We start from the raw sequence: 144,179 nt of genomic DNA, 5'->3' as shown, positions 1-144,179 counted from the left end.
GGCCGCCACACGACAAACAATTTTTGGCTAGATCTGATTGGTGAAAAGTCCAAATGTGACTCATGGCACCCCTCATAGACTACCATGTGGCATGATGAAATCATGCTAACATCATCATAAGAATGACTATGGACCCTAAGGATCCAGTCATATGGACCTTTGGCACAAAATGTAAGGCTTGAAAGGGATGTTTGTATGAATGGTCATATAGTAAACAAGTTGGTGAGCGCCAGTATTGCAGCAAGAATGCTACAATTCCTAGGCTGCCAACTTTACTTTTATCAAACCGGTAGTTTGTAACAAACTTGGAAGCGTCAGTGCTATATGCACAAGTACTAGTTCTCACTACAGGTTGTCACTTGGTCAGCAGTCGCGAGATCACTAGGAGCTCAAGCCAGCTTCTATAGATTTTAAAAGAAGCTCTATGTGTGATGAAAGGAAAGAAAGATTACTCTACATATGCTATTCTAACTGTAGAAAGGAGAAAGACTGGAATGCAAAGTAAAACCTAGTAAACCCTAATTAAAAAGCTAATTCTACTTTTGCCAAAAACACTATGAAAGCCATGAAAGGAATTCCATTACCTACTCAAGGAAGTAAACAACATCTAACCATTCTATTTCTGGAAGTAAATAAACAAAAAACATATTTTTGGATTTTTATGTGTTTTTATGTGAATTTAACATGCATCTAATTTATTGTGTGTGAGTGTGGCAGTGAATAGGTGGCGTTAGAGGGCGGTTTGGAGCTTGTGAGGATGGAGAATGGTGTGTATGGGTCATAGGAGGTCTTAGGTGGCCTTCTAGAGGCTTCTCCCACATTCAGACTTCGGAAGAAAGCCTACAGGAAAAACTACAGGAGGACATAGGAAAACTACAGGAGGAAAACAGGGAAACTACAAGAGGCCTATAGGAGGAGGCTGAGAGAAATTTTTGCTATTTTGAGGGTGTGAGAGTGGGTGGAAAAGGTGGATGAAGGTTGGAATGAGGTATTAGGGTGCCTAAGGTCTACCATGAATCACTAGGGGAGAGAAAGATGATTGGGTTTGCTCAAGGAGAGAGGAAGAATTTATGAAGGAAACTAGGGTAGAATTGAGGTGAGGTTTGGGAGACTTCTAGGGCATGGCTCAGATGGAGGGTGTGATTTCTGGTAAGATAGCTTATTTTTGAAAGAGATATGCTACATAGAAACTGACAGTCAACCAAGAAAATCAAGCAACCAATGAAATGAGTGCATCCGAGGAAAAACAGAGTTTTGCATTAAGATGACCTAAATTATGATGTATAGAAGGAAATGCTGTAAGAAAGGAAAGCATTAAAAATGACTATTGAAAATCAGGAAGTGAACATGATAAAGAAGATCTAAAGCAAAGAAAAACTGGACTATCAACCTACTAAAGAGCTACAAACACTCGAAGTCCTAGGAATGAGGAAAATCTGTGTTTTTGGGGCAGCAAGAGAGTCTTTGCCTCAAATCATGGTCCCAGAGGGAGGAAGAAAGGCCAAGGCACTGTTGCTAGCCTTTTGAATCTTCTATGATCACTGCTTTACCTTCTACAGAAAGCATAAATGGAAGTAAGCTCCTAAATCATCAAAAGCAACTTATTCTTAACCATAAGAGAAACACATCTAATAGAAAATTAATATACAAATTGAAGTAAAGCATACAAATACAAGTTAAGAGAATCTTGACTGTTTGGATTGGGCCCTAACCCAAGAGCTTCAACCCTTTGAGGTAACTTAGTGCTAGCTTGAAAAGGATTCCATCTTCATTATAAAAAAATATCAAGATTACATAAAAACTATCAAAAATAGTAAACTTGAAATTTGAGCAGAGTTTACATAAGCAAAAAAGTTGACCCTAGTGAGGCCCTAGGCCTCTCTACTTATACATCTGAAGCTACCAACAACTTCCTTAAAATCAGGGAGGCTTGGCTCCCAAAACTCGAGATAACTATCAATCATCTTCCACTTGCTCGGCTGTCTTCTTAGTGCATGATTTAGCTGCTTGTACTCCAAGTCGAATGAAGGGGAATTTGAAGTGAGGAGAAATAAATGAGGGGGAATCCCTCCTATAAGTCATCTCCTCTATCTACTTTGAGTTATTGCTACAGGTTGACCATTAAATCCTTGACTTTGATCTCGAAATCCATCAATAATCTACATTAAATACATGTTATACCACATGGCATAATAACTAACTCAACTCACCCTATAAGCATAAATATAATCATAAAATCATACAATAAGCTAAGAGAATGGTTGATTTGAATAGGTTAGGAGGTAAAATGAGCCCATATAATTACCCATTTATGAGGCTCATCATCACCCCCTACTGAAGGTGTTGCTCATCCTCTGAGCAAACTAGTCAATCTCTTCGTCTTTTATGGCCCTAGTGGCCTCCCTAGCATCCCAGGCTTCTGCTGTGGTCTACTCATGTTTTCCATAAAATCTTGTCTATGTCCTTCCACTACTCCTCCTCTTCTTCTTCTCTTCTACCTTCCAGCATGCCTAATATGAGTGGAGGACTCAGTTTGAGGCCAATCCAGTTGACCTTCAGCCTTTGCATGGATCGCTTTTACATTGGCACTCTTTTCAATGCCTCCTTTAGCCTCATGGGGGAATGGTATTCCTTGATCTGCAAACTGTGGGGTAGGGTGTTCCATCTTCTCATGCAAGCATGCACACAGTCCTCCCCAAGAAGCCTAAACATATCTTCAAAGTGTGAAATGGCTTGTCCCTGATTGGCTAGATATTTAGGGGCAATCTGAGGGTCATTGGCAAGTAGGTTGTGTGTGCTGATGAGTGCCATAGGATCTGATGGTTCAGCTCTTATCATCAATGGTTCATTCTGCTCTTTATTAACAATATTTACATTTATGTTGCCCTCAATTCTTCATGGTTCATTCATGATGCCATGGCCATTAATTGCAGATCCCCTAGCTTGGCATTGGGGTCCACACATTTAGGTCTGTGAGGGCCATGTTGTGTAGATAGAACTTTGCCATCTTTGCTTTGTCCTTAGAGGTGCTCTGGTCACAAAAATTCATGAACTGCCTGTAGTCTTGGAAAGGAATTGTGCCTCTTTGTGCCAAAATTTTTATTTGGAATTGAAGCCATTGATACTTCAGATAGAGGCCATAAGATCTGGCTGGTGTTCTACATTGTAATGCTTCCATGGATAAGTTGGCCATGTATGCCAAATGAGTCTCTTTCTCCTGCAGCTGCCTCCTTAGTATTTCATTCTCATTCTCAAGGTGGCTTCTTGTGATGGCTTCTCTGTCTCTGAGAGCACTCAATTCCTTGCCCATTTCCATGATTTTGTTTTCCATATGGCCAACATCCTCAACTCCTTTGGACTTGGCTATTTGCATTCACCTATGCATTCTTACTCTCTCCTTTTCCAATTCGAAAAACAGTGGAATTTCAAATTTCTATGGGATTATCTTGCCTCCCTCAAGTAGATTGTAATAGGATGCAAGATTAGGCTGGGGGTCAGGTTCTTGTAGCTCGTGTGCTTCCTCTTTCACCTCTGGCTGTCCTCCTATATTTTCCTCAAGTTTTTGTGTCTCCTGTAGTCTGGACAGTGTCTCCTGCAGCACTATTTTAGCTTCCTGTAGGTATGGTTTGGGGTCCTATAGAATTGTCTTTCCCTTCCATGTAGCATATCTTGTAGTCCCCCTTTCATAGGTTATGGGTGTCTTGGAAGGAGATTCACCTTGGAAAATGGTGAATCTTCAATGTCAATGGGAGTCTTTGATGAGGGCTGAGGTTTGCCTATTTTAATTCTGGTACTCTTCCTTACCCTGAAATACATGGAGGTTTTTCTTTTCCTCTTCTGCTTCTGCTTGACTAGTGTGCTAAGGGTAGTGAGGGTAGTTTCTGCTTCTCTTTCCCAAGTTTCAAGGGACTCTTCTCTTTGCTTTGCCCTCTCTGTCTCCTTTTCTCCCTCTTTTGTCTCTTTTTCCTTCTCCTCTGTCTCTTTTTCTACCTCCTGTTCTATTTCTTTTCTTTCCTCCTTCCCTTCTTGCTCTGCTATGTCACCACTGGCTTCATCTTCTGCTCCTTGCTGTTCTCCCTCCTCACTGATAGCAGGACTGACACCATAGGTTAATGCCTTTATGTCATCCTCAGCTGTCATATTTCTGAAAACTTCCCATGCTATATGGATTGTAAGGGCATGGAGGGCTTCTTCTACTAGGATCTCAATTAGGCCATGGTGAGTCAACTGCTGTGAATTTCCTGCTTGTACCTTGGTGTTGGAGTCAATGAGGGACTGAAGGAGAAAGTAAGGGATACTAAGCTTTTGAGGTGCTGGGGTATCCATGCCATATCTCAAGTCTTGGAGGATTCTGAAATGATATCCATAAACAATGCTGTGCCTCCCCTCACAATAAATGTATTTGATCACTTGGTGTCTAACCTCATCCCAGGGATATGGTATACTAGCCCTCCTAATTCCATTTTTGTCTTCAACAGGGGTTTCATTATCTTGGAAAAATTTCCTCTTGGCAGCCTGGCCAATTGGTTTCTCATCTTTACTCCAAGGCAGCCCAAGAGGAAGGGTAGTGACCCTACTGATGAATTCAGGGGTTATTTCAATGCAGAGGCCTCTAATGGTTACAATGGCATGAGTTCTTGTGTGAGGGACCATAGAGAGAGAAAATTCTTGGGCAATTTAATCATCAAACCCTCTAAACTTCTCGAAGAAATTCATCCAGTTTTCCCTTGTAAATATGTCAACCACTTGAGAATGTGCATAGAGTCTAGTGGAGTTAGTGGGCTCTTTTCTCATAAACCCCCTGTCATACTACCTGTACTTCTTTTGAAAAACCAAATATGGAGGTGGAGACAAAGAATTTTGAGTGAAGTAGAAAAACAGAGGGGACTATGTTTTAAAAAAAAGAAGAATTTTTTTATGTATTTCTACCTTCTTAAAGACTCATTTCATCTTCAATTTGAAACCAATTCTTTCACATTTTGATATTCAACAGAGGGAATTCATGAACCCTACCTCTTCAGACTGAAATTCGTGCCAAAATTCACGTTTCTCCCTTAAAAATGGCTCACTACTCCTGTAGAAGCCCGTTGTCCCTCCTGTAGATTTCTTGTAGGTGCTCTTGTAGAAAATTCCAAGAGTAAAAATATGGAGGAAATCGATGGAGGATGGTGGATACGAGGCTATGGGGCCATAAGAAGACTGTTGTATGGTTGAGTTACGAGGAGAAATTGAAGAAAAGGTGGTGAAATACATGGGGAGGAGTTCTCATTACCTTTTATGGCTATTTTCAGTTATGAGTGTTGAGATGGCAAGGTGTACATTGACCAGATTAGGACCGTTGGTCCCCACCTGCTTGGTCATCATGACCCCCCCCACAATCATCCCCACATCACTGCATTGGAGTTAACTCTTCTTCCCACTACCTGTCCTTCACATCTTTTGCTTGAGTTGACTGTGTGCATGTGTGGCATCTCGGTTAAGTGGATTCAACTAAATGAAGGTGGCCAAGTTAGGTGGCCACCTTTTCCTCTTTCAATTTCAACCATCTCATTGCGTTTGTATGATTCCTAATTAAGTAGATGCAGATATAGGAGTGACTTAGTTACTTACCTGTAATCCAAGTGTATTAGCTGCCATCGACTGTGACGTGTTGTGGCTTTCTCTGCTGCATGCCTTCATTTTCCTTCATGCATGCTGTCTCTACTTACTGATGTGTTGTTGTGTGTTTTTGTAGGTTCTTCTTTTGCTGGAGCTAAGCTGCACGTGCCTTTTCAATCTTCAGATATGCTGTCCCTTGCTATTGGTGCTGGGCTTCTATGGGATTAGCTGCTACAGGAATTCCTACAGGAGCTCTTGTAGCTGCTTCCCCCCTTGAAACTTCAGCTATTTCCCTGTGCTTGGAGCCTGAGAATGATTCCAGAGGTGGAGATGAATGATGAAGGGATAGTAGGTAAGCTTTAGGTAGGGTTAATGGTGCCTTTTCGTCCTTTTATTTTTGTTTTTTTCCAAAACAGAAAAACTTTTTTCTGTGTTTTTTCTTGGAAAGGAAAAAAATAATAATGATGCTTGGAGTGTGGTGCAGGCTTGGAAATGATGGCAAGGAGGTTTGAAGATGGTAAGATGGATTATAGGTTCCTCATGAAGTTTTTCTTATCCCTCAAACAGCTTCCTGTAGACACTTTTGACTCTCTGTAATTCCTACAGGAGCGTCCTGTAGAAAACACAGTTTTGGAAGAGAAAGGTATAGTGGGGTGAAAGAGATGCCAAAACTTATGGAGGAAGGTGTGGAGAAGATGAGATGGATGCTGGTATGAATGTCAAGGTCCCCTTGTCACCTTCTTCTGCTCCCTGTAGTCCTCCTGCAAACCTGCAATGCAGTAAAAATTCATTTTTCTCTTTCTCTTTTTTTTTTTGAAAACAACTAGGGTGCCTCAGAGAGGTTTTCACCTAAATTTCCTGCCTTGGGCGCCTCCAAGGGAGGTTTTCACCCAGGGATCTTATTCTTTTCCCTTTTTTTTGACATCACAGGGTTGCCTCAGAAGAGGTTTTCACCCCAATGATGGGACTCAAGCACCTCATGGAGGTTTTCACATGAGTCCTTATTTTTTCTCTTTTTTCTTCAATGAGTGGGTGAAGTGGAAGCTAAGACATGCTCCACTACCATCACTATTTTATTCAAATCTTCAATAAACTCTCGCTTGGAGAGGGGTTTCTTGTAGACTTTCAACAGATGTCCATTGACAAGCATGGGGATGGCTTCATCATCAATGGTTCTGATCAGAATTGAACCATTGTCATTGCATTTCTCCATAGTGTAGGGTCCCAACCATCTTGTCCTTAGCTTGCCTTTGAAATCCTTGTATCTTGAATCATAGAGTAGTGCCCAATCTCCCTCTTGAAATTTCTTCTCCCTAATATTTCTGTCATGCCATATCTTTCTCTGAAGCTGAACTACCTTTGTATGGATAAGGGCTTGCAATCTGTATTCATCCAATCCATTGAGCTGAAGTAATCTCTCCTTCTGTGCATGGCTGAGGTCTAGGTCCAGTTGAGCTGCCATCCTTAGGGTATTGAATTCAAACTCTATTGACAGCAAAGCCTTCTTCCCATACACCAGTTCATAGGGTGTGAACCTGGTGGTGGTCTTCCATGTTGTGTTGTAGGCCCAAGTGGCCTCAACTAATCTGTTCGCCCAATCTTTTATACTATTGCTCACTACCTTGGTTAGGATCCCTTCCAGTTCTCTATTAGTGACCTCCACTTGCCCATTGGCTCGTGGATGGTGTTAGCGCTTGGAATTCACCTAGGCTGAGATAGACAAACTCTCAAGGCTACATCAAACCATTTCACTTCGTAGCTAGCCCTACGAGGTATGAGAAGGCTCTCTCGGGTCAGATTCGGTAGATCTTTCAATATGATAAGCTGACCAATTAGGAATAAGATTTTAGGCTAGTAAATTGATAAGGGAGGTTGATTTAAAGATTTTTGGGGTTTTTGGTGGCAATTGGAGGGAGTGCAATTCAGGGTGCGGGGATTGGACTCAGTTTTTACAGGGGGATCTTTGGGGCAAGGTAGGAGTGAGTGTTGATGCCTTAATCTGAGATGGATGATCAGGAATGATAGAGGAGGAGCTAAAGAGGGCAAACAACAACTTTGAATCCTCTTTAGACAGTGGAAAACATAGATATTGAACAAAATTAAAAGCTGAGCATGGCATGCATGAATTCAAACTTTATCACTTCATCTGTTCAATTAGTAGCAAAGAAAGAGATGGAACACATAAACACACTTACAATAACATGTAGAGAACACACCATCAACACAACAATCCACAAGAATCCACAATGATGTCTGCAAAACCCTGGCCTTCCTTTTCCTTAAATTGCAGTAATAGATGTACAATATACAATAATACTTCTCCCACAAGAGTCCAACCATGAAAATGAGCAAGAGAAGGCATAATATAGACCATATAACTCCTTTCCCCACCTCTAGGGGTCGAGCTCAGCTTCCTAGGAGCAGTTTGAACTAATTCTAAACTTAGCACTAGATAATAGGCAGTCAAAACAACTTGCCTCTAAAACTTAGCTAACTCATCCATGCATTAAATATTCACTATTTACATCAAGGAAGCTTCTAGAAGGGTTAAGAGAGATTAAATCTATCAATGTGCCATGAAAATTATCCATACATCCATCATTTACAAGTACAAATGATCAACCAAGGTAAAAAACAGAGTTTGCAGGCCTGAAAAGTCAAAACTGGCAATTTTAGCTCGAGTGGTCGCGCCCCCTGCTCGAGTGGTCGCGCCCCTTTGCAGCACTTTTTGAGTGGGTTCCAGTTGTCCAAATCAAGTGCAAGATGGCTCATTGGAAAGCTCTGTGTGTCTACTTTCCATCCCAAGTGGAATTTCTGGATTTGGAGTTGATTTGACCCCTCAAAAGTCAATTCTCCCAAGGTCACTTTATGCAACTCAAAAAGTGGGCAGAAAGTCAAAATTTTGATGTATTTTGAGCTTTTGGAGGCCCAAATCTCAAAATCAAGTTGACCCCAAGTATAGGTAATTCTAGTTTTTGCATGCCCTTTCCAAAAATGTCAACTTTTTGTGATTCTGAGCAGTCCTCCCGAGTGGTCGCGCGGGGGGTGAGACCACTCCACAGGCAAAAACCTGTAAATTTCCAAAAAATTTCCAAAATGCTCCAAAACTCTCAAATTTTTTTGATTTTGCTGCTGGATGAAGGCTAATGAGTACCATGGTGAGTGAGGGATGCCTCAGCCAAGATATGGAGTGGGTTTGTCCTTTTCTTCTTCTTCTGGGCCTCTGACAGCTTCCTTCGGAGAATTTTCATTTTAGCCTTGCAAACATGCAATCTTGCCCAATAGTGTGTTTTCATGTTGCGTAGCAGCTCTTTGTCACGATTTGCCTTCTCCAACAATCTCTCCAAGTGTGCATTCACACGGATAAGCAGGGACTCCCGGTCAGCAGGCAATGGGTCACCGGGCCTCCTACGGTTCAAAGTTCGATCACTGCGGATCCTCCATAGCTCATCAAGTTATTTTTCTTCTTCTAATTGTTTGGTGTGCTGTTCTAGATAAGTGATGGTCCATTGAGCCATTTGGAGCTTTTGCTGCAACACGAGGTTCTCCTCCTCTCTCTGCCTGATAATCTCATAAAAATCTGAAGAAGGAGAGCAGGCATCACGACCAATGAAATCATCATGTGTATCACCAGCTCTCTCATCCTCAATCATGGGCTGCTTGCCCTCCCGTACTGCCTCTGCTGATGAAGAATGTGAGGCCCCTTCCACCTGGTGTGGAGATAACACTCGCTGATCTGAAGAAGATGACGAGACCCCTTCCACCTACTGTGGAGAAAATACTCGTCGAGCTGCTGCAAATAAGGTCCTAGGACCTCTCTGATAGGTGACCCGAGGTGAAGAAGCCACATGTCTCAGAACAATAATCTCGGGCTGGTGTGATGGACCTCCCGCCTCATGAATGACCTCTGGCTGTGGCTGTGGCTGTGGCTGTGTGAAGAACTCACGGGAGATAAAATCTGCCCAAGAAATTCCCTGCTGGCTCAGCTGATGGGAAACAACCAGCTGGATGAGACCATGATGACACAAGCTCCTGAGCTGCTGAGCTGGGGACTGCCTCTGAAACACGAACACCATCCTCTGAATATCCTGGAAGAAGTAAACTGAGATGTTCATCATCCTCACTCGGGTAAAGTGCATCAACAGGCGAATGTGACAAGCAAAGACTCGTGAAAACCTTCCCTCACATGTGAAGTAATGCATGATAAGCTGCATGATCGGAGCATACTCCTCTCGGAGGAATCTGAAAGGAAAGTTCCCTGACAAGTTGTGTATGTATGTTGGCCTGACATATGGCTCAAAGTAAACAAAATCCAACCACTTGCGCTTTGGCCACACCTCACCCACATTGGGTATCCCGGTAGCCAGTGAAATAGCCTCTGGAGAAAACACAAAATTCACCCCTGCAAGGGTGACCTGCCTGTCATGAAGGTGTAGAACAAATAACCGAGCCAGCTCCCTATGATGCTGAATCTGTGCAAGCCTCTCGCAAAACTGATAGCATGACATGTACTGAAAGCTAGTCACTGCCAATGGGCAAGCCTGCAACTCTGCCAAGGATGTGGGCTCTTCTCTCTTGTGGTGACCACCCTTGCCACCCTTACGAGGCCTCCGCTGTGTCTCAACCTCCGTGGATGAAGATCGGTCATCACCTTGCTCATTAGTCTCAGTGGTTGACATGATGTTATTGAGCAAGGTGGAACAAATAAGCCAAGATGACTGCTGCCCTGCCTGCAAAAATGCTGAGAAGTATGCTGTTTTCAAGGGGAAAAATCATGAGGGAAATGTTAGGGGAGGGAATTTACATAAGGAAAGGGAAAATATATATAAACAACAGGGAACTTTGAAGGAAATAATCACATAATGTCAAATATATCATTCTATCTCTCATCATTTGCAAATAAATACTTTATTAGGGAAAATAGGTGTTATGATCACCAAGGGAAAGGACAATATAAATTTTCATCATGGAGAGAATGAGGGCATGATCATCAGGGTATGAGGTAGCATCAACCACAAGCAATTAACAGGCTGCTCCTTTTTTATTTTGTCTTTGAATGCCTTCCATGAGCATACTTTGTTTTTTTAACATTTAAAATGGCCATTGATGCTTAATGGGAAACAGGGATCTTTACTTATTTGAACATAGGGGAGGGGAAGGGTTTTTATGACAGTTTGAAAGGGAAAAGGGATATTTTGTATCAAGGGTATTAGGGAGATGGAGAGAGAAAGGAAATTAGGGTTTTGGGACTGGGGAACACATTAACAATCTCTGCCAACTATACTTTATAACAACAGTTCTTTTAACAATGCTGGCAGCTTCATGAATGCTTTTTGTCATAGGTGAAATAAGGTTTCATTTACATGCTTTGACAAAGGGAAAGGGATTTCAATTGCATAGGGACTTTTTAGGAAGAGATAGAGCAATTGAATTAGGGTTTTGGTGAAGGGAAGGGTAGAAAAACAGAGTTTTGGGATTAGGGAGATGTATCATGCCCTTGTGCAAACCCTAGCACAACAAACTGTTCATTTTGACCACTAGTACATTGATAAACTTTGTCATGGACACTCCCACAGCTATCTAACCTCTGATATTTATACAGCAACATATCCTTTTTTGCTCATGTCTTTTACTAGGCTATGCATAATTACATTACTCTGTTTTTTATGATATTCATGTGCATGCCTCTTGCCATCATATTTTTTCTTTTCAAAATGTTTCTTTTCATTTTTTGTTGTGTTTTTTACATATATATTTGCTGTGTGACATAGTACTAGGGTTTTGGTAGGTTTGTATGGGAGAAATTAGGATTTGAATAGGGTTTTAGGGAGGGATTAGGGTTTTTAGGAAAGTGAACTGGGGTTTAGCATTACTTGCAAATGAGATTGAATAAATTAACACTCTGACATTTGTGCATAATGATGGGAAACCATGGAGGGAAATGAAGGAATAAAAAACCTTGAAGAACAAACAATAACCCTAGCATAATGCTTGCAAAACAAAAAATCACTTAACCTATCTTTTCATAATTTTGCATGATAAAGAATGACCATAAATAAGTTATCCATCTATGGCACCATCATAAACATTGTAAGGGAGGCCTACCTCACTCCAATCACGAGCCAACACGAAGAAATTTGAAGTTTTGATGCGTTTCTGGAGGGTTCTGGAGCAAGCTGGTCGAGTGGTCGCGCACCAGCCTCGAGTGGTCGCGCCCCCCTCGAGTGGTCGCGCCCGACCAATTTAACACAGAGAATTGGCGCTGGAGTGGTCGCGCACCTCCCAGGTGGTCGCGCACCCTCAAAAAGCCTGAAAACTGCTAAAACTTATCAAATTCGCCCTCTTGCCTCTCTCCTTGTGTTTTCTTGCCTTCAAATGCACAATGAGTCTCTTTTGAGAGGGAATTGGCCTTTATATGCTCACATTTGAAAAAATTAACTTGAAAAACCCACTTTATAATGTTTTCACTTTTGCATTCTTTTTAACACTGTTTTTGAGTTGATTTTGTCCTGAAATTAGCTTTTTGAGGCGTTTGACTCCGTTCTTTTTGCAGGTTGACCATCTGATGGACTGTGGCGAATGAACCAGGGTTGTTGCCGACACTTTTGAAAACTTTTGAAAATTTCTTTATTTTTACAAATTTCTCATGACCTTGAACTTAAAAACAGGGTTTTTAAATCCAAGGCATTAAATGACCTGTAGCTGACGAAAATAACAATGAAACATATGTACATACCTCCTTCTGGCTTGCTGGGCACTCACTGAACTTGAACTCAAGACCTTGCAGTGATTTTGACTCAAAACCCTTAAGACCTGGGACCTCAAGACAAAAATAAAAACAAACATGACTCAATTTCATTGTGGTATGACCTGATCTAGCAAAGCCAAGAAGGGAACAAAGACCAGCCCTCCATTCAGTTTTATGGCATGCCTAGCGGGATTCAAAACTGACACTAATGAGACACCTACCTATGCATATGCAAAGAGCTATTGATCACTGATGGAGGGCTCAAAACCGACACTAATAGATGGTAAGGGGTGGAAGTCCTGTGCTTGATCTTATGATGTGTGAGCAGGTCTTCAATTAGGTTGGAAGTGAACTGACTGCCTTGGTCTGTGACCAACTCTCTTAGAATCCCGAACTTGTAGAATATGTTTTCCCTCAAAAACTCAAATACCTTTTCCTCTGTCACTACTTTGATTGCTTTTGTCTCTGCCCACTTTGTCAGGTAGTCGGTGCACACAATGATGTACTGCTTCTGCATTAAAGGGGGGTTGATAGGCCCCATAAAGTCCATGCCCCACTTCTCAAATGGCTCAAAGGTCGCTTGAGGTTACATGGGAATTTCATCCTTTGGAGTGGGTTTCCCCATCCTATGACACTAATCACATTGGCTCGTGTATCTCCTCACATCCTGATGAAGAGTGGGCTAGTAGTAGCCTGCTTGCAATATCTTGAAGGCAATTATTTTTGCTGCAAAATGACCTCCACAAGGCCTGTGGTGACAGGTCAGGAGGATGTCAAATACTTCCTCCTCCCTGACACATCTTCTCAAGATCTGATATGGGCCAAGTTTGAAGAGATTGCCTCCAATCCAGGTGAAAGGGGCACTTTTCCTTACTATCTTTCTCTTCTCTTTTGAGGATAGGTGTGGTGGGAACTGTGCTGAAACCAAGTAGTTTTCTATATCACCAAACCATGGAGAGAGTACTAATATAGCAAATAGGTGTTCATCTGGCATTTGGTCATCCACCATTCCTTCTTCACCTACAGGAAAATTTACTCTAGACAAAAAGTCAGCAACAAAATTCTCTTTACCAGGCTTATCAATAATGGTCAGATCAAACTGCTACAATAAAAGCAACCATCTAATAATGCGAGCATTTACATTGGGTTTGTTCATTAAATATCTAATTGCAACATGATCAATGTGCACAAAGGTTTGATAGACTGTGATATAATGTCTGAATTTGTTTAAGGAATGCACGACAACTAGGAGTTCCTTCTCGGTCACTGTATAGTTTAACTTTTCCTTTGAAAAGTTTTTTCTTATAAAGTATATGGCATAAGGTAAATTTTCATCAACTTGTCCTAAGGCTGCTCCTATTGCTTTGTTCGAGGCGTCTGTGTGAATGTGAAAGTGTAGGGCCCAGTTTTGGCCTCTGAGAATTGGGGCAGTCACTAGCTTTCTCTTCAAGGTATCTAGGGCTTCTTGATAGTTTTTTGACCATATGAACTCAACATCTTTGCCTAGGAGGCCAAAAAAAGGAGAGGTTATCTTACTGAAGTCTTTAATGAATCTCCTATAATATCTAGCCAAGCCTAGGAAGCTTCTGAAATCTCTCACCTTTTGAGGAGGTGGGACCCTTTGGATGATGACAATTTTGTTGGGGTCCACCTGATTTTCTTGTTGAGATATTGCATGACCTAGCACAGTCCCTTCAGTCATAAAAAATTCACATTTTTCCGGACTGAGGGACAGGTTCATCCCAATACACTTATCTAGAACTTTTCCTAGGCTAGATAAAGCTTCCTGAAAGTCAGAGCCATAAGGAGTAAAATCATCCATGTGTATTTCTACTACATCATGAACCAGTTCATAAAATATACTCAATAACACTCTTTGGAAAGTGGCTGGAGCATTGCACAAACTAAAAGGAAGGACTCGGTATGCACAGGTACCCCAAGGACAAGTGAAAGTGGTATTATCTTGGTCTTTCAGGCTGATTTGAATCTAATTGTACCGGCTAAACCCATCTAGGAAGGAGAAAAACTTTTTCCCTACCAGACCATATAACACTTGATCTATGAAAGGTAAAGGAAAATGGTTCTTTTTAGTGGCTTTGTTCAATTCCTAATAGTCGACACAGATTCTCCACTTACCATTTTTCTTTGGCACTAGCACCAAAGGAAAGACCCATTCACTATCAAAGATGGGATAGATGAATCCTGCATCAAGCAATTTCTGCAATTCTTCCTTAACAATATCTTTAAGTGCTAGGTTCATCCTCCTTTGAGGCTGCCTGACTGGCTTGCAGTCTTCCTTGATGTATATATGATGAGTACATACTGAAGGGTGCACTCCCTTCATCTCCTTATAACTCCATGCGAAGGCATTTAGATGTTTTCTCAGTATGCTGCATAGCTGCTTCTCCTGGGAAGTAGATAGGGATGGATTGATTTTCAATGTTCTTTCTAGGCTGAACTCTATATTTTTAACACAGAGAGAAGTAGGGTTGGCCACACAGAGATCATTTCATGGGTTGTTTTGGGTTTCTATTACTATGTCTTCTAATGGTGATACACCAGGAGGTGGATTCTAAATCAAATTTTCAATCATATCATCCTCATCTTGCGGTTTCCCCCCCATGGAAATTTCTAATGTACAAAGTGGTGCAGAATAAACTTCATCCTCATCCTCCTCCTCCAACTAGAGAGGTAGATCATGTTATAGCAAGGGTTGGGCAGGAGGATACAAGATTAACTGCTTGGACATGTGCCTGTTCTTTATGGTCATGTTCCCAGCTCGACAGCTGATGTAGGCATCGGCTATAGTCGACCAGGGCCTTCCCAGAATGAGAGGATACCCAATGAGCTTTACCTTTGGCTAGAGAACTAAGAAATCCACAGGGTACTCCCAAGAATCAATGGAGACCATCACATCTTCCACAATCCCCTCAAGGGTCACTATGGAGCGGTCTGCTAGCTGCAGCACCATCATGGTCTTCCTCAAGGAGCCTTGGAGGTTAAGTTTGAGCATTGTGTCCTTTGTCATCACATTAATGGTAGCTCCCAGATCAATCAAGGTGTGTGGGACCATTGTGCCATTAATGTGGACATCAACTACTGGGCTTCCAGGGTCAAGATATTTTGGACAGATTATCTACCCCAACATTAGGTCAGATAGTTGTCATATGACATTAATGGTTGGGGCATCTCTCTTGCGCCTTCTTGGATGCCTAAAGCACTTCTCTTTGATCAAGCTATTGTAGATAGGCACATCCTTTATGGCTTGGAGAAGTGGTATCTTCACACATAAATGTTTCAATTCTCCCAAGAGTTCAGTCCCTTCTGGGGTAGGCTGGATTGTCATGGATAGTCTCTCAGGATAGGGTGGATTTGCTTTAGGTTCACTTTTCTCTTTATCTTCCTCAACCTCCCTGGGTGGAGGCTGGCTATCTGGGAGAAATTTCCCAGATCGCAAGTTACTTTCTTGAATCTCCACAACATAAGTTGGGCATGATGATTCCCCACTATACACTTGCTGAGCTTGTCTATTGTTCGGGTTTGGATTTGGCTGGGCAGGCATTTGGGGTTGCCTTGGTGGAGCAGGAGGTAACGGTTGTGGTTGGGTAGGTAGTGGAGGCAGAAGAGTGGGAAGAGAGTTGTATTAGGGCCTCCACCCCTGATGAGATGCATTCCACTGAGGTTGCAGCTGAGCATATGATTGAAATGAATGGGTGGCTAGTTGGGCATGATATTGAGATGTGAAGGACCAAGGAGGAGGTGTGGACTAGGAAGGATGCCCAAGAAGGTATGGAGGTGACTTGGTTGGGGTTTTAGTATGCTTGATATGTCCCTTGCATCCCATGCTAGTATGGTCTAGGTCCATGCGGTCTCCTTTGGTTTATGTAATAGATCTGTTCAGTGACTCCTTCAACCCCTTGGTATACAATTTTAAGTCCGAGCAAGGAAGGGCACTTATCTATAGCATGATCTTCTTCAAAGACTGAACAAACCTCTATAGAGTTCAATGGGCATTCATTCCTAGGACGCCTCTTGGTGCATCTAGGGCAAAAAATGGCCAAAGCCCTCTCTGCTTCCTCTTGTTTTATTTTGATATGTAAGGTATCCATTTTCATGGAAAGAGTCTACAGCATCTCACTCTTGAAGTCTTCCAACATGTTTCCAATTTCACCTTTAATGGATGAATTGGAAGAAGAGGTACTGGCTATGGGTTGACTCCCCCTACCTTTCTTTCTGGCTGCTCTAGAATGGTTTCCAAAATAGTCTTTATGTCCTAATAGGATAGTTGGTATATGTCTCCCCTGGCCAGTAGATGGAGGGTGTCTAAAATATCTTCCCGGATTCCCCTGAGCAAGACCAATTTTAGAGACTCAGGGTCAAGTGTACACCTGACCCTTTTGTAACTGAGTTGGAACCTCTCTTCATAGTCTTCCAGGGACTCATCACTTCCTATGGTCATTCAGAAGATTTCTTCTCTAGTATCTTTTGACCTACAATAGTCTCGATACTTGTCTTTAAAGGCCTACTACATCTGAGCCCAAGTTGTGATGCTATTGCTAGGTAATCCCATGAACCAACGCATTGCTGCATCCTTGAGAGTAGAAGGGAACAATTTAAACTTTTTCTCGTCTTCTGCATAGTCATAAGTTCGACAGATGACAACAAACTCGAACAAGAAGGTTTCAGGATCTTCTGTAGTCAGACCACGGAAGTGAGGTAGGGCTGAAGGACTTATATTCTTCATTTTGGTGTCCTCATTGGTCTCCCAAATGGGGAAGGTACCCTCTATTTTCTCTCCATTTCCCTTAGCATTTCTGTTTTCAGCCATTGGCTCTAGATGAATGTTTTCTTCTTCTTCTTCCCCTATAGGTTCTTCAAATATGTCTGGCTGTTCACCTAAGGGTTCTTCTTGATTGCAACCACCGAAGAAGAGAGAAGGTTGGCTGAGTGAAGCGGTGGGGGTGTTGGGAAATTTTTTTCCTAAGTTATCTCTACTCCTACGAGGCATGAAAGGAAATATTTTTGGTTGGTTTTTTGTTTCTTTTTCCCTACATTGAAAGTACCTGCAGCTGAAATTGTGATTGAACAAAACAAATTGAAACCAGCTGAAACGAATTTGTTGAATAGAAATTTATAGAATTGAAAAGGAAAGCAAGGAAATGCAGAACTGAAAGAAAAGAAATGACTAGTCTACTTCTGCCGAAATAAAGTATTAGCAGAATGTTGCAATAGGAAATAGAAGAAAGTAGTAATCACAGAATACTCTGACGCTTGCTCGGCAACGACGCCAAAAAGTGGTGAGCACCAATATTGCAGCAAGAATTCTGCAACTCCTGGGCTGCAAACTTTACTTTTATCAACTCGGTAGTTCGTAACAAGCTTGGAAGCGTCGGTGCTATATGCACAAGTACTAGTTCTCGCTGCAGGTTGTCACTTGGTTAGTCGTTGTGAGATCACTAGGAGCTCAAGCCAACTTCTATAGATTTCAAAAGAAGCTCTATGTGTGATGAAAGTAAATAAATATTACTCTACAGATGCTATTCTAATTGCACAAAGGAGAAAGACTGGAATGTAAAGTAAAACCTAGTAAACCATAATTAAAAAGCTAATTGTACTTTTACCAAAAACACTATGAAAACCATGAAAGAAATGCCATTACCTACTCAAGGAAGTAAAAAACATCTAACCATTCTATTTCTGGAAGTAAATAAGCAAAAAACATATTTTTGGATTTTTATGTGTTTTTATGTGAATTTAACATGCATCTAATTTATTGTGTGCGAGTGTGGCAGTGAATAGGTGGCGTTAGAGGGCGGTTTTGGAGCTTGGGAGGATGGAGAATGGTGTGGATGGGTCATAGGAGGTCTTAGGTGGCCTTCTGGAGGCTTCTCCCACATTCGGCTTTCAAAAGAAAGCCTACAGGAAAAACTACAGGAGGACACAAGAAAACTACAGGAGGAAAACAGGGAAACTACAAGAGGCCTATAGGAGGAGGCCGAGAGCAATTTTCGCTGTTTTGAGGGTGTAAGAGTGGGTGGAAAAGGTGGATGAAGGTTGGAATGAGGTGTTAGGGTGCCTAATGTCTACCATGAATCACTAGGGGAGAGAAATATGATTGGGTTTGCTCAAGGAGAGAGGAAGAAGTTTTGAAGGAAACTAGGGTAGAATTGAGGTGAGGTTTGGGAGACTTGTAGGGCATGGCTCAGATGGAGGGTGTGATTGCTGGTAAGATAGTTTATTTTTGAAAGATATATGATACATAGAAACTGAAAGTCAACCAAGAAAATCAAGCAACCAATGAAATGACTGCATCCTAGGAAAAACAAAGTTTTGCATTAAGATGGCCTAAACTATGATGTATAGAAGGAAATGCTGGGAAATGATATAATAAATGAAAGAATGAAAAAGGACTATTGCATATCAGGAAGTGAACATGATAAATAAGATCTAAAGCAAAGAAAAACTGGACTATCAACCTACTAAAGAGCTGCAAACACTAGAAGTCCTAGGTATGAGGAAATCTATGTTTTTGGGGCAGCAAGAGAGTCTTTGCCTCAAATCATGGTTCCAAAGGGAGGAATAAAGGCCAAGGCACTATTGCTAGCCTTTTGAATATTCTCTAATCACTGCTTAACCTACTACAGAAAGCATAAATGGAAGCAAGCTCCTAAATCATCAAAAGCAACCTATTCTTAACCATAAGAGAAACACATCTAACAACAAATTAATCTACAAAATGAAGTAAAGCATACAAATACAAGTAAAGAGAAGCTTGGCTACTTGGATTGGGACCTAACCCTAGAGATTCAGCCCTCTGAGGTAACTTAGTGCTAGCTCAAAAAGGATTCCATCTTCATATCAAAAAATAGCCAAATTACATAAAAACTGTCAAAAATAGTAAGCTTGAAATTTGAGCAGAGTTTACATAAGGAAAAAATTCAACCCTATTGAGGCCCTAGGCCTCTCTACTTATACATTTGAAGCTACCAACAGCTTCCTTAAAATTAGGGAGGCTTGGTTCCCAAAACTCGAGATAACTATCAATCATCTTCCACTTGCTCAGCTACCTTCTTAGTGCATGATTTGACTGCTTGTACTCCGAGTTGAATGAAGGGGAATTCGAAGTGAGGAGAAATAAATGTGGGGGATTCCCTCCTATAAGTCTTCTCCTTTGTCTAATTCGAGTTATTGCTACAGTTTGACTATTAAATCCTTGACTTTGACCTCGAAATCCATGAATAATCTGCATTAAATACATGTTAGATCACATGGCATAATAACTAACTCAATTCACCCTACAAGCATAAATATAATAAGAAAATCATACAATAAGCTAAGAGAATGGTTTATTTGACTAGGTTAGGAGGTAAAAGGAGCCCATATAATTACCCATTTATGAGTCTCATCACAAGTCATGGATGTCGGCCCATGGTTGGCCAAACTAGCCCCAGGATTGCATGGTACATATATATACACACATGATTGAGTACAATCAATAATCATGACTCATCTCTCACCTTACGATCTTTGTGGTCATTGTAGTTCATTACCAACTATTTGGTCTTAGCTTGGAATCAAGCGAGAGAAGTTTGCTAACATTCTCTTATTAAATGTGTAGGCTTCTCTTATTAAATGCATAAGATAAAAATGCTATATTAAGTGGCTTGGAAGGATAATAATTCATCAAAGTAATAAAGTGCAAGTCAACCCATGAGGTATGAAATAAGATCAAACCTTCAGACCCTTGAACATGATTTGTAGCTCCCTAAGATTAGTCAAAGATTTGGTGAATCCCAAAGACATGAAAGGTGTGTATTTGATCCCTTGTTCATGTGTGACTACCTACATTGGAGAAACTAGTTGTTCCATTAATCAAAGGATTAAGGAACATGTAGCCGAAAAAAGACATTGGAGGAATCGCTCCTGGACTTTGGTGGAACATGCAAAGAAGACTAAGCACCACATTAGTATTGAGGACTCCCAGGTCATTGCCAAGATTGATCACTTCCATCACCGTAAGTTGAGTGAGGCCATTGAAATTAAAAAAAGGTCCAAGTCGCGTAATGTAGATGATGGTTGGAAGATAAACCATTGTTGGATCCCCTCTCTTTATTCCTAGGTTTTCTCCTTTTTTTGTAGCCCTCTCCCTTTTTGTGAGTAAAGAGTTTGGGTACAACACCCACCTCCCCTCTTTCCTCTTTTAATTTTATTTCAATAATATTAAAAAATGTTAGTTACTTTTATAATTTTAATCCCTTCAAAATTTATTAATTTATTCAATTTATTAAGCATTCAATTTTTCCTTTTAATCCCTATTAGTTTTTCTTTGACCAAAAATTTATTCTGCTTCTCCATAGTTTAACTTTGGGAATTCATTTTTTGTTAGTTTTATTATTATTGAAATTGATTTATTTGTAAATCGATTGGTTGGGGTCTTATTATGGATTGTTTAGTAACTTCCATTTCTATTAGTTAATAATTTTTTGTTTTTTGTTTTATTTCTTTTTTATTTAACCTTTTGATTCTTTTCTTTCTTTTTTTTTTTCTATTATTTCCTTTTTCATGAATTATAGTTTTCTCTCCATAATTTCAATTTAAGATGACAAATTTTAAAGAGGAAAAACTAATTAAAAAATCTTTTTCCAATACATATATTCTTTTAAGTTTTATTACTTTTTAATTTGACTTACATTTTTTTGTTGTTGTCTTTTTCTATTTTTTTATTTCTCTATTTGTCCAATTACATTAATGATATTTTTTTCTTGTTTATGCATAGATTTTATAATTAATAACTATTATGACAATTAGTTATTAGTTTTTAGAAACGGGATAGCATTTCTTTCCTAATTTTATTAATAATGTTTTATTGATGTATATTTACTAAGTTTTTATAATTTATGCCTCCAAGTATATCAAGAATTCAAGAAATTGATTTTATAACAAGAAATTGAATTCAAGAATTCAAGAATTCAAGAAGGTTTTTTTTTTTTTTTTTTAAATCCTTTTGTGTGTCTATGATTAATGTTTGTTGTTTTGGCAGGTCAAATGATTTGAAACTCTTGCCAGGTATTACCACGATCTCACTTTGAAGTTCCATACTTTACATTTGTTAGGAGATTAGCCTTCAATTTCTCATCTCTTTCAATTGGTTTGTTAAATTTGTTTTATCTTCTTTCCTCGAACCAAACATAGAAGATTGGTCTTACTTATCATGTAAAAAGTTAATGTGTGAATTTTGTTAAAGCTGCAACTTTATTCTTGGTTTTTTTCAAAGTGACTGTGTCAAATTCATCCACTAAATCACAAATCATAGACAAAAGTATAATATTTAGAAAATATTTGAAAAGGGTAGCCATATATTTTAATAATTCATTTATTTTAATGTTTTTTATTTTATTTTTATTTTTTACAATAGTAAATATTTTAGGAACTAAGTATTTTGATTAGAAACTAAGTGTTTTGATTAGAAACTAAGTGTTTTGATATCCATCTATAGTTACTAGTGATTTAATTTATATAACTTTGCTAGTCATACTTTAATTGTTATATTAATAGTAAAATAATTGTTATTACGAATTATTCATAAATATTAATTAACTTGTCTTTACAATTTAATTCAAAAATTAATTTAACACTAAATCAAAGATTATAGATCATCCCAACTCCATTTTTCTCTGCAAAAGAAACAAATATTGTTTAAAACAAGACCCCATTAGAGAGATAACATTAGTGCCACAAACACAATTGCATTCAACTCTATATCAATCATGTAAAATTCCCATGAACTTTGTAGGAGACATTTGGTTGTGCGAAACACGTTTCTTGGATTTCAAAGCTCATTAAGTTGAAACTAAGTCTCTCCATATCAATTTGAACCAAACACTGCCAAAGAAATGCAATTATAAATTTTCATTACAAAGAATGAGGTAGGGCGCTCACCAAAAGGAAACATTTTAGATTTTTAGCACAACATTTTCACTTTCATTTCTATTTTTTTAGGAAGGATTTATTTGATCATATCACATCATGTTAGCACTTCATACTCAAATTAGCTATATTTAAACGAAGCGACAGGTACTAGCTACTACATAGGACTTGTTTGATTTGATTTTAGTCATTTTAATTTTTTTATTCTATTTTATTTTCGCATCTATATTATTATGATTCATGTATATATTTTGTTTCTTATTTTATTTTCCGATTAACCATTTCTCTCTAATTCTCTCTACTTATGTAGTATTATTTGACCTTTGGTAAATTTCCTTTTTTTATTTCTAATTTTCCATTTTGATTCTTTAATATTTTTCCTATTTTTATGGTTTTTTCTTTTATTGTAATTTTTTAATTTTGCCTTTATTATTTCAATCTAATGTTCCTTTTGATTAATTAATTGATAAATTAAATAAATATTTCTTGTAGGGAAGGTTAAACATCAGATCTCTTCCTCAGAAACTGATTTGAGTGAAACATGAACATCAACTGCAAGTGCAAGGGCACTGCAACTTTTAGTTTATACACTTCGTGCCTTCAACCTGCAGACAAAATGAATGCTTATTTGTGTAGATAATGATAACGTGGATTTAAACTGTTATTCTATGATCTCTGAGAAGTTCATAAGGTGTACTTTGTTTATCGGTAAATTTATCTGACTTCAATAATTCAAGGGCAATCAATGTTCGACTTTTATCTTTGAAGTTTTCTTTTGACAAGCAGTGAGAAACGCGGGTATCAGTGTGAGAAGCGTGGTCAATAGTGAGAGTAGCAAGCAATGAACAATGAGTAGTGCGAGAGAAGGGAGCTTTTGTGCAGCAGAAGTATTGAGCAACGAGTAGTGAGAAGCCCGTAGCCTAAGCAAGGAGCAATGATAACCTGAACATCGGGGAGCAGTGTGAAGTAATCTTGGCATTTATAGACCAACATATTTCTTAGAATAGTTTGGAAAAAAAAAAGCATTCAAACATGACAATGAGACAAGAGAATTCATAACATCTGGAGACAAATGATTTAGGACAAGTGAAAATTTTCTCATCCACCAAAGATGGGAAGTGGGTTTGGGTCAATGCCAAACAATATCAGGGCATTTTAAAATGAACACTAGCCCATTTAAAATGGGAACAGACAAGGAAAAAACAGTCTGAAAAGGAAAGTACTCGAGTCCCTTTGCAATAAGAACTCAAACAAGTCCCCTCTACAAGCACATGGTAACAATAAGTCCAGAGGAAAAACCATTGATGATTCTGCCTCATATAGTCCCACATCCACACCTCTCACCTAGTCATCTGATCTTTATGTGAAAGAATTTTTAAATAAAAAAAAAGGCTAGAGGTTTTAGAAGCTAAAGAGCAGGAAATAGATCATACAATTCATATAATAACATATGAGAAAAAGGCTTTAGCAAAAAGAAATAAAGTTTTGAAAGAACAAGTGGCATTGATACAAGAAACCAGGAAGCTCTCCTGATAGGGAAGACGTAATGGCAACGCATGAAGGTGGATGTGCAAAACATAAAGAAATATGTAGTGGAAAGTACAGAGGTGGTGAATGCAAAATCATCCTACAATAAAGGGAAAATGATTGCCCACATAGACAACCATGAAGAGAAAGCAAGAGAAGAAAGGAAAGGAGATTCCACCAAAGTTTCCAAAACTTGGGCTCAAGTTATTAGCAATTATGCTAACAAGGAAGGAGAAACAAAAATTTAGGTTGACAACATGCAAGATAGAGAAGGAAAGGAAAGACAAAATAGAGCAGCAAACATAATTATTAAAGGGGTGAAAGACTATGGGAAAAATGAATGTACTCTTGACCTTGTAAGAGAATTCTTGAAAGACAAGTTGCTATGGCAGGTACAAATATGCCAAGCATGGAGGGTGGGTAAGTTTAATGGTGAGAGAGCCAAGCCCATAAAATTAATCATGCCTATCTTGCATGATAAATATATCATTATAAGCAATAAGCATCTCTTGAGGGGTTCTCGCTTTTTCCTAGAAGAATATTTAACTGTAAGACAACAGGAGGAAAGGAGGGTGGAAATGTTAAAGGTTAGGGCAAATAGAGATGAAGGAAAGAGAGTAGGGATTTATAAAGGAAAATTTGTGATATCACGATTTGCACCTCCTTCCAAAACAGTTCAACAAGATGGTAATAAAGAAGAGGAAACAAACTCTTCAACCGGGAATCAGGAAGTAAGGTCAGTATGGGAAAGCAGGGACAAAGACTCAAATGTGAGTCTTGCATGTAAAAATAAATAGAAATCAAGTCATCCCTAGGTTTCCTTAAGGTTAGTTTGTTGGAACTGCAAAGGTTACAGCACTAGGTTAGGGCCTATTGCGGAACAGAGAGACATAATTTGGCTCATAGAAATAGATGAGCATGAAGGGTGCAAGACCCCTGTTTGAAGGATAGTGGAAGATGGTAGTGTGGAACAAGGCAACAAGGAATGGCAAAGGGCATGAGGGTATCATGGTTTTAGTGAAGGATAAATAAGGTCGTCTCATTTAGTTAGAAAAATAAGACTCAAATAAGAAATTCATTTGGTTTAAAATATCAGAAAATGGAAACCACATCAGAATTGTAGCATGCTATTTTGCACCGCAAGTTTAAAAAATATACAAAGGTAGAGGGCTTGACCACAGAGATCCATTTGCAGCTTTAAAAGTGTATATTGCAACATATTCTCAACTAGGTGAAGTCCTTATAGTGGGTGATTTTAATGCTAGGATTGCAAGTGAGCAAGCTAGCATTCTTTGCCATGAAAAAGATTGCGACCCTATTTGGCTTACAGAAGAGAGTAATCATCAGTGGTAAGTAATTTCAGAGGACAAGGGCTGCAATATCTTTGGTGAATAATTGCTTACTCTATGTGGGGACTTTGATTTAGTCATTTGTAATGGCTTGACTAGATGGGCAAAGTCTGGTAATTTCACTTGTAATACGTACAATGGAGCAAATGTAGTAGATTATGTAATTTTATCGCATGGTCAGTGTGAGAAAATGGAGGAATTTTTGATTGGAGATCAGTTGGGGGGACTTAAAATCATATCAAAAGCCAATTTATTTAAGTTTCTCTTGGATTGGAAAGAAACAATTAGAGTAAAAAATTAAGCATGTCCAACAAAATCTCCCACAGGGAAGAATTCTTTTGACTCTAGAAAATTGTAATACCTTCAAAATGACACTAGAGAGGCTCTTCAAGAAGGAGAAAATCACAATTCACAACCTTCATAGTCATGAAAACATTTAATTCAATGAATTTTAATAATTCATTTATTTTAATGTTTTTATTTTCACAATACTAAATATTTTAGGAACTAAGCATTTTGATTAGAAACTAAGTGTTTTGATATCCATCTATTGTTACTAGTGAGTTAATTTATATAACTGTGTTGGTCATAATTTAGTTGTTAAATTAATAGTAAAATAATTGTTATTATGAATTATTCATACATATTAATTAACTTGTCTTTACAATTTAATTTAAAAATTAATTTAACACTAAATCACAGATTATAGATCATCCCAACTCCATTTTTCTCTACAAAAGAAAGAAATATTGTTTAAAACATGACCCCATTTGAGAGATAACATTATTGCCACAAACACAATTGCATTCAACTCTATATCAATCATGTACAATTCCCCTGAACTTTGTAGGAGACAATTGGTTGTGCAAAACACGTTTCTTGGATTTCAAAGCTCATTAAGTTGAAGCTAAGTCTCTCCATATCAATTTGAACCAAACATTGCCAAAGAAATGCAATTATAAATTTTCATTACAACAAATGAGGTAGGGCGCTCACCAAAAAGAAACATTTTTGCACAACATTTTCACTTTCATTTCTATTTTTTTAGGAAGTATTTAATTGATCATCTCACATCATGCTAGCATTTCATACTCCAATTAGCTATATTTAAACTAAGCAACAGGTACTAGCTACTACGTAGCACTTGTTTGATTTGATTTTAGTCATTTTAATTGTTTTATTCTATTTTATTTTCGCGTCTATATTATTATGATTCATGTATATAATTTGTTTCTTATTTTATTTTATTTTCCAATTAATCATTTCTCTCTAATTCTCTCTACTTATGTAGTATTATTTGACCTTTGGTAAATTTCCTTTATTTATTTCTAATTTTCCATTTTGATTTTATATTTTTCCTCCATTTCATTTTGATTCTTTAATATTTTTCTTATTTTTATGGTTTTTTCTTTTACTGTAATTTTTTAATTTTGACTTTATTATTTTAATATAACATTCCTTTTGATTAATTAATAGATAAACTAAATAAATATTTCTTGTAGGGAAGGTGCAACATCAAATCTCTTCCTCGGCAATTGATTTGAGTGAAACACGAACATCAACTGCAAGTGCGAGGGCACTGCAACTTTTAGTTTATACACTTCGTGCCTTCAACCTGCAGATGAAATGAATGCTTATTTGTGTAGATAATGATAACATGGTTTTAAACCATTATTCTATGATCTCTGAGAAGTTGATAAGGAAGACTTTGTTCATGGGAAGAGTTTGTTTAGCGATGAATTTATCCGCACCTACTTCAATAGTTCATGGGTAATCAATGCTCGAATTTTCTCTTTGAAGTTTTATGTTGACAAGCAATGAGAAACATGGACAATAGTGTGAGTAGTGAGATCAACAAGCAGTGTGAGCAGTGAGATCAGCAAGCAGTGTGAGAGCAATGATCTTTTATGTAGCAGAAGTATTGAGCCACGAGCAGTGAGAAGCCTGTAGCCTAAGCAAGGTGTAGTGATAACTTGAACATTGGGGAGCAGTGCGAAGTAATCTTGGCATTTTATAGACCTACATATTTCTCGGAACAATTTGGACGAAAAATGCATTCAAACATGACAATGAGAGAAGAAATTTCAGAAAATGTGGAGACAAATGATTTAGGACAAGTGAAAATTGCCTCCTTCGCCAAAGCTGGGAAGTGGGTTTGGGTCAATGCCAAACAATATTAGGACATTTTAAAACTAAGACTTGCCCTTCTAAAATGGGAACAAACAAGGAAAAAATGGTCTCAAAAGGAAAGTACTCGAGTCCCTTCGCAATAAGCACTCAAACAAGTCCCCTCTACAAGCACATGGCAACAATAAGTCCAGAGGAAAAGTCATTGATGATTCTGCCTTATATAGTCCCACATCCACACCTCTCACCTGGTCATCTGATCTTTATGTGAAATAATTGTTAAATGAAAAACAAAGGCTCGAGATTTTAGAAGCTAAAGAGTAGGAAAGAGATCATACAATTCATATAATAACAGATGCGAACAAGTATTTCGCAGGTTGAAATAAAGTTTTTAAGAACAAGTGGCATTACTACAAAAATCTCTCTTGATAGGGAAGACATAATGGAAACACATGAAGGTGGATGTGAAAAACATAAAGAAATCGGTAGTGGAAAGTATAGAGGTGGTGAATGCAAAATCGTCCCAGGATAAAGGGAAAATGATTGCCCACATAGACAACCATGAAGAGAAAGCAAGAGAAGAAAGGAAAGGAGATTCCACCAAAGTTTCCGAAACATGGACTCAAGTTATTAGCAATTATGCTAATAAGGAAGGAGAAACAAAAATTTAGGTTGACAACATTCAAGATAGAGAAGGCAAGGAAAGACAAAATAGAGAAGCAAACATAATTGTTAAAGGGGTGAAAGACTATGGGAAAAATGAATGTACTCTTGACCTTGAAAGAGAATTCTTGAAAGACAAGTTGCTATGGCAAGGACAAATATGCCAAGCATGGAGGGTAGGTAAGTTTAACAGTGAGAGAGCCAGGCCCATAAAAGTAATCATGCCTATCTTGCATGATAAATATATCATTCTAAGAAAGAAGCACCTCTTGAGCGGTTCTCGCTTTTTCCTAGAAGAAGATTTAACTGTAAAACAACAGGAGGAAATGTTAAAGGTTAGGGTAGAAAGAGATGAAGGCAAGAGAGCATGGATTTATAAAGGTAAAGTTGTGATAGCATGATTGAGACCTCCTTCGAAAACTGATTATCAAGATGGTAGTAAAGGATAGGAAACAAACTCTTCAACTGGAAATCAGGAAGCAAGGTTAGTATGGGAAAATAGGGACAAAGACTCAAATATGAGTCTTGCATGCAAAAATAAATAAAAATCAAGTCATACCCAGGTTTCCTTAAGACTAGTTTGTTGGATCTGCAAAGGTTATCCTTGGAGACGAGGACTTGGGTTAGGGCCTATTGCGGAAGAGAGAGACACAATTTTCCTCATAGAAACATATGAGCGTGAAGGGTACAAGACACTTGTTTAAAGGATACTGGAAGATGACAGTGTGGAACAAGGCAATAGGGAATGGAAAAGGGCACGAGGGTATCATGCTTTTAGTGAGGGATAAATAAGGTCGTCTCATTCAGTTAGAAAAAGAAGACTCAAATAAGAAATTCATTTGGTTTAAAATATCAGAAAATGGAAACCACATCAGAATTGCAGCAAGTTATTTGTCACAGAAAGTTTCAAAACTATACAAAGGTAGAGGGCTTGACCACAAAGATCCATTTGCAGCCTTAAAAGTGGATATTGCAACATATTCTCAGCTAGGTGAAGTCCTTATAGTGGGTGATTTCAATGCTAGGATTGCAAGTGAGCAAGCTAGAATTCTTTGCTGTAAAGAAGATTACGACCCTATTTGGATTACATAAGAGAGTAATCATCAATGGTAAAGAATTTCAGAGGACAAGGGTTGTAATCTCTTTGGTGAACAATTGCTTACTCTATGTGGGGCCTTTGATTTAGTCATTTGTAATGGCTTGAACAGATGGGTAAAGTCCGTAATTTCACTTGTAATACATACAATGGAGAAAGTGTAGTAGATTATGTAATTTTCTTGCATGGTTTGTGTGAGAAAATGGTGGAATGTTTTATTGGAGATCAGCTATGGGACTTAAAATAAGATCACAAGCCAATTTATTGAAGTTTCTCTTGGACTAGAAAGAAACAATTAGAGTAAAAAATTAAGCATGTCCAACAAAATCTCCCATAGGGCAAAATTCTTTTGACTCTAGAAAATTGTAATACATTCAAAATGACGCTAGAGAGGCTCTTCAAGAAGGAGAATATCACAACTCACAACCTTCATAGTCATGGATTAAAACATTTAATTCAATGAATTTTAATAATTCATTTATTTTAATGTTTTTATTTTATTTTTTATTTTCACAATACTAAATATTTTAGGAACTAAGTATTTTGATTAGAAACAAAGTGTTTTGATATCCATCTATAGTTACTAGTGATTTAATTTATATAACTATGCTAGTCATAATTTAGCTGTTATATTAATAGTAAAATAATTGTTACTACGAATTATTCATAAATATTAATTAACTTGTCTTTAAAATTTAATTTAAAATTTAATTTAACACTAAATCACATATTATAGATCATCCCAACTCCATTTTTCTCTACAAAAGAAAGAAATATTGTTTAAAACAGGACCCCATTTGAGAGATAACATTACTGCCACAAACACAATTGCATTCAACTCTATATCAATCATGTACAATTCCCATGAAATTTGTAGGAGACAATTGGTTGTGCAAAACAAGTTTCTTTGATTTCAAAGCTCATTAAGTTGAAACTAAGTCTCTCCATATATATTTGAACCAAACGCTGCCAAAGAAATGCAGTTATAAATTTTCATTACAATGAATGAGGTAGGGTGCTCACCAAAAAGAAACATTTTAGCACAACATTTTCACTTTCATTTCTATTTTTTTAGGAAGGATTTAATTGATCATCTCACATCATGTTAGCATTTCATACTCTAATTAACTATATTTAAACTAAGTGATAGGTACTAGCTACTACATAGCACTTGTTTGATTTGATTTTAGTCATTTTAATTGTTTTATTCTATTTTATTTTCGCATCTATATTATTATGATTCATGTATATATTTCGTTTCTTATTTTATTTTACTTTATTTTCCCTATTAATCGTTTCTCTCTAATTCTCTCTACTTATGTAGTATTATTTGACCTTTGGTAATTTTCCTTTATTTATTTCTAATTTTTCATTTTTATTTTATATTTTTACTTCATTTTATTTTGATTCTTTAATATTTTCCCTAATTTTATGGTGTTTTATTTTAGTGTAATTTTTTAATTTTGACTTTATTATTTCAATATAACGTTCCTTTTGATTAATTAATAGATAAATTAAATAAATATTTCTTGTAGGGAAGGTTGAGCATGATATCTCTTCCTCAGAAACTGATTTGAGTGAAACACGGACATCAACTGCAAGTGCGAGGGCGCTGCATCTTCTAGTTTATACACTTCATGCCCTCAACCTGAAGACGAAATGAATGCTTATTTTTGCAGATAATGATAATGTGGCTTTAAATTATTATTCTATGATATCTAAGAAGTTGATAAGGAAGACTTTTTTTATCATCGAATTTATCTGCACCTACTTCAATAATTGATGTGAAATCAATGCTCGAATTTTATCTTCGAAGTTTTCTTTTGACAAGCAGCGAGCAACATGGACAACAATGTGAGCAGTGTGGTCAATAGTGAGAGAAACGAGCAATGAACAGTGAGTAGTATGAGAGAAGAGAGATTTATGCAACAGAAGTATCGAGCAACACGCAGTGAGAAGCCTGTAGCCTAAGAAAGGAGAAACAATAACCTAAACATCAGGGAGCAGTGCGAAGTAATCTTGGCATTTTATAGACCTACATATTTCTTGGAAAAATTTGGACGAAAAATGCATTCAAACATGACAATGAGACAAGAAATTTCAGAACATGTGGAGACAAATGATTTAGGACAAGTGAAAATTGCCTCATCCACCAAAGATGGGAAGTGGGTTTGGGTCAATTCCAAACAATATCAGGGCATTTTAAAATGAAGACTAGCCCATCTAAAATGGGAACAGACAAGGAAAAAATGGTCTCAAAAGGAAAGTACTTGAGTCCCTTCGCAATAAGCACTCAAATGAGTCCCCTCTATAAGCACATGGTAACAAGAAGTCCAAAGGAAAAGTCATTAATGATTCTGCCTTATATAGTCCCACATCCATACCTCTCACCTAGTTATCTGATCGTTATGTGAAAGAATTGTTAAATGCAAAAAAAAATGCTAGAAGTTTTAGAAGCTAAAGGGTAGGAAAGATATCATACAATTCATATAATAACATATGAGAAAAAGGCTTTAGCAGAAAGAAACAAAGTTTTGGAAGAACAAGTGGCATTTCTACAGGAAGCCAGGAAGCTCTCCCGATAGGGAAGATGTAATGGCAATGCATGAAGGTGGATGTGAAAAACATAAAGAAATATGTAGTGGAAAGTACAAAGGTGGTGAATGCAAAATCATCCTAGCATAAAGGGAAAATGATTGCCCACATAGACAACCATGAAGAGAAAGCAAGAGAAGAAAGGAAAGGAGATTCCACCAAAGTTTCCAAAACTTGGGCTCAAGTTATTAACAATTATGCTAACAAGGAAGGAGAAACAAAAATTCAGGTTGACAACATGCAGGAGAGAGAAGGCAAGGAAAGACAAAATAGAGCAACAAACATAATTATTAAAGGGGCGAAAGACTATGGGAAATATGAATGTACTCTTGACCTTGCAAGAGAATTCTTGAAAGATAAGTTTCTATGGCAAGTACAAATATGCCAAGCATGGAGGGTGGGTAAGTTTAATGGTGAGAGAACCAGTTCCATAAAAGTAATCATGCCTATCTTGCATGATAAATATATCATTCTAAGCAAGAAGCATCTCTTCAGGGGTTCTCAATTTTTCCTAGAAGAATATTTAATCGTAAGACAATAGGAGGAAAGGAGGGAGGAAATGTTAAAGGCTAGGGAAACAAGAGATGAAGGAAAGAGAGCAGGGATTTATAAAGGAAAATTTGTGATAACGTGATTTGGACCTCCTTCCAAAACAGATCAACAAGATGGTAATAAAGAAGAGGAAACAAACTCTTCAACCAGAAATTAGGAAGCAAGGTCAGTATTGGAAAGCAGGGACAAAGATGTGAGTCTTGCACGTAAAAATAAATTTAAATCAAGTCATCCCCGGGTTTTCTTAAGATTAGTTTGTTGGAACTGCAAAGGTTACCCATGGAGACGAGGACTTGGGTTAGGGCCTATTGTGGAAGAGAGAGACATAATTTTCCTCATAGAAATAGATGAGCATGAAGGGTGTAAGACACCTGTTTGAAGGATAATGGATGATGGCAGTGTGGAATAAGGCAATAAGGAATGGCAAAGGGCACGAGGGTATCGTGGTTTTAGTGAGGGATAAATAAGGTCATCTCATTCGGTTAGAAAAAGAATAGTCAAATAAGAAATTCATTTGGTTTAAAATATCAGAAAATGGAAATCACATTAGAATTGTAGCATGCTATTTTGCAAAGAAAGTTTAAAAAATATACAAAGGTAGAGGGCTTGACCACAAAGATCCATTTTCAGCCTTAAAAGTGGATATTGCAACATATTCTCAGCTAGGTGAAGTCCTTATAGTGGGTGATTTCAATGCTAGGATTGCAAGTGAACAAGTTAGAATTCTTTGCTGTAAGAAAATAGTGCGACCCTATTTGGCTTACAAAAGAGAGTAATCATCAGTGGTAAGTAATTTCAGAGGACAAGGGCTGTAATCTATTTGGTGAAAAATTGCTTTCTCTATGTGGGGCCTTTGATTTAGTCATTTGTAATGGCTTGACTAGATGGGAAAAGTTCGGCAATTTCACTTGTAATATGTACAATGGAGCAAGTGTAGTAGATTATGTAATTTTCTCGCATGGTCTGTGTGAGAAAATGGAGGAATTTTTTATTAGAGATTAGTTGGGGGACTTAAAATCAGATCACAAGTCAACTTATTTAAGTTTCTCTTGGACGGGAAAGAAACAATTAGAGTAAAAAATTAAGCATGTCCAACAAAATCTCCCACGGAAGAATTCTTTTGACTCCAGAAAATTGTAATACCTTAAAAATGATGCTAGAGAGGCTCTTCGAGAAGGAGAAAATCAAATTCACAACCTTCATAGTCATGAATTAAAACATTTAATTCAATGCACACTTGCAGAGTGCAAAAGAGAAAAAATTCAGAAGTCTGAAACAAATTGCTTGGTTTGACGAGGAATGAAAAAAGGCAAGGAGAATGTGGAAAGAGTCAAACAAGGATAACATAAAGCTCAAATCTTACAAGAAGTTATTAAGCAAGAAAAATCCCGATTTCATGGTTTCAAGAAGGGAAGACCTAATCTTCCTTGGGAAAAATAATCCCAAATTATTTTGGAAGGAGCTCCAACTGAGAAAGATACACACTCGAAATAGTATTACAACTTCTAAATGGTTTGACTATGCAAGACAACTCGATGAGAAGGATCCCAAGGTTGACCATCCCCCCTTGGTCAACACTGATACTGAACTCTTCACGATGCAATAGGTAGAGATGGGTATCAAGAAGTTGGGTGTTGGAAAAGCAAAAGACTTAGCTGAACTCCAAGTAGAATATCTAAAGTGGGGCTCAAAGATCCTTGGACCTCACATTACAAAATTTTTCAACAACATCATACAATAGGGGCTCCTACTAGATTGGAAAACTAGTCTGGCAATACCTCTTTTCAAGAGTGGTGACGTTAATAATCCCTCTAATTATAGGACCATCATGATAAAACCTTTGTTTGCAAAACTATTTGGAAACATGCTAGAAAATAAAATTAGCAAGTGGGAAGAATAAAGAGATAAGAGTGATAAAGGGAAAGCAGGTTTTATACCTAAACATTCCACAGTTGATCATTATATAACTTTAAGGCACATCATTGAGAATGTTTGGGAGAGAAAGGAAGAAGTCTTTTGTTGCTTTGTTGATTTCAGAAAAGTGTTTGACACGGTTCCTAGGGATAAGCTTTGGCACAAAATGGAGGAACTTTGGGTTCCTAAAAATTTGAGAGCCGCTGTGCATAGGCTGCTTGAAGAAGTGAAATTAAAAAATAGAACTTCAACAGGCATTTCTAAAAGTTTTAGAAGCAATATCAGGGTCAAGCAAGGTTGTCCACTGTCTCCTACCCTTTTTGGTTTGTATATCGACAAGCTTGAGGAGTGGTTAAATTTGTAAGGGGGTGATGATATCTATTTGGGAAAGTTTGTTATAAGGGTTCTTTTGTATGTAGATGACCTTATTATGATTGTTAAATCGACTCTTGGTTTGCAAGAGCACTTACTGTCTCTTGAGCATTTTTGTAGAAGTGTGGGGATGCAAGTCAATATCAGCAAAATGAAAGTAGTGGTTTTCTCTAAAAAAAGAAAACATAACCATCATAAGTTCTAATTTGAAGACGGAAAGGAGGACGGGAGAGGCTTTGGAGCTGAGCGACTAGCATCTAGGGTTTTCTGCAGACCTGCAAAGGCAGGCGGACTGCAGGGGCAGTAGCCCAACCCAAGGCGGCGTACCGGTACAGCGCGGGTGCAAAGCGTTGGCGGTGGAGACAATGAACCCCCGCCTGGGGGCGGATGGGGTCTCCCCAAACGCGGATAGGCAGCCCGAAAAACAAAGCGATTCGGATCGAGAACAGAGAGCGCACGGAAACGAAATTGATGGAAGATCGGACAAGAAGACAGATCCGGCTCAACCAGAGGATCAGAGTGTTAGATCATCTACCTGCAAGTTAGTAGCAAAGCATACGCCCACCGTGGAGTTCCCTAGTCACAGGATCAATGCCAGAATCCAATATTTGAAGGATCACGCTCTCATTGGCAAATTTATAGGCATTTGGCCAAATGAGAGAGCCCTAAGGACATGGATCAACATAAAATGGAACCCGAAAGGACATATATCATTGCACTTAGGCCCCAAAGGGTTTTTTACAGCAGTTTTTAACTGCCTGGAGGATCGAAATAGAGTCTTTGAGAACGGACCATATTTCCTCAATGCAGCTGGTCTTTTCCTCAGAGCTTGGGGACCAAAGTTTAACCCAGACAAGGAGGATCTGAGCTGGGCACCAGTATGGATAAGGTTGTACTCATTGCCATGGGAATATTGGGAAGAAGAATCACTTAAGGAGATTGGGAAGGTGTTAGGAGACTTTGTCAAGGTCGCAGAGGAAACGAAACTGAAGAAGTATACCTCTTATGCCCGGATCTGCGTCTACATGGACTTAAAGGAACCTCTGCCTGATAAGGTAAAACTTACTCATGAGGATGAAGAATGGATCCAGTTAATAGACTATGAACATGTGCCCTTTAGGTGTAGAAGATGCCATGCCCTAGGGCACCTGTTCAGAGATTGTCCACTAAATGCAAAGAACCCGGTACAAGAACAGGATAAGCAATCAACCGAGGGGTTCACCAGGGTAGTAAATCGCAGAAGAGGGAACAAGAAACAGATATCCCAAAACAAGCAGAACATGAAGGATCCCTTAAAGCCTTCAACAAGTAACAGCTTTGCTGTTTTAGCTGAGGAAGAGCAACCAGTCCAGGATCCTCCAACAAAAAATCCAAACATGGACAAGAACTCCAACGAATCATTAAAAGGAAAAAGCGAGGTACAGAATGGCAACATTCAAAGCACCAAAATGACAATCTGGAGTGAACCAGAGATGGAGATCGACGCTAGGGATTCAGATACAGTTCAAGCAAGAGAAGAAGAAGCAAGCAATCAAGAAGTCAAAGATATGGATGAAGATACAGAACCATTTGATATAGGAGAACTGGATATTCTTGGGCTGGAAGCGGCTTGCAAGACTAAGAACTTCGACAAGATCACTGCAACACAAATGGAAAAACTGGAGGCAGTTCTACACAAAGCTCAGAAAAAATATTCACTAGGAGTGCAAACAGGTAGCCAATGGGACGGAACGTTTATTTCAAAAGAAAGCAAAAAGCGGGGAAGAAAAACGACTCTGGAGAGAACCATCAAAGTTGGAGAGGTCCTCGTCGATTCAGGCAGATATGCCCAGCTTACTAGGTATTTTAACATCCACCCCAAACTTTCCCAATGAAAGTGATATCATGGAACATTAGAGGGCTTAACGGCCAGAAGAAAGGTAGACTTCTAAAAAATATGATAATGGAGGAAAAACCAATCATTCTTTTCCTACAAGAGACAAAATGTAAACAAGTAGTTCTAGAAAGAGTAGCAGCTCAGGCTTGGCCGGCAGGGCAAGTAATAGCAGTGGAAGCACAAGGTGCTTCAGGAGGTCTGGCAATCCTTTGGGATGCAAGGGTGATTCAGCTGGAGAATATTCATGCAAATAGACACCTTATTCAAGCCAAGTTTCATATATTAGGCACGAATATAGATGGGCATATTACAAATGTCTACTTTCCACAAGAAACACAACACAAAAGGGATATTTTGACTGCACTAATACAACTTAATGCAAATAGAATGCATCCGCTATGGATCGCGGGCGGAGATTACAACATGATTGCAAATCTGGAGGAAAAGAGAGGAGGTCGTTGCAGAATTAACAGAGATGGTACTCTTCTCAAAGATTTCATTCAGGACAACTCGATGATTGATTTGCCTACAGAAATGGTATATATACCTGGGAAAACAAGAGGACGGAACCAATGCTAGTGGCTTCGAGACTGGACCGATTCCTAATCTTTGATAATGCAGTGCACATGGGCGGAGAATTCACAGCATCCATATTACCGTATTCAGGATCGGACCACTGGCCCATAACGTTAAATTGGAGCAGACCAGGTCAGAGTTTAAGGAGGCCATTCAGATTTGAATCCTTCTGGTTAACTCATCCATGATTCCATGAATTTGTAACGACAACCTGGGAAAACTTTGGGGCAACGGAGAGGACAAGTATGGCATTGTTTCAAAAGAAGCTGAAGTATCTCAAAGAGGAAATAAAACGATGGAATAAATCTACCTTTGGTAACATTTTCAAATCAAAAGAAATTCTACTCCAAAAAATGAAGGACACTCAACAAAGTATAATTTCTCATGGTCGCTCTGAAGAATTGACTCTACAGGAACAACTAATTGAAAAGCAACTTCTAGAAAGGGAAATGCAGGAAGAGATTTTGTGGAGACAGAAGTCACGTATCAAATGGCTGAAGGAAGGTGAAAAAAACACTAAATTCTTTCACAAAACAACAGTCCTAAGACATATGACCAATCAAATATCCTCTGTGAATAATGAGCAAGGAATCAAGATCGAAAATCAGGAAGGAATAGAAAAGGAGTTTGTGAATTACTTCAAATAGATGTCTAGAGAACCAAATATAGACAGAACAGCAGCCATTGACAACATCACAAGGCACATTCCCAAAATTATCACGGAAGATCAGAATACTTTGCTTCTGAAACCGATCAGTCTTCAAGAGGTGGAGTCAGTGGTTAACCAATTAAAGGCAGGGACAGCTCCCGGTCCAGATGGATTTACGTCGAGCTTCTTTCAACATTTCTGGGAATTAATAAAATGGGAAGTTTGGCAGGTGGTGGAGGAATCTAGGTCTCTCAGGTGGATGTTTCCAGCTATGAATGCTACCTTTCTAGCATTAATACCCAAGTCAACGGAATCAAATACTCCAGCTAAGTATCGCCCTATTGCTTTATGTAATATCATCTATAAAATAGTCTCAAAGGTCATGGCTCTTAGGCTGAAGCCCTTGCTTCCGCTTATCATCTCTCTTGAACAATCCGGGTATGTGGAAGGGCATCAAATAACAGATGGAATCATCCTTACACATGAAATATTGCATTCCCTTAAACAATTACAGAAGCCGGGGATGCTCCTAAAAATTGATCTTTCAAAAGCATTTGATTGCATCAGTTGGGATTATATGCAAAAAACCCTCCTGGCTTTTGGATTTTCACCCCCCTGGGTAAGATGGGTAAGTAGTCTAATCTCTTCTTCTTTCTTTTCTATCCTCATCAATGGGATTCCTTCTTCCACTTTCCGTCCTTCTCGAGGCATAAGACAGGGCGATCCCTTGTCCCCATTTTTGTTTGTTATTTTGGCTGAAGGTTTGGGGCGCAGTATAAAAGCAGCCATTCAAGAGAGACGCCTCAAAGGAATTGCTATTCACCATCTCCCTGCTGTCTCTCATCAACAATTCGTTGATGATAATATGTTATTTGGCCACTCCTCCGTTCAAGAAGCACGCGCCTTCAAATCCATTTTAGACTCTTTTTCTAAAGCTTCGGGAGCTCACATAAATAATGCAAAATCTCAGATATTCTTCTTTCATACACCCCCCTATACCCAAAGAGCCATAGTCCGTATCCTTGGATTCTCCAAAGCTTCTTTGCCCTCCTCTTACCTAGGCGCACCTCTGATAGCTTCAGCCCTCAAACACTCAGCTTGGACAATCCTGCTTGAAAAACTTGAAGCTAAATTACTCCTTTGGACCTATAGGTCTCTTAATATGGCCAGTAGGATTGTATTGATCAAGTCAGTTCTGCAATCTATGCCACTATATTTATTTTCTATATTAGCAACACCGAAGTGGGTTCTTAAGGCCATCAAAAACCTACAGAGGAATTTCGTATGGGGCAGCTCTGGCCCAAACAGAAAATGGGCTCTCCTCCGGTGGGAAAAGGTTTGTCTTCCACGGATGGCAGGCGGCATAGGACTCAGAGATCCAGAACAGAGCAATAGGACCATGGGGGCGAAAATATGGTGGCGGTGGCTTTCAAACTTCAACACCCCTTGGGCGAGACTCTGGACAGCTAAATACTCAATAAACTTACCTTTAGAAGAAAGGATACGAATGTCAGAAACAAGTAAGGGATCACTAATATGGAATTCGGCTATCCAGCACAGAGATCTTATCCAAAAACATAGCTTTTGGGAGGTGAAGGATGGGAAAACTGCCAGATTCTGGGAAGACTCCTGGCAGCAGCTACCTAGTATTAAAGATTGTGTGCAAACAATTCAGGACTGGGAGATAACACCACAGGAGACAATAAGCTACTGCTGGAAAGAACAAAGTAATCAAGAGCAAAGAGAATGGAAAGATACAACCCTGATCTTACCGCGCAGCTCAAATCAACACCAACTCGCTCTAAATGAAGATTTGAACAAACGTAGGATCTTAAAGCAAGCAGGCATGGACACATTGAGACGGGGTTATGAGGAGAAGGGGACTTTCACCACAAAGGAGGCCTACCGGATAATCATAAAGGATAGAATAGATAAAGATCAGATATGGAGCAAAATATGGAAACAACCAATTTGGCCGAAGGTATCTACATTCCTCTGGCTGCTTGCATACAACAGAATACTCACATGGGATAATCTTAGAAGAAGAGGATTCTGTGGGCCTTCAATATGTCTCATTTGCAATCAAGAAGAAGAAACTGCGCTTCACCTGATGCAGACGTGCCAGTTAAGTAGAAAGATTTGGGAAAAAGTGGCATTTAGATGTCAAAAGGAGGGCAGAGTGTTTGGGGACATCAAAAACACAATACGTCAATGGCCTCAAGCTCCGTATGAGTGCAATATTCTGAACACCCTCTGGCAAACTATCCCGGGCTTTGTGATGTGGAATATATGGAAGGAAAGGAACAAGAGGATTTTCAAAGGTCAAACAATGACAATGGAGCAGGTTTGGAAGGGAATTCACAACAACATCAGCGAAACTCTTACTACAAAGAACTGGTCCCAAGATGATTATCCAAAGCAATCTCAGGAACAGGCTATCTGGAACAATTGGCAAATCAAAATACAAGATCAGATTCCTGACAAGAACAACCCAGTAAAGAAAAATACGAATTCAGTAACATGGAAGCCACCTCCCATCAATGTGTTCCATCTGAATTTCGATGGAGCATCGAAAGGCAATCCGGGCCAGACAGGCTATGGCGGCATTATAAGAGATCATCAAGGTAAATCCCATCTCATCTATTATGGTACTATTGGGTGGAACACTAACAATGCAGCGGAACTGGAGGTTCTATGGAAAGGTCTCACCATGGCTCAGCAGGGTAATTATCTCCCATTGATCGTGGAAGGGGATTCCCAAATCCTTATAAATATGGCATTAAAACTTCAGCAAGGATCCCAGGTTCATAAAACCAGCAGCAGTTGGCGATTGACTTCCAGACTTGAACAGATACAACACTGGTTGAAAGAGAACAAAGCAGTCTCCTTCCAGCATATTAAAAGGGATGGGAATAAACCAGCTGATTTCCTAGCTAATCTGGGAGTCGAAAACGGAAAAGACCTCTCAGTTGGAATTCCCAAAGATACATTTCCGACGGATCAGCTATCCACTCTCCAAGCATTGATCGACAGAGACATGAATCAACACGATGATTCTCACCCGGATGCGGGTGGTTATAAAGGTAACCAGCAAAGGGCAGCTGGCGTGAACTTAAGAGCTGGTGGGAAGGCCATTCCAGATGGCGATACTAGTCTTTAATGCTATTAAACACTGAATGGAGGTAACGACAGCAGGGGAGATGGGTTCGCGTGAGGTGAGCTCCATGGTACTGTACGCCATTGTGTTGGTTTTCAGAATGGCGGATTCCAGAGAATTCCGCACAGAGAACGCCATTAAGGAGAATCGATTTCAGATCATGAGTGTCTGTGATGTTATAAGGCTCTGCGATGAGCAGAGGGGAGAGAATGTTATTGCCGTTAGCGTGAGTGGAGACAGAGGAAATACCTTAGTTCAGGGGGAGCTCCATCGCTGTAGGACGAGGATTTTGGTAGTGGGTACTCAGAGTTTGGCCCAGCAGTCCATTATGGTGCCTAGAAGACGTGGTGTTCCGAGAAGAGGAGGGGTTTTGGGCATCAGCGGAAGGGAGGAGGCCCAAGCAAGGGCAATTCAACCTCTGGCCATGGTTTCTCCACCGTCTTCTCCATCTGAGGAGTCGGACCAGCACGATAGCCAAATGCACACTTCCAGTTTTACATTTAGGTGCAGGAAAAATCGATCCAAGGTTTCACTGCTTATCACGGTTATTGCAACAGAGGAAGAGGATGATGATTCTGAGAGCCAGGAGGACGATGCAGGGGAGCTGGCACAAGCCAGCATGACGCAAGAGAGGGCGGAACTGAGCAACGATAATCCTCCTCCAGACGCTGCTCATTCTGACGAGCATGTTCGGGTTATGGGTCAGTCTCAATAGACAGAATTTCCTCCGAGTTCCAGCCAGTTAATGAATGAAGATGCGCATATTCCAGACTTGGACAAAAACGTTTAAGGTGAGCCTTTGCAGGCGAATTTTGAAGTTTTGATTGATGAAAATTGAACAAATTTTGAAGTTTTGGAGGGGTCTCACTCTGTCAGAGATGCCCATTTTTTGTTTTAAGAATAGAGGTGTACCCAGTTCCAGTAGTGTTTCCAGACTTCTGGAATCACCAACCATTTTACCCTCTATCAGTAAAATGGCAATGGCAGCAAGAAGAGAGCAGAGGAAAGAGGATCTTTGGTGTCGTAATTATGCTGCTAAGGTTCGGTATGGAGGAAGTCCTAAGGCAACTGTTATTTCCATGCTCATTTTCAATGCATCTATTTTTGTAAATCCGAACTTCCAGTTCCGTTGTAATTCAGGCAGCCTTGTGCACCTGTTATGTTTTCCAGATGGAGGGTGAATTTATTCATCCTCAGAGGCCAGACCCTCTTTGTAAATAATTTTCTTTTTCTTAATATATTAGCTTAGTCTTTACGTAGAAAAAAAAAAAAAAAAGTTCTAATTTGAAGGAAACATTCTAGAAGAAGTTGCGGATTACAAATACCTCAGAATTGACTTCAAAAAAAATCTAAGTTGGGATGGTTGTAGAAAGAAAAGAACTTTGGGGGCTTGGAAATCATTTTATGATTTTGAAAATAGGTGTAGAGAGACAAAGTTATGGGACTGGAAAAGCACTCAAACCCTTTTCGGGCTTCTAGTGATTCCGGTGATTCTTTATGTTTATGAAATATGGGCCAACAATACATCCAACATGTAGTGGAGACAAATTGAGAAAATTCAGAAGCATTTGATTACAAACAAATTCAAGATAAAAAGTGCACTTCCTTATGCTATCTTGTTAAGTGAAACCAAGGCTGCTCCTATTGAAGCGATTGATATGGTGAGAGTCATAAGGTATTTAAATTTTTTTTGAGCAAATGGAAGAGGGTATATGGCCTAAGGTTTTCTATAATGATAGATTGTGCAACATAAAAAAAAAAACTTGGAAGTAGCAAAATAACAAATGGTTTAGTAAATAGGGTATTTGCTTGAACACGTGTGGGCCCATAAACAACAAAGAGATAAAAGCTTTTGTTATGGATAAGTTCCAAAAGTGTACTTGGTACAAGGAGCTAGGAAGAAAGAAAAAGTACTATATTGAAGTGTTTAATCCCACTCATAGCCATCAACCAAAAGCATACATAGAGGCCAATATCTCTTGGAGAGCCAAAATTCTTATTGCTCAGTTAAGGACTAATTCTCATCAACTTCATTGTGAAACAAGGCATTGGAAAAGGCCAAAATAAGTGTGGGAGGAAAGAGTATGCATTTTTTGTTCTTTCGGAAAAGTGGAAGCAAAAAGTCATTTCATTTTAGAATGTTAGGCCTTCAAAGACAACAGGAAAGTTATGTAGATATGCTGGAAGCTAGCTCTTGGAATAATCTATTTAGCGAGGGGTTTGTTGAGAAGTTGTGGGCATTTATTGTGAAGCTTCACAGAAAAAGGGTCGAATACATCGAGCAGATGAAGAAGAAATCTGTCCCATAGGTTATCTTTTGCCTCATGGACGTTAAAATAATTTCTTCTTCTTCTTCTATATATTACTTTTGACTTTTGGTTAATTTTTGTTATTGATTTCTAATTTCTATTTTTTTTCCCCGATTTACTTGGATTCTTTAATATCTTCCTATTTTTAGGAATTTTCCTTTATTTTTATTTTTTCATTCTAAAATTTCTTTGGTTAAATAATAGATAAATGAATAAATAATTTGATAAGATATTGTCACTGTTGGGGTTAGTTGTTGCTTCTTTATGATAAAATAATAGATTAATAAAAAATAAATTAGTAAAATATTTTGATGTTGGGATCAGCCATTGCATCTCTACTATATATTAGTTCTATAGTTCAGCTATCCATCTATGTCTTGATGATGAACCATAGTAAGTGGTTGGAAACACATTAACTTGAAAATCTATATGTGATTTCGACTAGAAAATATTTGATATAAGCTAAAAAATTATTATGAAGGGGATGCGAAACTCAAAGAAGTAAAATTGAAAGCTCTTAGGGGCCAATTTGAAAGTTTGAAGATGGAAGAATATGAGGACATTTCTTGGTATTTTCTTAGAGTAGACAACATTGTTAACTCCATTACAGGTCTCGGTGAAGAAGTCAAGGATAACTATGTTGGTCAAAATATTTTCAGATCACTTCCATCCAGATTTAATCCCAAATTATCAACCCTAGCAGAAATGTTAGAAGTAGACAAGATGTCCGTGGATAAATTTCTTGGAACTCTCTCTACATATGAACTAAGGATCAAGGAAGACAAATCAGGAGTTAAGGAAGAAGATTTCAAGGTAGCAAAATAAGAGAAAAATAAAAAAGCCAAGAAGACTCTAACTCCTATGAAGAAGAAGCCAAATTTGTCTCAAAGTTGAAGAGAGGAACCAACAAGTTGAAAGGTAAGCTTCCCTTCAAGTGTTTTGAATGTAGAAGGATAGGTCATTATGCATCTAAATTTCCTTATGCCAAGATGAATGATAGTGATGATGAGTCAAGATTCAAATCCAGGCATCAAAAGAAGAATAAAATTAGTAATAAGAAAAACCTCTATTCAAAATAACAAAGTGAGAGTGAAAGCAATGAAAGTGTGACCAATGAAGAAAGGGGTGAAATATTTTTCATTGTTGAGGTTGAAGAACCTGAAGTAGAAGTTGAATATGAAGGATAACTTAAAAGTGCATTGAAGGAAATAAGAATTCTTAGAAAGAAGGAAATTCAGATTGTTAGGTTCCTATACCAATAGGAGTCATAATTTTGAATGACTGAGGTAAAGTCTTGTAATATTGTACATACATTTGCTTTCTGCAAATGTTTTTCATATTATTAAAAAATTAAAAAATGTAAAGAGGGTATGTCCTAAAAGAAAATCAAAGGACAAAAAGAATAAGAGAAGGTTAAAAAATGAAAATATATGAACCCCAAAAAACAAAAAGAGACCATGAAAATGTGCAAGTCTAGATGCCACTATTATTTACTTTTATGCATAATAATGAGTGTGTGTAGCTTGTTATTCATGCCACAATCCATGATAATCAAACTGTTTAATCTTGGTTATTTCATGCTTTGAGTTTTGTGTTTATAGTTAGAGAATAAAATCTAACCAAATAGCTTGATTTTGGCAGATTAGTAGATAGGTAGAGAAATTAAAGGAGTTCATCAGTTTAATCTGAGCCCTTGGATGATATAAGGTTAAAAATAGATATTTTTTTTTATAAAAGAAACATAGATGATAAAGGATTGCTAGTATAAATGCACCCCAATAAATTAAGAAAAAATGTTAGGGTAAGTAATGGGTAAGCAGAAGAAAGGTTGCTGAACTACAAAGTTGATTGGATCAACACACATGCCTTAGGCTTAGACACATATTTCAACATGTACGATCAATTATGAAGGCAAAAACAAAGGTTTGCAAGTCAATGTAATTAACTCCCCCTTAGTCATTTTTCCACTGTACTTACTTATTTTCCATCCACAAGTGTGTTCTAGTACTTTTAATCTTTCAAGTCAAAGAGGCTCAGAGCATTTCTCTGACTTTTGGTGGGACCGGATCCTCGGCTTAATGACTTATGGATATTGTTACACAAAATATTGTCACCATGACTTTCTGTAATAAGTGTGAGTCTATCACCACTGATACTGTCCTCCTTTGCAAGTCTCAAACCTCAGCTATTCATGTCAAGCCTTAAAAATGAGAGAAAGTCTTTGAAAATCTCTAAAACTCTAGTTCCGCACTTTCTCTTAGCATTACCTGTGGTCCCACACCCCTTGGTCATGTTACCTGCGGACCTGCCCACTCTGTCTCTAAAGGAGTGGGTGCGGACCCCTGTAAAAGTAAAAAAGGCGCAAGTTTGTTCTTAAAAACTCACTTTGGGTTAATTCTGGACGCTTCTAGAAGGAATCTTGACATGGTTGGTTCGCTCCTAGGTGGTTCATGCATCCCATAACTAAAGGAGCTAACCCCTTGATGAGAGGAGCTTATCCCTTTGAAGGAGGACTTATCCCTTTGAAGGCGGACCTAGTAACTGCCCTCCTCTGCACTATAAATTGAGGCATTGGGTTGGTTGCTAGAGAGGTTGAAAGCTGAACATTTTTGAGGGTAAATGTTGTTGGAATTGAGACTTCCTAGTTAAGCTTGAGAGGAGAGATTACATACCTTTTGGCTTTTTTGGGAAGAGAGTGAAAGTTGTCAAAGTAGAGGAGATTCTTGTTGGACCCTAGGAGGAGCTTGTACAACATCAAGGCACCAAGGTTGTAAAGTTCTTCTTTGATTAAAGTTAATACAATCAGATTCATTTTTCTCAATAAATTGTCTTCTATGGTTTATTTCATGAATTCCTTGATCATCATGATAAATATGGTTTATTATATTGGCTATGCAGGTGCTATTTGATATGTGTGCTTGTTTGTGTTTGCATGTTCTTTAAAAGGGAGCTCATTTGGACAAACGAAGCATGGTTTCCACAAACTAGAATTGGACCTGAGGTAGGCCTAAAACATCTGTTGGCCTTTATTTATAAATTGCATATTTAGAGAAAGATAGAATTTGTTTGGTTTGCTTGTCGCTAGATATCATTAGATACTAGGGAGATCAGTCTTGTCCGCAAGAACGATTTATCCGCATGACAAAATGGCGACTCCACTGGGGAACTTGAATTTTGGTTTTTTGCCTTTACTTTTACTTTGACTCAAGAAAGTTTTCTCTGTTTCTGGTTTTTGCTTGATGTGTGTGGGATTGGGTAGTTTTTTAGATTCTGAATTGTTTTTTGTTTTTCGCACTTTTGAAAGAGGACCGCATGTTCTGTTTGTAACATAGTGTGGACATCCTCGCACTGTTGCTTTACCACACAGAGCGGTACCGCACCTGGTTATATTGGGGGCCTGCGGACCCTGTCAAATTTTTGAAAAACCTAAAATCTTTTCTTCCAGTTAAGCTTAGGATTTGTTTACGTTTTTTAGCCTCTACCCATATCTGCATGTGTTCTGTCAAAAAGCCTTGTTTATGAGTTTCTTTCAGCAAATTCCTCATCTCATCAATCTCCATTAAGTTAATTTGGTGTTTCGAGTCTCTTTTTTGAGAAATTCCTAATTTGATTTCCTTTGGTCATTACTTGGAGGTTTGTCTCAGTCTTTTCACAATTTTGCATCTTTTTTCTTTTGTTTTTGCAAAAAAATTTCCCCCTCATTCACCGGGGGGGGGGGGGGGGCTAAATTGTGTATGAGTGTTAATTTCCTTTGAGTGTTTTTATTTTTTGATCTTTGGAACTTTCACCCAATTTCCTTGACTTGCACTTGATTGGTTCTTTGATTACATTAGAATCATCTTGTGTTTGAGAATTCTCTTGCATAGATCACATTTGCATAATTAGAGTTCTCATTTTCAGAATATGAATGAAAAATGTGCATATATTACATTTGCATACTTTTCAAGTGAATTGTGCATAGATTACAATTGCATAGTTTACATTCTGAAAAATCAATCGTAGATTTAGATTAGCTTTCTTTGATTTGAATTTACATATTTTTATGCTTGTTCTTAACACACAAAAATAAAAATAAAAACACTGTTTTGGAATTGATTTGCATTAATTTTTCTTGATGAAATTAGTGCATTAGAGAATTTGTTATATTTTCTCTTAGTGATCATTTTTTTGCATTGTTGGAAGTGAATGGAAACTCTCTCCTTACTTTAGTTAGGATTCATCAAATTGAAAAGATTACATTATCATATTCGATTGCATTCATTTTTGGGTCGGGTAATAACACCATTGGTTTCATATCCATTTACCCTTTTGAGTAATAACAACCTAAATAACACAGCGCTTAATTAAAATTCATCTAGTAATTTTTACATTTTTAGGGCCCTTTCCACCAATCTAGCTTAGGCTAGTAGCTTGGAGTAGGGAGTAATTAACTCTCCAAGATAGTAACACAAACAAGTAGCTATATCATGCGGTAGGAGATAAATTCCAATTGTTACATCTATGCTCTGGGAAGCTCCTCTTAAAGGAGTCAAGCATGAGGTCATATCTGAACTAGTGGGGTAATCAATCCTTCCTCATTGGGAATGATAGCAGATATACACGTATTAAAAACGGTAAACCTCAGATTAACCATTGTCGAGGAGCCTGGGGTCACTTGTTGGTAAACCTTGGATTATATCAAGGAGCCTTCAAGGGGATTGAGCTTTGCTACTCTGCCCTTGCGTGTGTATCGGATCACACACTGTTCCCCCAGGTATATTTGTTTCCGTTGGTAATCATAGTGACCATAATCTATAGGATTCTTTCCTAAGGTGACGGTGGAGGGAAGATCCCACTGTACCTGGAGCAGACGTCGACTAGACTCACTTGGACTCTCTGGGGGGTTCTCTTCACTTGAGATGGTTTAGTGGAGAAACTTGTGCCGGTTTGTTTCATTAAGCAGGTTGTTGGGGTAACTGTTCCAACCGCCCTTTCTATATTGAATTCTGCGACGTTGGATTTCATCACCAACTAGTGTTTTCGTTACGGAAAGTTACTGTTTGTGTGTGGTTTGACTCCTAGATTTGATAGTGCATGTTAATTTGTTTGTTTTTACTTTTAAAGACCATAGGTGTGAATTGTGAATTTTAATTGTTAGGAGTGAATTGTGAATTGTTAATTTTAGTTTTAAATTGTTAATATTCACTGAAGTTGAATATAATGGCAATTGTTCCAGAATTTACCAACCAAGGTGTTAGCACCTAAATCTACCTTAGGCTGAAGGAAGGCAAAAAATTAGGGTAACCACAAACCACGCTCAGTCTGGTAGCTAGCCCTACCAGAGCAGGAGAGGGCTCTCTCCGAGTCACACTTAGTGAATAGATGATCGAAAATGGTCTGAGATGACTTACAATGCAATATTCACCTTAGGCTAGTAAGTGAATAGGGATTCTGGAAACAACTTTATGAGTGACCGAGCTTCTGGGATGTTATGGGACCGGCGCTCAGCAAAGAACAGAGAATTTAATACAAAGGCATAGATTATTCCGTGAGGCAAGGTAGGTGGAAAATGTAAAAATTTTAATTTGAAGTACCGCGGCATGAATAAATTGCTGAAGAAAAGTGAAAAGGGCATAGTGACATGAACCCTTTTCAACAGAAGAATAACACTGAACATGAAATTTTCCCACAGGCAGAGCAATAAAATTGAATTCTACCTAATCTCACTCAGAAAATTTCACTGGAAATGAACATGAATTGAATTATGAAACATAAAAAAATACATATGAAAAAATAAGAGACACATTTGCTACACTCACAACCACAAGAATCTCATGAAACAGAGCCGCTGCCTTTCATTAATTCTCTGTCAAAAATACACAGTGAAGAAACAAAGTTTCTTTCCCACAGTCTCCCAGAAGTTACAAGCCAACCAACCCTTTGCAAATAACTTGCATACAATATATAGAATGTGTGAGGAAGAGATAGAACACCCAAGGGTTGGGGAGTTACTCGAATCATTACAAAATGGAGATGGAGAGCCAACCATCAGCTACAGGTGCAGCGCTGCAAACATGACATTTGGCTTGGGGTGACCGTTTGCCTTCCTTCGCCACTTGGATAGAAGCCAATCTGGAGAAAAAACTCTTTAAATGCCACCTTTGGTGCCAAAAAACTGAAGTGTAGATGAGTGGGCCCACTTGGAGAAGTCGCGAACCGAAATTTCGTGAAACGGAAGCAAATTGGCAATTTTTCTTCTGTGCGCTGCGGCATTTTTTCTGTGCGTCGTGCTACTTTGGGACCTGTTTTGGGGCACTTGCAGGTGTCCAAAATGTACCCAAGTGGGCTTGCTGGAAAGCTTGTCCTATCTAATTCCTAACCCAACTAGAATTTTAAAATTTGGTGCTCATTTTCCCCTCCAAGTCTCCATTCTCCAAAGACTGCTTTCTGTGTGTCAAAAAAGTGGCAGAGAGGCCATTTTTGGGTGTTTTTTGACCTTTAGGAGACCCAGATCTTGCCCAAATCTCTTTCCCGGACACCAGCAGTCATAATTTTCCATGTTGAATCCAAATATACAAGAAATTCCTCATTTGGAGCTCTATAATTTTAGCGTCGTGCCAGTGGCACGACGTAGGGAGAAAATCCCAGTTTTTAACCCAAAAAATTACCAAGTGACCAAAGTTTCCCCAAATTTTTTGAAATTTGGGCTGGAGGATCTCTATGGGGTGTTATGATGGGCCAAGGAAGCCTAGGCTAATATTCAAAGCTGATCTTTCTCTTTTTCCCTTTTTTCCCTTCTTGTTGCTTTCCTCAATTTTGCCTTCAAGTTCCTTATCCGGGCCTGTGCACTCATGTTTCGCACCCTGTAACGGAAAGCCATATGTCTCAATAGAGAAAGGTCCTAGTCAGATTTGTCCAGCAGCCTCTCCAAATGCATGTTGACCCTCTCAAGGTTGGCCTCCCGATCCTCATTGATTGCTTGCTCCAAAGATGTGAGCGCAACTGTTCTTCTTTGAGCAGCTTGGCGATGCTCACGAATATTTTGCAGCTCCATGACTGTCTGTTGGTCCTCAAGCTGTTTGTTTCTCTGCTCCAAGTATTTCATGTTCCACTTGGCCCTCTCCAAGTCAAGGGATAAGGACTCAATCATTGACTGCTTCTCCTGGATGATCTCTGTAAGCTCCGCATTTGTTGGTTCTGCATCTATCTCATCATCCTAGAGGAGAAAAAACTCGGTCTCTCGCTCACCTGATGGCCCTTCCTCCTACACTAGATCCTTACCCTTACCCTGCTCCTGTGATGCTGATGTTGGAAGCAAGGCCCCTTCCACCCCGGGTGGAGATAACACTCGCTTTGCTGCTGCAAATAAGGGTCTACTGCCTTTCTGATAGGTGATGTATACTGGCATAGTGGCAGTCTCATGTCGCTCATACTGATGAGATGGGCCCCCTATCTTATGCTCTACCTCTGAAACCACCTGTTGAGTGCTGAAGAAGTCACGAGAGATGAAGTCCTCCCAAGTAATACCCTGCAATCCCAATTGATGGTCCACCAAAATCCTGATAAGGGCAAAGTGATACACACTGTTGAGCTACTGTCGAGGGGTCTTGTGCTGCATGAAATTTCTCATCTTCTCTATGTTCCCGCAGATGAAAAATGGGAGGTTCATCATCCGCACTCTGGTAAAGTGCATGAGCAGCCTGATGTGATAGGCATAAAGGCGAGAAAACCTCCCCTTGCAACTGAAGTACTTCATGATCAATGTCATAAGCGGGGCATACTCATCTTTCAGAAATCTGAACGGAAAAACTCTCGTGAGGTGGCTCAAACAGCTATCCTTGATGTAAGGCTCATAATGATGCCTCTCCACCTTCTTCTTCTTATTCCATTGCTCTCCAATGTTTGGTATGCCTGCTGCCACTGATATGGTTTCAGGTGTCAATGTGAAAGTGACCCCAACCAAGATAGACTGTCCTCCATGTAGGTGAAGTGCAAAAATACGGGCCAACTCATGATGAACTCTGACATTTTCCACCCTCTGACAAAATTCAAAACATGCTAAGTGTTGGAAACAAGACATAGCAAGAGGGCATGCCTGCAACTCGGTGAGGATGTTTGGCTCATCTCTAAGATGTCTACCACTCCGGTGATGTCTCCTTTGGGCCATTTCTCCTAAAGCTGTGTCATTGTGGGTCTCCTCCTCATATTCTGATGAAACTTCGGATGCCATTACTGCTGTTTGTACCCTGAGTTTTATGTTGCCCTTTAATTCCAATGAAGCTGGTAGTTGCTCTGAAAATCTGCCACCAAGGGGACAATAAAACATGGAGTATTAGGAGGGGAATGATGAAATGGGAATAGGGGTTAAAGGGAGAGATTTTTCAGGGATTTGGGAGTAGTTTGGGTATAGTGTTGATGGGATAGGGTTTGAAACACCTTGGCTGCACTGTCACTATAGCATAAACCATAGGATCATGATTTCTTTGTGTCTTCTTTTGTTTGCTTTATAAATTTTTTTCATTTGATTTATACTCCTAAAACCATGCTATTCCTTTCAAGTTTGATGCAAGAGTGGAGGAAGGTTGCCTACCTTTCAAATTTGATGAGCATCGAAATTTTTTTAGGCAAATTAATTGGTTTCTGGGCTTTATATCCCTGTGCACCGTGCACAATGCCCAATGCGCCGCACGCTCTGAGTGCACCGCGATAGTGGCAGATTTACACAGCGGACGGGCTCTGAGTGTGTCGCGCCCAATGACTGCGCCGCGCGCTTTGAAAAAACATTAAATTGCTCCTAATCATTTTACTCTTCCACTCTTCAACCATGCACCTTTCTTCCACAGCCTTGCTTGCACAATGAGCTGGTCTTATGGCGATTTTGAGTTGACTAAATAGTGGAGGAATAGGGAGAGGGTTTGGTAGTGATTTAGGGTGGGGTTTTAGGAAAAATGATCAAGGGGAGATGGGAAAAATGATAGGTGAGGGGAAAAAGGTGAGTGGAGTGAAACCTTGGCACTAACAACACATTTTGACAACCCTAGCCATCATTTTCTTGGTGATTTCTTATGGTTGACCTTATGCATTTTGGTGACATTCAAACATCTCCACAAACACCATATCATTGATAAAATTTGATGAACAGGCGAGGTCGTAAGGCTTACCTCGCGATTTGATAGCCTTCACCAAACTTTGGGGTGGTTTGGCAATGTTTCTCGGCCCCTGGTTTGTGTGTGCCGCGCGCAATTCCCAGTGTGCCACGTGCTAGGTATGCGCTGCACCTGTGTAAACCTTCAACTGTGGGCTGGCTGCGTGTGCGTCGCACTCCTGGGTATGTGTGCCGCGTCCTCTAAAACCTGCTCCCACTCACTCAAACGCTCCAATCTCACACTCATACCTTTGCAATGTCTTCTCCAAGTCTTGTAATAGTACAATGCCTTTGATTTGGGTAAAAACATGTATGTATAGCCTTGGAAGAGATGGGTTTAATTTTTGCTTCCTTGAAAACCCATTTTTCTAATGTTGTGTTTTGCACTTTTTCACTGACTTTAAAACACACTGATTTTCACTTTCTCTTTGACATTTTGGCTCAAATGATGAAATTTTCGGCACATCTTTGCAGGGACTGTATGACAGAGCATTTGGACACAGAAACCATAACTGCATCTGAAAATTCAACTGGTGATTTTTTGGAAAATTTTGTCATAAATGACCTTGTTTGACTTTTCTTCAAAACAACGTTTTGAAGAAGAGTTGAAGTCTATCCACGTGATGATGAAGCTCTCTGAACCATAGCTGTGTAAGGACCTCCCTCTGGCCTGCATGGCTTTTCTGGACATGTTTCAAAGACCAAATTGATGAATTCCTAGACCCAAACATAGAAAATGACTTTGTCCTGTAAAGGACCAGACCTTGACTGTCATGGACTTTGGTGATTATTGGCAAAAGACCTGAGCCAGCAGGAGCTAGACATGAGGGGAAATGATTAGCATGACTTTATCCATCAGATCATGGCATGCTCCTAGCAAAATGCAGTTGAGTGAATGGAGTGGGACACCTAAAATTGAAATGCACAAAGAGTTTTGATCTCTGACGGAGGGCTGACTAGACCAACTCTAACATTGGCTCTAATGGGGGATGGTAGCTCCTTGGAGGTGCCAAGAACAGCAGATCTCTAGGGGAGCTAGATAGTGCCTTTTTTCCATTGGGCTATGGAGTCATCATTTCGATAAATAGCATAGGACTCTGACTTATTTATGAAACTGAAATGGCCAAGAAATTGACTCAAACTTGCCAATGAAATAACTCAAAAACTAACTTTACAGACTGAAACCAAACTGAAATAAAATGGTATTTACAATGACAGTGGAAGAAGTGTTACTAAATCAGCAGTGGTACTACTTGAGCAGCCGACCATTGATTGACCCTCCAGGACAATCTTCCCCGTTCATTTCCTTCAGAAGAAAGGCATTCTGACCCCTATATGCTGCAATCTTGAAAGGACCTTTCCAAAGATTTTCGAACTTTCCGTGCTTGCCTTTCTCTTCATTCCATGCATCCCACTTTAGCACTACATCATCCAACTGAAATTTATCTACTTTTGCTTTTCTGTCATAGATTTTCTTTATTTTCTCCTGTAATTTGGATGTGTTCTTGAAAACTTCTTCTCTTCTTTGCTGCAAGTGGATCATTTGATTCAACCTTCTCTGCATGGGATCTTCTTCACTGCCGGCAACCTGAAGAAGTCTGACCACCGGGGCAGCAAGAGGGGGGGAATACTATGTAAACTCCATAAACAAGCTCAAACAGTGACATACCAATGGACTTTTTCTGACTGATCCGATCTGCCCAAAGCGCATGGACCAACCTCTTATTCCAGCTCTTTTTATTTATTTCTAGCAGCTTCTTGATGATGTTGACTAAGGATTTATTCAAAGATTCTGCCAACCCATTGCTTTGCGGATGATAAGCAGTTGAATGACCCAAAATTATGTGATATTTATGACGAAATTCTACCACCCTTTTCGATTTGAAAGCTGTTGCGTTATCGGTGATTAATTTGTTTGGACAACCAAAGAGAGACAAGATGTTATTTTCGAGAAATGAAATGATTGTCGTGTCTATGGCTTGTCTGGTAGGATCCGCCTCAATCCATTTTGTGAAATAGTTTGTCGTTGTAAGGATCCATCTATGTTGTCTGGAAGAGGCGGGATGAATTTCCCTAATGAAATCCAAACCCCACTACTGGAAAGGAGCGCTCACCTCAATAGGCTTAAGTGGCAAAGGCTGTAATTTCTGTTTTCCTTCGAAAATCTGACATTTATGATAGCGCTTGACCATCTTATACACATCAGCAAACAAAGTAGGTAAGTAGTACCCTGCTCTCAAAATTTTGTTCGCTGTTGACTTCCAAAAAAGGTGATCACCACACTCTCCTCCGTGGAAATCCTCCATGACTTTCTTTGCCTCCTCTTCCACCAAACAATTTAACAAAATGCCACCAGGATCTTTCCAATACAGTTCACAATTCAAAATACAAAACTTGGCAACCTTCAATTTGAGTGTTCTCGCTTTGTTTCTAGTCATGCTTGGCGGTGGTGATAGATTTTTCAGCACATGTATTATATCTGAATACCATGGGGACAAAGAAAACATTTCGGATACCTGAATTGAAATTCCTTCCTCATTCTCATCGGACATGGCAGCGATCAAATTTATGTCCAAGACATGCAAGTTTGATTCGGCCATTAGCTTTGCCAACCCCTGTCCTTTGACTAGGTTTGTGGGCTTTATTTCCACATCATATTCCAGCAAGGCTGCAATCCATTTGCCTCTTCTCCCTTCCGGATCGGTCTGCAATAAAACATCTTTTACAGCAGTATTAGGAACATAGGCCAGAATGTGAGAATGTAGGATATATATCCGAAAATCCTTCAATGCCTTCACTAATCCCAGGGCTTGCTTCTCAATGATGTTGTACTTTAAAGCTGCATCCCTTATAGCCTTGCTGAAGAATGCAATGGGTCTTTCATGATCATCTCTCTTCTGTAATAATACCGCTGCCATAGCGTGCTCAGAAGCAAATGAAAACAATATGAAATCCTGAGTGTAGTCCGGGTTGACTAGAACTGGAGCTGAAGAAAGGGCCAATTTGACCAAGTTGAAAGATTTTACAGCCTCCTCTGTCCATTTCACTTGGCTATCCTTCTTAAGCATGTTGGTCATTTCTCTTAAGTGTTCTGCAAGATTAGGCACAAAGCGACGCAAAAAATTCATCTTACCATTGAATGATTGTATCTCCTTCTTGTTCCTAGGCAGATCGATTTGCTGAATTGCTTGCACACGTGCTGGGTCTATACGAATGCCATCCTTTGAAATGATGTGCCCAAGTAATTTGCCTTCCTCCATGGCAAACAAGATCTTCTTAGGATTCAATGATAGACCATATTTCCTGCACTTTTGAAAGACAATTTTTAGGTGATGCATGTGCTCTTCATCAGATTTGGAAAATACCGTCAAGTCATCCAGGTACACCACCAAAAACACATCCTTTTCATTTGCAAAAGCCAAGTCCATTACCCGCTGAAATGTGGCACCTGCATTCTTTAAACCGAAGGGAATTTTGGCGTAGTGAAAGGTTCCCCATGGAGTGGTGAATGCTGTCTTGTCTCTATCATCTTCATGGACAGAAATTTGGTTATATTCAGAATAACCATCAAGCAGTGACATACGAGATGCCCCCACTACTCGCTAAAGTGTATGGTCCATCTTGGGCAGTGGATAGTTGTCTTTCAATGAGACTTTATTTAGATTTCTGAAATCAATGCATAGGTGGATCTCACCGGTCTTCTTGCGTACAGGCACTAAGTTAGATATCCAATCTGAAAATCTGATGGGCACAATGATACCTGACTTGTACAACCTATTTACCTCCTTTTCAATAGATGGCAGCAACTTTGGATTTATCCTTCTCAGCTTCTGTCTAAATGGTTTTTGATTGGTCTTGACAGGTATTGTGTGTTGAATAATATTTGTACCATAGGTCTTTAAATCAGAATAGTCTCAAGCAAACACATCTACAAATGAAGCCATCAAACTGATGTATTTGTCCTTGATCTTTGGCGGTAATGCTTTGGACAATTTCACCAACTTTGGATTGGCAGCTGTACCGATGTTGACTTCTTCTACACCCTTCTTTGTTGGTTGCAATGTTGGCTTCCAGGCTACATCATCCTGATCAAAAAGTTCCTCTATAGGTATCAAGCCTTTAGGAATGATGTTATTCTTCAGCTGCAATATGTCCATTTCATTGATCTGCACTTCATCTGTACCATTCCCTTTGCCCTCATCGTTTTCTACATCAATTGAGGTTTCTTTGAACTTGCCTATGTTTAGCAAAAAATCCTTAATCTCCTCATCATTTTGAAACACTTGCCAATATCGCTGATTGTCTGGAATGGTTGGACGATGCTTGACATGGATTTCAAATTTATTGCTGGAGTTCATTGGGATCTTCAAACTGCTTTCTGCCTTGGCAAGAGCATCAACAATACTATTTTGTATACGAGGCACACATGTCAAGGTGTATTATGAAAATAACTTCAAGATGTCTAAAACTGAATTATGATAGGCCTGCATGCTAGGATGTTTTGCTTGATACTCACCTCTGACCTGTTTTATTACCAACTTGGAGTCGCCATATACCGAAATCCTTTTTGCATTCAGCTTTCTAAGAATCTTCAGGCCAATAATCAGAGCTTCATACTCAGATTTGTTGTTTGAACACTCAAAGGCCAGCTTGTAAGAGCAAACCCTCACACTGCTAGGCACTTTGTTTGGGGCAGAGAAAGGACTGCGTACCCAAATTCCAATTCCAGCGCCATCATTTCCTACTCCTCCATCGAAATCCATGGTCCACAAGCCTTCTTCCTCCTCTTGTAAGTGCTAGAAATCTATTTGTCGTGCCTTGTCTGCTTGCTGACCATTAATTTCAGCTGATTGCCAACATTTTCCTGCTTTTCTTGTCTTTCTTTCTTCAAAATTTCTCTGAAATTTTTTGTTATTTCTGGAATGTCATTTGCTTCTACTATCTGACTATCTATCTCATTTAAAATATCTTAAAACAAAAGAAAAGATTCTAAATCTGTATGTACATAGTTAATAGGATGATTTATAGGTTTCTCCTTGCTTGTGATCATATATTTCATTTTTTTTCCCGATATAACTTCCTCATTTGTCCAAACACCGAGATTGTTGCATAGGAGAAATCTAGCTGTAGTGTCCCTTTCAATTTCGCTACCCAAGACTGTCACACGGAATCAGTCAAGGGTGCGGACACAGCTGACCTTCCTAGAAGTCTAAGACATTCTAATGACAAACAAAACAAACTGGAACTATCCTTCTCTAAACATACATTATGATATGAGAAATCAAGTGTTTCGTTCTTACCTCTGTCCAAACACTGTTGTAGAAGTCCAAGCTTTGTTGATCCGGATGAGCTCCTCCCGTTCTCCAAAACCTGCAATCACCAACAGTCAAACAATTAAATAGCACCTGATTATAACATAAAACAAAGCATATTCAACATATAGACCAAGGAGTACATGAAATAACCCATTAACAACAAGCTATTGAGAAGAATGGACCAATTTGCATTAAAGGTAATCAAAAGGAACCATTACAACCTGAGCCTTGGTGTTGTGCAAGCTCCTTCCAGGGTCCACAAGAGTCTTCCTCTACTTTGACAAAGCTCACCCACTTCCAAATAGAACAAGTAAGGGTGACAATCTCTCCTCACAAACTTCTAAATGTGAGTCCTAATTCCTGCAGCATTTACCCTTAGAAATCTATAGCTTTCAACCTTCTTCCTTCTGGCTCAATGCCTCTTTTTATAGTGCTCAAGAGGAAGTTAATCAGGTCCACCATCAATGGGATAGTCCCCTCTTTGGATGGGATCACTCCCTTATTGATGGGATAAGTTCCTCTTTGATAGGAGTGCATGAACCATCTGGAGGCGCTCAATATTCATCCAAGAACCTTCTAGAAAGCTCTAGAAGTGACCACAAGTAAGTTTTTGAAGATGAAACTCGCGCATTTTAACCTTTTCAGAGGGACGCACCTGCCCCTTTAGATACAGAGCGTCCTTGGACGCAGACCTTATGAACAAAAGGTGCGTACCCGCAGGCAAGGCTTGAGAGAACCTGCGTACCCAGAGATAAACATATTTTATAAGGACTTTCTCTCTTTCTTGGATTTTGACATGAATAGCAGAGGCATAAGACTTGCTCAAAAGGGGAGTATGACTGTTGATTGAGCCATACCGACTGTAAATAGCCATGGTGACATTTTTTAGTGTAACAGATTGCCCCCTAAAGTGCGAAGCCTGGAATAGATTAGGGTTTTGTATTATCTAGGAAGGGTGAAGCGCTTTATCATTTCGAGGATTATCTCATGGAGAACCTGGTTGGAACCTGCAATTTTCAACACAAAATACATAGATAAGATTATATCATCACTGAGGTAGGCATTCCCATACTCAGATAAAAACTTTAAGTAACAGACTAAACTACTCTGATACAGAAATGATTTTGTAGTACATCATAATCATAGACTTTTGTAGACACAGTATGGGCGCAGCCATCTGTTTATGATTAGTCTACTTAGATAATGAATACAAAACTCCTCGCAGCCTGGACGGTAAAGATTTGATCCAGGGTCTTCATTCCTACTTCTCGAATTGGTACGATTCTAGCCATGCGAATAAATGAGTCGATGTCGAACATGGTAGAAACCACTTGATTACCAGTCGATGATGTGAACTGTTAACAAGCATGAGAGAGACCACCAGTAATGTCAATGGTTCTCAAAGTACCCAGTACAATCCATGAGATGTGAATGAATGAGTCGGTGTCGAACATTTCACGGAATCCTTCGATCGAAAGTCAATGATGCAAACTGACGTCAAAGGCGAGAAACCTACCATTGATGTATGCAGACTTCAAGGTACTGACGATTTCTAAGTCATCTCTCTAGATAATGTGCTGATGTCGATAGAAAGAGACTTGTTGCAGGCAAGCCCACAACACGAAATCATTGTTCAAGTTGAAGAAATATTGCTGTAAGGACTGACTCAGGGATGGTCAAATGGATGACAAGTATTTTGCAGATGAAAGTTTTGTTTGCAGACCTCTTGAACACATAACGACACGACAGATGGTTTGGTGCTAAATAACTCAAAGTTAATCCCCGGAACCCGGTTAAAGACTTTCAAAAGTGGTTTGATTGACTGTGAGATAAAAGATTTCCCAACCCAGGTGAATGAAAAGTGTCGTGTCCAAGAGTGGTAATAAAGTTTCTTTTGAGACAAAAGGTAACAAATAGGCTCATTCTTCTCTCTTTTCCCCCACCATTTCTGGCAAGTACCTCTTTATTTTTAACAAGCTTGAGGAGGATAACATATGCTTGATTATAAGCTCATCCTTCGGATGAGTCCAACCCAGTTTTGATTCGAACCCTAGGAAGGAGTGGTTAGTTCCTGTTTGTAATTGAACAGGTCCTTTACTGTGAAATGTTTAACGAGCCCAGTATAGGAGAAACTCGGTGTTTTTCAATTTTAGAGAGTCTGAAAAACTTAAGGAAACTCCAAGTTGAACTTTTTCGTAAATTTGTGTCCCTCAAGCCCGAAAAAATATAAAATAATACCTGGGGGAACCGCTTGATCTTGCGACCAAGGAGTACTTTCATAGTTAGTGTCAATGACCTGAAAAGTAAAAAGCGATCAAGGACACGTCGTTTTATTTCCGTATCGAGTTTGAAACGACAAAAGCATGGCAATCTTTTCCTGATTTTACGGTCAGAAAAGAGCTATAAGGGGACCGTCTTTTAATTCCGTTTTAACGAGTGTAAAAGAAACGCTCGGCAATCTTTTCATGTTTTAGGAGTCAGAAAAGGGCTTAAAAGATGACTCTGATATTTTGTTTGTGAAAAATTACAATTTTCCCTCTAAGTCCCTTTGTCCTGCACAAAAGTGACACATTACTCATACCTGTTTAAGATAGGCAAAAATTCATTGAAAAACATCTTTTCATGGTGAAAAATGAACAAATTCATCCAAAAAACCTATAAAAAGACTTTTTACCATGTCATTTTTACCGTTTGACTGTTGAGGTTGAAAAAGGAGCTTTTGACAAGAAACTTCCCGTGGTCGCTGCGGAAAATCCGACCGTTAGAATCGAACGCCGTCTCTTCCAGGTATTTCACAACATCCTCCTTGTCAATTTCATCCGTTTAGAATTTTGTTTTAAGCTTCATTTTTTATTTTTAGGGGGTTTTGGGTTTTGGAAACCGCCCTGCGGGGGACGCAGCTTTCCTAAAGGCTGACCTGCGTCCCCTGACTTTTTCCTACACAGGGAAAAGGTCGGGGGACGCAGGTTGCCTTCAGGCCACCTGCGTCCCGGCGCACTGAGTGCCAAACACGGGGTGTGTCCTCCGCAAAACGCGGGTTTTGAAACCCCAAACTCTCAAACCAACCAATGAAATTTCTCAAAACTAATTTTAATGCCTGTGTAATCATGTGTAGGGCACTTATCATGCTGGATTGGAGAGAAAGAGAGCATGAGGAGGTTGATGAAGCTGCAATCAATCATCAACCCTCCCTCGATGCCCTAAGAGGATGTGGTTTATACAAATACTGGTCCATTCCCGGTATGAGAGCTCAGGTAAGGTTCTTGGAGTGGCTGGTCGAGAGATGGAACGTTCAAGAACAATGCTTTTATATCGGCGGGCAAAAACTCGAGATAGAGCCTGCTGAAATTTACTTTCTTACTGGCTTGCCGAACAGAGGTGAGCAACTCAATCTGGCTGGGACTAGGCTGGGTGGCCAATCCCTTGATAGTCTCCGAGCAGATTGGTGCCTACCTGATCGAGAACACAAGAAAGGCATAGAGATAAAATATGTCTCTCAACGTGAACTCATGGTCTTGGCTTTCACTGTGACCAGAATTTGTGGCTCAGCCACTTTACATATTGCTACTGGGTCTCAATTTCGGATGGCAATTGATTGTCTCCAAGGCACCATTTTCAACTGGTGTGATGCACTGTTGGCTAACTTGAAAGTCCAACTGACCAAGGCAAAGACCGGCAGACTAAAGACCTTTGGATATGGGCCTATAGTCGTGAGCTTTGCCTTAGAGAGGGTACCAATGCTGATCCCTCAGCGTCTTACTGTTGATATTTCGGGTCCTCAGGAGCCAAAGCTGGTACGATGGGTTGCTGTGATGGCTCGGCATCCGGACGAGGGTGCGGCAGTTGTTCGATTCACTGACAGTTATTTTCACTGGTTAGAGGACCAGGTGTTCGCGATCCAGGATTTTCCGTATGCCGGAATAGATTTTCGAGGTGATCCGGACATGGTTCTTCCACAGGGAGAACAATGGGGTGACAGAGGTACTTTATTTTTCACGAGTTTTCAAATTATGTATTTTTTTGTTTTTTATATATATCGTCTCAAACTGACAGTAAAAATTTCAAAATGCAGATGTTGGTCCACAGCGTCCAGCCAACCTCCGGCTTTTTGAGAGGCGACATCCAGTTGCACCGCTACCGGCCCCACAGGACGCGGCGGCTGCGGAGGTACTGACTGAGTTGGAGCATGATCTACAACGTCTGACGGCAGATATACCAGAGACATCTATGGATGACATTCCTATCAGACTGCAGCGCTACGTAGTCGCGGTCCCTGGACCGTTGAGGAGATTTTTGCGCAAGGTAGCTCGTGCGGTGGTGTCGTACAGGGAGCACCACCAGTGATTAGCTAGTCACTTGTGGACACATGTGACATTTTGACTTTTTGTACTTATCATTTTGCCAATCATAAGGTGTTTTTCAACCTATGATCGAGGACGATGTATATTTTTTGACACACTCCTATCTATATATATATCATTATTACCGGCTTATCTTGTTTAACATGTATGATGAAATGTTTTTTAAATTTACTTGCATGATTATCGTAAATGTCTGTCCAACACTCGAGAAGCAATTGCATCTGCTAATGTATTCAAGGACCTTGTAATATGCTGATATTCAATGTAATCAAATTCACGTTCCAAGAGACGCACTCTCAAAAACAACCTTAATAACACAGGATTTCTAATGGCATAAACTCTATTAAGCTGTAATACAACAAGTTCAGAATCTAACCTCACTATCAAACGTCGAATTCCAAATGAAATAGATTCGGATAATAATTCAACCACTGCACTGTATTCTGCAATGTTATTCGTTGTTTGACCGAGGCTTACCCCATGCATAGAAACTAACTCGTCAGAGGGTGAATAGATAACCCAAGCTGCGGAAGAGATGTTCCGTGTACTACGACAAGCACCATCAGCGAATCCAATGTATGTTTGGAGGGGCGTCGGCATCTACAATATCAAGAGCAAAACCAAGATAAGCCATAATAACGACGAAACACACTCACTAAACTAAGCACACTGACTAACTAACAATCAAACTAGCTAGAAAGAAAACCTAACCTAATTAAAAATCTCCATACCCACCATTTAAGCATAATACCTCTTTAGGTAAAGCCCATTTCTGGGTTTATCCAAAGAGTCCCCATCAAAATCTACTAGCTCATAAGCCCCTTTTGCTAGCTTTCGCTTTACAATATAGGGTCCATGCCACATAGGAACGAATTTTCCAGCACCTAGCTTATCGTTAGCTTGATCATATAAAAGCACTAGGTCTCCCTCTGAAAAATTTCGAGGGGTCACATTTCTATCATACTGAGCTTTCATTCGCTTCGCGTGAGTCTCGATTGCCAATGTAGCGTCACGTCGAGTCTCATCTAATTTAGCTAAGTACAATAAACGTTTCTCCTCTTCGGAAGTAGCTGGAAGTAATTCGACAGCCATTTGAAGTGATGGGATTTCACATTCAATGGGTAACACTGCTTCTAAGCCATAAACTAGCTGGAAGGGAGTGAACCCTGTTGAGTTTTTCACTGAGGTTCGGTATGCCCATAGCACCGAAAATAACATGTTATGCCAATTCGACCGATGAATACCAATGGTTCGTCGGATCATGATAACCAGAACTTTGTTGATAGACTCAACCAAACCGTTGGCTTGCGGATAATAAGGAGTAGAGCTGTCATGGCGCAAACCAAGTTGGCTTGTAAGTTCAGTCATCATGGTGTTTCGAAAATGGCTTCCATGGTCAGTAATAATTGCTTGCGGGACACCAAACCTAGTTATTATATGATTGAATATGAAAACTGCAGCTGTTTTGCCGCTTGCGTCGAATGTAGGCATCGCCTCGGCCCATTTAGTGAAATAATCAACCGCGAGGATGATATACGCATGCCCCCCGGCTGAGTGAGGGTTACAAGTAATAAAGTCGATACCCCATTTGGCGAATGGACCAACGGCAATTATAGGGTGGAGAGGAGCAGGTGGCGCGCGCATCTTTCGATCAAACACTTGGCAGTTGTGGCACTTCCGGACTGCAATGATACAATCTTTAAACATAGATGGCCAGAAGTAACCAGCGCGCAACACCTTCTGAGCTGTGGCGTACCCAGACATATGACCGCCACATGCTCCAGAGTGACAATCATTCAAAACTCTCTCAGCCTCTTCGTGAGTTAGACAACGTCGAAAAACTAAGTCTGCCCCCCGGCGATAAAGTGTATCTCCAATAATTTTATATTGCTGGGATTGGAACCTAATTTTCCGCTGTTCCTCTTTGGAAGCTTCAGGCCGAAAGGTTTGGGTTTGGAGATAGATGATTATATCCCCGAACCACGGATCTAAAGTACTGATAAGAAACAAAGATTCGTCCGCAATGGACTCTTCTGCCACAGTCTCTGTGTCAGTACGCGGGAAATCACACATCAATTCCGCAAAAACTAAAGATTTCTTAGACTTGGACTTCTCGAACTCCAAGTCGAACTCTTGCAGGATAACGATCCATTTAGAGTACTTGCCCCCTAGCAATTGTTTTGTCAAAATGTAAATCATAGGGTTGCAATCCGAAATGACTGTAGTTTTACGGAGAAGAATGTAGTGACGAAAACGCTGGACAGCTTGAACGGCTGCCAGGGCCAATTTCTCCACATGTGAATATTTTAACTCAGTGGGATTTAAGGTTTGACTAAGATAATATATCACATGTTCAGCTCCGAATTCATCTTCTTGAACTAACACCATCCCAATGGTGGAATGTGAAGCTGCGAGGTATAAGAAGTAGTCCTGGTTGTAGTTGGGAGGATGCAATAACGGTGCATGGGTCAACGTGTGTTTAAGTGCATCAAAAGATTGTTGGGCAATCTCGTCCCAAAGGAATTGAACGTTCTGTTTCAACAACCGTGTAAAACCTTTAGTGACCTCGGTGTAGTTTGGGATGAATCGGCGTAAAAAGTTCGCTTTCCCTTGCAAACTTTGGAGTTGGCGCAAACTCGAAGGAGGAGGCAATTTGATGATCGCTTCGACTTTCGAGGGATCGACGCGAATGCCGGCTTTTGAAACAACAAATCCCAGCAATCGACCTGTTTCTATACAGAAAACACACTTGTGGGGATTCAACCGGATTCGATAATGCCTACACCTCATAAAGATTGCTCGTAGGTGGTCAAGGTGATCAGCTCATCGTAAAGAATGAGCAGGCAAATCATCGAGATACGGTTGCACAATGTGCTTGATGTCGTGAAATGCGTAAGACATCGCCCGTTGAAAAGTGGCTCCGGCATTCTTAAGCCCAAAAGGTAATTTGCAATAAGCAAACGTTCCCCATGGACAAATGAATTCCGTTTTTGGTTGGTCGGCAGGTAGAATATTGATTTGATTATAGCCCGAAAAACCATCCATGAAGGAAAACATTTCACTTCCGGCACAATCATCAATAATTTGATCGATATAAGGCGTAGGATAGTTGTCTTTTGGACAAGCTCGATTGATATCCCTATAGTCGATACAGATTCTTATTGTTCCTTGTTTCTTATTGACGGGAACAATATTCGATACCCAATCCGTTAACGGGATCGGATAAATGAAACCTGCTTTCAACAGCTTTTCGACTTCTGCTTTAATCGCAGCCGCTTTTCGAGGGTGAATCTGACGCAACCGTTGCCGAATGGGTTTAGCATCCGGGTAGGTTTTGATTTCATGAACAACAATGGCAGGATCGATTCCCGGCATTTCCTCGTAAGACCATGCAAACACATCGCGGAATTCTTGGAATAGGGCCTTGTAAGTCTAGATTTCTTCTTCAGTACATGCGGCACCTATATGAATGTTCTCCTCAATTCCAGGTTTCACTGAAATATCAATGGGAATAGTACGAGAAATATTCCCTAAATTCAACTCTGAATCAGAATGTTTCGTTGGATCCTGAGCGTCTTTGACATATTCAGCGGTAAAGATAGATGAAAAATCATTTTCAAATGCATCATCCTTAGGTAAAAACGAAGATCTGTGATGGAGATCTTCCCATGGTAGATCGTCGACACTTAGGATTTCGCGAAGTTGTTCGTCAGATGACACGACTTCGGGAAACGTTATCCGTTCTAAGGTTGAGGTGAAAAGGGATTCTTCACTGACCACATTCATTTGGTCGACTTGGGTTGAATGAAAGTCGGTAAAAGACATAAGAGCTTCATAAGCAATTTCATACGGACTCAACGGCATAACATCACCGAATGAGTCTAACTCAGAGTTAGATGGAACATACCAAGGATCATCATAAATAATGTTTTCTGACGTGATCATATGAATTGTTGCAAACGAAGGTTCTACGCTGAGTGGAGGGAGAGGAAAAGTTCCCAGTAAACCGGAATCCTTAACTAAACCTACACCAACATCCTTATAAGGGATTGTCGTCTTACCGACATGCTGGATGCTCTCTGAAGAGGCTGGGTCGGATGAAAAGTATGTCAGCTGATCAATTGTCACGATCTTACCGTTGTGTGGAAATTTAATTACTCTGAAGACCGATGAAACGACTGCTGTCATAGCATATGACCAACTTCGACCCAAAAGAAGGTTGTAGTCTAGAGGGGCATCAACCACTTCCACATCCAGACTAACGGTTTTACCTTCTACCCCTATAGGCAATTCTTGTAGAATACCAAACGGACGGAACCCACGGCCATCAAAGGCCTTAAGGATGGTGGGGGATTGGTTCAACGAAGGAGAACCAAGGGATCTCCAACATTGAATGGACATAATACACGTAGAAGCTCCCTCATAAATCACAGTGCGATGAATAGGCCTGTTTTTGACTATCACTGGAATTTGGAAAGCCATTTGATGGGGGAGTCTTGGTGTACTATTTTCTAAATCGAAGATCATTAGATTCGAATCCTGAACGTCAACAGCTCCTATAGCCGACAAAAGCAATTTTCGTTGTGCTGGACATGATTGCAGCACTTCTAACGCCGACATTGCTGAGGGTGAAACAGCTAAGTCCTCAACAATGTTGTAATTCTGGGCCACTCTCGCATGTGGATTGAAAGCAGACCTTCGAAGTACACCCTTGGCGGGCGGTTTAATTACTAAGTCTGGGTTAGGTTTCTCGATCTGTAGTGGATCGGAACCAGGAGCTGAGGTTGATGGGTTAGAGTGAGAAGATTCTGCTTCCTTGCCATCAACAGGATTCTTACTACCATAATCTTGTGATCGAGTCGCAATCCTCACATGAGACATCATCAAAATGGGTTCTTCACTGGCATTCGAGGAAGAACCTATCATCTTATTCTCCTGCTCCGGAAATGGATTTTTTAACACAGCAGGAGTGGGAGAACCTTTGACTATTTTCACTACCTCGGCCCGATGAGGGCAGTCTCTCGTAAAATGATCCTCTTCACAAATGAGACAAGGATATCGAGGTTTGCGCTTTTCGTCATTGGTTTCCGACTTTTCAGTTTTCTCCTTTGGAGCCTTGTCTGCTTTAGCCTTCTTCTTTCCTTTCTTCTTTCCACCGTTTTTTGATTTGGCCATAGATGACTCTACAGCGTGAATATCGGCGGTAAGTTCAGGAGAAGACTCTCCTGTCGGGGAATCGGGCAAAGTGATAATAGGAGTAGTCGAAGCCTTGGAAGACTTCTTCTTGCTCTTTGTATTCACGATACCAATCATACCATCAGCGGCATGAGATCCCGAAGGAGCAGCAGCGATTTGGTTCGACTTTGGAAGATCCGGAATCTTCTCGTGTAATGTACCCGACTGCGTGTAAACTAAGTCAAGGTATTGTGCCTGAGCAATGACTTGCTCCTCAGTAACTACTCCGGCTTTAGCTACATCTTCAGTAATTCTTGGTAATAGTGATTTAACAAACCATTCAGCTAAGATTTGGTCTGGGATAAAAACTTTCACTAGCCTTCTTCGACGTCTCCACTCATGAATGTGATCTGAAATATACGTGGAGGTTGATTGTTTTAGTGAAGTTAATAACTCTGTACCGTTATCGTATCTGACTGGTAACTGAAAATGAGTTAAGAACGAAGTAGCTAACTGGCTAAAATTGTAAAAAGAGGCCCGTGGTAACTCAATGTACCACTTGGCCGCGAGACCAATGAGTGTACGCTGAAAAAGACGTAAACGGATCGAATCATCCGAGATGGAATTTGAGGCACACCAGAGGTGGTAAGTCATCACGTGATTGGACGGATCCTCTCCAGACTTACCTTCGAACTTGGGTATATCGCTGGGCAACTTATTTGGCATTGACGGCCAGAACGGAAGATATTGAATTGGATCGTTCGTTAGGCGCGTCAAATCTGGTAAATCTAAAGTTGCGATAAACGGTAACTGCCGGTTAGGATCTCTAAAACTCTGGGTCACAATACCGGCCCCAGGAGGAGGATATCTAGGATAACTAGGAACAGGAGTCGCATTTGGGATATTATATCCTCCTGGAAAACCAGGATTAACCGGACCGTACTGGGGTTGTTGAGGTTGTTGATAAGTGTACCCAGGATACGGTTGATACTGGTAAACCGGTTGTTGGACAGCTTGCCCAGGTTGATACTGTCCCTGGTATGGAGGTTGAACAAATTGAGGTTGAGTAGTAACAACCGTACTTATACCAGGTTGGCCTATAGGCATCTGGACTGTGGTTTGAATTGTAGATCCAGACAACGGTACAGATGTCTGAGGAGTGGTTACAGGGACAGTAGAAACCGGAGCCGTCGATACTCCAGAAGTAAGTATGGTAGATGTGGCGGTAGTTGCTGCAGCCGTTTGAGATGGAGTATGTTATCACAAAATCACAACTGAAGGGCTGCTGATCAGGCAGACTCTGTGTAACTATTTCAGACCAAGCTTTTGACTAAGGATTAGCCTCCCTAGCCTGAGAGGGCTCTCTCAAGAAAAGGTTATTGATTTTGAATGTTGATAAGAGGGCTAACTCTTGTACAATAGATTTAATGTAAGCATAACTGGTTGGAAACACACCAAAAGATATCTCATTGGGCTATGGAGTCTATAACATCAAGTAAACAAGAAAAACACAGTGAACTCATAGAAATCAAGGCTCTTAGCATTACAAGTCAAACATATTCCACCACACATAGCTTGCTGTATACACAGAAGTCAGAGCATATAAGTATGAATTCTGAGTGATTGCATACAACAAAACCATAAAATAACATAAGGTATAACACATCATCACTTCATTTGACCATGACAATCCTTCGAGAATCTTGAGAAGAGTCTAACTCTGTTTTACTATTACTGTCAAAAAAGATCTTACAGTGGCCCAAAACAACACACTTTTTCTATTAAGTATCCAACCTTTTTTACATCTAAGTTATTCCTATATATAGCCTATCAAAACACTGCTGTACGAGACTCCTCATCAAGCATGAAGGGAGCTCGGGCTTTTGACATAAATGACCTTAACAATAACATAAACGAACTAATTTATTACAAGAGATATGATGCTACGAAAACAGAGGATTCCATCATATTGGCACTTTAAGTCTTCTTCCTTGTATACCCTGATGTGTCCTTTGAGCTTGCCACCTGTAGTACTGCAGTAATAACCATATCCAAGCTTAAAACAGATTCAATGCACATACAGCTCCGGATACTTGATGCATAGATGACTTCAACAACCGAAAAGAAAATGAAGCCTATATTCTTGGTTGCTGCCTCCCCTCGGTGTTCATATATTAATGATCCATCTTTAAGCCATTTAAACCTTGGATAGTCCCGTGTGACTGAAGAAAACTCATAACCCAGCCATCCCACAACTGGACAAGTGTATCATTTAACACCTCAGCAGCTCTATCCAAACCCTAAAATTTCGGAGATAAAGTGACTTTTAGGCAAAAGACAAAACTTCGACTTTTTCTTTGAATATTTACACCTGACCTCCTTTTCAAAATTTCTGACTGATCTTCTATAGTCTACATGCTGACATTAAACCGTCTCTTTGAATATATGCTGATCTCAGCATTCCAACTCAAGCTTTAAAACTAACCAGTCATCTACAGCAGTTTCGTAGCGCGCTACGAAACTGCTGTAGGTCATCAAAATTAAATATATGAACCTCAAAACAGCAATATTTCAAATCTATGATTCCTTTAGTCTTTCCATACAGGTGTGAAGACACAAAAAAGTCTCAAAAACTTTTAAGAAGACAATGGCCTAACATATATCAAAATTTGAGAAAACACATTCCTCCTTGAATCATTTAGCTGGCTTGTCTAGCTTTTCTTTTAGGCTGATGATTTCCTCCTTCAACTTTCTGTTCTGTGCTCTTAGACTTGCATTCATTTGTTTCATAGTTTTTGCCTGTTTTAGAGCTGGTATTGTCCATACATAGGCGTCAGATACCGAACTAGCTTGACTGATCAAACTTGTTTTACCTTTCATCACAGCTTTCTTATAACTAGTATATCTCACTGCCTTCTCTTTAAAGATATTATGAACCTGAGGTATCTCCTTACTTGCTCCAGCTTGTTTTGTAATGGCAACCACATTTCCACTTTGACTGATAACCACCTTATTGTCCTTATTCTTGTTTTTAACTGCTTGGACTATTCCAGAGAAGATTTCAAGTGCCTCTGTCCTAGGCTTGTCTGAAGGGACTTTCTCTTTTTGAGCCTTTTCTGCTTCCTTTATTTGCCTCCTAGTCATTGGTCTGCGAGGTTTAAAGGCATACTCTTTACCTGGTTCTTCAAACTTTAACCTTTTGGAAGCCTTTGACTTCTTAGAACTCTCAGGTGAAGATTTTGTTAGATCAATATGCATAGGTGCCCCCAATTGATCTGGTTCTATTTCAAGCGGTTCGACTTGGATTGGATGTTCTTGTTCTAATTCAATGGCTTCCAGCAAATCATTTAGATTACCCTTAGAAACAGGACTCTCTTCCACATGAGCAGATTTTCCTTTTTCTTTGTTCAGCTGGCCTCTAGTTCTTGCTCTTGAAACTCTTTCAACTTCACTAGACTTAATTTCATCTTTTCTTTTGTGAGTCTTCTGTTTAGATGATTCTGGTGTTTCCTTAAGCGGCAACTTAGAGGCTTCTTTTTCAGACACTTTGGATGATTTCGAAGTTTTGACTATTGATGCCTCAGGAGTTTCTTTGGCTGCTAACTTAGGAGTCTTCTTTGTTGATGCTTCAGGTGTTTCTTTGACTGTTACAGACCTCTCTGGCTTCTTTGTTTTAGCTTTGGGCTTCTTATGGTCTGTTATTTCTTTCCTAATCTCAGCCAAAGTAGTATCCTCACTCCTATCTTCTCTTTCTCTTACAGGTAATGGAGTGAGGCCCGTTTTACTAGGGAAACCGGCCATGAATACAAACGAATCCCAGTCTTTACCAATTTTATGTAGGCTATCCAACACCAATAATTTAACCAGACCATGATGAAAAAGAGATGTTTCATAAGCTTCCTTTTTCAACTGAATCTTGTCACACATCTTAGAAATACTCCTGAATAAGTAAAAAGGGATGTCTATTGAGCTCTTACCAGTGAAGTGTAGTAGCAGCTTGAAATGATATGAATAGACTTTGTTGTACCGACCTTCACATGTCAAGTACTTCTGGATGCATGTCAATAATGTAGCATAATTCTCCTTAAGATAGCTCCTTGGGACAGCTTTAGTAAGATCTTCGTCTACATATGGTGCCTTTAAGAACTCCTTACACGGACCCATATCAAACTTGAAATTCTTGAACCATTCTTGGCCACCTCTTGGGATTTCTGTAACTGTAGAAATGACTTCAGGGGAAACCGGAAACTCCAGCATGGCCACCTTTGAATTTAATCCCGTGAAGTTCACTGCAAATGCCTTGGTCACTTCTGCATGTCCACCTTTGAGTTTTTCACAGAACTGCCAACAACCAGCAGCTCTGAACGCCTTTGCTACTTCCTCATCACTGAGGGTTACATCTAATCCCTCCGGCTCTGTTCTCACACATCTACCCGAACGGTGCTCCTTTCTCTCCATGTTTCTTTGCACAATTCTACACAAGAAAATGCCGGTGGTTTGCAGCACGATAACACTCCTTGGCTTTAGAACTCAGGCTCGCTTGCAGTAGTCTGATTAGAATAAAGCTCACGCTTTTAATAGCATAGAAGACATTCATATGTTATGAAAAACACATTATGGAATGACCACTTCCTATAACGTCCTCCAAACTGACACATAACTCAATGAAATCAGACCTGATGGCAAAGTAATGGCTAATCATGACACGTAAATGGTGTGAGGAAACAATCATAACCGGACTCGTGACTCACCACTTCTCGGATTAGACATTTCAGGAAAAAAAAACTAGACAACAGCCCGAAACCCCGATTTCGTAGCGCGGGCAGTTCAAATTTAAAGGAATGCGCTACGAAATCGCTGGCAAACGGGCCGCTACGAAAACACGCAAACATTATTTAGCAGCAGAACTGACCAATCACACTCGCGCTACGAAACTGCGCAAGTACCTAAGAGATCATACCCGTGCTGCGAAACTGCGCAAGTACCAATGACATGACATGACATAACTAACCATGATGGAAGATGACTAATGCCCTTGCCTTTACACGAATTTCATTCATAACTCTTGAATTTCAAAATTTGAAATTGACATAAGTTAACAAACTTATTTACAAGACCTCAAGACTTTATAAAAACTTATGGATAATTAACATATACATGAACTATAGATTCTAGTGATAACAGAGTACTAGGTGCAATTGGCGGCTGAGTAACTACCGAAGTTACAGGGGTTTGAACACCTGACTGGACAGGTTGCGGTTTTTGGGGTGGACCAGGAACTACAGGTTGTCCTGCTTGGGGTACCGACTGTATACTTGGGTGCAACATCTGTTGACCTTGTGACGGATCCCATACTAACATTCCAGGGTATTGACCCATAACAGGTTGAGGGTACTAAGATCCATAGCCGGATTGAGGATAGGGTTGATAATTGTAAGGTGCAGTCCCATATGATTGCCCTTGAGGTGGTTGATAACTTTGACTTGAGTATTGACCCTGAGGTTGATAACCTTGAGGTAAATACGGGTACTGGGGTTGACCTTGACCTTGAGGTTGGTATCCTTGAGGTTGATACCCTTGGGGTTGATACCCTTGGGGTTGATACCCTTGGGGTTGCCATCCTTGAGGTTGCCATCCTTGAGGTTGATATTGATACTGAGGTTGACCTTGAGGTACATATTGAGGCTGGGGTTGACCTTGAGGTATGTATTGCCCCATAGGAGCGTACTGACCTTGAGGTTGCCCCCCAGACACGAATGAAGTACCTTGAGGTTGCCCCCCAGGCATTAACGAAGGCTGCCCCCCAGGCGGTAATTGGCCACCTTGAGGTTGGGTAACGGGAACTGAACCTGACATCATGTAAATGTCTCCTACACCCAATGGTATATTACCACTGTTTCCAGCAAATAACCCATGATCAACGGGTTGAGGAGATGCCCCCGCAAAGGTACCAGAAAGTGACTGATACCCAGTGGGAACAGAAGGACCGCCGTGTAAAAAAGATTCAGGACTTTGAGTAAACACGGACGACTGACCAGACATATTTACAGGAGTATAAGTATTCCAGGTGGGAAAGGAGTACGAGGTGTAGAAAAACCTACTGAGTTGTCTAAAAAATTGGTTAACGCAAGGTACCAAGAAGTACTTCTAGGCGGACTGTAAAAGATGGATTCACGCTCCCTTAGATCAATAGTAAGTTGACCTTCAAGGTGAGAGACACCTATATCTTCTTCTGGAGCAAGTTCTTCTATAGCAATCAAACCAGAAGGTAGATTTTCGGTGATAATTCTTTCTATTCTCGGTGAATCAGGGACACTAGAAGTTGGAGTAACAGGTTCGGAAATTTCAGGTTCTTCGCCTGTTTCACTGGCAGACGAAAAACTACCAGCCAGCTCGGAAACTGTAACAGTTTCGGGATTGTAACCTGTTTCTAAACTTTGGTAATCTGGATGGACTACCAAGGAAGATTCTCCTTCTTCAGGTGAACCTACTCTACTGTCACTAGGAGGAGTTACAAGGACCTTTAACCCTTCGTACTGACCCGGAATGTCTTCAGGAGATTCACCCCGCGATTTACGGAGTTTTCTTAACAAATCTATTCCGGTAACAATCTCAGGAGACTGGCCCCGAATTCTACGGGACTGTCTCGGTAATTCCGCCACAGCTAAAAACTTTTAACTACTACACACGAAAACAAAATAAAATTTCAAATCAAACCACCTAAAGCCTCTAAAGAACCAAACAAAGTTGAATCATACGCCTAAAGAATCTAGGGCGTCAAACCAAACACAAATAGTATCTTCCGGACCAAAAGCGCTAGTTGGTGATTAGGTCCAACCTCGCAGGATTCAGTACAGAAATGGCGGGTGGAACAGTTACGCCGACAACCTGCTTAATGAATAGACTGGACCAAGTTCCTCCACTTTAACCGTCTCGAAGTGAAGTGAACCCCCCAGAAAATCCAAGTGAGTATAGCCGATGTCTGCTCCAGGTACAGTGAGACCTTCCCTCCACCGTCACCTTGGGTAGAATCCTAGAGATTATGGTCACTAAGGTTACCAACGGTCACAAGTACACCTGGGGGAACAGTCTAAACTCCGATAGCACGCAAGGGCAGAGTAGCAAGCTCAATCCCCTTACCGGCTCCTTGACAGTAATCCAAGGTTTACCGATAAGTGACCCCTGGCTCCTCGACAATGGTTAATTCGAGGTTTACCGTTTGTAATACGTACTGCCTGGCGTCGTTCCCAACGAGGGGGGAATGATCCCCTCACTGGTTCGGACACGAGCTCGTGCTTCTCCTTTAAGAGGAGCTTTCCCAGAGTGTAAATGTAACAATTGGATTTGATTCTATCACAAGATCGACTACTTGTTTGTTTTACTGCCTTGGAGAGTTAAGTACTCACCTACTCCAAGACACTAGCCTAAGCTAAGTTGGTGCTTCAGAGCCCTAGAAAATAAAAGTTACTAGTTCAATTTTACTTTAAGCGTTACTTTTAAGGTTGTTCTTTAAAGTCACAAGGTGATGGAAGTGAAACCGATGGTGTATAGACTCGACTCCAACCACTACAAAAATGCACCTAAGATGATCTATACTACTTTTGCTTTTTCAATGAAAATCTTTAACTAAAAGAGTTGAGAGAATGCAATTTTTAGAGAAAACAACTTCTTTAGAAAAGACAATCAAAGAAACAATTCTCTTTTTATTTTTGAGCACACAAACATAACCACTCTTTACTTGCACGAAAAGCTCTTTTTCTTTCAAAAACTTTTAAAGCTACTTGAAACAAAACTATTCAAAGGAGATATTTTTGTATTTTCTTTTTCAATAAAGCATGTAAACCTACCTTTAACAAAAAACAATCCCAAAAGCTATAAAACTATGAAATTTTGACTCACAAGCAAACCAAAAGAGAGATTACTCTAAGTAAACCTAACAAGGCAAAAGCTCATAAAGGCGATTCTAGGATGTTTTACTTGATCAAAAACAAATCAAGGGCTAGCTAATGCAGAATCAAAAGACTAGCCAAAACAAAACTCAAATCTTTTTGTTCTTTTCGTAAAATGGAATTCAAGACTTAAATAACAAGCACTTCGAAAATGGCCCAAAAGAGAACTTGATGGTAAGTTACTTCTATAGGTAGACTTTTAGAACAGGTCTGACTTCTTAGAAAGTTGACAAAACCAGAGAGATCTAAGGCTTTGACAATTCCTACCGCTAAAGTCACTACAAGACCTATTCAAAATCAAACCCTAGGGCTTACACTTCGACGAAATCCACTAAAACACTTAATGCTAATGAAACCAGTTCAGGTGAAGATTCTGGACAAGGGACTGATGAATCTGGGCAGAAAAAACTAAGAAAAAACAAAATCTAAGAGCAAAAAAGGCAAAAAATGGAATTTTCTTAAATTTTGGCAGGGGACGCAGGCAACCCGTTAGCACAGGTGTGGGCCCGCTCTGTGCACACAGCAAAAGTGCGTCCAGGGACGCACTGTGCAGCACTCAGAGGGTGCGTCCTACTGAAAAAATCAAGAAAACCAAAAATAAAACTAATCCTAAGCTAACCCACCCAGAGACAAGATCACAGAGCCAAAACCAGAAAAATAAACCAATTTTCTCAAAGCAAAGTTCAAACAAAAGAAAGGACTCTTTTCATTAATGGAAACTATCCCCAGTGGAGTCGCCAATTTGTCACACGGAATCAGTCAAGGGTGCGGACACAGCTGACCTTCCTAGAAGTCTAAGACATTCTAATGACAAACAAAACAAACTGGAACTATCCTTCTCTAAACATACATTATGATATGAGAAATCAAGTGTTTCGTTCTTACCTCTGTCCAAACGCTGTTGTAGAAGTCCAAGCTTTGTTGATCCGGATGAGCTCCTCCCGTTCTCCAAAACCTGCAATAACCAACAGTCAAACAATTAAATAGCACCTGATTATAACATAAAACAAAGCATATTCAACATATAGACCAAGGAGTACATGAAATAACCCATTAACAACAAGCTATTGAGAAGAATGGACCAATTTGCATTAAAGGTAATCAAAAGGAACCATTACAACCTGAGCCTTGGTGTTGTGCAAGCTCCTTCCAGGGTCCACAAGAGTCTTCCTCTACTTTGACAAAGCTCACCCACTTCCAAATAGAACAAGTAAGGGTGACAATCTCTCCTCACAAACTTCTAAATGGGAGTCCTAATTCCTGCAGCATTTACCCTTAGAAATCTATAGCTTTCAACCTTCTTCCTTCTGGCTCAATGCCTCTTTTTATAGTGCTCAAGAGGAAGTTAATCAGGTCCACCATCAATGGGATAGTCCCCTCTTTGGATGGGATCACTCCCTTATTGATGGGATAAGTTCCTCTTTGATAGGAGTGCATGAACCATCTGGAAGCGCTCAATATTCATCCAAGAACCTTCTAGAAAGCTCTAGAAGTGACCACAAGTAAGTTTTTGAAGATGAAACTCGCGCATTTTAACCTTTTCAGAGGGACGCACCTGCCCCTTTAGATACAGAGCGTCCTTGGACGCAGACCTTGTGAACAAAAGGTGCGTACCCGCAGGCAAGGCTTGAGAGAACCTGCGTACCCAGAGATAAACATATTTTATAAGGACTTTCTCTCTTTCTTGGATTTTGACATGAATAGCAGAGGCATAAGACTTGCTCAAAAGGGGAGTATGACTGTTGATTGAGCCATACCGACTGTAAATAGCCATGGTGACATTTTTTAGTGTAACAAAGACCTGGAAAGAAGCATGCCAAACCTTGGAGGAATATCTGCTACCACCACATCCATCAAAACATTTTTTCATAGGAAGCTGATCCAAACTCACAACTAAGTCTTTGATGAGTCCTATACATTTTACTCTCCTGGAATCAAATGAATAGAGATCATGATATTGCCGGGTGATGTCCATACCAAGCTTACCATGATAGCCTTGGGCATGAGATTGTGAGAAGCTCCGGAATCGAACATGGCATTGTGTAACACAAAATCATGCAATCGTAAACTGATATAGAAGGGTGGCACATTGCTATTAGGAGACTCACTGTTGGCATTATGGCTAAAGTGTTGTCCTTGATGGCAACCCATTCAGGTGATAGATCACAGTACCTCAAGTTAGCAACAGAGATTGATGATCAGCTATCAAATATTGAAGAAAATAAGGGGTACGCAGGTACACCTTACAGAAGGTGCGTACACGCAGGCTGGTGTTACATAAAGTGCGTACATACCCGCAGTTATCCCGTTCAGGAGGTGCGTACCCCCAGTTCACTTACTTCAAGGCAGAGAAAAGCACATGTGGGGTTTCTTATGTTTAACCCTTGGTATTTAGCCGACGGTATTGTGTTATTATGGTTTTGGCCCATGGAATTGATCCATGATTTGAGGAAGAGCTTGCCTATATAAAGCAAAGGAGATCATTTGGCTTAAATATGCTTTTGCGTTGAACATCTTATGAGAGCTAGATCTGAAATATTATGATCTCTTGGGAGTAATGTCTAGATCTAAATAAGGCGAATCTACTGATGGATTGAGATCTCTTCGGCGCATGATCAGATCTGTAGATCTGACTGTCTGGGTTATTCTTGAAGTCTTGAAATTATCTATACCCAAAGGTACGCAGTTACAGTGAAAGAAAATAGCGGAGATACACAGGCGCAGAAGCGTCGCAGGTGCGCAGATACGCAGGACTAGAAGCGCTGCAGCTGCGGAGCTGCGCAGGCAGTTCATTGGACACAAAGCGCAGTATGAAAATTGGATGAAATGTGGCCTTTCAGATTATGTGTTGTGCTTCAGTGTATCCAGTATGAAAATTGATGAAATGTGGTACCTGTAGGAGAGAAGATTGTAGGTCAGCACCTACGTACTAGTATCTAAGCTAGTACACGAGCTAAAGGAAATCTTTGGAGCATTGTAGCAGGTAGCAGCCTGCGTACTAGTAAATGGATCGGCTAGTACAAGAGCAAAGGGGGTTGTAGCTCCCGTGCTGGTATAAGACTGCACCAGTACAAAATATTGTAAAAGGATTTTCTTATTAAAGAAGATTGAGATGACTTGCAGCAGGTGGTTTTCTCCCGCATTGGGTTTCCACCTTATATCATGGTGTTCATGTGTGTGCCTTATGTGTGATGATCTATTCTATGTTACTGCATTTGTTAACTGATAATATGGTTGATAATGTTCTAATGCACTCATTGAAGATCAATTAACATAATCATAAGAAGTTGTGGAAGTAGCATATATGAATCAGAGTTTGGAAATGAAAAGTTTTATAAATGTGATAATACTGATTCACCCCCCCTCTCAGTATTATTTCCAACAATTGGTATCAGAGCAGGTCCTTCGATAGAGGCTTGATCGCTTGAAGGAGATCCGTGGAACAATGGGAAAGAAGCTTAAGAAGAAAGCATCTAAGAAAAAGAAGTCATCTCAGAAGAATTATGATAGTGGGAGAATCGATTGGGGATTAGGCATAAGAAGCTCTTCAGATTCAGAATCAGATTCAGAATCAGATTCAGAATCAGATTCAGAATCAGATTCAGAATCATTATCAGGTATGAATGTGTTATCCTCTGATGTTCCAGCTATATTTCCTTGTGAAAGAGATGGAAGTGATAGTGAAACTACTGAAATTGCTCTTATGGGTGAACAAGAAAGATATCAAATAGAGGCTGAATTTAAAAGGCTGATAGACAAAATTAGAGATCAACAAGATCTATTGAACAAAAGGGAATGTGACTTCAAAGAAGAAGCTACCAAACTGAAGGCCCAACTAGAAGAAGGAAGCAAAGTAAGAAATCTACTCAAGGACAAGGAAGACCAATGTCAAAAATTGCAGCATGAAGTGACATCATTAAGAAAAGAAGTCAACGAAAGAAGCACAACCATCAAGAAACTCAAAGATAGATCCAGCTACTACGAAAATCTTGAAGCTACAATCCTCTCACTAAAGGGAGACCTTGAAGAATCAAGGAAGCAGAATGAAGATCTACATCAAGCAATTGAAAAACAAGACAATGAAGTCATCATCTTAAAATCCCAGCTGGAATGTGCCTTCCGAATGCGTCAAATGCAGCGGGATCTGAATAAAGAACAAGAAAAGGAGATTCTCAAACTAAGGGAAAAAATGGAAGAAGGAAGAAAATCTGAAGAAGATTTGAAAAAGCAATCTATTGAAAAGGAAAAACAGCTTCAGGTTGAGGTAAATATCTTGAAAGGTAAAATAGAAGAAAAGGATAAGCTTTTACGATTTCAAGATAGCTCTAAAGTCTTGGATGATATTCTTAGTAGTCAAAGGTCTCCTGCTATAAAGACTGGTCTTGGTTTCCATGAATCTGTTGAAGGTAAATCTAGTTCACAAGGTGAGGCAAGGAACTCTAAAGAGAAATCTAAAATGATCAACGAAGAAATGAAAGGTCAATCTCATAATCAACCAAGGAAAGAGATTCCTCAAAGAAAATCATTTACTCCTCCTATGAATAATGTTGAATGTTATGTATGTCATAATCTTGGACATGTTGCAGCTAGATGTAGAAGAAGAAGAGTTCAAGATCATTATGCAGACAAGTCATCTCAATCAAGGTAATTTTATGGATATTGCTTTGCTTGCAATATGTTTGGTCACAAAGCTGCTGATTGTTACAGGAGGAATATGAAACATGTAAGATGTTATGCATGTAACAAGCTTGGACATATAGCTAAGGAATGCAGGAACAAAGTGTGGGCACCATATCAAAAGGAGAAAATGTCATCATCACGCTTGAAAATATGGAGGAAAAAGGAAGTACAATCAGAAAAAGGTGGCACAACACAATGTACAGACATACCAGAATTAGAGGGAGATGAAAGTACAAAACTTCAGTGTCCTGAATCTCATATGCAAACTCCATAAAGGGAAGTCGCATATATACGCGAGTTGGATACTGCACAATCGCGTATATGATTGTTTGAAGAAAGGCAGTAGGGAAAGTAAAGTTGATCTATGAAGTACAATCTCTCGAGCATAAGATTAGATCTGGGCATCTGACTAACTGTGGCACGCTGGTGAATTGCCAATTCGGTCCTAATCAGAAGTACGCAGGTGATTAACAGTGCAAGTGCGTGGGTACGCAGAGGCGCAACAGGAGAGCTGCATGGGTACGCAGAGCAGAAGAATGAGAACTGTGTGGGTACGCAGATCAGAAGAAGCAGAACTGCGTGGGTACGCAGAGCGACAGAGGTTCAGGTGCGTACACACAGTAAAAGTACGCGGCGCTATAGTATCTATGAGTGCGTGGCTTCAGTAGAAATACGCAGCGCGATAGTGTCTCTAGGTGCGTACCTGCAGTAACAATACGCAGCTCGGTTGAAGAAGCAGTGCGTGGGCACGCTATGCAGCAGAAGGCTCTCTGCGGGTATACGCAGGGAAGCAGAAGTTGAATTGCGTAGTGACGTAGGGCAGATAAAGAAAAAATGCGTACCTGTCTTAAGACATTTATTGGCTGACTCTTCTTATTGATATGCATGATCAGATCTGACAGATGGCACCAGTTTAGGGGGAGCATATGTTCTTAATGCATTGTTGGCATTATGGTCCTTGATGACGATGCTTATGATTCATATTGCTATGGTTATGAGTTGTTCACATGGTTCTTGGATCAGATTTGTGGTTGATTCTCTAATGGTGCTTGCATGGAGTCTTTATTGTTCCTGGCACATATATGGATGAGGATTGTTGACTGGATACATGGATGATTATTCAAGGTTGCATTGTTTGAGACTTCATGATGTTGAGATCTTGCCTATATGATGATAGGTTGTTTCGTACATATGTTGATTGATGCAGATGCTTCCTTTTGATGGCTCTTGGTTCATGTAGATCTGGATGGTTATGAATGAGTTGATGCAGAAGTACCTTGCTGTTGACAGATACTATGAAGCAGATCATACAGTGTTGTTGCTGATGTTTATCTTAAGTGATTGGTCTTTACTCATGATGTAATAGTGGGTCTCTATTGTAGTTATCTCCTCAGGTCATGTAACAACCTATGTTTCCCCACTATGCCTGGGATGAATGATGTTATCATATGTAAAATTTTGATGTATCACCATTGTAATGAATGTATGTATTGAGTCTTTTGGTGATAGGAAGGTCATTTATGATATATAGAGTCATGTTCTTCTTGTAGAACATCTTTTTGCAGTCAGGGGGAGCTTGAGCATGAACAACACTATATAGCAGAGCAGACATCTCAGCTTGTTCTCAGAAAGAGCATTATCAGATTGGAGCACCATGGCATATACAAAAGGGAAGTTCATTGAGAGACTTCAGCAGATCTGGTTTTTAGTCAAGGAGAGCATGTTCTTAGGGGGAGCATAACCCTTTGCCCTTGATGTCAAAGGGGGAGAGTGATTTGGTGTTGTTGCCATCAAGTCCAAAGGGGGAGATTGTTGGCATTATGATGCATGTGTTGTACTTGATGGCAACCCTTTCATAGAAGATCATCTCACTTATGAATCTACAGAAGAAATATCAGATGTGACAGAGTGCATGGATTACTGGACAGCACAAAGGGATCAGATGACAGTTCACAAGTAAGCTTTTCCATCAAGTCCAAAGGGGGAGATTGTTGGCATTATGGCTAAAGTGTTGTCCTTGATGGAAACCCATTCAGGTGATAGATCACAGTACCTCAAGTCAGCAACAGAGATTGATGATCAACTATCAAATATTGAAGAAAATAAGGGGTACGCAGGTACACCTTACAGAAGGTGCATACACGCAGGCCGGTGTTACATAAAGTGCGTACATACCCGTAGTTATCCCGTTCAGGAGGTGCGTACCCCCAGTTCACTTACTTCAAGGCATAGAAAAGCACACGTGGGGTTTCTTATGTTTAACCCTTGGTATTTAGCCGACAGTATTGTGTTATTATGGTTTTGGCCCGTGGAATTGATCCATGATTTGAGGAAGAGCTTGCCTATATAAAGCAAAGGAGATCATTTGGCTTAAATATGCTTTTGTGTTGAACATCTTATGAGAGCTAGATCTGAAATATTATGATCTCTTGGGAGTAATGTCTAGATCTAAATAAGGCGAATCTACTGATGGATTGAGATCTCTTCGGCGCATGATCAGATCTGTAGATCTGACTGTCTGGGTTATTCTTGAAGTCTTGAAATTATCTATACCCAAAGGTACGAAGGTACAGTGAAAGAAAAGAGTGGAGATACGCAGGCGCAGAAGCGTCGCAGGTGCGCAGATACGCAGGACCAGAAGCGCTACAGCTGCGGAGGTGCGCAGGCAGTTCATTGGACACAAAGCGCAGTATGAAAATTGGATGAAATGTGGCCTTTCAGATTATGTGTTGTGCTTCAGTGTATCCAATATGAAAATTGATGAAACGTGGTACCTGGAGGAGAGAAGATTGTAGGTCAGCACCTACGTACTAGTATCTAAGCTAGTACAAGAGCTAAAGGAAATCTTTGGAGCATTGTAGCAGGTAGTAGCCTGCATACTAATAAATGGATCGGCTAGTACAAGAGCAAAGGGGGTTGTAGCTCTCGTGCTGGTATAAGACTGCACCAGTACAAAATATTGTAAAAGGATTTTCTTATTAAAGAAGATTGAGATGACTTGCAGCAGGTGGTTTTCTCCCGCACTGGGTTTCCACCTTATATCATGGTGTTCATGTGTGTGCCTTATGTGTGATGATCTATTCTATGTTACTGCATTTGTTAACTGATAATATGGTTGATAATGTTCTAATGCACTCATTGAAGATCAATTAACATAATCATAAGAAGTTGTGGAAGTAGCATATATGAATCAGAGTTTGGAAATGAAAAGTTTTATAAATGTGATAATACTGATTCACCCCCCCCCCTCTCAGTATTATTTCCAACACTCACCATTCGATGCTGGTCCAAAAATCATTTCAGGTAGATCATCTTCTACATTTACCATGTCAGACATTGGGTCCAAATTCAACATTTTAGAAATCTGTCCTCTATAACTGCTATTCTTCATTATTTCAGTCAAGGGGATGGATACCTTTAACTTAGAAATCTCATTCTCTAAGCTAAAAGCAGGAGCCTTTTCCACCTCTTTGACTGGGATCTCTTTCGTTTCCTTTTCTTTTGATGTGGCTTGTTGCTGTGATTGTTCTGCTGATTTTGATTTGCTGCTCTTCGGACCAACCGCCTCCTTTCCTTTTCTTTGTGTAGTTGATGAATCATTTTTTGCTGTTTCAACCTCCTTCTTTTTCTGAATTGGTTTGGCCGACACATCTCTGTTTCTAAGTGAATATCACTGCTGTTGTGTGAACAGAGCATTAATATACCCCCTTTTATATTCTTCTGATTCTTCTTCCAACACAGTGTCGCTAGCTAGAATAAAATCAATGTCTTGGTGTGCAACTGAATTCACTGCACATTCTTCCTCTTCGGTAATGTAAGTAGGCAGCTCATCTAGAGTAAAGAGGTGGTTTTCTTCGCCTATTACATTCCTATCCTCATCTGACTCCGGTCCATGCACAAAATTCTGCTGCAAAGGTGTTTGTACCGGCTGTTGTGCTGTCTGCTCTTGAGTTCGCTGATCTCTCTGTCTTATTCTATATTGTGGTTGCTGCTGGCCACGAAAGTTAGGATTCCTAACTTGTGGATTTGGCTTTTCAAGTTTTACCCTTTCAAGCATCTACTCTACCTTTTTGAGAAGTTGATCCATTGAAGAAGATTCTTCTTTCATAGTGGGTTTCTTCTCTGCTTTCGCTCTAGCTCTTTTGGACAGCAGATTTGCTTCAACGCTGACCGCAATTTTCTGCATGTCTTCCATTGTGGCCGGTTCTCTCTCTCTTAATTGGTATGCCATGCCAGCATCAAAACCATCTGTAAGCTTCATCATTGCTAGTCCCACAGGTGGCTTTAGATGATCTGGAATTTCGTTATAGACTGCATTAAATCTAACACAATAGTCTTGGACCGACTCACCAGCGTTCCTTTTGATTTGTTCATATTCGGCCAGAATTTGAAGGGGATTCTTTTTCACTTCCCACCGGTTCAAAAATTGTCTTTGTAGTTCAGCCAAGGTAGTGATACTTGCTGCTGGCAAACCTCTGAACCATTTCCTCACATCACCTGCAAATGTCTGTACAAAGAGCCTCATTGCCACATTCTCTGCATCAATCTCATGAAGTTCATAGAAGACTGCCATTTTGTCTACATGTTGCTAAGCAGTAATTCTGTTAGGAGTGCCATCAAAAAATGAGATTTTACTTTGATAATCCATTGGCATATCATCCAGAACTTGGGGTAGAACAAGGGGTGCAAAACGGGCAGCCATCATTCTTGGTGGATTTGGCCTTGGAGGTGTTGGAGGAGTGTGCATAGTTTGCAAGGGGCTTGCAATTGGAGTTTGGGGCTGTGTTGCAATATAATTATCAATTAATCTATTAGCTCTTTCTGTTTTGAGGTCTACAAGAAATTGCGGATTGGGGACAGTATAATCAACAACCCTTTTGGATTTAGACTCAAACAATGATATCTCAAACCGTTCGTCAAACTCAAGCTCTTCAAGATACTCAAAAATGTTGGGACATGAATGGGATTTAAACACGAGAGTTATGGTGCTTTCTTGACGAAGGAGTCTTGGGATAAAATTGGGGTTTTTGTAGATATGAGGAGGATCCGGGTCTGGATTGGCTCTGGTATATCGTCTCGAAGCCAGCGTGCTATTGAGAAAAATCACAAGACACAACCAACTTACTCAGCCTTTCTAATCCTAAGCTCATCATCTGGAAGCTTAGAATTATTATGAAACAAGGGGATTTGATTTCAAATGCTCCCCAGTGGAGTTGCCACTATGTTAGCACCTAAATCTTCCTTAGGCTGAAGGAAGGCAAAAAATTAGGGTAACCACAAACCACGCTCAGTTTGGTAGCTAGCCCTACCGGAGCAGGAGAGGGCTCTCACCGAGTCACACTCAGTGAATAGATGATCAAAAATGGTCTGAGATGACTTACAATGCAATATTTACCTTAGGCTAGTAAATGAATAGGGATTCTGGAAACAATTTTATGAATGATCGAGCTTCTGGGATGTTATGGGACCGACGCTCAACAAAGAACAGAGAATTTAATACAAAGGCACAGATTATTCCGTGAGGCAAGGTAGGTGGAAAATGTAACAATTTTAATTTGAAGTACCCGGCATGAATAGATTGCTGAAGAAAGTGAAAAGGGCATAGTGACATGAATCCTTTTCAACAGAAGAATAACACTGAACATGAAATTTTCCCAGAGGCAGAGCAATAAAATTGAATTCTACCTAATCTCACTCAGAAAATTTCACTGGAAATGAACATGAATTGAAATATGAAACATAACAAAATACATATGAAAACATAAGAGACACATTTGCTACACTCACAACCACAAGAATCTCATGAAACAGAGCCGATGCCTTTCATTAATTCTCTGTCAAAAATACACAGTGAAGAAACAAAGTTTCTTTCCCACAGTCTCCCAGAAGTTACAAGCCAACGAACCCTTTGCAAATAACTTGCATACAATATATAATGTGTGAGGAAGAGATAGAATGCCCAAGGGTTGGGGAGTTACTCAAATCATTACAAAATGGAGATGGAGAGCCAACCATCAGCTACAGGTGCAGTGCTGCAAACATGACATTTGGCTTGGGGTGAACATTTGCCTTCCTTCGTCACTTGGATAGAAGCCAATCTAGAGAAAATACTCTTTAAATGCTGACTTTGGTGCCAAAAAACCAAAGTGTAGATGAGCGGGCCCACTTGGAGAAGTTGTGAACCGAAATTTCGCGAAACGGAAGCAAATTGGCAATTTTTCCTTTGTGCGCCGCGCCATTTTTTCTGTGCATCGCGCTACTTTGGGACCTGGTTTAGGGCACTTGTAGGTGTCCAAAATGTGCCCAAGTGGGCTTGCTGGAAAGATTGTCCTGTCTAATTCCTAACCCAATTGGAATTTTCAAATTTGGTGCTCATTTTCCCCTCAAAATCTCCATTCTCCCAAGACTACTTTCTGTGTGTCAGAAAAGTGGCAGAGAGGCCATTTTTGGGTGTTTTTTGACCTTTAGGAGACCCAGATCTTTCCCAAATCTCTTGCCCAGACACCAGTAGTCGTAATTTTCCACGCTAAATCCAAATCTGCAAGCCATTCCTCATTTGGAGCTCTAGAATTTTAGCGTCGCGCCAGTGGTGCGGCACACAGGGAGAAAATCCCTGTTTTTTACCCAAAAAATTACCAAGTGACCAAAATTTCCCAATGTTTTTTGAAATTTGGGCTGGACGATATCTATGGGCTGTTATGATGGGCCAAGGAAGCCTTAGCCAAGATTCGAAGCTGATCTTTCTCTTTTGCCCTTTTTTCCCTTCTTGTTGCTTTCCTCAATTTTGCCTTAAAGTTCCTTATCCGAACCTGTGCACTCATGTTTCGCACCCTGTAATGGAAAGCCATATGTCTCAATAGAGAAAGGTCCTGGTCGGCTTTGTCCAGTAGCCTCTCCAAATGCATGTTGACCCTCTCAAGGTTGGCCTCCCGATCCTCATTGATTGCTTGCTCCAAAGATGTGAGCGCAACCCTTCTTCTTTGAGCAGCTTGGCGATGCTCAAGAATATTTTGCAGCTCCATGATCATCTGTTGGTCCTCAAGTTGTTTGTTTCTCTACTCTAGGTATTTCATGTTCCACTTGGCCCTCTCCAATTCAAGGGATAAGGACTCAATCACTGACTGCTTCTCCTGGATGATCTCTGTAAGCTCCGCATTTGTTGGTTCTGCATCTATCTCATCATCCTAGAGGAGAAAAAACTCGGTCTCTTGCTCACCTGATGGCCCTTCCTCCTACACTGGATCTTTACCCTTACCCTGCTCCTGTGATGCTGATGTTGGAAGCAAGGCCCCTTCCACCCCGGGTGGAGATAACACTCGCTTTGCTGCTGCAAATAAGGGTCTACTGCCTTTCTGATAGGTGAAGTATACTGGCATAGTGGCAGTCTCATGTTCCTCATACTGATGAGATGGGCCCCCTATCTTATGCTCTACCTCTGAAACCACCTGTTGAGTGTTGAAGAAGTCACGAGAGATGAAGTCCTCCCAAGCAATACCCTGCAATCCCAATTGATGGTCCACCAAAATCTGGATAAGGGCAAAGTGATACACACTGTTGAGCTACTGTCGAGGGGTCTTGTGCTGCATGAAATTTCTCATCTTCTCTATGTTCCCGCAGATGAAAAATGGGAGGTTCATCATCCGCACCCTGGTAAAGTGCATGAGCAGCCTGATGTGATAGGCATAAAGGCGAGAAAACCTCCCCTCGCAACTGAAGTACTTCATGATCAATTTCATGAGCGGGGCATACTCATCTTTCATAAATCTGAATGGAAAAACTCTCGTGAGGTGGCTCAAACAGCTGTCCTTGATGTAAGGCTCATAATGATGTCTCTCCACCTTCTTCTTCTTATGCCACTACTCTCCAATTTTTGGTATGCCTATTGCCACTGATATGGTTTCGGGTGTCAATGTGAAAGTGACCCCAGCCAAGATAGACTGTCCTCCATGTAGGTGAAGTGCAAAAAGATGGGCCAACTCATGATGAACTCTGACATTTGCCACCCTCTAACAAAATTCAAAACATGCTAAGTGTTGGAAACAAGACATAGCAAGAGGGCATGCCTGCAACTCGGTGAGGGTGTTTGGCTCATCTCTAAGATGTCTACCACTCCAGTGATGTCTCCTTTGGGACCTTTCTCCCAAAGCTGTGTCACTGTGGGTCTCCTCCTCATATTCTGATGAAACTTCAGATGCCATTACTACTGTTTGTACCCTGATTTTTATGTTGCCCTTTAATTCCAATGAAGCTGGTAGTTGCTCTGAAAATCTGCCACCAAGGGGACAATAAAACAGGGAGTATTAGGAGGGGAATGATGAAATGGGAATAGGGGTTGAAGGGAGAGATTTGTCAGGGATTTGGGAGTAGTCTGGGTATAGTGTTGATGGGATAGGGTTTGAAAGACCTTGGTTGCACTGTCGCTGTAGCATAAACCCTAAGATCATGATTTCTTTGTGTATTCTTTTCTTTGCCTTATAAATTTTTTTGCATTTGATTTATACTCCTAAAACCATGTTATTCCTTTCAATTTTGATGCAAGAGTGGAGGTAGGTTGCCTACCTTTCAAATTTGATGAGCATCGAAAAATTTTTAGGCAAATTAATTGGTTTCTGGCCTTTATATCCCTGTGCGCCACACTAGTGGCAGATTTACACAGCGGACGGGCTTTGAGTGCGCCGTGCCCAATGAGTGCGCCACGATCCTCTGTGTGTGCGCCGCGCACTCTGAAAACACTTTAAATTGCTCCTAATCATTTGACTCTTCCACTCTTCGACCATGCACCTTTCTTCCATAGCCTTGCTTGCACAATGAGCTGGTCTTATGGCGATTTTGAGTTGACTAAATAGTGGAGGAATAGGGAGAGGGTTTGGTAGTGATTTAGGGTGGGTTTTTAGGAAAAATGATCAAGGGGAGACGGGAAAAATGATAGGTGAGGGGAAAAAAGTGAGTGGAGTGAAACCTTGGCATTAACAACTCCTTTTGACAACCCTAGCCATCATTTTCTTGGTGATTTCTTATGGTTTACCTTATGCATTTTGGTGAAATTCAAACATCTCCACAAACACCATATCATTGATAAAATTTGATGAACAGGCAAGGTCGTAAGGCTTACCTCTCAATTTGATAGCCTTCACCAAAATTTGGGGTGGTTTGGCAATGTTTCTCAGCCCTTGGTCTCTGTGCGCCGCGCGAAATTCCCAGTGTGCCACGCGCTAGGTATGTGTCGTGCCTGTGTAAACCTTCAACTATGGGCTGGCTGCTTGTGCACTGCGCCCGGTGAGTGTGCCACGCTCCTGGGTATGTGCGCCGCGCCCTCTAAAACCTGCTCCCACTCACTCAAACGCTCCAATCTCACACTCACACATTTGCAATGTCTTCTCCAAGTCTTGTAATAGCACAATGCCTTTGATTTGGGTAAAAACATGTATATATAGCCTTGGAGGAGATGGGTTTAATTTTTTCTTCCTTGAAAACCCATTTTTCTAATGTTGTGTTTTGCACTTTTCACTGACTTTAAAACACACTGATTTTCACTTTCTCTTTGACATTTTGGCTCAAATGATGAAATTTTCGGCACATCTTTGCAGGGAATGTATGATAGAGCATTTGGCCACGGAAACCATAACTGCATCTGAAAATTCAATTGGTGATTTTTTAGAAAATTTTGTCATAAATGACTTTGTTTGACTTTTCTTCAAAACAACGTTTTGAAGAAGAGTCGAAGTCTATCCACGTGACGATGAAGCTCTCTAAACCATAGCTGTGTAAGGGCCTCCCTCTAGCCTGCATGGCTTTTCTGGACATGTTTCAAAGACCAAATTGATGAATTCGTAGACCCAAACATAGAAAATGACTTTGTCCTATAAAGGATGAGACCTTGACTATCATGGACTTTGGTGATTATTGGAAAAATACTTGAGCCAGCAGGAGCCAAAAGGGGAAATGATTAGCATGACTTTGTTTGTCAGATCATGGGATGCCCCTAGCGAAATGTAGCTGAGTGAATGGAGCGGGACACCTAAAATTGAAATGCACAAAGAGTTTTGATCTCTGACGGAGGGCTGACCAGACCGAATCTAACACAAGGAACCCCTCTTAACGAGAATCCTAGCACTTTTCCTTACTTTGGAAATGTTGGTCCTCCTTATATGGCTACTTTTTCATTACTTGGATTTACAATAGGTTTACCGATATGGTTATTTTCAACTTTGTTGGCCCCAAATACTCCAATTGTTCCACCTCAACCGAATGCTTCACCTCAACAGAGTTCACCATCTCAACATCACCAACCTTCTGTTGACCCTTTACCTTCTTTGCCTAATTTTTCTTCCTCCATTTCTTCCTCTTTGCTTGGTAAAAGCCTTGATGCTAGTAACCAGGTGGCTAAGAAGAAGAAGAAAGGGAAGAAGAAGAAGAAGAAGAAGAAGAAGCAAGATAAGAAAGAAGTCAAACAACCAACAATGGCTGTAAGTGTTAGTTGTGTTGAGGAAACCTCCAACATGCATCGTAAACCCAAATACCCTTGCAGGCTTTGTAAGGGTGACCACTTCCTTATCAATTGTCCTAGTATTCCAAAGGTCTTGGAAGTATGGTCAGAAATCAAATTTCCATTGATCCATCAACTAGTGATAGTCAGGTTCCTGGGAAAAAGGGTAAAGTTAGGTTTCCTTGTAAGTTATGCAAAGGAAGTCATCAAACTCACATTTTCCCTCACATGGATGAAGCCTCGAAATTGTTGGAAAACCTTACTGTTCCACAACAAGAATTTCCAACTAGTTACCGTAAACTTTCTCCCAACCTACCGTCAACTGACGGAGTGATTGATCTAATTTCAAGTACAGTTGATCCCACTCTTCCATTGGAGAGTGAAACTCATATCACTCAGGTTGATGATCCATTAGTTGATCAAGTGGTTGTTTCAATTTCACATTCGATCAATCCCACTCTCCCTTTAGAGAGTGAACTTCATACCACTCAGGTTCTTCTTGTTACATCAGATTCTTCTACGCCGGGGGGCATTTCACCTGTTTCTACAGAACCCTCTCCAAGTACCGAGGTCTTTTCCTTTGATTGGAATAGACTGACAAAACCTCGTCTTCCTTTTTCCATCCCTTTCCAAATAATTTTCAAGGCTGGTGGTAGGGACATACACCGCACACAGGTAGATGAAGGTGCTTCTGTTAGTATTTTATCCTCAATTGCTTGGAAAGCTTTGGGTTCTCCTCAACTTGCGCCTATTACGCAGAATCTGAAAGCTTTTAACAGAACCATTAGTTAACCTTTAGGGATCCTTCCTAAGTTTTCTATTACCTTGGAAGGTAAAACTATCTGTATTGATCTTATGGTAGTTCGAGGTCCCTTGGATTTCAATTTACTCCTTGGGCGAGACTATGTTTATGCAATGAAGTTGTCGTATCGACACTCTTTCGCGTGATGTCTTTCCCTCACAATAGAAATATTGTGACTGTAGACTAGCTTTCATTCCCTAGTCTTGTTTCAACTACCAATAATATGCCACCCCTAAATGTTCCTGATTCTAAAGTGGTATCTACCTCGCCATAGGTTAATTATGTGGCAATTGGTCCCATGTTTTCAGTTACCGATGTATGTGAGCCTCTCACTATTTTCTCATCTTCCTTTGATTTAGATTCGGTAATTGACATGGAAAACTCTATGGGATTACTTGAACATGATGTTCTTATCCCTTGTGAGTCCCTTGACATGTGTTCCTTCCAGAGAGATATTCTTCCTTCTGATGAAGACCTCTTGGAAGCCACGGTTAAGGAGTGTCCGTTGACATGTCTTTCTTCCTGTTGGAAGCCATGATCAGTGGGTTCGAGGTAAGTTCCTTTTACTGTGTCGACACTGTTAAAAAATGAATCAGTGAGTATGAGGACAGTTCTTTTCCTGTGTCAACCTTGTTAAAAAATGAATCATTTGGTTTGAGGAAAGTTCCTTTTATTGTGTCGAACTCGTTAAAAAATGAATTAGTTGGTTTGAGGAAAGTTCCTTTTACTATGTCGACCTCTTTAAAAAATGAGTCAGTGAGTATGAGGATAGTTCCTTGTCTTGTGTCAAGCTCGTTAAAAAATGAATCAAGGATTTTAGAGCATAGTTACTTGTCTTGTGTCAATCTCGTTAAAAAATGAATCAAGGATTTTAGAGCATAGTTCCTTGTTAGGTAGATTGTAGAGAGTAGACTTGAGCATAGTTCCTTTTCTTGTGTCAAGTTCGTTAAAAAATGAATCAAGGATTTTTGAGCATAGTTCCTTGTCTTGTGTCAAGCTCGTTAAAAAATGAATCAAGGATTGTAGAGCATAGTTCCTTGTTAGATATATAGTAGAGAGTAGACTTGAGCATAGTTCTTTGTCTTGTGTCAAGCTCATTAAAAAAATGAATCAAGGATTTTATGAGCATAGTTCTTTGTCTTGTGTCAATCTCGTTAAAAAATGAAACAAGGAGTCATGAGCATAGTTCCTTATCTTGTGTCAAGCTCGTTTAAAAAATGAAACAAGGGTTTTGAGGATACTTCTTTTCCTGTGTCAACATCACTAAAAAATGAAAGAAATCCCTCGAGTCTTTCCAAGATCTTGAATGTAAACCTTCATTTCATCCACCTGGTTTGAATGCAATGAAGCTTGGGGGGCATGTACCTCGTTTTGCGTCATTATGTTGGGGGCATGTGACCTTATAACAAGCATAGTTTTTCATTTCAAGCATGTGTAAACATGAAACCGAATCCAAGCAGAGTTCTCTATGGTTCAAGCTTGTGTAAAAATGAACCCATACCCGTTTTACATCTCGTGATTGCCTTTTTTCTCTACTAAATTCTGTTAGATGAGTCTTGGCTGTTTTCATTCCATCGCCACCATCTCTTTGGCTGATCATATGCTTTCACTTGGTTGTTTACCCTTCCTGAGGGACCACATATATGAGTGGTTTTGTTACCCAACCTCTTAACCATTACATGTTTTGAGTAGTTCCTCCATTGCCGGAACCAGTTGCTACCCTTTGTGCCACTCGTTCCTCTAGGACAAGTCCTCTTTAAGCTATTTTTCTGACTCGTAAAATATGAAAAGATTGCTGAGTTTTTATTTTTAAGCTCGTTAAAATGGAATTAAAAGGACAGTCCACTTACAACTCTTTTCTGACCGTATAAACATGAAAAGATTGGCCTATTTTTGCCGTTTCAAATTCGATATTGGTTATAAAACGACGTGTCGTTGATCGCTTTTTTTACTTTTTTGGATCACAGACACTAATTATGAAAATTACTCCTTGATCGTAATGGTTAAGCGGTTCTCTCAAGTATTATTTTATACTTTTTCGAGCTTGGGAGACACAAATTTACAAAAAAGGACAATCATGGAGTTTTCTTAAGTTTTTCTTATGACTCCCTAAAATTAAAAAACGCCGAGTTTCTCCTATACTGGACTCATTAATATTTAACAGTAAAGGATATGTTAAATTACAAACAGGAACAGACCACTCCTTCTTAGGGTTCGAATTTAAACTAAGTTGGACTCATCCGAAGGATGAGATTATAATCAAGAAAATGTTATCCTCCTCAAGCTTGTCAAAAATAAAGAGGTACTTGCCAGAAATGGTGGGGGAAAAGAGAGAAAAATGAACCTGTTCATCATACTTTGTGTCTCAGAAAAACATTTAACCACTCTTGAACATGACACTTTTTCTTCAATTGAGTTGGGAAATAATTTGCCTAACAGTTAATCAAACCATATTGAAAGCCTTCAGCCGGTTTCTGGGTATTAACTTTGGGTCAATTGTCACCAAACCATCTGCAATGTCGTTATGTGTTCAAGAGGTTAGTGCAAATAAACCATTCATCTGCAAAATATCTGTCATCCATCTTGACCATCCCTGAGTCAGTCCTTGAAACTATATTTCTTCAAACTTGATCTATGATTTCGTGTTGTGGGCTTGACTACGATGGATCGCTTTCTATCGAATTCAACTCATTATCTAGAAAGATACTCTAAAATCATCAGTACCTTGTGTTAGCTACCTATACCAATAGGTTTCATATTTCATGATTGGCATTGAAAAGGTCCAAATATGCTCTGCTTTGATGTTGCAAAGATCACATATTTCCATAAGAATATAATCTGTGCTTGTAGCTTGATGGGGACTCAATTTTGATGGATGGTCCAACAGTCTAACCTGGATCATGCCATGTTTTGAATTTTCAGTTGTAGAATAGAGAAGGAAGTCTGTCCAAACTGTTTAATCTTGGCAGACAAGTAGTTCAGGTAGAGAAGAAAAGGCTCCCAACAGCTTAATCTGGGACCTTGGAAGAAATAAGGGTAGAAGTAGATAGAAAAACAAAAGAAAAAGCCAAAGAAAAGAAAAGGCAAGTAAGGGTCTGCAAGCCTAAGTGCACCCTCCAAGAAGAAACAAAAAATGCTAGGCAAAGTAGCTGGGTAAGTAGATGGGGTTGCAGAAGTGGTATTCATTCCAGATTTAACCTTGATGGTCAAGATGAGAAAAGAAAAACAAAGAAGCATGTCTAACTTCCCAATTATCCCTTTTCCCACTCATTACTAACATCCCCTCATCAATTGAATTGCTTAGAAAAACTTGAGGTTTGATGGTGGTTTTATTCATTTGAAAAGCCAAATTTATTGTCTAAGATTCTTTTCATTTTGATCTACTTCCTAAGCTAAGTAAGTTTCAAGTATGCTTAGTGACATCACCCCTCATTTGCATTCCCCCCATATTAACCACTAATTCTATTATATAAATCCCCTATCTTACCCTTTCCCTAGTATTATAACACCATGGTGTATAAACCCCAAACATGGTATAAATATCCCTTCCCTTGGCATTATAGCCATATGTTCTCTTTCAGGGATCAAATGGACATCTGGTCAATTTGATAAGTCTTAGCCTTACCCCTCTACCCTCTTATGAATCCATTTGACTCATTTAAACTTCATTTGCTAAGAAAACCTTATTAAAAACCCCTTTTGTCCCTTTAACCCGCTTCATTTGCAAAAATACTCTAAAAACCCACTTTTCTCCTTTATCCAAAGTCTAAGCACCGGGCGCATTTTTACAAAAATATTCATAAAAAACCCATTTTTATGTTATCCAATGGTTCGGGCGCTATATTGGTTTTATTGAAAATATATTAAAAAACCATCGAAATCCTCCATACCCCAATGGTCTTCCGCTAAGCGCGCATCCCAAAAAATATATTTTTTAAATCCCGCCCCCTTCCGTATTGCCCGATCACTTCATCAACCCGTCAGCCGTCCGATCGAGCACCTCTGATCGGACGGCCCTTATACGTATCGGGTTGGTCCCGACGCCCGACAGTTAGTACCCGAGAAACTGACGAAGGGTTACGTCAGTCCTCGGCCACGCGTCACCTTCTCAGTCTCTCGGGTTGCCCTCTGACAAAACCACCGACGTATCGTAGGCGGTCCGAGAAAACCATTACCGCCTTTGTTGACTACCGCCAGTTTTGCCGGGCTTATGTCATCTCTGCGTCAGGGCCACGTCACTGACACCTCGCCATCGCGTCAACTCCTTCGTCCGCCCCCGCGCTGATATGGCAGCCACCTCATTAACCCCGCGGACCAATCATAGCGTGCCAGATCACCTGGTGACGTCATGCTGACGTCATCCAACTTCGACCCCACCTGATGACGTCATGCTGACGTCATCCCAAAAAGGCGCCAATATGCCAAAAATCCATATATTGGCCAAAATTTCGTGTTTTTTCTACTTTTGCCGAAAGAGACTGTTGTTGTTCCTGCATGTATTTTACGACCATACCAGCGCCAACCTGCACAGTTTGACTCTGAAACCACGGGCGCCTCCGTCGTACCTGCATTTGCAACTATCATTGGCAATCCGCAAGGTATTTCTCAAAATTATTCTCTGCACCTGGTTTTTATCCAAGTTTCTACAAACAAACTGTTTAAGGGAGTGTTAAAACACTGAATTCACCATCTGGTATCCAGTGACCTGTACCTATTTCCCTCTGGCAAGGCAACAAACAGTCTGCAAAACCTGCATTTGACTAAATCAACCTGAATTCACAGGTAGTTCGCGCAATCGTGAGCTAGAAACCTCTGCTGGCTAAATTCACCATAGAAAAGTTCTGGTCAGCCCTGCTATTGTTTTTATCAATCCGTTAAACAGTATTTCAATTGCTGTTTGCTCAATTCACCCTCCGGTCCTTAAAATTCACACTTCCATTGTAAGGAATCACCTCTGTGTTGTTCTGCTCACTTCAACCAGTTCACCTGCAAGTCAGAAACTTAGTAAACCATGGAAACTCCAATTGCACTGAACATCAAGCCTCTCAATGCCCCTCAAAGGGAGTTAGAATGGAAAGCTCTGGGGGACTTGGATTATCAGATGTTAGACTATTTCCCATTAGGCTCTAAATATAATATTCAGATGCTAAATGAGTTGAAAGCCCAGAACCTTAGTGGAGCTGATATCCTAGGGATTTGGGACTCAAATTTGCCCATCTACAACCTCCCTCAGGTAAATCCTATGCCATAATTGATCCACAGATGCCAGGAGTGCTATGATCCATGCCAAAGAGCTGTTCTCAGCCCCACAGGCTCAATTCTGTTCCATATCACCCCAGAGAGCATAAATGAGATGCTGCATTTCCACACTGCAAAACCATTGACCCCCCTCTCCATGCAGAACTTGATAAAGAAGGGGACTAAGTTGCCAAATGACCAGATCATCAAAATCAATCAGCTGTTCATACAACCAAGCTCTGAAGCCATCAGAACTCCTCCTATTGGATATACATACTTAAATGACTTGGGCAGAATGCTAGTGGATTTGATCAGCTATGTCCTAGGGTTCAGGGGAGTGGAGGATGTGGATGATAGTATAATGGAAATGCTGTCTATATTCTCTCCTGGAAAGCCTCCAGCTGTACATTATGACTATGCCACATATATTGCAGATAGGATCCATGACCAGCTAATGAATCTGCAAAGGGAAAGATTGTTCAGATACACTTCATACATTTACCATCTATTCTTGTTTTATCAACCAGACAGCTTCCTCATTCCCCTGAAGAAAGTTAATGCCCAGGGGAATCCAAGGTCAGTTGTGTTTTGGACCTCAGTTTTTCATTGCACCTCTGTATCACCATACACATACTGTGAGTTCATAGACTTGTTCATTCATCCAGCTATGACATTATTGTATGGTGTTTCTCCTCCAAGGTTGACTGATGACATGAGGAGAGTTCTCCATCTCTCCAAAACCTACAGCATTGGTAATTGGTACTTTTACCAACACCACACAGTAATCAGAGTATATGGCTGTGAGTTGAAGCCTTATAGGCTGCCAAGGTATGTCCCTATGAGACTTTTTGCCCTAGAATACTTCAGGCAATTTGGAAATGCCGACTGCCACCACTTCCAAAGCAAGAACAAGAAGGTGCAGTTGAAGGTAAGGAGCCAGCTGGGCCCTTTCCTATATAACAAAAGAGAGGAGGGATGGAAAGAGGCAGATAGGATCCTAGAGGGCCTCAAACTGCAAACTAGTTTTGAATGGATACCCTATGACCCCAATCATTTTGTTTCCCTTAGGAGGATAAAATACAAATTGGGTACCTATGCACATATGAGGTTGCCTGAGATTGAGCGGTATGCCAATGCATTGAGCTGGAAAAAGGGCACCCTAGAAGAGGAAATTACTAGTGAAGAGTTGCTAGAAAGAGAGGCTAGAAATATTCAAAAAGAAGCTGACTTGGAAACTTGTGGACAGGTTCCCCTCTCATATCGAAGACAACTTGGAGCAACTGCCTCATCTTCAACAACACATCAGCAAGCTGCCATGAATACTCCACAGACATCCAGCAAAGGCAAAGAAAAGCAGATGGAACAACCACCTCCTATGACTGAAGAGCAAATGGAAACACTAGTGCAACAACAAGAAGAAATGATGCAGCAGGAAGTGCAGCAACAAACACAACACCAACAACAAGAAGAACAAAGACAGGAGCAGCCTGTCCAGCAAGAGCAAACAGTGGAAGCCCCTAGATCCACTGAACAAACTGTGCCTCCAAGGCAAGAAACTTCAGCTGAGGCATCAATCCTCCAAACTCCACAAAAGGAGGATACAAGCAGGAAAAGGGACAGAGAGACTCCCCTTACAACATCAACAACTCATGGGGAGAAAAGACAGAGAATCAATCCCTTCTCAGAGGAAGAAATGCCAATGGGACAGTCTTTTGGTATGGTCCCACCCAGCAGGGAAGCATCAGCAAGTTCCTTTCAACAGGAACAGGACAAAACAATGGGAGGAGAAGTGAGTTCCTCAAGTCAGCAAAGGGAAGGTGAACTCAGCATTAAACAGCAGTTCATCGGCATTAAGAATAGAAATGAGCCCATCAAAATACAACTGTATAACCATTTGTTGAAAATGCCTCCCACCAATCAACAAAGACTCATGTCTGCATATGATGTGCAGGAAGTCAAAATGATCATGAGTAATTTTATGCCAACAGCATTGCAGCCCCAATCTGCCTCTGACTACTTGAGGACCAACCTTGAGGTCCTTGCCAAGGAGATCCACCCAATGGACAAAATAGAATTGCATAAGCAAACTGGTGAGATGGTGTATGCCTCCTTGGCAGACAAAACATTTGATAACTATAGGCTAGAGAACAGCCTTAACAACACAGCTGCTCAGCTTGAGTTGGAGAAAGCATCCTCTCAAGCAAAGGACAACAGAATTAGGTCCTTAGAAGACATCATCATAGAGATTGGGCATGATCCCAAAGATATCAAGGGCATACAAGAGATATTAAAGTTGAGGGATGCAAACATGGCAGCTTTGAGGAGAAAGATCAAACTCCCAGCCACAATTCACCCTCAAACAGATGATGTTGCCCAGCAAAGACATGATCAAGAGGCCACAACCTTGTTGGTATCTCTGTACAAGCAGCTAATCCAAACTCAAGAAAGGCTGGGAGAATCGGAGGCTGCAAAGGCAGCATTACATGCAGCCTTGAGACAAAGAGAAGAAGGTCAAACCTCCCAGCCTCCTCCTAAAGTAATCAACCTTGAGGAAGCTGCTCCAACTACTGCTCCTCCTCCTCAGCAAACAGAACCAACAGCACCAACTACATCGACAGCTGCACCAACAACAGAGCAGACTCATAGTCTGGATATGCAGAAGCTTCAAAATGAGATTCAAGTCCTGGAAGCTCAAATGTTAGAGCTTAATCAAGCCAAAGAATCTTTGGCTAAAGTAAATGAAAGGTATGATAAGAGCAAACAGAATGTGGCTGAGAAGGAAAGAGATATAAAAGCTCTCAAAAAGAGAATAACTGAGCTTGAGAAAGAGCTCACACTCGATAAGGTGACAGCAGAGCTCAAAACAGTCCTATGGGCCAATATTGGCCAGTCCATTACTGATCAGTGGCATTTCATTGAGACCATAGATGAGCAGTCAACGCTCATTACAAAGGCAAATAGGGAGATACACAGAGCAAGAGCAAGCCTTGGCAACATGCCTGATGCTGCCAATAGGATGATCAACATATTAAATCACAGGACAAGCTCTCAACTGACCACCATGGGAATTGCTAACAGGACTGAGACAATCTCAATGGTTAAAAGGGTCCTGACATTAAGAAACCTGATTGGAACATTAGAAAGGAGAAGCCAAGATATGCAGACCGAAATCAACAGGTTCATGGATAGGTTTCAGGTATTACAAAACAGAGGCCTCCCCAGCATAATAAGCAGTGTGGGAAAACTGCTTACCCATGAAAATTATGCTAAAAGGGTCAATGCCTTTGCTGCAAGTCAAGTTGCAGAACAACCCAACACTTCAGCAGAATCAGGGCCAGCATCAAGGCAGACTCTCTACAATAGGGTGGAAAACCTGTTCTTCATCATGAACGAAATCAATCATCTGTTCGATGTGCCTCCAAATTTCTATAAATATACAGAAGCAGATGAAACCATAGAGGCAATTGTGAAGCACCAATTTCCCACACAGGAAGTCTGGAATAGATTGACACAGCTAATATTATCAAGCCAGAACCTGTAATGTCAAGTTTTTGCAAATTTATAAGTGATCATACACAGGGAAAATTTTGGTAGATCAGCATACAAAGGAAGGATGAAAGGTTGAGCCAACTCAACAGGGCTATTCGGTCACCACAGCAGCAAGCACAGTCACAGGTGGCAGGGCCGAGAAGATACAGCGCAGCAAACGTAAAGGCACATTTTCCAGCATTAAAGCAAAGTGTTCCAACCGACTCAGTGACCTCCAAAGGTCAAAATATCCTCTGACAGACTTAAAGAGCAGTTATGTTATATTCAAAGCTGTAATAACTTCTTTTCTACTTTTCTGTACGAAGTAATGAAGATATTTCTCTCTCAGATGACTCAATGCCTGAGATATTTTGTATAAACATTTCTATAAAGTCCCCTTCGCATGAGTTTGCAAAGGGTTGTTGTTGATTTCATTTCTATATTTCTGTTGTTGTACAACTCTCAGAGAAATAATACAAAAGGTGGATGGAATTTCCAAAGCTCTGTGTTCCTTGATGCACTGTGGTGGCTGGCTGAATGTTACAGGATTCCTGCATGTTTCATAGCACAATAAGTCTTCTTTAAAACTCTGTGTTATATGTTTTCTAAGTCTTTCATTTTCTTTCATGTTTGTGAGTTTTACACTTAATGGCAAAGCAAAAGAATAGTTCCAGGATTTAATCACAGATTACCCTGAACTCAATCTAAGCTGTTATAAATGTTTTCTTCCAGATAGAGTAAATAAGGTGTAATTCTTAATTCCTACACTTTCAAGCTATATCTCTCACTGTGATAAATATTCTCAGGAATTCAAGTTTGCTCCTGAGGCATCTATTTCTTCCCCACACCCGAGCTTAGTGGAAATTTCTTAAATTCTTTTCACTGGTTGTTCACATGTCACCATCACAATCTAACTTTGTTATATGAAGTATTTAAATGGCCCTGTAATTTCAGTAAATCATCTCAAGATTTCTAAACACTTGTAGCCACAGACTCCATTGCCCAATGAAATAAACTCATCTGCAGATTGCACACTTCAAGTACAGAAAGACATCCCTCAACCAAAGCATAAAAATAAAAACCCTCATTTCATAGCTAGCCTAAAATCTCCACAGAACAGAGACAAATTATAAAGAGAGAGCCCTCTCTGATTACAGTTTGGCTAGGCACTGTAATCCAAAGATTGGTTAGTGGTTACCCCGGCCGTATTCCCTTAGAGTCAAAGGGAATAACCTGGGTGTTAACACCTTGGAATCTACATGCCTCAATGGCAGGTTTCTCGCCTTCAACGATAGGTTGCATCTTAGACCTTCGATCAAAGGATTCTGTGACATGTTCGACATCAAAACATCTATTCACATTTCATGGATTGTACTGAGTACTTTGAGAGCCATTGACATTACTGGTGGCTTCTCTCACACTTGTTAATAGTTTACATCATTGGCTGGTAATCAGTGGTTTCTACCATGTTTGACTTCAACACATTCATTCACATGGATAGAATCGTACTATTTCGGGAAGTAGAAATCAAGACCCTGGATCTAGTTTCCACCATCTAGGTTGCGAGGAATTTTGTATTCATTATATAGTGGACTATTCATAAATAGATAGTTGCGCCCATACTGTGTCTACATGTGTCTATATTTGTGGTGTATTGCAAGGATCATTCCTATATCAGAGCAGTTTAGTTAGCTTTCTAGTCAGTTTTGATCTGAGTATGGGAATGCCTACCTCATCGATGATATGATTTCATATATATATTTTTTATTGAATGTTTTTACAGGTTCCAACCAAGCTCTCCACAAGATGATCCTCGAAATGATAAAGTACTTCACTCTTCTTAGATGACAAATACTATCTATTACAGACTTCACACTTTAGGGGGAAATATGTTACACAAAATATTGTCACCATGACTTTCTGTAAGTAGTGTGAGTCTATCAACACTCATACTGTCCTCCTTTGCAAGTCTCAAACCTCAGCTCTCCATGTCAAGCCTTAAAAGTGAGAGAAAGTCTTTGAAAATATCTAAAACTCTGGTTCCACACTTTCTCTTAGCATTACCTGCGGTCCCGCACCCCTTGGTCATGTTACCTGTGGACCTGCCCGCTATGTCTCTAAAGGGTTGGGTGCGGACCCGTGTAAAAGTAAAAAAGGCGCAAGTTTATTCTTAAAAACTCACTTTGGGTTAATTCTGGACGCTTCTAGAAGGAATCTTGATGTGGTTGGTTCGCTCCTAGGTGGTTCATGCATCCCATAACTAAAGGAGGTAACGCCTTGATGAGAGGAGCTTATCCCTTTGAAGGAGGACTTATCCCTTTGAAGGTGGACCTAGTAACTTCCCTCCTCTGCACTCTAAATTGTGGCATTGGGCTGGTTGCTAGAGAGGTTGAAAGCTGAACATTTTTGAGGGTAAATGCTGTTGGAATTGAGCCTTCCTAGTTAAGCTTGAGAGGAGAGATTACATACCTTTTGGCTTCTTTGGGAAGAGAGTGAAACCTGTCAAAGTAGAGGAGATTCTTGTTGGACCCTGGGAGGAACTTCTACAACATCAAGGCACCAAGGTTGTAAAGTTCTTCTTTGATTAAAGTTAATACAATCAGATTCATTTTTCTCAATAAATTGTCTTCTATGGTTTATTTCATGAATTCCTTGATCATCATGATAGATATGGTTTATTATATTGGCTATGCAGGTGCTATTTGATATGTGTGCTTGTTTGTGTTTGCAGATTCTTTAAAAGGGAGCTCATTTGGACAAACGGAGCGTGGTTTCCACAAACTAGCGCTGGACCTGAGGTAGGCCTAAAACATCTGTTGGCCTTTATTTATAAATTTCATATTTAGAGAAAGATAGAATTTGCTTGGTTTTCTTGTCGCTAGATATCATTAGATACTAGGGAGATTGGTCTTATCCGCAAGAACGATTTATCCGCCCGACAAATATCAAGTCTTAGAATCCCCTTCATAAAAGTCATCCCCCTTCATTTCCCTAATAAAACTCTTTTTCCTAAGGCTAAACTCCATTATCCTATGAAAAGTGAGAAATACCATGTTAAATACCATTTCATTCAAAAACCCACAAGAAACCTTTTATTCGAAGTATAAAGCTAAGTGTGCAAATGTTACATTTTACCTTTTTACTTAGGAAAGACCCACTCCACCCATTATATTTCATATTAAATTCTAATTTTATTATATAGCTCCCCCATATCCCTTTTCTCGTACCTTAACTAAATCCCTATGTAAATGCCCCCAACCCTTAGTTTTACTAAAAACTATACGTTGACCCCTTATCCTGACAAAATGAATAAATCTCCTCATTAACCTTAAATAATCACAAATCACTTGTGATTAAAGCATCTTGCCCCCCCAATCCTCCGTACATTTCCTCTGTGCTATTCCTTCGCCCGACCACCATCCAATCATCTGCACCTAGATCTGACGATGTGCAGCCATATCGGGCTCACCCTACGCTCGACCTTTACCCAAAGAGTTAAACCGCATTATTAAGCTCTGCCCGATCATTTTAAAACCTATGATTAAACCTTCAATAAACCCACACCGCCAAGGTTTAAAGTGCTGGGCTCCTCCCTAAGCCCATGCTTTATCTCCTACATGCTTCCTATGCCTGACTATCGTTAGATCAACATCCACCTCATCCAATGGCCCAAAGCCATATCAGCCGCGCCTAATGGCCAAACATTACCCACCCGATAAGGTGGTTTTCCCCGACCCCCCGATGGCTACGTGTCAAGCTATGGACTATATTGGGTGAACTCTCCTAAAAACCGCCTTTGCCTCATAAGCTGTGCGATGACCTCTAATACCACCTCCCCGCCAACCCGATAAACCACCTATTATCCGTAATATGAATTCTCGAGCCAAATTCAAAAAGTTGCCTATTAAAGACTAAAACCCTGAAATCCCTCGTTTTCATTCCTTCTTGTGCTATTTCACAGTAAAACATATCTAACCCTTCCAGTACCACCCTGAACCTATGCAACACAATTCGACCTATGATTACTTTCAAAACATTGCCACAACCCCTTCACCAGACATCCCTATGCAATAAAGCCATCAATTTCCTTTCCTACCAACCTATGTTTTCTTAAAAATTGTTGAATTTTGTAGGTAATTAGCCGAAGACTAGAGCTTGGATAAAATATTTTGATACTAGTCGCAAAACTTGTTTACTCCAAGACTCGACAAGAAATCTATTTAAAAACCTTCATTCATAAGAAGAAAAGAGTTATACACAGAACAAAGAAAGAAATTATTCACAAAGAGACATTGATTGTTAAAACAAAGGAACCAGATAGAGCTTACAATCAAAAGACAAATAGATCAAACATACAAAAAGTTGATCAATATCCATTACCATATGCTGATACATATAAAAACTAAATAATTCACTGTTGAAATACACAGTAAAAAGTTAAAATGTATAGTAAAGGTAAGAACACAGTAAAGGATATTGAAAGGTCATCAAAGTAAAAGTGTATTAGATGAAAGAGTATCAGTAAAAGTGTATTAGATTGAAAAATCAAAGTGAAAAAAGTTGAAATCAAAACAAAAATGTTACATTTTCAAGAAATTTCCTGTTTAAGTCATAATTTTGTAGAAACTATTGTTGCCAATCCAAGATTCATTTTGAGAAACTAGAGGAGGTTTGTTTTCCTAAACAGCCAATATACAAAATCCTATCTCACTATTTACATAGGTATTACAAAAAGGGAGATAAATGGATATCTTCAGAGCCTATTGTTCGGACTGTGAAAAATCATGTTTTTGACATCTTTTTACAGAGAATATTGTGAACAACTGGAGCTTAATTTTTGGAAACGGAAAGAGGTTTATCTTGATAACATACGTATATACATTAAAATCTTTCACTTTTTACATATCTATCTTGGAATGAGATATACAAAGGTATCACTGGACCCTAATTTTGCAGAATTTCTGGGGCAAAATGCACAAAGGAAGGAGCCTGTTAGTGACTTGGAAGCCTCATCATCAATTAAGAGTTGCTATCAAATTCGAATTTCTCTTCTTTTTCACCATAAATACATAAATATAGTGCCAAATGTATTCATTAGTTTTGAGTGCCCTTTATTTAAGTTCTATTAATGTAAAACAGTTTGAGATATTTGTAAAACCAATCTTGATATTTTTTCAAGATATTTCAGTTTAGAATTTGTATAATTACTTCTTCATTTGAAGTATTTGGGGTGGATTCATAGACATTTATATAGACTACTTGATCAAAATACTGTAAAGGCATTGGAGAATTGACTGAACCAGCAAGCTGGATTAATGAATAAAGACCAAATATTTCAACATTTTCATGTGTTGAGAGAAGTGTAGACAAGTATTCTCTCACATTGTTGTTGTCTTCCTTAAAGTTTTTTCCATTATGTTTATCTGAATTTGAATTCTATAACATGGAATGATATCTCATAATTTTCTTAATTGCACTCTGTTTTAACTGTTGGGCATTTAAATGTTTTCAACTCATTTTTAAGTTAAGGAATTCTTAATTGATCCTTAGTTTAGGTTGTCTCTCTATAATCTATAGCAAAGGATTCTTATTGCCATTTGTTCCGCTTACCCCTTGCCCCTCGTTTAAATCCCGGTCTGAGAATTCTCAATTTCTTTCTCACCCTGGTTCAAACCATTTCACCCCTCTGCTCCAAATACCTGCACTTTATTATGCTATTTTGCCCTTTGAACATTCCCTTTAGTGAGTTAATTCCAGCCCTGCTTCCCTTCTGTTGACTCCATAGCCCAATGGTCCAAAGACATCATTCTATCCATCTGTTTTAAGGATTCCACCATCCAATCTTCAATACAAATAAAAAAAACCCCTGAACATTCAGAAATAGCCTGAAATCTTAGCAAACAAAGCTAAATCATATAGAGAGATCCCTCTCTGAGCTTAGGTTGGCTAGAGCCTATGCCCAAAAGTGGTTTGTGGTTACCTCGGTGATTTCTTTCTTTAACCTTGAGAAAATACTGAGTGATAACATAGTGGCGACCATACCGGGGAAGACTAACATTTTCTTCAGAAATATTTTATAGGTTCAGATCTGATCTATGATGGTGGACAGTGATGAGACACACAAAGGTTAAAATCTTCCACTTGGCGACTCCAAATCAACTTCACAATCAAGACTCCACTAGAGGAATGAACCATAAATAACAATGTGAAAGGTTTAGGCTTTTAACTTGGATTTTTATCCAAGACATTATGTTCTTTCTCATCAATAAAGTTTTTTAATGTATATTGTATTTTAGAGAATATCTTAGATTAATTTTTTGATTATTTTCCTTTGAAAATTGCAAATATATATCCTCCTTATCCATTTAATAAACTTTCTTCTAAATATTATGATGATCCTTTTCCGATTGAGGAGCATCAAACAATCAAGACTAATCATACAATCCCTGTACATATTCCTGTACCTTGTAAAGTCCCTGATAGGTATAAGCCACTCATCTTACCTCCTACACTCCACGATTTCCCTAACAATTATTACAAGTATCTCCCCAGGTTTGATGGAGAAGATGGTAAAATCACCGCCCAAAATCATATTCAAGGTTTTGAAAATTATCTGGACTTATTTGAGATTGATGAAGATGATGTTAGAATCTGACTTTTTTCTCTCTCTTTGCAAAGTAGAGTAAGGAGTTGGTTCAAGAATTTACCTATTGCAAGCATCTCAAATTTCCAACAGTTTGTCAAATTTTTCCTTGATATATGGATAATCAAAGTCAATCTTCTTGTGATCATAGAAGAATATAATTAGTTTAAAAGACAACCAAATGAAATAATACAACAATTTTCTGATAGATTTGATCAAGTCTATTATTCAATGCCATCAAATATAAGACCTCCTCCTGATTCAACTCTCTTGCATTATCCAAAAGCATTTGATCCAGAGATAGAATTTAAGCTATGAGAAAGAAACCCCTCAACATTGGAACATATGCAAAACATTGCAGTAGATGTAGAAGTTAATTTGCAAATTAGAAGAGAAAGTTGAAATCAGAAGCAGAGGAAAACAACATTGCAGAGGTAAAACTTGGCATTTTGGTAAGAAAGATAGAGGAAAGGATATAGAAGATCAACATGAAAGATATTTTTTTGGCTCAAAATCACCATGACACATTTATTTCACAAAACGAAAAGGTTTATGGCCATGAACAAATTCTTGCTAATTCCAACTACCATAGATCAGAAGATAGATTTATAGAGCAATATGTGGAAAAGCAATCTGCTGATCTAATGTGTATGTTTGATGAAATTACTTCTTTTAATGAGTTTCCTAAATATGACCAGTATGATGATAATTATGTTCTTCAAATCCAAACTAACTTTATAGAGAAATCATAAACTAGTTTGGGAAATGAAGGAATTTAGTTTCAACGGCTCGAAAACTGTGATCATCCTATCCATATCAGCTATGAAAGTGAGGAAGAAAGTGCAGAAAATTTGGAAATAAGTTAAGCTTATTTGCCTCTTTGTTTTGAATCATTTCAGTTTTTAAAGGAGGTGTGGTATAAAATCTTTAAATAAAAGGATGAGTAGCTTGTAGAAATATATGAAGTTCCATTCAAACCTATATGCAATAAGTTGTAGCAATCCTTTCAGGTTGTTTATGATCCATTAACTGATAGGTTGGGTAATGAATGCAATCAGAATTTTTCTCCATTAACTGACTATGAGAGTCAAAATCAAGATGATAGAGGTTTCAATAGACAAACATTTCAATCAGTAGAAATATCATCACAAAGATTATCTGAAAGTCTGCAAGGTGTTAAAGATAAAAATGACATTTCAGTTTCATGGCATGGAGGCCATCCAGAAAAATTGTATCGTTTCTTAGATCAAGTGAAAAATAGTGTATATATGATGGAAGATCCTTTTGTACAGTTTTTAGCGTCCACAAAGGAAATCAAGTATTTCCTTATCTTCTCATTGGTTGACAAGGTTACAATTGGCTTTAGAATCTCAGTTTTAATCACAAACAAGCACAAGAAGCAAAATTCACCAATGTATATGACACTTGAAAGATTGCATTGGCTGTTTCATTTTACCTAACTAATAGTTGGACAACTGATTAGAGTAAGTAGGTAGGATTTTAGTTTGAATAAATTCAGTTTTTCAGCAACAAGTTTATGTTAGATCAGATTTCAATTTGCAGAAAAGGGTGTATTTTCAGTTCAAGAGTTTCAGTCACAGAGATTATACAACAAAGCATATACATGTTTGGGATTGGCCCAATGGATCAGGCTACTAGTCGATGGTGTTCTTGACATCTCACAAGGAGATGCCATCCCCATGTGGAGCCACTGTTAGGTTCCTATACCAATAGGAGTCATAATTTTGAATGACTAAGGTTAAGCCTTGTAATATTGTACATACCTTTTCTTTCTGCAAATGTTTTCCGTATTATTAAAAAATTAAAAAATGTAAAGAGGGTATGTCCTAAAAGAAAATCAAAGGAAAAAAATAATAAGAGAAGGTCAAAAAATGAAAATATATGAACCTCAAAAAACAAAAAGAGACCATGAAAGTGTGCAAGTCTAAATTCCACTACTATTTACTTTTATGCATAATAATGATTATGTGCAGCTTGTTATTCATGCCACAATCCATGATAATCAAACTGTTTAATCTTAGTTATTTCATGCTTTGAATTTTATGTTTATAGTTAGAGAATAACATCTGACCAAACAACTTAATCTTAGCAAATCAGTAGATAAGTAGAGAAATAAAAATAGCTCATCAGTTTAATCTAAGCCCTTGGAAAAGGTTAAAAATAGATGGTTTGTTTTATAAAAGAAAAATAGATGATAAAGGATTGCTAGTCTAAATGCACCCCAATAAATGAAGAAAAAATGTTAGGGTAAGTAATGGGTAAGTAGAAGAAAGGTTGCTAAACTACAAAGTTGATTGGACCAATACACATGCATCAGGCTTAGACACATATTTCAATATGTATGATCAATTATGAAGGCAAAAACAAGGGTTTGCAAATCAATGTAATTAACTCCCCCTTGTCATTTTTTCCCCTATACTTAATAATTTCCTATCCACAAGCGTGTTCTAGTACTTTTAATCCTTCAAGTCAAAGAGGCTCAGAGCATTTCTCTGACTTTTGCTGGGACCGGACCCTCAGCTTAATGACTTATGGACATCAAGTGTTAGAATCCCCTTCATAAAAGTCATCGCCCTTCATTTCCCTAATAAAACTCTTTTTCCTAAGGTTAAACTCCATTAGTCCATGAAAAGTGAGAAATACCATGTTAAATCCCATTTCATTCGAAAATCCACAGAAAACCTTTTATCCTAAGTATAAAGTTAAGTGTGCAAATGTTACATTTTACCTTTTTACTTAGGAAAAACCCACTCCGCCCATTATAGTTCATATTAAATTCTAATTTTATTATATAACTCCCCATATCCCTTTTCCCGTATATTAACTAAATGCCTATGTAAATACCCCCAACCCTTAGTTTTACTAAAAACTATACGTTTACCCCTTATCCCCACAAAACAAATAAATCCCCTCATTAACCTTAAATAATCAAAAATCACTTGTGATTAAAGCATCAGCCCACCCCTAAGCCTCTATACATTTCCTCCGTGCTATTCCCTCGCCTGACCACCATTTGATCATCTGCACTTAGATCTGACGATGCGCAGCTATGTCGGGCTCACCCAACGCTTGCCCTTTACCCAAAGAGTTAAACCCCGTTATTAAGCTCTGCTCGATCATTTTCAAACCTATGATTAAAACTTCAACAAACCCATACCGCCAAGGTTTAAAGCACTGGGCCCCTCCCTAAACCCATGCCTTATCTCCCGCACACTTGCTATGCCCGACTACCGTTAGATCAACATCTGCCTCATCCAACGGCCCAAATCCATATCGGCTGTGCCGAATGGCTGAACATTACCCACCCAATAAGGTGGTTTTCCTTGACCCCCTGATGGCTACGTGTCAAGCTATGGACTATATCGGGTGACCCCTCCTAAAAATTGCCTTCGCCTCGTAAGCAGTGCGATGACTTCTAATACCACCTCCCCGCCAACCCAATAAACCACCTATTATCCGTAATATGAATTCTCATGCCAAATTCAAAAGGTTTCCTGTTAAAGACTAAAACCCTGAAAACCCTCGTTTTCATTCCTTTTTGCCCCGTTTCACAGTAAATCCTATCTAACCCTTCTGGCGCCACCCTGAAACTATGCAACACAATTCGACCTTCGATTACTTTCAAAACATTGCCATGACCTCTTCCCCAAACATCCTTGTGCAATAAAGCCATCAATTTCCTTTCCTACCAACCTATGTTTTCTTAACAATTGTTGAATTTTGCAAGTAATCAGCTGAATACTGGAGCTTGGATAAACAATTCTGATACTAGTCGCAGAACTTGTTTACTCCAAGACTCGACAGGAAATCTATTTAAAAACCTTCATTCAGAGGAAGAAAAAAGTTATACACAGAACAACGAAAGAAATCATTCACACAGAGACATTGAATGTTAAAACAAAGGAACCGGATAGAGCATACAGTCAAAAGACAAATAGATCAAACATACAAAAAGTTGATCAATATCCATTACCATACGCTGATACATATAAAAAACTAAATAATTTATTGTTGAAATACATAGTAAAAAGTTAAAATGTACAGTAAAGGTAAAAACACAGTAAAGGATATTGACAGGTCATCAACATAAAAGTGTATTAGATGAAAGAGTATCAGTAAAAGTGTATTAGATTGAAAAATCAAAGTGAAAAAAGATGAAATTAGAACATAAATGGTACATTTTCTAGAAATTTCATGTTTAAGTCATAATGTTTCAGAAACTATTGTGGCTAATCCAAGATGCATTTTGAGAAAATGGAGGAGGTTTGTTTTCCCAAAAAGCCAATATACAAAAACCTATCTCACTTTTTACATAGGTATTACAAAAAGGGAGATAAATGCATATCTTCAGAGCCTGGTTTTCGGATTGTGCAAAATCCTGTTTTTGACATTGTTTTGCAGAGAATATTGTTAACAACTAGAGCTGAAATTTGGTAAATTGAAAGAGGTTTATCTCAACAACGTACGTATATACAATAACCCCTTTCAATTTTTACATATCTATCTTAGATTGAGATATACAAAGGTATCATTGGACCTAAATTTTGCAGGATTTCTGGGGCAAAATGCACAAAGGGAGGAGGCAATTAGTGATTTGGAAGCCTCATCATCAATTGCTATCAAATTCAAATTTCTCTTATTTGTCACCATAAATACACAAGTATAGTGCCAAATAGATTCATTAGTTTTGAGTGTCCTTTATTTAAGTTCTATTAATGTAAAATAGTTTGAGATATTTGTAAAACCAATCTTGATATTTTTTAAAGATATTTCAGTGTAGAATTTGTATAAATACTTCTTCATTTTAAGTATTTAGGGTGTATTCTTAGACATTTCTATAGAATACTTGATCAAAATATTGTAAATCCATTGGAGAATTGACTGAACCAGCAAGTTGGATTAATGAATAAAGACCAGATATTTCAAAGGATTCATGTGTTGAGAGAAGTGTAGACAAGTATTCTCTCACGTTGTTGTTATCTTCCTTAAAGTTTTTTCCATTATGTTTATCTGAATCTGAATGCTATAACATGGAATGATATCTCAAAATTTGCTTAATTGCACTCTGTTTTAACTAATAGGCATTTAAATGTTTTCAACTCATATCTAAGTTAAGGAATTTTTAATTGCTCTTTAGTTTAGGTTGTCTCTGTATAATCTATAGCAAATGATTCTTAATTTCCCTTTGTTTTCGATTACCCCCTATTCCTCATTTAAATCCTGGTCTGAGAATTCTCAGTTGCTCTCTCACCCTGGTTCAAATCATTTCACCCCTCTACTCCAAAGAATTGCACTTTATTCTACTATCTTGCCCTTTGAACATTCCCTTTAGTGAGTTAATTCCAGCTCTGCTGCCCTTCTGTTGACTCCATAGCCCAATGGTCCAAAGACATCATTCTATCCATCTGTTTTAAGGATTCCACCATCCAATATTCAATACAAATAAAAAACCCCCTGAACATTTAGAACTAGCCTCAAATCCCAACAAACAAAGCTAAATCATATAGAGAGAGCCCTCCCTGAGCTTAGGTTGGCTAAAGCCTATGCCCAAAAGTGGTTTGTGGTTACCTCAGTGATATCTTTATTTAACCTTGAGAAAATACTGAGTGATAACACAGATGATGCAGTAGCTTCAATATAAAAACCTAAATCAAGACACCATTCTTGCTCATAAAGTCAAATTAGAAGAAGAAAAAAGGGTAAATGAATTTCTATCTGAGTAACTAAAGGAGAAGGAACAAATATGTGAAAGACTAGAAGAGGAAGTTATCCTCTTAAGAGAAGATGTTGGAGTATCTCAAATCAAATTTTCATAAAGGTATTGAATTACCTAAATCACAGTCTAATCATGCATTGGTCTTCTCTTATTAATATAGCTCTCGGTTATCAATAAAATTGGGAGGCACCCAAGAACAATGCCCCCCCAAGCTCATCAAATGAAGATCAATCCAAGAGGATTGATTAGAAATTCATAACAATTAGTAGAAACTCTCTTGAATACTGAAAGCAAGTGGTGCACCAGACCAAGCATGTTCATTTGAATGACACTCAAGTTAATTCCAAGAAGGGGCATGATACAAGGAACCATAATGAAGAGAAATGATCCACAAGCATAAATAATGTAAGTTTTGAAAATCATAAAATGAATATGGATCCTCACAAGCATATACAAGAAACAATAAAGTAGGTATTGAAAATAAAAAAATCAATATGGATCCTCACAAAGAATCCACAGGAAACAATCAAACTGGTATTGACCAACAAAGGAAAATGGTTCCTCCAAAATTCAAAAGGTCAAGATCTCCTTCTATATCCAGGTATTAAAATAAGTTTTTTTGTTATTGTTTCTCTGTAGGTTTTAACCCCATACAGAATTACTTGCATACAAATTCTAAAACACAGAAAATAAACAATGCGAGAGCATAACACATAAAACAAATATACACAGAGATTTTCCTCTGGATCCCAAAACCAGGACTACCAGCTTGATTTTTGATTATGTTCCTTTCAATGTTACAATACATATACATGCCGAAGCATCCAATACCATGGACCAAAAACCATAGGTAGGTTCACCAAACCTAATATAGGGTCCAATTTTATTTTTTCCCGGGGCACTGCCTCGGACCTCGTAGAGGGGGGATACCTGCACCCCTAAAACCCCTCGGATAGGGGGGGTTGCCGCCCCCCTATGACCTCCCCCCCCATTAAACAATCGGCGCAACGAAGGGGGGGCTCCGCTACCCCTCTAACCCCCCGGTTCACTACGTAGGTTAGTCGTGGAAAGAATATAACACAACCCAACATTCTCCCACTTGTTGTTTTATTTCCACAGGGGGCCATAGGAGATCTTAGTCATTTTTACAACCCTGAAATGCCCATTGTTTCCCTACACCAAGAGAACTTATTAGAGCTCACAAATTTTTTCAATGCATCTGCAGTATTCTTCAAAGTGTCCACCTTTATCAGCAACACCTTTTTTTCTTCTATCATATCCCTCACAAAGTGATACTGAACATCAATGTGCTTTGTCTTTGAATGATATGCAGGGTTCTTTGCCAAGAAAATTGTACTTTGGCTATCACAATCTATCCTTATAGCTTCTTGTACTAACCCCATACTTGAACACAATATCTCCAACCAAACTACTTCCTTGCTTGCATGAGTGGCTGCCATTTATTCTACCTCTATAGTTGATAGTGGCACTACATATTGTTTCTTACTCATCCAACTGACTACACCTCCAAATAGGTTGAACACATACCCACTTGTAGATCTTCTCTGATCTAGATCTCCAGCCCAGTCTGCATCAACAAAGCCATGAATATCCAACACTTTGTCCAATCCTAGTCTTCCTTGGTAGCACAAACCATAATCACTAGTGCCACACAAATACCTGAAAACCCGCTTCACTGCTGTCCAATGCTCCTTCCCTGGTTTTGACATAGACCTGCTCAATACTCCCACTGCATGTGCAATGTCTGGTCTAGTACAGAGCATTGCATACATCAGGCTACTGACTACACTTGCATATGGAACACGGGACATATCCTCTTTCTCTTCTTGTGTCTTGGGACACTTTCAACAGATAAATTTACACCTACAGGAATAGGAATCTTCACCGGTTTACTATCCTACATATTAAACCTCTGTAGTATTGTCTCAACATACTTCCTTTGGTTTAACCAGAGCTTCCTCTTTGCCCAATCTCTTTTAATTTCCACGCCCAAAATATAGTTTGCAGAACCAAGATATTTCATGTCAAATTTGGAGGACAATTGGGTCTTCAAATCCTGGACAATTTCTTTGTCATTTCCAACTAGCAACATATCATCCACATACAAGACCAAATAAATAATACGGTCACAAATTAATTTAAAATACACGCAGTGATCTAATTTGCTTCTAGTGAAGCCAAGTCCCCATACAAATGTATCAAATTTCTGATACCACATCCTTAGTGACTGTTTTAACCTATACAAAGACTTCTTTAACTTGCATACCAGTTCTTTCTTACCCTTCACCACAAAGCCTTCAGGTTGCTTCATGTATATCTCCTCTTCCAGATCCCCATGAAGAAATGCTGTCTTCACATCCATCTGTTCTACCTCAAAATCAAAAGCGGCAACAACAGATAAAAGTAATCTAATAGAAGTTACCTTGGCAACAGGAGAAAAAATGTCACCAAAATCAATTCCTGGCACCTGGGAATAACCTTTTGCTACCAACCGAGCTTTGTATGTCTCCACCTTTCTTTCTGCATTTTTCTTCTTCTTGAACACCCATTTGCTGCCAATGGGCTTCCTTCCAGCTGGAAACTCCACCAGATTCCAAGCCTCATTTTTGTGCAAAGATGCCATTTCATCAACCATGGCCTCTTTCCAGAGTTTTCCATCCTCTGAATCTACTATTTCCTTCATAGTTTTGGGATCATCATTAGTAATAGATAAAGAAAAATTTGAACAGAAAACAGATGGAATATACCTTTCTGGCTGCCTTCTTTCTTGAACTGATCTTCTCACACCTGGAGTTTGTGGCTCTTCATCTTCTGATTCCGCCTCTACTGTAGAGTATAATTCTTCCTCCTTTAGCTCAAACTCTATCTTCTCAGGTTCCTTTGGTTGGACTTAATGTTTAATAACATCTTTCACCTCTCTGAACACCACATCTCAGTTGTACACAACCTTCCTTGTTGTTGGGTTCCAAAGCTTATAACCCTTTAAACCATCCTTATACCCAATAAAGATGCACTTTTCAGATTTACTATGCAGCTTGGTTCGTTTCTCCTTTTCAACATGTACATATGCATCACATCCAAATACCCTCAGATGTGAAAGAGAGGGTTTCTTACCAGTCCATACCTCTTATGGAGTTTTATCCTACAACGCTGATGAAGGTGATCCATTGACTAGGTAACATGTTGTCTCCATTGCCTTTGCCGAGAATTCTTGTCCTAACTCGGCACCACTGAGCATGCTTCTTGCCCTTTCCATCAATGTCTTGTTCATTATTTCTGCAACTGCATTTTGCTGAGGTGTATATGGAGTAGTCTTCTGCCGTGCTATACCACACTTCTTACAAAATTCTTCAAATTCCTTAATGCAAAAATCTCCACCATTATCTGTCCTCAACACCTTTATCTTCTTCTCTATCTGGTTTTCCACCAGAGCCTTAAATTATTTAAACCTGTCACAAACTTCAGATTTCTTCTTAAGGAAATATATCCATGTATTCCTTGAGAAGTCATCTATAAATGATACATAGTACACAAACTTACCAAGTGATGGAACCTTCAGAGGTCCAAACCCATCACTATGCACAAGCTCTAATATTTGTTTTGCCCTCTTACCACCAAAGGGGAAACTCACCCATTTCTGCTTCCCATACACATAATTTTCACATAAATAAAAATCGAGAGGGCTATTACTTATACCTTCTACCATACCTTTACCATGAAGTATTCGAAGGCCCTTCTCTCTGTCAGGCCAGGCAGTAACTCCTCAAAGAAATTCATGTCTTTCATTTAGGTTGGTGTTTATTATATACATGAGGGAGAGACTGTTCACTTCATCTCTCGGTGACTATTCATATTCTCCATTATTTATTTACATCAATTTTAGTTATTCACCCAATCCTGATGATTAGGTGTCAACCTTCCCCCACTTAATCTGAAGGGATGTTCATGAGTCCAAGCATCGTTCTGAAACTTTCAAGATTTTCTCTTCCAAGCGCTTTGGTGAAGATGTCTGCAATTTGCTCATTCGTGGAACAATGGTGGAGATGGATTGTTTTGGCCTCAACATGATGTCGAATTAGATGATATTTAGTATTGATGTGCTTCGTTTGATCATGGAACTTTGGGTTCTTGGCCAACTTTATTGCATAGGTATTGTCAATCATGAGTGGAGTTGTATTGATGTGCTTCGTTTGATCATGCAACTTTGGGTTCTTGGCCAACTTTATTGCATAGGTATTGTCAATCATGAGTGGAGTTGATTGTACTTGTTTTACCTGCAAACCTTCAAGAATTTTCCTGAGCCACACAATTTCTTTTGTTGCCTCAGTTGCTGCCACGTATTCTGCTTCTATTGTGGAATCTACTGGAACTGATTGTTTTCATGATCTCCAGGAGACAACTTCTGATCCAAGACTCATAGCATATCCTGAAGTAGATACCCTAGTTTCTTTGTCTCCATTGAAGTTTGAATCAGAGTATCCAATCAAGCTCAAGTTGTCCACCCATGTATACTTGATTCCAAAGTCTTGAGTTCCCTTCAAGTACCTTAGAACTCTTTTTGCAGCAGACCAATGTCCCTCACAATGCTTTTGCATAAACTTGGAGAGGATTCCAACAACAAACGAAATGTCTGGTCTGGTAGTAGTTAGGTAGTTGAGACTTCCTACAAGCTGTCTATACTTTGTTGCATCCTCAAATTCTTTTCCTTCAATAGATGTGAGCTTTAAGTTTTGTTCCATTGGAGTAGTAAGAGGATTGCATTCTGTCATGCCAAACCTATTCAAAAGATCTCCAATGTACTTCTTTTGAGAAATAAATATGGACTTTGGATGTTGAGTTACTTCAATACCAAGATAGTAATGAACATAGCCCAAATCAGTGATTTCAAAACTTTTCCCAAATTTCTTCTTTATGGATGCAATGTAGCTTTCATTGTTCCTTGTCATCAAAAGATCATCTACATATACCACAAGATATAAAACTATTTTTCCAACTCTATTGACAAATAAAGTTGCATCATCAAGATCATAATGTTTGAAATTGAGTTTCAGAAGATGCTCAGTTAGTTTCTCATACCAGGCTCACAGTGCTTGTTTGAGGCCATACAAGGATTTCACAAGTTTTCATACTTTATGTTCATGTACTTTTATAGCAAATCCTTCAGGATGGGACATAAAAACATTCTCTTTTAGATCTCCATTCAAGAAAGCAGTTTTTACATCCATTTGATGAACTTTCCAACCATTCTGAGCTACTAGGGCAAAGAGTGTTTGGATGGTAGCCCATTTTGCTGTGGAGGAAAAAGTCTCCTCATAATCAACCCCTTCCTTTTGTGCAAAACCTTTTGCCACAAGCCTAGCTTTGTGCTTATCAAGTGAGCCATCAACTTTATACTTGTTCTTGTAGATCCACTTGCAACCAATTGGTTTGGTTGCTAATGGAGGATCAACCAGCTTCCAAGTGCCATTCTTTATGAGGGACTCATACTCTTTTTGCATCGCTTCTTTCCATTCATCATGAGAAGTAGCTTCTTTAAAGGAAGTTGGTTCAAAATCTGTAGACAAGTTCAATTCACAATAATAAGAAACATCCATATCAACAGGTGAATTAGATTCATCTACATCACCTCCATTTTACCAGTTTGAATTTCTAGTTCCTGTCTTTCCAACCTCATCAGGATGAACACTTTTAAGTGTCTTTATCAACCACTGTGGGGGACCTTTCTCAGATGGTATAGGCTGTTCCGCTGATTGAGTTGGGATTGAATCAAGATTGAGTCTCCCAATTCTATCAATCACATCACTTAAAGCATCATCCGTTGTTGGAGTTTCATGCGAGGGAGAGAGTTGTTCAGAAGAATATTCCACATGTTGATCTAATATAGGAATCCACCCTTCAAGATGTGGAATCTGATGATCAAATTATTGAAATGATTTTCCATTTGAGAATCTATCCAAGCAATCAAGTTGCCACTCAACAACATTGTCAGTTTTGGATGATTCAAGAAAAATTACATCTCTAGATACAACAAACTTTTTATTGACTTCATCACAGAGACGGTATGCTTTGGAGGTGTTTGAATACCCCAGGAAGATACACTTACAACTTCTTGCACCAAGTTTGTTTCTATGTACCTTTGGTATCAAGGCATAACAGGTGGAACCAAAGACCTTGAGATGCTTTACCGAAGGAATGTGCCCATACCAAATTTCATATGGAGTCTTTTTTCTAATAGCATTAGATGGACATCTATTCTTTATATATGCAACACATAGAACAACATCAGCCCAAAACATTATTTTTACATTTTTGAAGAAGAGCATGGAGCGTACCATATTTAAGATTGTCCTATTAATTCTTTTAGATACACCAATTATAAGGTACAATTGTTTGATGTTTGATCCCATGTTGGCGAAGATAGTTTTCAAATTCATTTGATGTGTATTCTTTTCCATTATCAATGCAAATAGACCCAATATGAGATTGTGCATCATTTTCAATCCATTTATGAAAGTTCTTGAATGTTTGAAAAGCATCAGGTTTGTTCTTCAATAAATAAACCCAACACATTCTGGTGTAGTCATCAATAAATGTCATCATACATTTATTTCCATTTACAGAAGAAACATGCATTTGACAACATAAATATGAATGAATGAGTTCAAGTTTTCTATGTGCTCTTGAATGTGAATCATGAAAAGACTGTTTGTTATGCTTTCCTAGAATGCAAGCATCACATTGCTTAAATTGCCTAGGGATTGTAAGCAAACGAGAAACACCATTTTTCTTCAACAAGTGAAGGCTGTTATAGTTCAAATGTCCAAATCTAGCATGCCATAATAAACTTGATGGAAGTGTACCTTCTTCATAATGAGAATTGTATGAGAAATGTTGTGCATGAGCAGAGGTACCTTGCAGCTTGAGAATCCTTTCTTCTTCTATTCCCCTCATGACAAGTGAGTGATTAGATGCTTTTCTCACCTCAATTTTGCCATCAACAATATGAATGGAGTGACCTTGTTGGTGGATGTGGACCAAAGACAACAAGTTTCTCTTCAGTTGTGGGAGATATAGAACATGATGCAGAAGAATGTTTGGAAGACCAGGAAAATTAAGCCCGATTGTGCTAAGCCCTAATGGAATGATTTTTTATTGATCTGCAAAGTATACTGCTCCATCAACATTGTCAGTAAATTCTTCAAAAAAATATTTTCTATGCGTCATGTGGCAAGTTGCTCCCGAATCAAGCAACCAATCATTTTTCCAAGAAGCAAGTGAAGCATTAAATAAATCTTCATTTACTCCAATATTACATTGTGCCACAACATAGTGAGTGGATTCAGGTGCTTTACCTTTGTTTGTATCATTAGTTTTACCTTTGGGTTGATTTCTTTGCTGCTTAGTTTTGTCCCAAGGTAACTTGCATGTAGAGGCATAATGTGATCCATTTCTTTTGCAGCGTATGTAGTGCAAATCTGCCTTTTCTCCTTGAGAGTGTCTGCCCCCCCTGCCTCTAAAATATCTTCCTCTTCCTCTTCGAACACCTCTTCCTCTGAAAGAATCTTGAGTAGGATGCTTTTCTTTATGAGAAAGGCAGACAACCTCTTCAGAAGATTCAGGGGCTGTCTTCTTTCCAAAAGCTTTCTCTCTTTCAGAATTTTTTTTCACAAGAGAGTCAAAGGTAATATCTTTAAGATTTCCATTTTCTTGTAATGAATCAAGATAATTGGAGTACGTAGGATAAATTGCCTTCAGAAAAGCGATAAGAGGAATATCCAAGTAAATCTTAGTGGCTTGGATATCATGCATTATAGACTTTACTTCGGATGCAAGAGAAAGAGGATCATTATTTTGCAATTCAAGAGTGAAGAGTTTAATCATGAGTTGAACAACTTCAAGTGCAGAATGTGAGTCATAGAGTTCTTTCAGCTTTTGTAAGACTACGAAAGCAGTTGAAAATGGTGTAATTTGGCGACTCACCACTTCACTTATAGAAGCTGCAATTAATGCATAGGCTTTGATGTTCTTATTTTCCCAAATGGTGAGCTCTTTATTTGAGGTAGGTTGTTTGTCTCCGTCTCCAATACACACTCCTTTCCACAACTCATTGAAAATTAGGGTGTGCTTTATCATCCGGGACCACTTAGGATAGTTCTCCTTGCCAGTGAGAACTATTCCCACAATGGATATGATTGAATGCATATTGTAACAAAAACTTTTGCTGCAAGACTTAATCCTAATGGGAAAAATATAATTCTGATATGACGGGACAACAGGTTCAAATGTAAATTCACATTCATCTAGACAACGTTAAAGTATAGAATATATATGGGTTGCGGCAACGTAAATATATGGTGAGTAACTGTGTTGAACAACGCATTCAATGTAATATGGTTGTGCATATATCACATGGGAGAGAATATATCACATGGGAGAGAATATATTCAATGTGATATGGTTAGCGTAAATATTTAAATCATGGCTTGCAAAACCCTGAGGATTTTTTTTAAGTGCAAGAGCAAAATGTATATATATTCATAAAGAAAGGAACATGAGCTTGGAACTAGAAGCATACATGCTGTCAGACAATGCGAAGACTAGGAAACGCAACGAAAAATACAATGGAAGACCTCTGTTTTAAATTCCCAAAGTCTCAAGGCAGGAGCTCAACAATAAAATACCATGGATCTACTTAAGAAATTGGAGGAAAGACGGTCTTTAAGTAATGTTGTTGTGTGAAGGTCCTGCACCATTAAAATTTCTGAACCACGTCATAACGCTCCAAGCCAAGGTATGGAGCAACGTAAATATTAATACCAACCAGCAATATCAAGTCGGACCAGATTCAAGTATGCCATCTCAACACATAATTTTCCATTCTATAATGCATAAGTTCAAAATTCCATATGCAACATATTTGTCAATAATTCACCAATCACAAGATTGAACAATTCTTCTGAGATTACCCTTTTTTTTTCTTCTTCTACTTTGGAGGTTGAAGCACCACCTTGATGGCTGAATCAAACACGAATTTGATATTTTTTTGTATTTTTGAACGACACTCAATGTATGCAAATGCACCAATTTACTTCTTCAACTCTTCCCCTCGAGCAGCTGTTATAGGAACAACAGTTGTTTCGGCATTAGAAATTCGTTTTTCCCGTGGAATTGGATGGACCAAAAGGGTTTTCAATCAGGCGATATGGAATATGGCATGGAAAATGATTATGGAAGAGAGCCCAAAGAGCACAGAAAGGAAAGGACAATTATGCTCAGCCTAGGGAGTGAAGAGGGCATAGACAATGTTAAAGATTTGCAGCGTTTAAACAGTGGCAGTGTTTAATGGGCAACCATTGTGGAGGGGGTAGTAGACAGACTCCACAATGGACAGACTACAAGAAAATGGCAGAAGGGAGTTACAAGACTAGAAGGAGATGCCAAAAATGGTGCTGGCTCTGATACCATGTCAGGCTAGGCAGTAACTCCTAAAAGCAATTCATCTCTTTCATTTAGGTTGGTGTTTTATTATATACATGAGGGAGAGACTGTTCATTTCATCTCCCGGTGACTATTCATATTCTCGATTATTTATTTACATCAATTTTTGTTATTCACCCAATCCTAATGATTAGGTGTCAACACTCTCCAATATGTCCAAGCCTTTGATGCCACAACATGGTCTTCTCTCCAGAGATCACTAGATTTTTTGCTCCACTTTCAAGAACCACAGAACTATTGCACCCATCAACAACAGTGCTACCTTGTAGCTTGTACATAGTTCCAGTCTGAACTCCTCGCATCAATACCACTGCTCCTCGAACCATCTTGCAGGTATCCTTCTCGAACATTGTTTTTACACCTGCATCATCCAACTTGCTTACAGAAATCCAATTTCTGGCTAATGCAGGCATATGCAAAACACCTGAAAGTGTTCTAACCCTTCCACCTTGCAACTTCAACTTTACTTTTCCGTGACCAATGATTCTAGCCTTCCTATCATCCCCTAAGAAGACATCACCACCATCGTATTTATCATACTTACAGAACCACTCTATATGGGGAGTGAAGTGAAAGGATGCACCTGAGTCAATCAACCATGCCTCATGATCTACATGTGTACTTGAAGAAGCCAAGTACACATCCCCACCTTCATCTGAGGTGGTTTTCACCTTTGCAGAAGAAGCATCATCAGATCCCTTTCCTTTGTCAGGAGCTTTAGATTTACAGTCCCTTTTGTAGTGCCCTTCCTTTCTGATTTTCCAACACCACCTTTACAAGTTTTCCTGGAGATTTAGATCTCCCTCTAGATTTAGATCTCCCATTCGATGACTTATTTTTGTTTCTATTTTGGGACTGTCCTCGTATAGACAAGGCATCACCATTATGGCTCTCCATATTTTTCCATCTCATCTCCTCCGTCAGTAAGGATGAGATTATTTCATCAAATTGCGAGGCAGTTGCATTGCTACCTATTGAAATAACTAGACTATCCCACGAATTTGGTAGAGAACACAACAAACTGATGCACTTATCTTCATCTGAAATTTTAATATCAACAGATGCTAACTGAATTACCACAGTATTAAACGAATTCATATGATCTGTCACTGAGTCTCCATCTTTCATCCTCAAGTTATACAGCTTTTTCCACAGGAACAATTTATTCACTAGAGACTTATATTGGTGCAAATTCCTTAACTTGTCCCACAAAGCCTTTGCCATAGCTTCCCCTGATACATTCAACAATACTAAATCTGAGACACACAATCTTATTGTGCTCTTTGCCTTCCGATCCAACTTCTTCCATTCTTCATTGGACAATCCACTAATCTTTATCCACCACCAGATCCTCCATATTTATCCTGCATCTACCACAATCCACTAATATTTATCCACCACCAGATCCTCCATCTTGAGTTTCCACAACTCAAAACTCTAACCATTAAATTTCTTGATCTCTATCTTTCCACTGCTCGCCATATTCTTTCACCACCAGAATCGATCCCGTAGATCTCCCACTGAACAGGGTCTACCACAGGCCTGACCAAAACCCCTCAGCAACAAAGGCGTCCCCTTGAAGCCAAAACAGCTTTGATACCAAACGTAGGTTTTAACCCCGTACAGAAATTACTTGCATACAAATTCTAAAACACAGAAAATAAACAATGCGAGAGCATAACACATAAAATACATATACATAGATATTTTCCCTTGGATCCCAAAACCAGGACTACCAGCTTGATTTTTCATTATGTTCCTTTCAGTGTTATAATACATATTTATACATGCAGAAGCATCCAACACCATGGACCGAAAACCATAGAGGTTCGCCAAACCTAATATAGGGTCCAATTTTTTTTTTTCCTGGGGAGCTGCCCCGGACCCTGTAGAGGGGGGCTACCCGCCCCCCTCAAACCCCCTGGACAAGGGGGGTTTCCACCCCCCCTTGTGGACCCCGATTACGCAATCGGTGCAATGAATGTGGGGCTTTGCCCCCCCTCTAACCCCCCGGTTCACTACGTAGGTTAGTCATGGAAAGAATAAAACACAACCCAACATTCTCATGCACAATGTTTGGCCGCAAATCACAGGATTGTTGGACATATGATAAGGTTAGATATAGAGGATATGATTAGGTACCTGGATGGAGACATATGTACCAAATCAAGAGAATGCCTCAACCATTTCCACAAGTATTGAAGCCTAATGTTGAATTCCACATATGTCACAACGAAGGTCGTATAGCACGAGATTTTAGACTCAATTCAAGATGGTAAAACAAATAGGACTTTACCAACAATGTAAGAGGAGGGAGAAGAGGCCAAGGATGACCTGGATTAGGTCTAACTCCTCAAATCTAAGTCCTTGGTGAAACTTCTTCAAGAACATCATTTGTCGAATCAAAACTTGAAGAAGAAACTCCATGTATGAGGGTAGTATGTAGACTGTGACATTTATTAGTATGACTTGATGATGATATCGTAGATGTAAATAAAGGAACAAGAATTAGAGAATGTAGAGATGATAGGTACTTATTGATGAAGGAGCATGGTCTCATGGGGAGAAGTTAAAATTAAAACATAGGAAGCATGGTTTCAAAGGGAGAATTTATCAGAATGGAAACATATTAGTAGGAAGGAAACATGGTTTAGTTAGTTCCACCTGATCATCTAGGAACAAGTTATGCGACATATATTTTTACAGGAGCATGTTCACCCATCAACACGGAAATTTCAATAAACATATGTGACCATTTTCCATTGATTTCAAATGGGAAGAGATTGTAGACATTTTTATAGAAAATTATAGTGACCAAGGAATACATTTAGGTAGGCAGATATTCTAGGCATCGATAATGACCAAGGAAGGCATTTGCGCAGGGGAGTTTTTAATTTGTTGACCTCAATGACCATCATTGTCTAATGGTGTTTCCATCAATGGAAAAGGGGGATATTGTTTCACATAGTGTTGTGATTGATGATAACAAATTTTCATTTATGTCCAAGATAGAAACAACATCATTGATGATCCATAAGGAAGTGGCACTACACTCTATGAAGCAATGTGACAACCAGGTCTTCTACCGGATCTCATCAACTGAAGATAAAGAAGCTTGAATTCAGTTGAGTTTTAAATGAATTTATTTTCTCCTAATGAATCTATAAACAGTAAGGTTACATAGGTCTCATCGATACCTTTCCAACAATATATCCTGCTATGAAAAACTCCTCCTGGATGAGAAGTTATGGCTGTTTGAAAATTCAGTATTAATTGAGAGTTCAATACTATAGGGAAAAATTCCACAAATTTAATGTGTTAAAGAGTGTGCATCTCCTAGGCACATCCATTATTCATTGATTATAATAAATGGTGGATTTCCATTGAAATTGCAAGATGTTTAACCAATTAAAGAGTGTGCAACTTTCCATTAATCAGATGACTCCATGAAACAATTGAAAAATTGAACAATGGATGGAAACAAGAGTTGCATGACTTATAACATGCCTTCCTCCAACATAATGATAACATGTGGAATAGTCACAAATTGGCACATGGCATAATGTTTTCATTCAAGTCAACTTTACACATCATCTGATGACATCATCACTATTGACGTGGTGCCACTGGAGGCTGCTATGTGGGAGACACTTTTTGGCCAAATATGCTTGGTGAAAATTCCAAATATGGGTGACACATGGAATCCCTCCCAGGTTTCCACCTGGAGAAATGATTTAACACCCTTCGAGGTAAATCTGCATATAAACAACACAATATGAAGAAAAATACAATAAACATATCAGCCATCAAAATCCATATATATATATATATATATATATATATATATATATATATATATATATATATATATATATATATATATATATATATATATATATATATATATATATATATCGGTACATTTTCACATGAAAATCAAGGGAATTAATTTTTCATTAATAAATGCAATGAACCAATCGGTGATGGGACTGCCATGTTCCACTCGACCATAGATTGGCTGAGCCAAGTCTCTCTTCAGCCAATCACCCCCGTGCCATATTCCAAGCATGAATGTGGGACTCATAGAACACATCAAAAAACACTAATCAGTGTGGATGCCACCGAAGTTCTCCACCTACACCATGAGGAATTTGAGTGCCTCCTAGTCTCTCTGGCTTTACCATGAATCCATAGTTTGATCCAGGGATCACTAGGCCCTACACCGAGACATACTCTCTAGGCTTTACCATGCACTCCATTCCAGAATCACTATTCCAAACGGAGAGAAAATACACCTCTTGGCTTTACCGTATATCCCGCCATTCACTGGCAAGGATTCTGTTATCACTGTAAAACTTCCTTAAAAAATTTTGGACAACTTACATGGTTTCTCAATTCTTGTATCAGTCATAGTCAAGTCATGGTCAAGTCATTTTTATGTTTTAAAGTCTAAGTCATAGGGTTAGAGTCTCATGTCCATCTTCAAATAAAGTTTGATAGCCTCATTCCATGTCCTAGAAACCTCACCATGTGTTTAGAAGACATATCTCACATAATTTCGGAGAAATTTTGAAACTAGCTACGAATCCACGTTTTTGTAGCGCAGACAGTGTAAAAATCCTGTTTTGCTCTACGAAATCAGTGTTTTCGCAGCGCGCTGCGAAACCCCTGTAGCAGCGTGTTTCAGCAGAAAAAACTGTTTTACTAGGTAACTTCCAGAAGCTTTCCAGAGCAGTTGAGAACTCCAATTTGCAAACTGAAAGAGGCTTTTCTTCCTAACATGTTGAAGTGCAAAAAAATCTTCCACTTTCTTCAAATTGATTATGATCTGGGAGAAAAGGGTGACCAAAGTTGCGCTACGAAACTGCTGTAGGTGCAGTTTGTCATCTTCTGTTTGACAACTGTTTTTCAAAGACTTATTCTTGGCAGCTGGAGTAGTGTTTCAAAAAACCAAAAGAGGTTTTTGTTCAACATAGATTTTTTCACAAAAACCTCCTTCAGGTTTTCCAAATACAGTTTTTACGAGAAGTTATGACCTCTGTTCCAAGACCTATTTTTCAGCCAGAACAGAGCAAGGGACAGTTTCATGTTTGGCACGTGTTTTTCAAGGACAGATTCTGAACAGCTGGAGGATTGTTTTAAAAACCCAGGAGAGGTTTTTGTTCTGGACAACATGGGCTACAAAAACCTCCTTCAGTTTCATAAAATGTGTCATGGATGAAGAGATAAAGGCTCTGCAATTTTAAAGGATCTAAACCTAAAAACAGGGAAACATGTTCCCTAATTTCTAGGGTTTGTCATCAGCAGTTGGGTGACCACGTGGGAGGCTTCATCAAATTCGACTTCATGGAGTGTTAGGTGTCAAAGAATGTTTTAAATGGTTAGATAAGGTTTTTGAATCATGATAAGGAGTTACACTCCTAGTTGTATTAGGTCTCTAGGACTGCTAGTTAGGTGTCATTTGCATTTAATAGTTAGTTTTGAGTGTCATTAGGTGTCACTGATGGCAAATTCGAATTCTCTTGATGAGGGATGATGGAATCATAATTGTAAATGCTTTATATAGAGCAAGAGGTCGAATTAGCAAAGGGTTGGAGACTTTTTGGCTCAGCTGCTGCTCTATGTGCAGACTGTGTATATTTTTAACCTAATGCAGGTTTCTACTTAGACAACTCAAGATTCATGAAGAGTTCTTGTATGTTCTTGTTTTGATGGCATCTTCCAATACTTACATTGCAGTGAGGTTTACTTATGATACTCAGAATTCATCAATGATGCTCTGACTTCCTTCATAGATAAACTAACTGTGTTTCACTGTTTTATATTTGCATTTCTGCACTTGAACTCTATAATGCCTTGACTTCCATGCTAGGTAGAATGTTTTGGCTTCACTACTCAGGATTCAAAGAGGGTTTTTAATGTCCTATTGTCTCATGGCTTTCCTCTTTCACTTACTTGCAGTGGTATGAATACATGTTACTTAGAATTCATCAATGATGCTCTAACTTCCTTCATGTATTTATAAACTGTGTTTCCTTGCATTGTATCTTTGTTTTGTTGATGTATAAAAACTCTCTATGCCCTGACTTCATGTTAAGCTGATCTTGCTGTGGTACTGAACATACTTTGACTCCATAGCCCAATGGTAGCCAACCTTCATCTTTCAACCTATAAACATATACAATCACAAACCATAGAGTTAGCCATCTATCTTATTCTTTAATCAAAATCTTTAACCCTTTGAGAGAGCCCTCTCAGGCTGAGTAGGCTAAGCCTCAGCCAAAAGTTTGGTTTGAAATAGTTACTCAAAGTCTTCCTGATCAGCAGCCTATCAGGGGCATGATTTTGAGATAACAGATTCCTAGGCCCACCAAGGCACACAATCTAGCTTTACCACAACCCATAGTCCAATTCAAGGGTTACTAGGCCATTGGATTTGTGCATCCTTAGTCTAGTTTAGGGGCCACTACCACCATGTGTTTTTCAATTCGGAGATCCACCCCACTCAGCTTCGAATCCAATCTGTCCATGCTCCACAAAATGCATGAGAGAACCCATCTCATCAAAGATACCATGAAATTGAAAGGCTAGGCTGAAAATACTACCACACTTGGCAAAACCCATGCCATGGTAGAAAAGAAACACATGCAATCCCATGCATGCCAAATATATCAAGGAAAATACACGTGCAATTTGATACCTGCAATGAATCCTGTTGTAGCTGCTTGATCCTGCCTTTCCCTGCTTGATCTTTGCTTCCTCTTGCCTTCTTTTCCTTTCTTGCTCTAATGCTGAGAGGAAAAGTGGCATCCAATGTCCAGTGCTATAATCGCGTGCCACTTGTCCTCTCAGCAAACAATTACCGACTCATTGTTCCAGGGCGCCTCCCAATGTGCATCCGATTCCATTTGGCAATGCTAATGACCAAAACAGAGCCATTTGTGACCTTCCCATCTCTGCTACACAGTCCCTCGAGAATCGGCTCACCCCTTCCATGCAGTCACTCACCTTCAAAGTTCTACTGGCACCCCCATCTCGGGTATTCCATCCCTTGGCAAGGCTTCCTCACATCAGAAGATTCAAAGACCAAGGCATATAACTGCCTCAAAACAGCCATACTGGTTGTAGCATGCTCATGGAAATAAATTGGCACTATTGGGTACCAGTGTCCCACAATGGCCCTACTCCTGACATGCTTTACCAACACACTACTACATGTTTCAATTCGTTTGTTGTTGCTGCTAATTCTTGCAGTCGATTTCGACCACTCAACTGGGCATGTTCATTCTTCCTGTACCAAGAACATAACTTCCATTAGATTCAAAGTAAAGTGAAATAAATTCAAATCATACCTCATTGGTAGTTTGTCAATAAGGTACACTTGGAATCTTGTTCACTTCTTGTCACAAGAAGTCAAACTAGCATCTTGACCAAATCAAAATATATAAAGGTATCACATTAGGTTATATCAAACACAACCATCATAATCATAAATCACATGTAACCATCATAAACGAGAATCATAGATCATAAAACAAAATCATAGATCATAAATCAGAATAATAATTCACATGCATGCTAAAATCGAAATACAATATCGATACTTATCCTTTCATCAATCCTTACTTCTACCTTGGTTCTTTCTATAACACATTGGATTCGTTACCACACCCGACAAACATCCAGTGCCTTCTCCTCAACCATGTGCACATACACATAGTGTGCATCACACACATACAACCACATACGACATGCAACTCCATGGAACACATGCATGTACACCTGACATACAACACATATACCTACATAGAGTACTACACAACGAGTACACACGCCGCAATACCATGACTACATGATGCATAATACCACATGCCCATAACACAACATCAACGATATGCACACAATACCACACGTAGACCAGTACCATATGTACAACATGTACTTAGTACCACTTATACACTGCACCACATGCACAACATGTTCACAACATCATATGTACATGGCGCCACCTGCACAATGTGTACAATACACCACTGTACCACGTGTACACAATACCACATGTACACAGTACCACACGCACGATGTGTACGTGACACCATATGTACATAGCATCAAATGCACGACATGTACACAACACTGCATGCTCATAACACCCTATGTACAACATGTACATGGTACCACATGCTCACTTCACCACTTATACAATCATGCACAAAACACCATATGGACATAGGACCATATGTACAACATGCACGCAACACCAAGTGTACATAGCACTGCATATCCAACATGTACATAGCAGCATCTGTACACAAAACTGCATATCCAACATGCACAGAGCATGCACACACACCACATGTACATCATGAAGACAATACAATATATATACAACAACCCATATGCAATATTCGAAAAACTCTATTTGTGCCATCTTGTAAATAACATTGTATAAATAACATGTACACATGCTATGTATACACAACACCACAGTGCACACATCATAGATGCAACATGTACAACATATACAACGTATGCTCAACAATAGTACCACACATCCAAACCACACTGTCCTTACCAAGAAACCTTGCTTCTGGTATCTCATCCATGCTTATCCTAGCATGCCGCAAACCACACTGCTTTCACTTTGTTGATGTATCCTTCAGTGTTACCTATCATAACATAAACCTAGGCATAATAAAAGCATATAAATTCATATTCACATGACACTGACTTGATATATTTGTCATGACTAATCTTCCACTTGATTCCTCGTGAGACCAGGAGCCTCTTCATGCCTTTCGCTTGCATAAGCAACCTCCACAAGCATGATTCCTAATGACCCTGTCAGACAATGACATGGATACATGTACACATACATACACCATAAAATAATAATGATCTCATCAGTCAACTTCATACATAGATACATATGTACATATAAACATTAACATAAGATAATCATGATTCATGATCACCCTATGAAATATGACATACATACATAAATGTATACATATATAAACATCAAGGTAATCATGACCATAAACTAATTACCAGATATTAAGGTCAAGGTTAAGAGAACTTCCTTTATGCATGCACTACATGCACGATATGGAGAACAATAATTCCTAACATGTCCAAGGCATATGATGCCTCAAATCCATTTACTTTACCTTTTCCTATTACCTTTCTCATGAATATATTGCTACCGTCTATTTACCTCAATGGATCCAGCCAATCCAACTGGTAGCCTTACCTTCCGCTGCACTTACTCATGCACCAAGTTTCATCTGAATCTTACATTACCTTTTGGGTACCACACAACTCTTCCTGAGCTCCATTAACTTTCCTCTTTCCCAACTAATTCCCAAGACCCAAAACATAAGAGGCAAGGCAAGAAACAAACAAGAAGAAGACCATAAAAACCAATAACAACATGCATCCACAAACAATGTGGTATGGCCATATACTAGGCATAAACAAAGCCACAAATAAAGCTCAACAATTCATAAAAGACCAAAAGCACAAGACTAAAAACAAACACCATGATTCAATCCCCATGGTTCCCAGGGAAGGCTCAACCTGAGCCTTCTTCAAGATTTCATGGCAACCTCTCTTGCCATGCAACTACTTGCATCATGCTCACACATGTCAACCACATGTTCCAAATATCAAGACAATCATATTTATGAAATTGAAATCAACTTTTACAAACATTCAAGTCATAATCTAGTCATTAGACATAATTCTACAACTATAAACTACATCCAAGTACAGATCAACTATCTCAACACATACATGTTAGTACAATCATCTTAAAACAAAATCATTTGAACAAATACTCATATTAAGGAATTCATCAAACATTCATACCAACTTGCAACATACCATGTTAAATAAATCAAATAGACAACATAATAGGCATCGAACACTCAAATACCAATTAGATGACGTAATCAACTATGAAACACCAAGTATAATACATAAGCAAACTCATACATTAGTGTACCTCAGGGGAGGCTATCTTGTCTGCATTATCAATCTAGTTAGTGAGATATAATTTTACAACATGTCAACTCAAGCACTCATAAGATCATGATATCCATAACAATATCTAACTAACATATTCACATTGTAAACTCATACACAATTATCATTCACACATATGAAAATTAAATATAGTCTAGTATGACACCATCTCACAAATATGTCAGTTCATACCTGAATATCAAAACCATAACCATCTGCATAGGTCAAACCAGGTTAACACAATACATATAACATCAATATCTTTAATGCAATGAACATAACCATCACTCATATGACCAATCCAAATTATAACATCAATATTTCAATGAAATAACCCTAATCATCAAGTTAATAACATATGAAAACAATAAGCTATATGTCATGCTCATCAACAACATAAAACCGAAGCATCAAGCTAACTATCATATAACAATCAACAAGTTAACCTATAACATACTCATCAACAACATATAGCATAATCATCATGTTATCTAATATAAAACAACAATAGAAATGCATACAACTACAAGTTACTATCATTCTTGACTATCTAACACATGTGCATATAACTACACTAATCAACCAACATCTATCATGAATGTAACCATAACATCAAAAGACATGTACATAAACCTAATGTATATAAACATAATGCATATAAAAATCCTTAACTTACATACCTGCATGCCGAACATACAATACATGTATGATGATCTGATCTTACCCCAAAGTCCAATGTTGCAACTTCATTATGATGATCTGCATCTCCTGCTCTATCTCAGCCAACACATTAGCATCATAACATCCAATAGCACCATGATGACCTAAATTGCATACAATGACTTCACAAGGCATGTTTTACCTACTATACATGCATAATCATAACCAAGACCATACATGCATAACAACAACCATTACTCCATTGTGCACATTGCCACATGCAACCAACAATATGCATAAGCAATGCCAAATCAACTACACCTACGCATAAACGCATGTAGTCGAACATAAGCGATCAATTCTTGTAATCAACCTACAAGACTGATACATGTAATCAAAATATTCAAAAATGTAACCTAACATGCAAGGATGTAAGTAGGTATCATGAAATTAACATGTAAGCGACATATAATTCATACATAGTCAGTCACATGTTCCAAAAATCAATACATTGTGTCTGCTAATTTGAAATCAATATTCACCAATGTTAAAAACCTATAAGCATACCCCCTTACTATCCATGGTTCACACTAAGGTGGAAGGAGGAAGGTACTATAGTGACCCGATCTCCAATGTCCAATTATGGAAATGGGATCTCCAAATATCTATTAAATTTAACCATACTTGAAAATAATTGATTTTCATTGCTCCTACATTTTGCATGAGATTAAGCCAAAACATTTCACTTATTCCACTTGTAACATAATAACTAAAAACATGCCACTTTTCCATTTCCTTACATGCAACTTTTCAAATTTCTTGCATGCAACCTTTCAAATTCCCTACATGTGACTCTTCAAATTCTTTGCATGAAAATAGAAATAGATCAGCGAAATCCATATTATCATAGCACAATACTTTCCCATCTTAAAAAAATAACATTTTCTTCAAACAATTACCATACTTTTACATTTTTCTTCAAACAACTACTATATTATTACATTTGCATGTAAGCATTTATTCAAACACTTTACATGCGAACTAATATAACAAACTATTTGCATACAAGTAAGAATATATCAACTAAAGCAATACTTTTACACATCAATACTATCCCCAACCATAACCAACATACTCGTTGGGGCATTTTATCAAACAATTTGTACACAATTAATCATTGAACCATGTAAGCATTTCATCAAACACTTTGCATGCAAACTAATATAGCAAATGATTCAATGCATATATTCTAAACTGTAGTAGTACAAGTTATGGAAACTGAACTATATTATTAGTGGAATTATCTCTCAGTATGGTTTAAGTTTCAGCTTCTGAGATTTCATAGGTGAAAAGTTATAACAAACATACCAACACAATCCTATTTGGTGCACAATTCTAGGAGTATCCAGAAAGCTCGACTTCCACTGGTCATATATCCTAAAATATAGCGCATAAATGTCTGCAATTTTTATCACAATATAAGTGGGATTTCCCCTCATTATGGAAAAAAAATCCGCTCCTAATAGTGCCCAGAATAAAAGCTATAAGAAAAATTCCATCGTGACTAGTTTGAGACATGAATTTAGGAGCATTTAGAAGGCTCGACTCCCTCTACTCATATCTCCTAAGATATTGCGACCCAATATCTGAAATTTCTACCACATAATCATTGGTATTTAGCTTCAATGTGGACGATTTTTCAGCTTCTAAAAGCCTACATAAGAAACGTTATTGCAAAAATGCCAACATGGCCTGTTTAAAGGTCCATTCAGGAAGGTCATCTCCTTTAGATCATAATTCCTAAAGTATTATGAACCCATATCTCAAATTTTTACCACATTATCGGTGGGATTTACCTTCAGTATGGACAAATTTTCGACTTCTAATATTTCACAGAAGAAAATTTATAACAGATATGACAGGAAGGTCTAAAATTTAACCCTTGTTCTTCATTTTACCTATGATAGGGCCCATCCAGTCCAAGTGTTTGAACCATGCTCTGATACCAATTGTAACACCCTCTGAGGTAAATGTGCATATAAAAAACATAATAGGAACAAAAATACAATAAACATATCAGCCATCAAAATCCATATATATATTAGTACATTTTCACATGAAAATCAAGGGAATGATTTTTTCATTAATAAATGCAATGAACCAACTGGTGATGGGACTACCACATTCCACCCGACCATAGATTGGTTAAACCAAGTCTCTCTTCAACCAATCACCCCCGTTCCATATTCCAAGCATGATGTGGGACTCATAGAACACATCAAAAAACACAAATCAATGTGGATGCCACCGGAGTTCTCCACCTACAACGTGAGGAATTTGAGTGCCTCCTAGTCTCTTAGGATTTACCATGCATCCGCAATCTGATCAAGGGATCACTTGGCCCTACATCGAGACATACTCTCCAAGATTTACTGTTCATTCCATCCCAGAATCACTATGTCCAATGGAGAGAAAATACACCTCTTGGCTTTATCGTATATCCTGCCATTCACCGACAAGGATTCCTAGGCCCACCGAGGCACACAATCTGTCTTTACTGCAACCCACAGTTTGGTTTACGGGTTATTAGGCCAGTGGCTTCATGCACCCTCAATCTGGTTCAGGGACAACTATCATCATGTGTTTTTCAATTTGGAGATCCACCCCACTCAGCTTCAAATCTAATTCGGCCATCCCCCACAAAATGCATGAGAGAACCCATCTCATCAAAGCTATCAGGAAATGGCAAGGCTAAGCTGAAAATACCATCGCAATTGGAAAAGCCAATGCCATGGTAGAAAATAAACACATGCAATCCCATGCATGCCAAATCTAGCAAGGAAAATACACATGCAAGTTGATACCTGCAATGAAGCTTGTTGTAGTTGCTTGATCCTGCCTTTCCCTGATTGATCTTTGCTTCCTCTTGCCTTCTTTGCCTTTCTTACTCCAATGCCAAAGTGCTCCAAGAAAACTCTAAGTGACCAAGAGTATGAGGGAGAAAGAGAATAATGAGAGAGCTCCAAAGCTAAACTGACCAAGTCTTTCCCACTGATCCTCATAAGCCTTTTTATTAATGAGGCCTCTATTTTATTCATTTTCCATTATTTTCCTTCAATTTCCTCCTCGCATACAAAATGTGACCTTTCACCTTCCTTTTCTCCTAATTTCCATTATTTTCATAAATACATGTCCCAAAATGCCATTTTTCCTCTTTAATGCCTTAGCCATTGCCTTTTCCAATTTCCTTATCCATAAACAACCAAATGAACACCCCCTAGGATGTCTTTCCCACCATTTAGCTTGGAATACATGTCCCATCATCCATGGTATTTATATATTTTTACATGGAATTTTCATCAGGGATACTATAAATGATGTCATGTTGACATCATCATGTGGATGACTAGGGATCGTAAGGAACTAATTATATGGAATGGTCACATGGACCTTGGCACACAATTTAAGGCTTGAAAGCCATGGTCTTATTAATAGTCGCATGGTAAACAAGTAGTGGACGTCGACCCATGATCGACCAATTTAGACTTTAGACCCCATGGTGCATATATATACATGATTGAGTGCAATAATTATTTTTCACTCATCTCTCACCTTACGAGCTTTGTGGTCATTGTAGTTTCTAAAAATTGTTTGGTCTTGGTTTCAAATTCGGTGAGCGAAGCTTTTTGTGTTATAGTTTCTTAGAGGAATTCCATTGAGGACAGAGGAATATACACATAGTTTTTTCATGGAGGTAACCAACACATATAACACAGTAGAAAGGAAATGGAGGTACGCAGATAGAATGGTGGACAAGACACAAATATTGCCCACATGGAGAGCATGGTCGACAACACAACAAAGGCATCCCAATGCATAAGACAATGGACAGGGAAACAAAGCTACACAAATAACACCTTGGACAGAGCATGAAGATAGCCCATGTGGAGAGAATGGTGGATAGGGAAATAAAGGTAGTCCACATGAATAATATGATGGACATGGGCATACAAGTGTTTCATAGAAGTAGCCCACAGTAGATAGGGGTGTTGGAAATTAATTTACAGAGCATTGAAATACACAAAATATTGCGGAAACACAAATACATAAATGCATAAAATAAGAGAGACACATATATACGTGGTTCACCCAATTTGGGCTATGTCTATAGAGAAATAGCTAGTCAATCCTTTCATATTATCCAACAGAATTTTGAAAAGTGTGCAATAAGAAATGCTTGTTGAGAATGCAATAAGATGATGGAGCTTAGTGAAAAGAGTCGCCTTCACTAAGTGGGCCCGTAGGCAAATTATGGCGCAAGTTCTATTTTTTATCACAGTATGAGTGATCATAGTGTGGGTGATCACAGTGTGGGTGACCACAGTGTGATTGATCACAGTGTGAGTGATCAAACTCTATTTCTAGACTGGCTGTCAAAAATAGAAAAGTCAAATATTATTGTCTCATAATAATATTTGGACTATAAACTTGATCTTATTCTCTTGGAGCACTTCAAGATGAGCTAAGGATGTGGTACATGCAGATCGCAGAAGGAAATACGTGGTTACCTATGGGATGACTAATATTTGCATGCAGGACTTCAGTTAGAACTCAAGTGAGTTGAGTTTAGTGGACTGGAGGTGTAGTTGATGGAGTTGTGTTCAGTTTAGCTTTGTTAAACTAGTTGTATTTAGTCTAATTGATCAATAGACTAGAGATGAGTTGGGTGAATTAGTTATTAATTAATTCACAAGTTATTAACTCATAATGCAACTATAGAATACATCAGTTAACTCAGTTGCATGTCAGTGCATGTTCAGTTTAGCAGGGACATGTGTTAGAGGATCAGATTGCTATCAGTTGTGACTATAGTTGTGCATGATGATTTGCACAATTAGAGGGATTGAGTATGCCAATGAATTGGCCAATATCAAGAATTGTAGCCTGAGTTCACGTCCAACAGAGTGTGAGTGATTATTTGCAGGTCAAATACAAGTTTGGTAAGCCATTCTCATCAGTTCTTGAGCAGGTATTGAGCTGTGGAGGCAGGCAAGCAGCAGGGGAGATTTGGAGATCAGATCTGAGTTGTATTGTGTGTAACAGGTGGAGATGGTACTGGATTTCTTGTGATAAGCATTGTAATTTGTAATGTTACATGATTCAATCAATATAATATACAAATAGTGTGGGGTTTTTAGCGAGATGATTTCCCCGGGATACATACTGTGTTAATGAGTTTGATTGATGCTTCTATGTGTGCCTGTGAATGATTCTGATTCTATAAATTGATGATCAACGTAGAGGAGATTATGTATTATACATGTTCCACTTATAATTGTATGATCAGGATAATCTCTATGAATATGTATTAAATTATTCAAAATTTCTACATGGTATCGGAGCTAGATGACTTGTAGAAAAATTTCTACATGGTATCAGAGCTGCTTGATTTGTAGAAGAGATTTTTACAGGATATCAAGCGAGGATTGATCATCGGATCTATTATTCAGAAAGTGTTTACATTTTATTTCTTCAGGCAGAGTCTGTAATCCGGCCAAGTAGCCTCTGGATTCATCCTTCTTTTGGAAGGTGAGATATCCGGTGAATGCCCAGACAGTCGATCTCTGTACAAGAAATACTTTGTTCTCACGAATTCTAGATCGGAAGCGATTGAGTTTTTAGCTAGTGGAATTCGTTTATTCCAAAGCAAGAGATAAACTCAGAAACATTCAGTGTGAGAATGGAGATAGTATGCCCAGGTATCTCACGAAGTTCACCCAATGCCGGGATGAGCTGGGAAGTGTGGTGGTAACTGTTGAAGATGAGGATGGTGAGTCTAACACTCCTTTGACCTTCCTAAGAGTTGGCATAGCTACCAGGACTCGGTGAATGGAAGGGAGAAACTGCCAAATTGGGAACGACTATGGTCAGATTTGATGCAGGAGGAGATTAGACGGTGCACCAGAGACAATTCTTCATCTATGCATGATGAGGAGAACTGTGCCTTAGCGAGTAAGGTGAAGAAGGGAAAGAAGAAGGTTTCTCTTTCCGAATCTAGTTCTTCCAGTGGTGGGAAGAAGGTTGACAAATCGAAAGTGCGATGCTTTCGTTGTCATGAGATTGGTTCATGGGTCAGGAACCTGTATGCTCTTGAGGTTCAAGATGCATGCAAAGCCTTGAGCAGCGAGGCAACTGATGGAGACTTGGTGGTTGAGAGGGAGCGTATATTACCTCTCAACATGCAGAGCCAGAAGAAGTCTCAGATGATTGTGGAGGAGCCACGATTGGCGCAACAACTTTAGGAGGTTGTGGAGGGGCCACAACAGGGGAAGCTGAGAGGAGATCGAGTAGAGACATCTACTCATTCAGAGACCTCCAGTAGGGGGAAACTTCGAGCCAGGTGGGCTGAGGGATCGCATACAGCCATACCTCCAGGTAGGAGGTGGGGTGATGTGGATTGATCGTCCCAAGGAGGAGGGGCAGGATCCTTGAGGTACCCAACCTCTTGGATGAGACCTTGCTACGGGAGCCGCGATGTGTAGTAGCAGGAACTGACTGATTGGGTAGAGACATATGCAGATGGAGCGGCAGAGAGAACGACAGTGCAGGGAATCCCGGGACAGCGCATAGCTAGCAGGCTGCAGCAATGCGAGAGGCACAAGTGTTTTGCACAGTGCTAGGTGGCACAAAGAGGTGTGCAATGGTGCGAGATGCATGGCGATTTTGCAATAGCGCGGATGTCAGAGACGGAGCACTTGTCAGCAGCAAGTAGAGCTTCAGCATCAGAGGGTGTTTCTATCCCAATAGGGAGTTCACTTGGGAGGTGCAGTGCGGATGCAATGCTGGGAGATAGAACCAGCAGCAGCACAGATGCAGTCAAATATCAAAGTGACAGAGGCTAGAGCAGTCAGATACTGAAGAGCACAGAGATGCAGAGTTTTCAGTCAACAGAGGCAATAGCAGTCAGAGACTTTGATGACAGAGCAAGTGGACCAGCCAGATGTGTTGCATGGAGAACATTCCAGAGTTACAGGATCGGGTTTGAGAGGAAGCCTTTCTTGTTGAGAGGGAGTGTTGAAAAGTGTGCAACAAGAAATGCTTGTTGAGAATGCAACAAGATGATGGAGCTTAGTGAAAAGAGTCGCCTTCACTAAGTGGGCCCACAGGCAAATTATGGCGCAAGTTCTATTTTTGATCAAAGTATGAGTGATCACAGTGTGGGTGATCATAGTGTGGGTGACCACAGTGTGGGTGACCACAGTGTGAGTGATCACAGTGTGATTGATCAAAGTCTATTTTTAGACTGGTTGTCAAAAATAGAAAAGTCAAATATTATTGTCTCATAATAATATTTGGACTATAAACTTGATCTTATTCTCTTGGAGCACTTCAGGATGAGCTACGGATGTGATACATGCAGATCCCAGAAGGAAATACGTGGTTACCTATGGGATGACTAATATTTGCATGCAGGACTTCAGTTAGAACTCAAGTGAGTTGAGTTTAGTGGACTAGAGGTGTAGTTGATGGAGTTGTGTTCAATTTAGCTTTGTTAAACTAGTTGTATTTAGTCTAATTGATCAATAGACTAGAGATGAGTTGGGTGAATTAGTTATTAATTAATTCACAAGTTATTAACTCATAATGCAACTATAGAATACATCAGTTAACTCAGTTGCATGTCAGTGCATGTTCAGTTCAACAGGGACAGGTGTTAGAGGATCAGATTGCTATCAGTTGTGACTATAGTTGTGCATGATGATTTGCACAATCAGAGGGATTGAGTATGCCAATGAATTGGCCAATATCAAGAATTGTAGCCTGTGCTCACGTCCAAAAGAGTGTGAGTGATTATTTGCAGGTCAAATACGAGTTTGGTAAGCCATTCTCATCAGTTCTTGAGCAGGTATTGAGCTATGGAGGCAGGCAAGCAGCGGGGGAGATTTGGAGATCAGATCTGAGCTGTATTGTGTGTAACAGGTGGAGATGGTACTGGATTTCTTGTGATAAGCATTGTAATTTGTAATGTTACATGATTCAATCAATATAATATACAAATAGTGTGGGGTTTTTAGCGAGATGCTTTCCCCGGGATACATACTGTGTTAATGAGTTTGATTGATGCTTCTATGTGTGCCTGTGAATGTTTCTGCTTCTGTAAATCGATGATCAACGTAGAGGAGATTATGTATTATACATGTTCTGATTATAATTGTATGATCAGGATAATCTCTGTGAATATGTGTTAAATTATTCAAAATTTCTACACAAAATAAAGGGATACAACCTACAACAAATTAGTTGTAATTTCCTCTTCATTCTCACACAATATCCTTTCTTTTTCTCACTTAGAATAATAATACACAACTGTAATAACATTCCATCATACAGATTGAGGGTTTCCTTATAGTGAAAAAACCCTAAATTAACATAACTTCTACTATCAGATCATCTGCCTAATGAACAACTTGGATTGACTACGAAATTACAATATTTTACAAGGTAAATTTTTATCTATTTTTAGCTTCGGGAGCGCTGCCCCAGAACCCTTGCTATGGGGCACCTCATAAAATTCATCGTTGCCCCCCCTTGGACCCTCTTGATTGTGATTAAATGGGTGACATTTCCACCCCGTTAAGAATAGGGATCCAAAACATATGAAACAAAAAACCTCTTAACTATCAGGAAGATAATTGAGCTCCACACCCAATAAGGGGCACATACAAAGATTTGCATAGAGGTAGCCCATGGTGGGCTAGGTGGATATACACATAGTCTTCGCATAATATCAACCCATGTGGAGGACAATGTATGTATATATAAGTATCGGCCACGATGGACATACACATCAACTAAATTGAAACATATGTGGCCATGCACCACCCCCAACGTTGAACCATAGCATGAAAACATTATAATATAAGGAGATTGTTAGGTAAAGGTCACTGAGTAGCTCATTTGGAGTGGAGTTTTTGTTGTGACCCCCAAGATCAAGGTTCGAGACCCAACAACTGTTAGGTCAATTTAAAAAAAAAAATATTATATATGTCATTTTGTTGAACAACTAGTAGGATGACGACGATAATTCTATTGTACTAGCGTCTGAATTTGGGAAATTTGTAGAAGGTTTCTCGAAATAGGGATTTTTGTATAACCTTTAATTTATTGTATAGTTCCATGTGGTTTTTATGAGTTTCTGGAGCCATTATTTGTCCAAATTGGATTTCGAAAGAAGTTGGGTGATCAATGCCTAGAGATGATGTAACCAAACATGTGTGATGCCTATTTGAAACATATTTTATGGCCATAATATCTTTTTCATGTTTTTAAGGTCTATGAGCAAGTTGTAGTGGTTCTAGAAACATGGTGAAAATAGGTTCCAAGAAGGGGTTAGAATGACTAAATTGTTGAGCTAATTGAACTAGAGTGTGCGCAACAATATGACAACCAACAACGATGATTGATATGTATTTTTGATAGTGATTCTAGTATAATGGTTGCAAGTTGTGGCAGTGTAGTGATCACAAGTTGTGGGAGTGCAATCATTGAAGGTTATTTCAATGGAAAATTTTAGAGGTTGTGATTGCAAGTTGTGACAATTTTTATTATAGTAGATTCATTGAAGATGAAGGAGGATCTAGTTTAAAAATGATATAAAACATAGTTCCACAAGGAGTTGATGAAGGAGGTTGGAGCCTCAATTAGGTTAGAGACTAGAGCAGGTTGGATCCCGCTCATCATTGATGTTGGAGCCTCAATTAGGTTGGATCCCAAAGAAGGTTGGAACCTTCTGATTACTATGGTTGAAGCCTCAATTCAGTTGGATCCCACTCATCATCAAGATTGGTGCCTCAATTAGGTTGTAGCCTACCATGAATAGTTTCTTGCATATTTTCAAGGTTGGTGCCTCAATCGGGTTGTAGCCTAATGTGAGAAGTTTCTTGAAAATTTTTGAGGTTGGTGCCTCAATCAAGTTGTAGCCTACTACAAATGGTAGGATGCATATCTTAGGGGTGGTTACCTCCATCATGGGTTTCCACGTAAAAATAGTGTGTCTCTTTGTTATGTGATGGCTTCTTGATTTGTTATTTATCTGATGGTAGATTTATGATGCATTTCTCTTTATAATGATATGGTTCATATGGTTATGATTCATTATTACATCATTGATTAATTATGAAAATTTGTGAAATTGTAAAATTTCTCTCACATTGATTCAACGCCCCTCTTAGTGTGACCTTTTAACAAACAAGTTGGTCCAGTGAAAAAAGTACAAATCAACCTTGCCATAAAGTACAAGTTATCCCAACTTGTTTTACAAGTAATCTCCATAAGTGAATTGTTGACACCTAATCCTCATGATTGAGTCAATATAATGTAAATAGATAAATAAGTAATATGAAAAATCATTAGGAGATGAACTGAATAGTCTCTCCCTCATGTATTTAATGAATACCTACCTGAAGGAATAAGCATGAACCAATTTTTGGTTGAGGAGTTACTACCTGGGCTGACATGGTATCAGAGCCAACACCTTTTTTTAGTTTCCCTCTTCTTTGTAACTCCCTCGTGCATATTCTACTTATATTCTGCCCATGTTCTGCAGACTAACATCTCTGTCATATCCCTGCAAAATCTCATTAATTGTTTAATGTATTTGTTGAAGTGCGTTAAGGAGTCGATTTGTATGTGTGAGTTCCATTTTGCTATGTGTTATACACATGTATTTACTGTGAGTTTCAACCCACGACTCACGCTCTACAATTACTCCGCCATTACCAATGTTTACCATAGTTTTGTCCACCCATATGTTGAACGCTGCCTGTAATATGATTTACGTTGCTCCCTCCATATAAACGCCGTCATATATAAGCTGCTCCTGGTATTATTTAATGATGGATTAAATGGCGGCCCTCTCACGGAGTTTTACAAACGAGCCCCCACAATATTAACACAGGGAGCAACAAGTTTCTATTGCCTGACTTCAGTATTACGCCACAGCAGCTGCCATCCCAAGCCTTTTGCATGGATCATAGCAGTGCGCTGCATGGTTCATGCTGCTACTTTGAAGGGGGGTGTACAAATGGACAAGGCACCAATGGCATTGGGTCCCTGTTCTCAAGCAATTAAAGCTAACAATCTTGTATTTGTTTCTGGTGTATTAGGTCTTATTCCTGAGACTAGAAAGTTTATCTCAGACAATGTGGAGGACCAAACATAATAGGTTCTGAAAAAAATGGAAAAGGTGCCTGAGTATGCTGCATGAATGATGGTATGTATGTTGAAGTTCTTTTGGCATACATGTTGAAGTTTCTTCACATAACGTTGGCATATACTTTGAAAGTTTTTGGTATATACGTTGAAGACTTTTTGGCATGTAAAATGTGTTAATAGCCACACGTTGAATATACTTTGAACAAAGTTGAATGTACTCTTAACGTTGTTTAACACATGGAATTGTATTGAATTTTTATGGTATATACGTTGAGTTTAGATTGGTGAAGACCAGATTCAAATAGCTTTGTTTCCTTTTCATGTAAAACAATTCAAGAATGTTGCGAAAAAAAATGAAGAGGAAGAGATTTGAAATCTTTTGAGAATGCATAGCTGATCTATGTTTTATATTTTCATTAAAGACAAAGACAATACAGAGCCCTATATGGAGAGAATGCCGTTTTGAAATGTAATTAAAAAAAAAAAATCACCAGCAGAAGTACAATTTTACAGTATATTGGCAGAAGTTTTTTTCTATCAGCAGAAGTTATTTTTTTTTATAGAATGCATTCAATCATATCCATGGTGGTAATGGTTCTCACTGGCAAGGAGAACCATCCTAAATGGTCCCAGATGATAAAACACGCCCTCATTTTCAATGAGTTGTGGAAAGGAGTGTGTGTTGGA

This window comes from Pinus tabuliformis, chromosome 6 (genome assembly GCF_031772625.1).
Source record: "Pinus tabuliformis cultivar Carrire ecotype Pingquan chromosome 6, CPIR1, whole genome shotgun sequence".
Classification (NCBI taxonomy): domain Eukaryota; kingdom Viridiplantae; phylum Streptophyta; class Pinopsida; order Pinales; family Pinaceae; genus Pinus; species Pinus tabuliformis.
Note: the sequence above shows the minus strand (reverse complement) of the source record.